The sequence below is a fragment of the Paroedura picta genome, chromosome 4 (genome assembly GCF_049243985.1).
Source record: "Paroedura picta isolate Pp20150507F chromosome 4, Ppicta_v3.0, whole genome shotgun sequence".
Taxonomy (NCBI): Eukaryota; Metazoa; Chordata; class Lepidosauria; order Squamata; family Gekkonidae; genus Paroedura; species Paroedura picta.
Window position 1 is genome coordinate 140,637,193 of NC_135372.1, and position 143,195 is coordinate 140,780,387.

Genomic DNA, 143,195 nt, shown 5'->3' on the forward strand with positions numbered 1-143,195 from the left:
CCAAATCCCATGTGCCTTTTTAGTCCCCAATGGGGGACTATCAGCAGCTCTCCAAGATCCCGGGCAGAGGTCTTTCCCACCACCTCCTGCCTGGTGATGCCGGGGATTGAACCTGGGACCTTCTGTGTGCCAAGCGAGGGCTCTTCCACTGAGCCACGGGCCCCTCACTGTTCATCAAACTCTACCACCACAGCTACTGTGCAGCTGCAGAAAGTCAGAAAGCAGAGAGGGGATGGAATCGGGTGAGTCACCACAGCTGTTCAAAACGCAACGTTTCCCATGAAGCACATGCCTTGGCTGGCCCTGAGAGCTGGCCTGTGATTTTCTTTTCTTTTTTTTGTAATTGATTTGTTTGTTTGCTTGTTGAAGCATTTTGAGACTGCTGGTCTCCCAAGCGGGACCCAAAGTAGCTAAAGGAAAAGGAAGAGGTTCAAAGCGACAAAGAAGTAATATGCAAACGGATAAACAAATCTGGGTCTAATGGGTACAAAAGGACATTGCAGATTTGGGAAAAGGACAGAGGAAGATGAGGGAGCGCCTTCCCTGCGAGGATGGGCAGGGGAGTCGGGGACTTTTTCATTTAGAACAGGAGACAGCTGGGGGGGGGTGTCCTCTACAGCAGTGGTAGTCAACCTGTGGTCCTCCAGATGTCCATGGACTACAATTCCCACGAGCCCCTGCCAGCATTCGCAGGCAGGGGCTCATGGGAATTGTAGTCCATGAACATCTGGAGGACCACAGGTTGACTAACCCTGGACTAGATGACCCAGGAGGACCCTTCCAACTCTATAATTCTATGATTCTATGAAAACGGCCAACCAGTTTCCCTGAAGAGCCAACAACAGGGAATGGAGCCTGAGGCCATCCCCTGGTGCTGGTTTCTTCCTCTGGGATTCAGAGAGTACCTCTATAAATCGATCTCCAGGTTCCTCCCTAAAGCTATCCGATCCCCTTTTAAAACTGTTTATTCCTGTGGCCCTCACGACACCCTCTGGCAGCAAATTTAACATTTGATTGCCTTTCCGTTTTGTGCATTCTGAACCTCCTGCTCATCAACTACATAGGATAACCTTGAGTATTTTAAGAGATGGAGAACATTTCCCCGCATGGCCTTTAGTTTATGTGAAGTTTTTCGCAGGCCCTTTTCCTGACCTCTGGCAGAACACTAACAGAGAAACAAAGCCTCCTTAAATTCCTGCTCGTAATTCTGTGACACTAAAGGAGGAAACCATCTCCGTTGCCCTAGAGTAACAACCAGGATTTCATGAAACTCTGGGGTTTCTTGACAGCCCTGGAAGCCAGTTTGGTGTAGTGGTTAGGAGTGCAAACTTCTAAACTGGCGAGCTGGGTTTGATTCCCTGCTCCCCCACATACAGCCAGCTGAGTGACCTTGTGGGGAGAGGAAAGAGAAGGAGATTTGAAGACACTTTGAGTCTCCTTCAGGTAGAGAAAAGCAGCATATAAGAACCAACTCTTCTTCTTCTTCTACAGTAATATTAGGGTTCTCTCAGCCTCCCCTCCCTCACAGGGTGTCTGTTGTGGGGAGAGGAAAGGGAAGGCAAATGTAAGCTGCTCTGAGACTCCCTCGGGTAGAGAAAAGCGGCATCTAAGAACCAACTCTTCTTCTTCTTCTTCAGTAATCTCAGGGCTCTCCCAGCCTCACCCACCTCACAGGGTGTCTGTTGTGGGGAGAAGAAAGGGAAGGCGATTGGAAGCTGCTTTGAGACTCCTTCGGGTAGAGAAAAGCGGCATGTAAGAACCAACTCTTCTTCTTCTTCCTCTTCCCCAAATGGGGGGGGAGTGAATTAATTTTTAAAATAACTTTAACATTTTCTGAAGATTTATCAAGTGATAGGACCACATATGGTCATGTTGACCCACCAACTCCTCCCAAAATGGCCAGTGATGGGCCTGGAGGGGGTGGGAAGGGGAGGAGCCTTGGGTGGGCGTGGCCACAGCTCTGCTTCCCAACCCTATTCTGCATGATCCTGCCACTTCTGGGGTTTCTTGAAGCCTGAAGAATGTTTTAAGGGTTTCTCAAGGGTAAACGGCTGTTCCAGAGAGTGGCACATAGCTTATATCCATGGATCTCCAAGACACACTACAGTGAAGAAATCTCTATGTCTGGAGACTCCAACTCTTTCTACATGGCTAGACAAATTAGCGGACGTAGCAAAAATGGCAAGACTTACTAGTATGGTTAATAAGAAACCACCAGAAGAATATGACGAACAACGGTGTTATTACTTGGACTTCCTTAAGAAAGATAGTAGTAATTTTTAGGTTAGGACCAAGTATAATCAATAACGCGATGGGGATTGACCATATATTTCTTTAAGACAGTATCATACTATTTTCTCCTATGTAGTAATAATTGTTTTGCTAGCTGGTCTTTCTTTCTTTCTTTCTTTCTTTCTTTCTTTCTTTCTTTCTTTCTTTCTTTCTTTCTTTCTTTCTTTCTTTCTTTCTTTCTTTCACATTTTGACTCCCTCTTTCTTTCTTTCTTTCTTTCTTTCTTTCTTTCTTTCTTTCTTTCTTTCTTTCTTTCTTTCTTTCTTTCTTTCTTTCTTTCCTTTTCTGTAAAACGCTTTATATATAACAAAAATAAAAAATATTTTAAAAAGAAAAAAAGAAATCTCAATGTCTTTCTTCCCTTTACTTGAGGGGGGGGGATACTCCAGACCAATTTTAAGGTATTGGTTTTAACCTTTAACGCTTTACGTGGCTTGTTCCAGCTTACCTACAGGATTGCCTACCTCCTTATGCCCCCCACAGGGCTCTTGTTCTGCAGGTATGAATCTGCTGATGGTTCTGGGCCATGGGAGGTCTGCCTGGCCTTGACCAGGGCCAGGGCCTTTTTGGTCCTGGCCCCTACCTGGTGGAACAAGCTCCCAGATGATCTGCGGGCCCCATTGGGACACTCTGAGTTCTGCAGGGCCTGCAAAACAGAGCTCTTCGGTCAGGTGTTTGGTTGAGACCGGACGGAGGTTCCCGGGTTATAACATTGGGTCCCCCACTCCATCCCTTGGCTCCCAGGCTCTGTACTAGACAGAGCCATTGGAGGATGCACCCCTGATTTTATTTAACATAATTTTATTTTAATATCTATTTTGTCCTTTTGACCATTTCCAACGGTTCCTTTGCCGAGAGTGTTGTTTTTAGGTACTGCCATTTTATTGGTTGTTGGGGGGGGGGGAGTTGCTAACTTTTATTAACCAGGTTGTATAATTTTATATTGTATATTGTTTTTATGGCATGGTTGTAAACCGCCGCGAGCCGGCTCTCTGGGAGTGTCAGCCCAAATATCCCACAAATAAAAAATAAAATAAAAATACTCCTTCTCATCTCAGCAAAGATGTTTGGACCCAAGCCGGCAATCTGGGTTTCGTGACTACAGAGCAGGGGTAGTCAAACTGCGGCCCTCCAGATGTCCCTGGACTACAATTCCCATGCATTTGCTGGCCGGGGCTCATGGGAATTGCAGTCCATAGGCATCTGGAGGGCTGCAGTTTGACTACCCCTGCTATAGAGCGTCCGTAACACGAAGAGGAAAATATGCCCCTAGACTTTGTGCTGTATTGGAGCTGCCAGCTACCTTGTGGGGTCGGGGGAGTGATTTGCAGACAATCTTTTCAGCCAAAAGAAAGCTGCTGTCTTTCAATTCCCCACCATGAGTCAGAGTTTAACGTCGGAAATCAAATTAACCCATCCATTCCTTCCGGCAGTCTCTTTATTGCCTCATGAAGAATAGGCTGAAACAACTGACAGATTTTTTGTGTTTCGTATTCTGCTGTCATTGCTATGTATAGAAGCGCATCTTGGCATGGGTGTCAGGAGGGGAGGGAGAAATGAGAAGCTACTCATGCTTGTAACAAACAACAGGAACTTTCTGAGCATGGTAGAGAGTAACATGCTTCTTGTGGTGGAAGCTTCTGGGCTGCAGACAATTTAGTCGGAAGCAGGAAAAGAAGGGATGCGCACAAAATGCTTTTTTACAGTTCGGTTCATGGTTCGTAGCTGAAGCACGAGCCAAAAGCACCGGGGAGTAGAAAGCAGGGGATGAAATGGCTCAGAAACTATTAAATCGTCTCAGGACAGCACCACTGAGGGTGCAGGATATCAATAAACGAATGATGGATGGATGGACGGATGGATGGATAAAACAGCTGAACAGAAGGGAACAGAAGGGAGCAGAAAGGAGGGGATGAAATAGCTCAGAGACTTTTAAATCACCTCAAGACAGCACCACTGAGGGGGCAGCATATCAATGAACGACAGACAGACAGACAGATTAAACAGCTGAACAGAAGGGAGCAGAAAGGAGGGGATGAAATAGCTCAAAGACTTTTAAATCACCTCAAGACAGTACCACTGAGGGGGCAGCATGTATATTCTTAAATAAATAAAGAATCGAACAAACGAATGAAAGATAGACCGACAGATAAAACAGCTCAATAAAATCAGAGTCCAGTTTGGTTTCTCCCTGTGTTTTTGTAAAGTACACTGAATTCTAGGGGATCGATTGCCTGTTTTGACAAAGGATTATCATTGGCTGTATTTGGTTGTGACACAGTCTACTGATGTAACATAATTGATTTTTGCTATATATTCCCTGTCATGTAAGAAGATCATAGTCTGACGAAGAGTGCTTGCACTCAAAAGCTCACGCCCTCAATAAATCTTTGTTGGTCTTAAAAGTGCTACTGGACTCTGATTTTATTCTACTACTTCAGACCAACACAGCTACCCATTTGAATCTATCCAGATAAAACAGCTGAACAGCAGGGAACAGTAAGCAGGGGGGATTAAACAGTTCCAAGACATTTAAAACCCTCCTTTCTGCTCTTCATGAACCATAACAAACTGCACGAAAGTTCGTCAATATTTGTAGCTGTGTTATATTTGCCCCCTGGCTCATGCCCAGTTTGGCTTGGCCAGAATCCCATGATGCCTTTCCAATTCATGGTCCTCCTCGCTCTTGGAACCTGAACCCTCCCACGAGGGAGGGATAGGGATGCCAGCCTCCAGGTGAGACCTGGGGATTCCCCTGGAATTATAGCTCGTCTTCAGACTAAAGATATCAGTTTTCCCGGAGAAAATGGCTGATTTGGAGGGGGGAATCCATAGCATTAAACTTCTTTGAGGTCCCTCTCCACTTCAAATGCTGCCCACTCCTAGCTCTGTCCCCCCCCCCCCGAAAAGTCTCCAGGTATTTCCCAACCCAAATCTGGCAACCCTAAGACAGGCAGGAAACGATCCTAAAAATGAGCCTCTACAAGAACTCATAAAAAGCTACATTGCGCTGAAGGGGATAATCCGATTCTGTGCTTATTAAGTAATTAAGAACTCCTTTAAGCATCTGAAATGGGCCACAATGAGCCGTATCATTTGCAGGCCCCACAACCTGCTGAGCGGCCTTGGCACAGATTTCATGCAAGGCTCGTCCCTCCGAAATCCCCCCCGGGAGATAATTCTTAATTGATTTCCTTGCAACGAGCGCTTTCCCCCCACCCTCTGGACAAACTCCAAGAATTTGTTTTAATTTTAGAGATGTTGGAATTAAGTCAATTGGCATCCAGTTATGTCTGGGCTATTCTTAGACAGAAAAGGACCCTGCTGCATCAGACCAGTGATGGTCCACCTAGTCCAGCATCCTGTCTCACACAGTAGTCAACCAGTTCCTCTGGAGGGCCAACAACAGGACAGATTCAGAGTACCTTTATTGGCATAAAAACAACAGGACATTGAGGCCAAGGGCTTCATAAGAACATCAGAAGAGTCCTTCTGGATCAGACCAGGGAGGGTCCATCTAGTCCAGCATCCTGTCTTACACAGTGGCCAACCAGTTCCTCTGCAGGGCCAACAACAGGGCATTGAGGCCAAGGCCTTCATAAGAATATCAGAAGAGCCCTGCTGGATCAGACCAGTAGTCTATCCAGTCCAGCCTCCTGTCTCACCCATTAGCCAACCAATTCCACAGGAAGTCCAACAACAGGGCATGGAGGCTTAGGCCCTCACGAGAAGAGCCCTGACGGATCAGACCAGCATCTTGTCTCACCCGGTAGCCAACCAGTTCCATACATTCCGTCTATTCACCCCCCTGCTCAATGCAGGATGAGCCAAAAGATAAGTATCTGTCCAGCCGCTGCTCAAAGACCGCCACAGCAGAGGAACCCACCACCTCCTTAGGCAGCCGATTCCACCGTAGCAGCCAGGGCTCGGATCCTTTGCATATTTCTGCCAGCATTTCGAACAGCAGGGACTAGGCAGCAAATAAACAGACTATCGGGGGTTATAATCTCCCCCTTCAAGTCTATGCAGAGGCTTCCCCACCTTCACCCCAAAATTCACAGGGGCTCTTTTGTCAAGTCGCATCCAAAATGGCTCAGTTCTGCAGATACAGGGAAGTTGTTTGTATGTCCGGACACCAGTTTCCCGTCTAGACCCAGCCCACTATTTCTGTTATAACACACTGTGTAAATTCTCAGTGACATCTTTCCCATTAACCAAAATGGCTGTGTTGGCAGATCTGGAAAACAGGAAAAACATCCTTTACGTCCAAACCAGTCTCCAGTGACAAAGTTTCTCATCGCTCTGAAAAACGGGCCTCCGGGGAGAGAGATGTCACGAAATAACAACTCGGCCTCACTTTCCCATCCGAGAATGAAGAAGAAGGGCTATTTTCGGCACACTTTGGACAGTTGGTTTATTTTAGCCTTCGACGGCGCCCCGCCCCTTGGTCTCAGACGGCAGTGATTTCAAAAGGCCGCATTGAGCTTTTCGGGAGGACAAAGGTAGAAAGGACATTAAAATCTCAGTACCTTTCATCCAGTAACGGGATTCTTGCCCTTAGAGGCGCTGCCAAAGGACCAAATGGTTTGGATCCATTAAGCGTCATCAGTAGGAAATATCTTCACCATTGTGCAGTATTAGACATTGCAGGTATTTCCTTTTTGGGTGGCTTCAGCTCAGAATAACCTGTGTGCTAAGGGGAAATGTCCTTTTCAGTAGAAGGCTGCATTAGACAGCAGGGCATGGGGGTAAGGACTGGGGCTCAGGGACAAAGCATCTGCTTAGCACGCAGAAGGTCCCAGGTTCAATCCCCAGCATGGCCAGTTCTAAAAGGACCAGGTGGAAGGTGATGTGAAAGACGAAGTAATTTAAATGTTTCTCCCCACACTTCCTAGAGCCAGTGGCCGTTTTTATATTATTATTGGTTTAAAATAAGCTATTGGGTAGAGATCCATTGGATGTAGAGCAGTGGTCCCCAACCTTTATTAGGCTGGGGACCGGCAGGGCATCGGGCCGCGCCCGCGGATCAAGCCGCGCCCGTGAGCCGCACCCGCGGATCGGGCCGCACCCGCGGGCCGTGCGGGCGCGGCCTGCACGGGCGCGGCCCGGCCCTGATTCCCTCTCCCCGCCCTCCCCGCAGTAAGAAGCTTCCCGGGCTGCAAGCTTGCGGCCTGGGAAGTTTTTTACTGCGGTGGGGGGGGGCAGGGAGAGGGAGCCGCGGCCCGGCGCCATGGCCTTTGCGGCCCGGCGCCGGTCCGTGGTCCGTAGGTTGGGGACCACTGATGTAGAGATCCAGTGAGAAGAAGTTCTTTTCCATTGAAAACAGACATGACCAGGATGCTGTTCCATAGAAGTCCTGACAAATAAAGGAGTAAGAAAAGAAAGAACGTATAAAGGTATCCCCTGTGCAAGCACCGGGTCATGTCTGCCCCTTGGGGTGACGCCCTCTAGCGTTTTCATGGCAGACTCAATACGGGGTGGTTTGCCAGTGCCTTCCCCAGTCATTACCGTTTGCTCTCCAGCAAGCTGGGTACTCATTTTACCGACCTCGGAAGGATGGAAAGCTGAATCAACCTTGAGCTGACTGAACTCCCAGCCTCATGGGCAAAGTTTTCAGACTGCATGTCTGCTGCCTTACCACTCTGCGCCACAAGAGGCTCTTAAAGAACATATAAGGAGAGGCTATTTCTGTTTTTGATAGTATTGTTTATTGTATTGCCTTTGGATAGGTTTGTTTTTCTGAGAGGTAATCCCCAGCATGGCCAGTTAAAAGGACGAAGTGGAAGGGAGTGTGAAAGACCCCAAGATATGACAGATATTGAATGGTTGGATCTGTTGGAAGCCAGTTTGGTGTAATGGTTAGGAGTGCAGACTTCTAATCTAGCAAGCCAGGTTTGATTCTGCCCTCCTCCCCCACATGCAGCCAGATAGGTGACCTTGAGCTCCCCACAGCACTGATAAAACGGTTCTGACTGAGCAGTGATATCAGGGCTTTCTCAGCCTCACCCACCCCACAGGGTGTCTGTTGTGGGGAGAGGAAAAGGAAGGCGACTGTAAGCCACTTGGAGACAACTTCAGGTAGAGAAAAGCAGCATATAAGCTTCTTCTTCCTCCTCTTTATCCTCCTCCTCTTCCTCATGGGTCTATAGTACCAATACAATTACTGCTGCTATTATTCATACTGATCATCATCATCTACATCAGGGGTAGTCAAACTGCGGCCCTCCAGATGTCCATGGACTACAATTCCCAGGAACCCCCTGCCAGCATTCGCTGGCAGGGGGCTCCTGGGAATTGTAGTCCATGGACATCTGGAGGGCTGCAGTTTGACTACCCCTGATCTATATAATAACAACCTGCGGATACCTAAATCTGTGTATTAGGGCCACGTGGACACTTAACCCCTTTCTGACGGGGACCCAAAGCAGATCATAGGTACAATGCGAAGATTTTCAGTCAATCAGCAAGCAGACTACCCAATACGATCCCGTAAGGCTCAGCATTTCCCCCTTCCTTCTCCCATCTGCATGACTCACGCCTGGGCGGGAACCACGAGGCCTCTTCCTCTCCCTTTATTTATTTATTTTCCCAGCAGGAAAGCCATCTGGCTCCAAACCCATTTGGCGCCTGTGCTGATTTCAGTGGGATTTGCCTCCGAGCCTGCTCCGTCTCGCCGCCTCCGGTACCTAGGCGCGAGTTCCAAACGCTGCCGAATATTGGCGTTCAGAGATTCGCTGTGCCAACGTGGAGGAATGGAACCCGCCGCAGATGGAATGAGAGCTCTGAACAAATCGCTCCCCGAAGTCTGCCGTGCAGCAAGCTGGGCTGTTACAGTTGCTCGGTCTTTTCTGCTTCCCACCTGCTGCATGAATACAATATCCTATTTATTGGGGGTGCTAGCTGAAAGCTCCTATTAGAGCTGCTGGCCTCCGGGGGACGCCTAGGGATCCTCCCAGAATTACAGCTCCTCTCAAGACTACAGAGATCATAGAAGCACAGAATCATAGAGTTGGAAGGGGCCATAGAGGCCATCTAGTCCAACCCCCTGCTCAACGCAGGATTAGCCCTAAGCATCCTAAAGCACCCAAGAAAAGTGTGTATCCAACCTTTGCTTGAAGATTGCCAGTGAGGGGGAGCTCACCACCTCCTTAGGCAGCCTATTCCACTGCTGAACTACTCTGACTTTGAAATTTTTTCCTGATATCTAGCCTATATCGTTGTACTTGAAGTTTAAACCCATTGCTGCGTGTCCTCTCCTCTGCAGCCAACAGACACAGCATCCTGCCCTCCTCAAAGTGACAACCTTTCAAATACTTAAAGAGGGCTATCATGATCCGTATCATGATCCGTTCCTCTGGAGAAAAGAGATGCTTTGGGGGGGGGGGAGATTCTATGGGACTGTACCCCACTGAAGTCTCTGTCCTCCCCAGGGTCTACCCAGCAAATCTCCAGGAGTTCCCCAAACCCCATCTGGTAATCTTGCTCCTGCCAGTGGCTGGGAGGGAACTGGGAAACTTAGTTTATTCCAAAGTATAGGTGAAAATCGAAGTGAAAATAGCAACAGTCGTAATCAGACCGTTCTGAGCCTGACACAAAATTCTGCTTCTTTCCCCACCCCTGTTCCAGAACAGAAGGAGGAGAAAGAAGAAGAGCTGGTTTTTCATAGCTTGCTTTTTAACTACCCAAAGGAGTCTCAAAATGGCTTACAAGTGCTTTCCCTTCCTCTCCCCACACCCTGCGAGTTGTGTGGGGCTGAGGGAGTTTGGAGAGAACTGTAAGCCCAGAGCCACCCAGTTGTCTTCACGTGTCTCAAAGCTGCTTACAATCCCCTTCCTTTCCTCTCCCCACAACAGATACCCAGTAAGGGAGGTGAGGCTGAGAGAGTTCTGACATTACTGCTTGGTCAGAACAGCACCATCAGGATTGTGACTGGCCCAAGGAAGTAGGTGAGGCGAGAGAGCTCTGAGAGAACTGTGATGGGGCCAAGGTCACCCAGCTGGCTGCATGTGGAGGAAGAGGAGGGGGGAAATCAAGCCCAGGTTGGAATCCAACAGTCTTAACCATGGAGGAAAGTTTAAGGACACAATGCCTGCCTCTGAATTCTAACCAGGTGAAATTCTGATATTCAAACTGCCTGCTGAGCACTCTTATTGCTCCATCTATGTGCATTTTTATTTTGTTAGAAATCATTTTGAAGAGCTGCATCTCATTGCGTCTCTGGAGCTCTCAGTTGCATAAGCTGAATTGCCCGAAACACCTTTTCCTTCTTGCTCAGGCGTTGCAGAAGAAAGGAGAGGAGGGAGAGGAGAGTTGGTTCTTACACCTCACTTCTGACTACCCAAAGGACCACCCTGCCCTCCCAAAGACAGACACTAGGAAGTAGGTGAGGCTGATAGAGCTCTGGGAGAACTGAGACTGGCCCAAGGTTACCCTTCTGGGCTGCAAGTGGAGGAGGGGGAGAATCAGACCCGGTTCTTCAAGTTAGAGGCTGCCTTTCTTAACCTCTACACCAGTGGTCCCCAACCTTTTTATCACCGGGGACCACTCAACGCTTGACAGTTTTACTGAGGCCCGGTGGGGGGGTGGGGTAGTTTACTCCTCTACTCTCAACCACTGCCCTAACGCTCTCTGATCGCTATGGTCATGTTTAAACACCCCTTCAAAATAAGATACAGACACGCCACAACAATGAACATAAGGAACATTTTATTTTCATGGAAATTTTAACTCATGACAATGACAAATCAATGGGAGCCCTGAGCTTGTTTCTCTGCAACGAGATAGTCCCATCTGGGAGTGATGGGAGACAAGGACACCCGAAGTGTGTTGTAAAGGGCCGGGGGGGGGGAGAAGGTGTCCTTCGCGGCCCACCTCCAATTAGTCCAAGGACCATATGTGGTCCACGGCCCACAGGTTGGGGATCGCTACTCTACACCATGCCAGAAAGAGCTGGCAGAGTAAAGATGAAAGACGCAGGCAGCCGGGAGTGGTGGCAGAGAGAGGCCAAACATCAAGGAAGTCCAGAGACCTCTTAGATCAGGGGTCCCCAACCATATTGAGCCTCAGGGGCCTTTGGGACATGCCGGGCAGTTTGCACAACCATAAAATGGCAGCCAAAGGAGGTGGAGCCAACCACACATAAGCAGTCTAAGTACAGGGGCACAAGGGCTAATTCTTAAAAACGGAAGGAAGAAGGGGGAGAACAAAATGAACACTGTGTTGGCAGATTCCACCCAAACATTATTTTCGTCTGCCCCTCCGATTGGATCTCCAGTGGCCAATCAGAAGCCGTGCTGGGCTATGGCATGAGGGACATCAGGAAAAGAGCTGGGGTGCCCTATGAGATCATGGGCACCACAGTGGGGGCCGTTGACTAGGGGTGGCCAAATTATGACATTCCATATGTCTGTGAGGTACCCTCCAAAGCAGGCATCTTCTCTGTCACCTGGAGATGAGCTATAACTCCAGGAAGGAAGGAAGGAAGGAAGGAAGGAAGGAAGGAAGGAAGGAAGGAAGGAAGGAAGAAGAGTTGTTTCTTATATGGGTCTTAGAAGACCCAGCACAACATTTTTATGGTCTCTTCCCCCCCCCCTCCCCTCCCTTCTGAGCCGACGATCCACCTCCCCGAATATGTTCCTTCAAGTGAAGCTGCTTTGAATTGCCATACCCGTGCCTTATTTTTATCCATTATTCTTTATCACTCTCATCGGTTACCTTTTCCTACTTCTTTTGTAATCCGCTGGCTTTACCTGCTGCTTTATTGCGAATGACGTTCGCTTGAAAAAAATGGAAATTTCGTTTTATCGTCTTAGTCATGTCTTGGTTTTATTGCCAACGGTGTCGGAGGCGAGAGGCGGAAAGGAAGCCAACCAATCGCGTCCTTGCGGCCCCCCTCTTCTCTGACTTGCACTCCCCACTAGATGAGTGCCGTTTGGTTTCTGCGGAGCCCCCAAGATGTTATGCTTGGGAAGGTCTTCCAATGAAGACCCCGATTCTTCATTTTACGGGTTTCCCCGAGCAGAGAAATGAACAGCCCGCCAGCGTATTTGTGGCATGTTACAGAGTCCTTGCGACAACAACAACAAAAATGTACAAAGCATAGTTGCGTCAAAAGGAAAATGAATAGCAAATGGGTTACTTGAGCATTGGATTTGAAAATTCCTCTTGCATCCACCCGCTTCTCTCTTCACACTTAGCTGAAGAGTTCAGGGATTGAACCTGGGACCTTTGACACCACAGGCCTCAGGTGCTGGATCTCTGAGACAGCATCAGTTAAACTTGTATACACCAACATGTCATAGTGAAAATCCCTGAACTCTTCAGCTAAGTGTGAACAGAGGACCGGGAGGATGCAAGAGGAATTTTCAAATCCAATACTCAAGTAACTCATTTGCTATTCATTTTCCTTTTGATGCAACTATGCTTTGTACATTTTTTGTTGTTGTCGCAAGGACTCTGTAACATGCCACAAATACGCTGGCATTCGGGGAGGAAGCAGAAACTGGGAGAGCGGACCTGTTGGCAGAGTTTGCACACGCAGAGAGAGTGGTGCACCATATCTCACAAAGGAGAGGCCAGGGAGGGACGTTCCTGCATTATGCAGGGGGTTGGACTAGATGACCCTGGAGGACCCTTCCAACACTATGATTCTATGGAAGGTTACCCTTGGACTGCCTGAACAAATCCTTGGTTCCCTCGACTGAGTTAAGACATTCATTGCATTCTGTCTGTCCCTTAGCATTCAGTTTTTGAAATACTGATTCTCTCTGCCTTCCTGTGCCAGCCCATCTGTACTTTTTTCTAGCAGAGAACTGAAACCGGAGACCAACAAAGGAGGCAAAGCAAGCAGCTGGCTTCCCTCCCTTGCCTGAGGAAGATGGAGAGTGGGAAGAGTCTGAGGATGGGGCAACTTACCAGGAGCAGGGCCTTTCAGAGCGGCTGTCATATCTTCCACCCAGCAAACAGCAGGAAAAGGGAGAGAGAGAGACATATAAGCCAATTGGCCCTCGTGGGAAGAGTGCTCTTTCCCTATTGGCAGCACACCCCGAGGGAGGGCCAATAAGGCAGGGAATGTCAATAAGGTAGGGAGTGAATTGTCTGCATGCAATTTGAACTGATTGGCCCTCATTAGTGCAGTGCTCTCTCTCCCTATCTGCTTGCAATTTGAGCTGATTGGCCTGAACTGATTGGCCCTCATTAGTGCAGTGCTCTCTCTCCCTATCTGCTTGCAATTTGAGGTCATTGGCCATCATTAGTAAAGTGCTCTCTCCCTATCTGCATGCAGTTTGAACTGATTGGCCCTCATTGGGACAGCTTTCTCTCTCTCTCCCCCTCCCTATCTGCTTGCAATTTGAACTGATTGGCCCTCATTAGTACAGTGTTCTCTCTCTCCCTATCTGCTTGCAATTTGAGCTGATTGGCCTGAACTGATTGGCCCTCATTAGTGCAGTGCTCTCTCTCTCCCTATCTGCTTGCAATTTGAGCTGATTGGCCTGAACTGATTGGCCCTCATTAGTGCAGTGCTCTCTCTCCCTATCTGCTTGCAATTTGAGCTCATTGGCCATCATTAGTACAGTGCTCTCTCCCTATCTGCATGCAATTAGAACTGATTGGCCCTCATTGGGACAGCTCTCTCTCTCTCTCTCTCCCCCCCCCTCCCTATCTGCTTGCAATTTGAACTGATTGGCCCTCATTAGTACAGTGCTCTCTCTCTGCCTATCTGATTGCAATTTGAACTGATTGGTATTCATTAGTACAGTGCTCTCTCCCTATTGGCAACACACACTCAGGGAGGGCCAATCTGTAGGGAGTGGGTTGTATGCACACAACTTCAGCTTTTTTATGTTCAGTGATAGACATTAGTGATGATTCTTTCCCTACAAACAGAAGTAGTCCTGGTTTTTATACTCCACTTTTCATTAGTCTCAAAGCAGCTTGCAATCTCCTTCCTTTCCCCATAACAGACACCCTGTGAGGTTGGTGGGCTCAAAGAGCTCTAAAAGAACTGCTCTATGACAACAGCTCTAACAGGACTGTGTGTTGGCCAAGGTAAGCCAGCTGACTGCACATGGAGGAGGCGTGGGGAATCAAACCTGGCTCTCCAGATTAGAAACCGCCGCCGCTCTTTAACACTATAAGAAGCACCAATCCCCCACTCGCGTTTTCATTGTTGGACTTACTACGGCTGTTTTCTTCTTCAATTGGCTTGGAGGGGAAGGACACAGGCAATGGAAACCCAGAGATCTTGGCATGGAGGCCAGTTACTAGAGAGCAACAATAATAAATAAATACCTTTCATGTAGAGGCACAGCAAAAATGGGCCCTGTCCAAAGGCCGCTCAGGATATTAACACCTGGATTGCTCACTCCATTTTGGAAAATCCCTGGGGATTTAGTGGCAGACCCTGGGGAGGGGGGGTTGGCAAAGAAGGACGGGATGGCAAAAGACATTTGAGCCCATCCTTCAAAGCAGGCCCCCCTTTTTCCAGGGGAGTCAAGATCTGTAACCGGATACCAGAAGATCTCCAGTCCCCACCTGGAGCTTGGCAACCTTACGGGGCAGCCACGCCACATGCCGTGATCGGCGGTGGGCTCCAGATGGCCGCCTGGCCGGGGAAATTGTCCCTTTATTGCGCCCTCCGGGAACGAAGTGGAACACATCCTTCGCCGCTCCCTCCAGATAGTCAATTACGACGCTGATCCACTGCGATTACAACTAATTGGGGGAATTCAGCGATGTGTCAGAGCAGAGCGGAGCGGGGGAGTCTATCGATCAGCCTCCTGACCGCCCTCAAATTAACTCCACTCCTTGATATCGCCGGCAGCCAGTTCGGCTGTGGTCTCTTCATCACCCTGCAGGACGTTGGGTTCTAATCAGCGGGAAAAGACAAGCTCAGATCTCTCTTTCCCCACCGTGGCTTGGAACGTTTCGCTCTGGCGGAAGTTTGCCGTCTGGCGGAAGTTTCCATCTGCGCAGCGAACGGAACCTTCAAGGGCGTTGGGGGTGCAGGAGGAAACTGCGGTGCAGTTCCCCAATGGAAACCGAGCTTGAAATGTGCAGTTAGCAACCTGGCCCATGCTCGGGAGAAGGTGGAGGCACGGCCCGCAGCTCCGAATCATCAAACACAAGCTGCTAACAGACTCTGCAAGTCAGGTCTCCTGGGGAGACAGGAAAAGCTTTATCTTCCTTGCGGGGGGGGGGTGCCATCGGTGAGCACGAATCCCAGCCATGTGCTGCCGGAGGAGTGTGTGTGTGCAAAATGCAGAGCAGGATTATCCAAAAAAATACCCCCCTTGGTGCCAGTCTGATCACTACAGTGGCCAAAAGGGTTGAAATAGTTTAAATGTGCGGAGAGGCTGCTTGAAAGAATAAAATAGTTTTAGTTAAAAAGAGAAAAGGGGTGGGGGGGGAGTTCACCTAGTTCTAAACTCGTTGGATATATCTTTATTTCGTTCTTGGATCTGTCACCCGCCGCTCCCAGGCACGCTAGCTGGTGGCAGGTTACAGAAGGAAACCCAATAAAACCCTGACTTAAAACAATTAAATTACAGTCCTATAAACAAAACCCCCACGGCAGTGAAGAAACTACCAACCCCTTCCCCCACTCAACAGACCTCAACCATCCAGTATAATGGGGTATTGGTGTAAATGGGGTGGACGGTTGTTCTGGCTGTTTCTAGAAGGGGCCACGGTTTCCCTTGCCTGGTGGAAGAGCTCCGTCTTGCAGGCCCTGCAGAACTCTGACAGTTTCATTGGGGCCCTCAGCTCTTCTGGGAGCTCATTCCATCAGGTTGAAAAGGCCCTGGCCTTGCTTGTGGCCAGGCGTACCTCCTGTGGGACGGGGGCGGGAGGTACGCTTGGCCTTGATCATTTCATGTCGTTTCATTCTGCTTTAGAAGTCGATCTTTGCACAGGTAAATCCAGCTGCAAAAGCACTTTGAAAGTGCATTATCCAGTGGGAGTAGAAGGAGCCTTAAACTTTGGGTCAAAAGAGGAGAGGGGAGAGAGTCCTTACAAACTGTCTAACTGTAGTTCTGCATTCATTCATTCTGTTCTGGAGGCAAGCAGGGAGGAAGTGTGCTCCATGGAGCAGGATGTCTCCCACTGAGCCAATCAGAACGCAGGAGGAGAATATCTGAAAACTGGCTTTATTTAATATAAATTAAATAAAATGATGATGATAATACCATAAACGCCCCCCCCCCCCAAATACCAGAATATTACCCTGACATCCCGGAAGTGATTGCGTCACTTCCAGGTCACGAGAGCAGTAAACACAGACACATCACTGCACGTCAGTTGGCCCTCCCTCTTTGTCCGGATGTATCCCTCCCACTGGCCAGCGGATTGACCTATCAGTGGGGACCGCCGCCTCCAGCGGGTCTCTGGACTTCTTGCCGAAGAGTCCGAATGGGCCTTGGAGACTGAGAGAGCCAACTTCATCGAAATCATTTGCTAACTAACATCCCAATCATCCTCGGCATGGAAGCTACTGGAAGCATCTCACACCCCCCCCCCCCGTCCCCAATTAAGGGGCACTTCAAGCCCCGGCAGAAACGTCCCCTTCTAAAAGCTCTAATGAGGAGGAAGCTTTCAGCCGTCTGGCTCTTCTTGGGCACGCTCTCTCTCGGAGAAAAGGAATGGAGTGAAAACGGAGATGAGGAGATGCTGGCTTGCAGGGGGGCTTGCAGGAGCTAAGGAGCATGAGACATCCCTAATGAGGAGGAAAGGAGCAGGGGGTACTTTAATGAGCCACTGGGGTGTCTGACGTAGACCCTGGGCCTTCCCCCCCCCCTCGCAGCCCAGGGGCAGAGGAAACGACAGCAACAACTAAGTCTTGTCGGTTCTTGTTTTTGCAAGGGCTCCATGCCCATCCGCCATTCAAGGATCACAGGAGGTGGAAGGAGTGGGGTAATTTGGGAAGCGTCCTGTATTAGCGGGTGCTGGCAAAGTGTTTCCGAAGTCTGTGGGAATCCCACCAGGGGGTCCACCATATTGGCAGAGTTTAGATGTGCAAAGATGGCCTGAGCACCTGCTGCTGAAAGAATACACACCTTTAGTTGGAAGAGAAGCCACCCTGTAAAGAAGAGAGGAGGGTGAAAGGCCTAACGGTCTAACTGACTGTGTTCTCCTGGAGGCAAGCAGAGAGGAAGTGTGCTCAAAAGAGCGGGACACGGATTATGTGAAAAATTCCAGGAAGTTCCTATTTTAACTATGCTAAATACACATCTCCTCCAGCCTGGTGCCATCTTTAGGATATTCTTCACATGCTATTGAATCAGGTACACTACAGATCTAGCATAGAATCCTAGAGTGGGAGGGGGCCACACAGGCCATCTAGCTCCACCCACTGCTCAATGCAGGATCAGCCTCATAGACAAGAACCATAGAGTGGGAAGGGGCCGTCCAGGCCATCTAGTCCACCCACTGCTCAAGGCAGGATCAGCCTAAAGCATCCATAGACTAGAATCCTAGAGTTGGAAGGGGCCAACAAGGCCATCTAGTCCATCCCCCTGTTCAAGGCAGGATAAACCTAAAACATCCAGGATAAGGATCTGCCCAGCTGCTGCTTAAAGACTGCAAGGGGGAGCTCCCCACCTCCTTAGGCAGCCAATTAGACTGTTGAACTACTTGGACTGTGAAAATGTTTCTCCTGACATCTAGCCAGTACCGTTCTGCATGTAGTTAAAAGCCACTCCTGCGGGTCCTCTCTTCTGCTGCCAACTGGAACTGCCCCCCCCCTCAATAGTCCAGGTATGCTGAGTTGTTCACTCTAATTCCTAGGGTTGTGATGTCAGAAGAGATCAGATAGGACACACAAACAGGGTTCCCATGGGAGAGGTCTTTCCTCCTTCTGGAAGTCAAACCAAGACACGCCCTTCCTCATTGTTAACATAATCCATGTTCCTTTTGGCGAGCACCGATTTCTTTAGAAGCCATCTCCCCAACCCCAGACATTTGTTCCGGCAAGGGGCCAAGCCCTATGAAGATAGGTTGAGGGACTTGGGAATCTTCAGCCTGGAGAAAAGGAGGTTGAGAGGGGACATGATAGCCCTCTTTAAGTATTTGAAAGGTTGTCACTTGGAGGAGGGCAGGATGCTGTTTCTGCTGGCTGCAGAGGAAAGGACACGCAGTAATGGGTTTAAACTTTAAGTACAACGATATAGGCTAGATATCAGGAAAAAGTTTTTCACAGTCAGAGTAGTTCAGCAGTGGAATAGGCTGCCTAAGGAGGTGGTGAGCTCCCCCTCACTGGCAGTCTTCAAGCAAAGGTTGGATACACACTTTTCTTGGATGCTTTAGGATGCTTAGGGCTGATCCTGCGTTGAGCAGGGGGTTGGACTAGATGGCCTTTATGGCCCCTTCCAACTCTATGATTCTATTTGACATTGCAGGTATTTCCTTTTGGGTGGCCTCAGCTCAGAATAACCTGTGTTCTAAGGGGAAATGTCCTTTTCAGTAGAAGTCTGCATTAGACAGTGGGGCATGGGGGTAGGGACTGTGGCTCAGGGGCAAAGCAGAAGGTCCCGGGTTCAATCCCCAACATGGCCAGTTCTAAAAGTACCAGGTGGAAGGTGCTGTGAAAGATGAAGTAATTTAAATGTTAGGCTGCCTAAGGAGGTGGTGAGCTCCCCTTCACTGGCCGTCTTCAAGCAAAGGTTGGATGCACACTTTTCTTGGATGCTTTAGGATGCTTTGGGCTGATCCTGTGTTGAGCAGGGGGTTGGACTAGATGGCCTGCATGGCCCCTTCCAACTCTATGATTCTATGACTCACCAACGGTCGGACCAATGCACCATGTGTTCAGTGCGCACAGAGGCTTTGGCAGTTGACAGCCTCTTAAGCGGCTCTCCTTGTCGGGGAGAGATGCACAGGTAATTAAAAACGTTCGCTGGAATGTCCGACGGGCCCGTCTAACAGATGGGCTGGGAAAGGCAGCTTCCTCGGTTAGAAACACTGAAGCACAATGGCTGGTCTTAAGTTTTAAGTCTGTTGCAAATCAAATGTTTTCCTTTAAAAAAAATAGGTAGTGAAGAGGAATATAAAAACCAACTCTTCTTGTTGTTCGTTCAGTTTGCATTCTCTCTCTAATACGAAATAAAATATTGCTTGATAAAGTTGCAGGGGCTTTACTCCCTGATCTTTCTGAGGAAGACATGGGTCAGGCTATGACAACTCAGGGGGAACCTGGTGGAGCGTATGACATGGGAGCGGACGGTCACCGGTTCAGACCCCAGGCATTTCCTGCTGCAAGGCGAAGAGGGATTTGAAGAAGATGGTGGGGATTTGTCACAAGCTAAAAGCCTTGGAACATGGCCCTTTAGGTAAGGGCATTGAAATCACCCTGGGGGAAGACCAGTCAATTTGCAGCAGCCAAACACCATAAACCAGCTGGGTGTAGAGGTTAAGAGCATTACCTTCTAATCTGGTGCGCCAGGTTTGATTCCACACTCATCCATTGATGAGTGACCTTGGGATAGTCACAGTCCTGTTAAAGCTGTTCTGACAAATCAGCCCTCTCAGAACTCTCTCAGCCTCACCTTCCTTACAGGGTGTCTGTTGTGGGGAAAGGAAGGGAAGGAGATTGTAAGCCGCTTCAGGTAGAGAAAAGCGACATATAAGAACCAATTCTCCTCCTCCTCCTCCTCTTCCTTCTGGTGCCTTAGTTGGGGGGCTTTCCCAGAACCAGCTTGGTGTAGCGGTTAAGAGTGATGGCCTCTAATCTGTCGAGCTGGGCTTGATTCCCTGCTCCTCCACATGCAGCCAGCTGGGTGACCTTGGACTAGTCACAGTCCTGTTAGTACTGTTCTCCCAGAGATGTCCTGTCAGAGCTCTCTCAGCCCCAGACAGGGTGTCTGTCGTGAGCAGAGAAAGAAGAAGAGTTGGTTGTCATATGATTGGCCCTCATTAGTGAGGCTGAGAGAGCTTTGAGAGTGCTGCTCTGGGGAAACAGCACTATCAGGTCTGTGACTAGCCTCAGGTCACCCAGGTCATCCTATGTGCAGGAGCGGGGAATCAAATTCGGTTCGCCAGGTTAAAATCCACCGTCCTTAACCACTGCACCGCTCTGGGACGGCGACTGTAAGCTGTTTTGAGCCTTCTTCGGGTTGTGGAAAGCGGGGTATAAAAACCAACTCATCTTCTTCTGCTCCCGAAGCGCCCCTTCCTCACATTTGTACAAATTAACAGACTATTTTTACTTTGCACCGTTGGGGTGAGAAAATGCAATAACGTGTCCCATCTGTTGTTTCATAGAACCGCCGGGGTTCTTCGACTAAAGCAGAGATAAATAATTGTCCCCCAGTATGACACGGGCTAATTTATTGGCTCCGGTGATCCTAATTTCCCTCCAACACACACAAACGCACACGCACACACACACAAGTAGCAGTGCTACACAGCGTCAGGCAGGCTGGGAGAAAGATCCTCCTCCAACGCCTCTTTCCACGGCACAGATCAGCCCGGCAGGAAATACTGGAAGGGAAAGCAGGCAGTCCTGACTCTACCAGGGGAGAGGAAGAACGGAGCCAGGCTGCTCCAAGGGGCATGCCCTCTCTGTTGCAGTCTGCATGGAGGCAAATGGCAAGGACCTGACAGCTGGAAGCTAGTGGGGGATTTGTGTGTGTGTGTGCATGTGTGCGTGTGTGTTACCTCTCCTCCTCTCTGCAAAGTGTGGATCTCTCTAAGGGAAACTTGGGGTTTTTACAGGGCTCTTCTTCACCCCATATTGAAGAATCTGACTTGGAACAGAAAACTCAGCCAAGGTAAGAATGACAACCCCCCCCCCTGTTGTGCACAGGTATTTGTTTTATTCCTGGGTGGGAGGAGTGCTTTAAATGTTCAGAGGGGAAAGGCGGACCGAGGACGTCAGGGATTCTGAGCGAGCACGGTTAGAAAAGGGCCATGTGCTGACAGAGTTTAGCATTCCACGTGGGTTCATCTGTTCTCCCTGCCCTTTTCTGCGGGGATTTGGCAAGCTGCAGTTTCCCCCCGGGTGGGAAATCTCAGCTCGGAGAAACCGACCCGATACCATTTTATGCTTGCTCCAAACGAGTCGGCAGGGAACGGAATCCTGCAAACTAGAGGGATGCGACCCAATGTCCACGCTACTCTTTACTCCCCCTCCCGAGGAAAGAAAAGGGCCGTGGAGGGAATAAGTAATGCTTATTCGAGGAGAACGTCGGCTAGAAGGTTCCAGTTGGAATAAGACCCCCTCGGTTTGGGACCCAGTGGGGTGGCTGTGTTTGAACACAGACTAACCGCTGTTCTGAAGAGATGCTGTAGCCATTAACGATGAACATCCCTTTTCGTTCCCTGCTCTAAATCTTTGCGTTTCTCCAGCAGTTTGTCGTTTGAGAGTTAAGAAGTTTCAGAACCTGAGTTAAGAAGCCGGAGGAGGCCTCTTCTGCTGTCCAAGTCTTCTTCTGGATGCCCCCAACTCTGCTGGGATGCCCCCTCCTCATGGGTGAACTCCTAGCTTTGTTCGACTACGATGCAAGCTGAAGAACCGTTTGCAACTCAGAGTGACCGGGGATGGCCAACTCCACCGAGATGAGAGAAGTGCCTGCCGCTGGCGGTGGAACTAGCAATAGTTGTGTCCCGGACAACACCACCCAGTTCAACTTGACCTCCCACGAGCAGTCCCCGGACTTCTACATTGTCCTCCCCGTGATCTATTCCGTGATCTGTGCCGTGGGCCTGACCGGCAACACGGCGGTCATCTACGTGATCCTCAAGGCGCCCAAGATGAAGACGGTCACCAACATGTTCATCCTGAACTTGGCCATCGCCGATGATCTCTTCACCTTGGTCCTGCCCATCAACATCGCCGAACATCTCCTCCACTACTGGCCCTTCGGGGAGGTCCTCTGCAAGATCATCCTCTCCATCGACCACTACAACATCTTCTCCAGCATCTACTTCCTCACGGTGATGAGCATCGACCGGTTCCTGGTGGTCCTGTCGACGGTCCGGTCGAAGCGGATGCCTCACCGCACCTACCGGGCGGCGCGCCTCATCAGCTGTTGCATCTGGATCCTGGTCACGCTCATCGTCTCCCCCTTCTTCGTCTTCGCCGACGTCTACCGAGACGACCTGGGCATCCAGAGCTGCGGCCTCAGCTTCCCCAAGCCGGAACGGTTCTGGTTCAAAGCCAGCCGGATCTACACCCTCATCCTGGGCTTCGTCATCCCTGTCTCCACCATTTGCATCCTCTACACCATGATGCTGTACAAACTGAGACACATGCACCTGAACTCCAACGCCAAGGCCCTCGACAAAGCCAAGAAGAAGGTCACCGTGATGGTCTTCATTGTCCTGGCGGTGTGTCTTTTCTGCTGGACTCCGTTCCACCTGGCCACCATCGTGGCCTTGACCACTGACTTGCCCCAGAGCCCCCTCGTCATCGGCATCTCCTACTTCATCACCAGCCTGAGCTACGCCAACTCCTGCTTAAATCCCTTCTTGTACGCCTTCCTCGACGACAGCTTCCAGAAGAGCTTCAGGAAAATGCTGGAGTGCCAAACTGCTTGACGTCTCCTCTCCAGCCTCACGGGTAGCTGCTAGGCACAGCGAGTCCCAGAACCGTCCTGCAGCTGGCGAGCTGTTGGGAGGAAATGAAACCGGGAGCCTCAAAACCGCTCACCAGCTTCAGGACGGTTCTGGGGACTCGCTGGGCCAAAGATGAAGGAGATCGGAACGTCCTGGCCGAGGTTATCTTGAGAAAGCCCTTGTGATGGACCGTCAAGGGTCACGGCCTACCTGAGACCGTTGGAGTGACTGGCGGTTCCAGTGGAATTCGGTTGGGAGCGTCCATTAAGAAATGACCGTTGGGAACTGAGAGTTGAAGTGGGGACGTTTTAGTTCATTAGGGTTGACTTAATTTGGGTTGCCAACTCTGATTTTGGACGTGTCTGGGGATCTCAGTAGGTGGGGGCTGAGGTGGGTAAGGTATCATGCTCCCAAGTATGTTGGGATGCCAGCTCTGGGTTGGGAAATACCTGGAGACTTTGGGGGTGGAGCCAAATTGAGTCAATTGTATTTCCGGGAGATCTCCAGGCTCCACCTGGAATTTGGCAACCCTAGCACACATATTTGCTTCTGTGACAGCTCTGGCAAGTTTTTTTCTCTCTCTCGGTCTCCCTCTCTGTCTCTGTCTCCCTCTCTCCATCTCTCTCTGTCTCTGTGTCTCTCTGTCTGTGTGTGTGTGTGTTTGTCTCTGTCTCTCTCTGTCTCTGTCTCTCTATCTCTCTGTCACTGTCTCTCTCCATCTCTCTGTCTCTATCTCTCTCTGTCTCTGTCTCTCTGTCTCTCTCTCCCTGAGTGAGTGGGTGGATTTGGGTGCTTGGCTGGCATGCCGAAGGTTGGCTTGAATGCTTGCCAGTTTCAGCTGAAAAGAAAAAGGGAGAAAATGCCAGCTACTGGGACTGCTGAAATGGCCTGAATTTATGGGCTAGTCCACTTCTACCCTCTGGTGGATGATTATGGAATACTCGATGAGATAAACGGCATGGAAATCGTAGAAGGAGGCCCGTGGACATAATTTTTTTTTGCTTTAGCTACTGTTGAGTCAAACTCAGACAAACTTCTCAACTGTTGAATGCAACAGAAACCCATGGGAAGGTCATGGACCGTAGTACTGAAACTGCACTGGTGGTAGAAAATGCCACCAAGATCCAGCCGAAATAAAGCAAAGAGGTGGCTGGCCCTTGCCTGCCTCTGTGTGACCACCCTGGGTGATTTTCCATCCAAGGACCAACCAGCACCGACCCTGATTAGCAGCTGAGATCTGATGCGATTCGGTTAGTTTGGGCCATCCAGGTCAGGGCAGATGAGCAGAGGTTGTTTGCCATTGCTTGCCTCTGCGTAGGGGTTTCCTATCCAAGCGCTAACCAAGGCTGACCCTGCTTAGCTTCTGAGATCTGATTGGATTGGGCTAGCCTGGGCCATGAAGAACGGGCAAACAAACAGAGATAGGTTGACACTGCCTGCCTCTGCGTAGCAACCCTGAATTTCCTTGGTGGTCTCCCATCCAAACACTAACCATGGCTGACCCTGCTTAGCTTCTGAGATCCAACAAGTTCAGGCTAGCCTGGGCCATGCCGGAAACTGTCCTCAGGAATTCTAGAAACCCTTCCGGGTTAGACTTGGTGGCAGATGCCGAAAAGTAAGAAAGAATCACTGTATTCAGAGGTGGCCAAGCTTGTGGCTCTCCAGACATTCATGGACTACAATTCCCATGAGCCCCTGCTAGCATGGCCAATTGGCAGGGGCTCGTGGGAATTGTAATCCATGAACACTTGGAGAGCCCCAGTTTGGCCACCTGTCATCCTGGCCAACCTAGCTGCATCACAGAGATGCTCCACTTGAGAAGATTGGAGTTGACCCCCTTCCTGAGAGACCAAGGGTATAATTATATCTGCCACATTGGCTTGCCAGCTCTGGGTTGAGAAATGCTTGGAGATTTCAAGGGGTGGATCCTGGAAAGGGCGGGCTTTGTAGAGGGGAGGGGCTTCAGTAGGGCACCACGCCCTAGAGTTCACCTTGCCAAGCAGTCATGTTCTTCTTGGAAACTGACCTCCATCGCCTGAAGATGGGTTATAATCCCGAGAGAGCTGTAGCCACTCCCTGGAGGTTGGCAACCTTCCTGCAAGAGAAAAAACATCCCAATGCTTTCAGGAGGTGAAGTCAGGGGATACAAAGCACCATCCCTAATGTCCTGTAGCTGACATCTCATCAGCCTTAGGTCCCTTTCTTCTGAAAGTCGTGATCTCACCGGTCCGGTGTGGCCCACAGTCATTGTCCACGGACAAACCGTTTACGTGTACGGCCTCCTCTTCCGAAGCCATCATCAGCTACTGGAAGCTATCGCTCCATCTTGTGGCTGTCTGGTGTCGTGCTGTGCTCTTTGCTTTAACGGCTGTCCAGGTTTCTTCCAATAAAGAACCTTTGCCCTCACCTCTCACCCCTTTCGAAGAAAAAGTTCTTGTTTGTCTTGTTTGTCTCAGCGAGAAAACGGGGCAACAACTAATGCCAATGAATGAATGAGTGTGGCTGCTTACAAGGGCCGAGAACTATTTGATCATAGGTGGGCCATGGAGGAGAGAAGATCTGGGATAATATTAAGGGTCATCCCTGCCTTGATGGAGAAAGGGGCATGGAACTAGACCAGGGTTGCTGGGTACAGATGGGTGAGAGTCATGTGGGGTGCTGGTATCCTATGGCATAATATCACACCTTTCTAGGAATTTCTGGAAACTCTGGTCTCATCCAGCAGGGCTCTTCTTATCTTCTTACGAAGGTCCCAGTCTCTATGCCCTGTTGCTGGCTGTCCATTGGAACTGGATAACCGCTCTGTGATACAGGAGGCTGGACTAGATGGACCCCTGGTCTGACCCAGCAGGGCTCTTCTGATGTTCTTATGAAGGCCTCAGCCTCTCTGCCCCATTGTTGGCTGTCCTGAGGAACAGGAGGCTGGACTAGATGGACCACAGTTCTAATAAGGGTCTTCTAATGTCCTGATGTTCGTAAATTGAATGAATGGCCTGTTGAGGTCTCTCCTGATGGAGGGGCCATAGCTCAGGGAAAGAGCCTCTGCTTGGCTTGCAGAAAGTCCCAGAGTAAATCCCCAGCATCTCCAGTGGAAAGGATCAGGCAGGAGGTTTTGCTCAAGACCTCCACCGGAGGGACGGGCCAGATCCAATGGGATGAAATTAATTCAAAAGAAATTCCATCTAAACCTCCGGAAGAAATTTCTCACAGTTAGAGTGGTTCCTCAGTGGAACAGGCTTCCTCGGGAGGTGGTGGGTTCTCCATCTTTGGAGATTTTTAAACAGAGGCTGGAGAGACATCTGACAGAGAGGCTGATTCTCTGAAGGTTCAAGGGAGTGCCAGGTGACAGTGGATGAGTGATAGGGTTGGGAGTGTCCTGCATAGTGCAGGGGGTTAGACTAGATGACCCAGGAATTCCCTTCCAACTCTATGATTCTATGATTCCAGCTGGCTGCATGTGGAGGAGGAGTGGGGAATCAAACCTGGTTCTCCAGACTAGAGGCTGCTGCCATTAACCATGACACTACATTGAAACTGCTCATTTTGTTTTCATTTTTGTCTTATGAAAACCGAGTCTGTCCTTTAAAAAAAAAAATTAGGGTTCATTTCTGGGTCTTCCCACTAATTCTCTCCTTCCTTTTCAGAAGTCATGCATGGTTTTTTTGTGTTGGTGAAGAAGCTTTACAAATTACCATGTATTAGAATGTACATGACACATGTAAAAACCATACGGGTTCCATATAAAAACTGGCCACGGGCCAACAGTATCACTGCCACAACAAGAATAAGGCGGCATCTACTCATGGAAATCCCATGATTGATGGGGTTTCAAGGGAAGAGACGTTCAGAGCTGGTTTTGTTGGAATGAGCAGTTTTACCTGCCTAGACATTGGAGGGTAGGATGCTACACTAGGGGTGTCACAGGTAAGATCCCCTTGAATTAGATTCCATCTCTTTGTTTTAACCTGGGACCTTTCTTCTGTCATTCTTTGTCCTCTCCTCCCTCCCTCCTTTGTCCTCTCCCCACTTCACATGGCCTTCCACAAAGACACATGTGTCTGCAGGTCTCTCCTGAAGAGACAATGCCCCCATATTCCCCCACATGTAATCCTGGACATCCTGGCCCTTTGTGAAAGGGAAAGGACTCTTTTGATTAGGCACCTCTTTCTCGTCTTTTGACTGCAACCTGAATGTGAACTGGTATCGACTTGAATAAATGTGAGTTTACCATTTTTGCACTATATTTCTTGGGGGATTTATGCACTGCATGTAAGATAACACTTCAACGACTGGGCAGAATTGGCTATATTCACCAAACCTGAATGTGAATTGGATCGACTTGAGAAAATGTCAATATATTATTGTTGTTGTTGTTGTTGTTGTTAATACTAATAATAATATTTACTGGCATAATAATAATCACACACTTTTCTTGGATACTTTAGGATGCTTAGGGCTGATCCTGCATTGAGCAGGGGGTTGGACTAGATGGCCTCTATGGCCCCTTCCAACTCTATGATTAACAACAAGAACAACTACAACTTGATTTCTAAACCACCATTCTGAAAATAGGGTGGTGTACATTCATGTCCCCTCTCAACATCTTCTTTTCCAGGGTAAACATTCCCAAGTCACTCAGCCTTTCCTCCTAAGGAAGATGGACCCCTGGTCTGATCCAGCAGGGCTCTTCTGATATTCTTATGAAGGCCTCAGCCTCTCTGCCCTGTTGTTGGCCCTCCAGAGGAAATGGTTGGCCCTTGTGTGAGACTGGAGGCTGGAGTAGATGGACCCTGGTCTGACCCAGCAGGGCTCTTCTGAGGTTCTTAGGAAGGCCTCGGCCTCTCTGCCCTGTTGTTGGCTCTCCAAAGGAACTGGCTGGCCCTTGTGTGAGACAGGAGGCTAGGCTAGAGGGACCAGGTAAGTTCCTATATACAAGGTGACTCCTCAGAAGTTAGAACATTCCGGAGTCCCTTTTTGGCTTATGGCCTGGTCCTTTCTTTCCTTTTTGGTAATGACAACATATTCAAATCCGAACTAAAAATACAGATGATGTCTTTCCAACAGCCAGAACAAGATGTCCTGTATTTCCAGATGTCTGACTTTGCAAGCAGTCCAAGGATATTTCTTTCCCAAATAAGTGCTGTTATTAAAAAATAAAAATAAACTCCTTGTGTGTCAGAATAAATCTTGAGTAAAAATCTTTGACATTCCTCACCAAAGAGACTTTTGTGGGAAACTTGCCTTCCCTTTCCTCTCCCCACAACAGACACCCTGTGAGGGAGGGGCTGAGAGAGCCCTGATATGACTGAAGAAGAAGAAGAGTTGGTTCTTAGATGCTGCTTTTCTCTCCCAGAAAGAGTCTCGAAGCAGCTGACAATCGCCTTCGCTTCCTCTCCCCACAACAGACCCCCTGTGAGGGAGGGGAGGCTGAGAGAGCCCTGATATTCCTGCTCAGTCAGAACAGCTTTATCAGAGCTGGCAAGCCCAAGGTCACCCAGCTGGCTGCATGGGGAGGAGGAGCGGGGAATCAACCCTGGCTCGCCCGATTAGAGAAGTCCGCTCTTAACCATACACCACACTGTCTCTTGGGAGAGGGTTCGCAGCAGAGTCCAATGCTGTAAAATACAGCATCTCCAGGGGAACGGATCTCTGTTATTTGCAGATCATTCAGAATTCCAGGATATCTTCAGGCCCTGCCTGGATGTTGGCAACTAAATTTCACCCAGAAATACATCCTTGGCCTACAGGGAGGCTTACTCACTTGAAAGTGGGTGTAGGGCAGGGGGAGTCAACCTGTGGTCCTCCAGATGTCCATGGACTACAATTCCCATGAGCCCCTGCCAGAAAACGCTGGCAGGGGCTCATGGTAATTGTAGTACATGGACATCTGGAGGACCACAGGTTGACTACCCCTGGTGTAGGGGATGGGCTTTTGGGCTCCTCATTTTAAATTATTTAGCAATAGCACCCCCAGTGGAGAAATTGTGTTGTTTTCCTAATATCCTCTAGTGCAGGGGTAGTCAAACTGCAGCCCTCCAGATGTCCATGGACTACAATTCCCAGGAGCCCTTGCCAGCATTCGCCAGGGAATGCTGGCAAGGGCTCTTGGGAATTGTAGTCCATGGACATCTGGAGGGCCAAAGTTTGACTACCCATGCTCTAGTGTTTACGGCAAATCGTAGCTCTCCATATGACCATGGACTACAATTCCCATGAGCTCCTGCCAGCATAAAACTGGCCCTGCAGATAGCGTTGCTGGCAAGGGATTATGGGCATTGTAGTATATGGACATCTAGAGAGCCACAGTTCGGCAACCCATGTCTAATAGCATAGAACAGTCTTTTCCAACCAAGGCTTCACATAACCGTAGGGTTACATGAGAACCCCAGAGGGGTTATGCTAGTTGCTGGACTGCTTGGGGGCGGAGAGTATTGCATGGGGGTTTGTTTTACTTTGGGTGTTTCGGTGATGTCACTTCCAGTAATATGTCACTTCTGGGGGTGTGGCAGGGAGGAGTGGCCAGCTGACATCACTTCAGGGTTATCTAGAAACCTGTAAAATTGTTCAGGGGATACTACACAGTCAAAGGTTGAAAGGGAGGACAAAAGGAAATAAAAGAGCATCAGAAGAGCCCTGCTGGATCAGACCAAGGGTCCATCTAGTCCAGCCTCCTGTCTCACACAGGGGCCAGCCAGTTCCTCTGGAGGGCCAGCAACAGGGCAGAGAGGCCAAGGCCTTCCTAAGAACCTCAGAAGAGGCCTGCTGGGTCAGACCAAGGGTCCATCTAGTCCAGCCTCCTGTCTCACACAGGGACCAACCAGTTCCTCAGGAGGGCCAACAGCAGGGCAGAGAGGCCGAGGCCTTCCTAAGAACATCGGAAGAGCCCTGCTGGGTCAGACCACTGGTCTATCTAGTCCACAACAGAGCACAGTGGCCGACGCCTTCATAAGGACATCAGAAGAGCCCTGCAGAATCAGAAGTGGTCCACCTAGTCCAGCCTCCTGTCTCACACAGCAGCCAACAGGTTTCCATGCCTGGGACCCTGGAGAGGTGCTGCCAGGCTGGGTATACAATATTGACCTCGATAGACCAAGGGAAGGCATCTTCACATGTCCTCTGCCATTTCCCAGAGCCCATTAAAGTTTGCATTCAGTAACGTGCAACCCCTTAAAAACCTGAAGAGGCCCTTCACTTCACTTTTCAGCCACCAGAGGGCGATCTCTTCCCAGGTTTCAAATTTTGCCTCCTGCACCAGCCTGTTTGCATTCTTAGTAACCAGCTGGGAGGGAAGAAGAACAGTTGCTATTATTAGTAATATCACACAAATATTATCATAATTTTAGGATGGCAAGCCTTAATTAAGTTAATTAGGGACAAGCTCAACAAAAGCATCGGTCGACGGATCCAGTCTGGTCCCTCCGTGATCGCAGAGGCGACTTAATTGGTGGAGCGTCGGAATTAATTGCAGATTAATTTGTTTGTAAGGGAACTTTGTAAAAAAAAACCCAGTTCTTCCCTATTAAGTTTCTGGCCAGGCCCCTAGTTGACTGTCGAAAAGAGCCATTAGTCCGGGAGTACCTTACAAGACAAAGTTTGGGGTGGAGGATGGAGTTTTCATGAGTCGCTTCTCACTTCTCACATAATAAATTAATTATTTATTAGTTAATTAATATATTATATTTCTATGCGGCCCTCCCTGGTGGCTCAGGGTGGTTTACACAGAATGTAGGGATAGTACAGTGCAATGTGTTCTTTCCATAACTGAAGATAATGGTACTATAAAATTTCCTGTAACATTTCCTATGACAATATTACCTTGCTGACTATGATCCCCTAGGTTGGTCAGTTCAGGATTCAGTTCATAAGGAGGGGTTTCTGGGGGTCCAGTAGATGCTATTGGTTTGGTTGGCCTCAGCCAAATGCCTGGCAGAAGAGCTTCCTTTTGCAGGCCCCGCGGAACTGTGAAAGTTCCGTCAGGGCCCTGATCTCTTCGTCTTTTTAGTGCAGGGGGTTGGACTAGATGACCCAGGAGGTCCCTTCCAACGCTATGATTCATGAAATCTCCAGAATCCATCCTGGCCTGGAGGAAATTCACTTAACCTCCCACATTGGCAATCAGCAATTTCTTGGTTAGGCAAGGAAGGGCCACAAGGAGCAAATACTTACACTGAGTATTATTTATTATTATTATTTATTATTTATTTATTCATTCGATTTTTAGCCAACCGCTCCCGGGACCGGCTTGCAGCGGGTTACATAAAAATTCAAAATTCAGCAAACAATATAAACAAATAACCCCCCCCCCCATTAAAACTCCCAACATTACAAAATGCAATTTCAAGATCACGGAAAATCATGTCTATTACATAGCTTCAGAGGCAACAACGGGGTGGGGTGGGGGCAAATATTTGAAGCAGATGTAAATTGCTCCTAAGGGGACCCTTAATAGTGGCTTCCAGCACTGGCCCCAACAATAAACCTGGTGGTAAAGCTCCACTTGGCAGGCTCTCCGAAAAGCTCTCCGAGGACCCGCAGCTCCTCCGGGAGCTCATTCCGCTAGGTAGGGGCCAGGACCGAAAAGGTCGTGGTCAGGTGAGCCTCCCTAGAGCCAGAAGTGCTCAGTAGATTCGAATCTGCTGAGTGTAAAGCTCTGTTTATCCAATGCAATATGGAGGGAAAAAAGCATTTCCACAGCATCTCTACATTTCCCCAGCCATGGTCGTCAGGTTGACCGTTTATGCACTGGAGGTTTCATGCCGGGCTGCAGGCTGGAGTTTTCATCATGGCAGGTGGCCCCACATCTTCCTGCACTCACACGGGGGAGCCCCTGATTTGTGCTCCTGCACAAGAGCTGGGGCAGTGAAGTTCCCAGTGCATAAATGGTCGTTAAGAAGCACCCTGCTCCGTTTTTTGCTCGCCACTCCAAAACCTTTGGTGCCTCTGCGTCACCTGATTTCTCCGAGCACCCTGCCTGTTTCCTCTTTGGGTCATCCATTGGGGGGCTCCTGCTCTCTGCCATAAATGCCCGCCTGCTCTGCTCTAGTATGCATAATGCGTTGATTTCTGCGGAAGAACCTGCTTCCCTGAGCAGGGCTCTTAATGGAAGGCAGCCACGGAGGTGGACGGGGAGGAGAGACAATCTTGAAACGGGGCCCCGCACAGAACAGCATCGCGGTGAATTTTTGTCGTTCCAAAAAGCTTCCGACTCTGAGCAAATCGTTCGCTTCCTCAAATGGCAAACAGCGTGGGATGGTGGGAGGGAGCCGCAAACGGGAGGGAGGCGTGGGGATGACAACCTCCAGGCGGGACCAGGAGATCCCCTGGGATGAAGTATTAATTCCCCTGGAGAAAAGGGATGCTTTGGGGGGGGGGGACGACTCTGTCCCATTCCTCCCCAAGTTCCATCCCCAAATCTCCAGGGGTTTCATCACCTGAATTTGGCGACCCTACCCCTCCATCCCCCTGTCTAGGGGAGTTCAGGCATCCCTGGGGAGAAGAGAGAAGGCAAAAATGCCCTGTAAAGGGGGGGGGGGGGTTATGCAGTCCCAGATCTCAGAATGTCTCCTTTGGCACAGGTACATAAAATGGTGCCCATTGTCCAAAGAGACTCATGTTCATTAGGTGTGTATGCACAATTACTAGGGGCATGGAGAAGACCAAGGCTAGAGCACCTTTATGCTTGCATTAAACATGGTTGAACGCTGGTCCCCAGCCTGAGAAAAGTTCAACAGGGGAGCCATCTTGGTCTGCAGTAGAGCAGGGGGATTTGAGTCCAGGAGAGAGATGCAAGATTTTCATACCTTGAAAATCTTGCATTTCTCTAAGGGTCTGCTGGATTCGAATCTAGCAGGAGCAGGAAAAGGCATGCTTGTTATTATGCCTGGCCTTCGTAGTTCTGTGACTGCCTGTTTCTGGATCATGAGTGGGTGGAGTGAGAATGTGGATGGAGAGAATAATGCTGGGCTGAGCATCAGTATGGAAGGGCCATAAGAACATCAGGAGAACCCTGCTGGGTCAGACCAGAGGTCCATCTAGTCCAGCTTTCTGTTTCACACAATGGCCAACCAGTTCCTCTGGAGGTCCAGCAAGAAGGTAGAGAGGCTGAGGTCTTCATCAGAACATCAGATGAGCCCTACTGGATCAGACCTATGGACCGTCTAGTACAGCATCCTGTCTCAGTGGCCAATTATGTCTTCTGGAGTCCAACAACACAGCAGAGAGACCAAGGCCTTCATAAAAACATCAGAAGACCCCTGCTGGACCTGCCCAGTGGTCAATCTAGTCCAGCCTCTTGTCTCACTCAGTGGCCAACTACACCTTCTGCAGGGCCAGCAACAAGGCAGAGAGGCCGCGGCCTTCATTAGAACATCAGAAGAGCCCTGCTGGATCAGACCAGGGGTCCATCTAGCCCAGCATCCTGTGTCACACAGTGGCCAACCAGCTCTCTGGAGGGCCAACAACAGGGCAGAGAGGCCGAGGCCTTCCTAAGGATATCAGGAGAGCCCTGCTGGATCAGACCAGGGGTCCATCTAGTCCAGCCTCCTGTCTCACACAGTGGCCAACCGGTTCCTCCAGAGGGCCAACAACAGAGGCCGAGGCTTTCCTAAGAACATCAGAAGAGCCCTCTCTCCTCTCTCCTCTCTCTTCCTCTAAGTTGTTTCTCTTCTCCATAAAACTATTTGCTCTTTAAAGGAGCCAGTTTCCCTTTGCCTATTTAAACTCTGCCAACAAAGAGAGGGAAAGAGCCGTGCAGCTGGCTCCAACTTACGGTGTCACATTAGCTTCAAATACCTTGGAGAAGACGAGGGACATTTCATTGTGTGCACGCCCCGTTTTATTACTAGTTATCAGCATAGGAGATTAGCAGCTACTGATTAATAAGGTCAGGTTTCAAATGTAATGAGAGAGGTTACCAAAGGGGTCTGTTTTTCTCTCCCTCTTTCGGGCTTATACAGATAATATGGTGAGCTAATTATATTTCTCTTCTTATCGGCAGAATTCAGTGAACATTTCTTTTGTGTGGCTTGCTCTCCCGGGAGCACAAACGGGATCGGCGCCCAATCCGTTCCCTTTCTCCTTGGAAACAAAACCGTGACTACTCCAATGGGCTTCGACCGAACTGAGAGGGCTTCTTCATTTTTAATTTGGTTCTGTAGCCCAGCCAATAGTTACGAGCCATTTAGGGTTGCCAACTGTGGGTTGGATGCTTCCTGGAGATTTGGGGGCTGGGGAAGGTAGAGTTTGGGGATGTGATTCCTTCCAGTCTGCCCTTCCAAAGCTGCCATTTTACTGCAGGGGGCCATTCCGCATCCGGAAAATATAGTGAAAGGCTGATGCCATTTGCTGACGCCATTTTTTTTTTTTTTTGCATTTTACACGATGTCATCAGCACCCAGCATCCCAGAAGCAAACTGGCAGCTACATCTTCCATTATAAAATGCTCATTGGGGAATCAACAAAAGGGGATTCGCCGAGCCATGTAGCACAAGCGAGAGGAGAGCAACCAGCAAACACATAGTAAAGAAAGATGGAGAAAAAGTAGCGCTATCTCCACCTCCAGTGCCCTCCCTCCCTTTCCCCCCCCCTTTTTTTTTTTGAAGAAAAGTGTCTACAGCAACGAATACATGTTAAATTGTCCAGGCAGAGCAAAAAAAAAATGCTTTTTTTTTAAAGCTTCAAGGCTCATAATTCCAAAGGGGGTAGAAATAAAGCAAGTACTATGCATCTATGATTAGATGTATAGGGATAGCAATGGAGAAGTTTTATTTTTTGACAAAAATAGCTTGTATTACTAATTTAACACAGGGAGAAAGGTGATTGGTTGCCTGGTTTGATTGACAGGCAGAGGAGAGTCACATGTATAGTGTGTTTCTTTATCAGGGCTGTGGCGAGCCCAAGTTCACCCAGCTGGCTGCATGTAGGAGAGAAGCAGGGAATCAAACGCAGCTCGCCAGATTAGAAGTCCGCACTCCTAACCACTACACCCAGGAGAGAAGGGGAGGGGGAGAGCGTCACAGCCAACCTAGATTAGCATAATTTGGGTTGTTGTTGGTTTTTTACAGGGAGGTCAGCATATTTTGAATATTGTTTTTAAGCCTCAGCTGTAGGCCAGGTGGAACAATCCCATCTTGAAAGTCCTGTAGGAAAAATCTTTAATAAAAATGCTTGGGAAGAAAAAAAAGATCAAAGCTTAACTAAATTCAGGTGATCACGAACAGGTGACAGCAAGTGACACTGATTTTTTATATTTGTTGATAAGTAACCAGAAGATCTCTAGTGATTACCTGGATGGGTGACCACCAAGGTAGTTCAGGGTCGCTAAGCAGAGGTAGCCAAGGGAGAACCACCTCTGAACATTTCTCGCCTTCTTAAATGCATAATTTCCATCTCAATCCGTAGGTGTTTTATGCAGGCCTGCTTTGAAATGGGCTCTTCAAGGAACATTCCGTGTACTTTTAGCACTTTCGTACTTTTTGAATGCATATTTTATTCGGAAAATGAGATTCCCCCACCCCACTCCACCCTGGGAATGTTTTAGTGCGATCATCTGAATGTATTATCATCTGATCTTGAGCAGTTATTTTTTATGGGCGAATTCGTGCTGGGCTCATTCTAAAAATATGAACGGTTATATGCCTGGGCCGAGCGGTGCTCTTGTTTATTCGTTCTTTTATTGATTCTCCCGCTGAACAAAGCCGTCAAAAACGGGGATGGAGATTTTCCTGGTAAATAATTTTGTACCCTATTGCTTCTCCTTCCCATAATTCGGTCTCGCCTCGGCTAGAAGGAGGAATCATTCTGATTGCAAGAACAGGTTTCATAACATGTTTCAGCTGGGGAAGGTTTTATACCCCACTTTTCACTCCCTGAAGGTTTTATACCCCACTTTTCACTCCTTTATCCACAACAGACACTCTGGAAGGTAGGTAGGGCTGAGAGAGCTCTGACAGAACTGCTCTGTGAGAACAGCTCTATCAGGACTGGGATGAGATCAAGGTCACCCAGCCGGCCGCATGTGTCAGAGCAGGGAATCAAACTTGGCTTGCCAGACTAGCTGCCGCTGCTCTTAATCACGACACCTAGCTGAAGGCTTGATCTTCTTATGCTTTGAAAACTGGTTTTAACTATGAGCAAAACATCCAAACTGCAGAAAATGGCTTCACTTGGCAAGCAAAATGTCCATTAAAATTACAATGGAACATTTCACCTAATAGACAACTGTCATAAATATCAAAGAAAGGGATTTCTAGCCATTTGTAAATTGTAGTGAAATGTGTCCCCTGGCTATGGGGTCAGTTTTCAAGGCTTCTTCATAAAACCGTGCACGAAGAAATGCTTTTTTGCTGTGGTAGATTGAAATTGGGAAGAAGGTATCTTTTGTGATCCATCCCAGGAGGCAGATCTCTTAACTGAGGTCCGGGGTAGGCACCCATTGGCCATGCCGCTGGCTAGAGAGCTGAAGAAGACGTTAAGGCAGGAGTGACCAAACCATGGCTCTCCAGTTGTTCAAGAACTACATTTCCCATGAGCACTTGCCAGCATGTTACTGTCAACAACAATTTTAACCCACCTTGTAGAAGAAGAAGAAGAAGAATTGGTTCTTATATGCCGCTTTTCCCTACCCGAAGGAGGCTCAAAGCGGCTTACAGTCGCCTTCCCATTCCTCTCCCCACAACAGACACCCTGTGGGGTGGGTGAGGCTGAGAGAGCCCTGATATCACTGCCCGGTCAGAACAGTTTTATCAGTGCCGTGGCGAGCCCAAGGTCACCCAGCTGGTTGCATGTGGGGGAGCGCAGAATCGAACCTGGCATGCCAGGTTAGAAGTCTGCACTCCTAACCACTAGACCAAACTGGCTCTTCCCTGGCTCTTGTACACTTCCCTGAGCCATATTAGTCGGTTGGTATAAAATTAATAAATAATAAGAGCTATAATTTCCCCCTCCTCCTCCACATGCAGCCAGCTGGGTGACCTTGGGCCAGTCCCAGTTCTCTCAGAGCTCTCCCAGTCCCACCTGCCTCACAAGCCACCTGTTATGCGGTGAGGGAAGGTTATTGTCAGCTGCTTCAAGACTCCTTGGGGTAGTCAAAAGCAAGCTACACCTGGAGAAAATGGCTGCTTCGAAATTTGGATCCTGGGGCTTTATACCCTGCTGAGCTCTCTCCCCTCCTGAAACCCCACCCTCCTCACCCCAAAATGTCCAGGTACTTCCCAGCCGGCATCTTTACCAGCCGATTAGAAGCATTGCTGGGTGAAAGCCCCTCTCCCCAGCCTCCTCTCTTCTTAAAAACAAACAAAACTGGTGAGCACCCTGAAAGGTTTCATCGAGCGAAATGGCAGGATGCCTGCCCCCAGGGGTATTTCATCCCTGAATGCACTGCGGAAGCATCACCCAGAAGATATTCCGCTGCCATTTCCCCCCAGCCAAGCATCAAAGTACGCAGGTAAAGCATAACTCTCAAGGTCAAACTGCACACCTCAATCCCCCAGGGACAGCGATTACCTCTCGCAACCCATGTTGCACGACCGACGGGAAATAAGTTCGGAAGAGCGAGGTTTGAAGGCCATCCACCATGTCTGGCCAGTTGCATTAAAACCCCCAGGAAGTGCCGATCTTCGTATACAGCTCAGTGAGAAATTCATATTCAAGCAGCCAAGTCGATGAGTCATACTTGCAACACTGAATTCCCCCCCACACACAAACACTTTGCTGTTTTCACAGGTCAGGCAATAAAACACAGAAGGATTTTTGGCTGCCTTATGCTGCAGGCACAACGGAGGCATGTGCCGAACTGTTCATATGGAGGGGGGGAAACCAGAGGATGTACGAAGGGCCCCGATGAAGCAGATCCAATGTCTGTCGTCTTGTCCTGCATCTTGATTAGAACCGCCATGAGCCAGAAGCTCCGCAGAGCTCCCAAGCTGGGGATGAGAGCAGATGGCCTTCCAAATTCTGCCTGACATCTGGCACTCAGAGATATATGGCCTTTGAACACAGGACATGGACCTCTCAGACCAACAGGAGGTGAATCCTGGGAGCTTGCACAGAGATCCACCAGCCCTAGGGTTGCCAATCTCCAGGCTGGCCTGAAGGCCTCCTAATTATTGCAACAAATCTCCAGACTAGAAAACAATAGCTGCCAGATCTACCCCCTCCCTCCTACCCCCTCCTTCCCTCCCTCCCTTCTCTCCCTCCCTCCCTCTGTCCCTCCCTTCCTTCATTCTCTCCCTCCAACTCTTCTTCTTCTTCTTCAGTAATATCAGGGCTCTCAGCAAAGAGGACAGGCACCAAAAACAGAGAGCATATCCTCTAAACATCTGGTCATCCTATTGGGCCAATTGCAAACTTGACACAAAAGCCCCACGGTTCTACTCACTTCGAAATTCAGGGCCTTTATATTCCCAAATAGATACAGGGCATTTCCACACATCAGCAAAAATAGCATTACGCCAGGTGAATGGCAAAGCACTTGTTTTTCACGTGCTTCCCAGCCCCTCCTCACCTTTTCGCTGTCTCGCCTTTGTCTGCCACTTTTTCATGCATCTCACCTTCCACGTATGCTACTGGAAAAGTAACAGAGCATTTTGAAAGTATGCAGTTATTAGTTTGTGGATGAGGCACAGATCCAGACTAAGATCACTTTGAGGTTTAAAAGAGAGAAAACTTTACTGGGAAAGATTATTTACAAATATATATCATATTCATCTGCTTCAGTCTCCTTACTGAAGCAGATACAAAGGTTTACAGAGCCGTTACAGAAACAACACATTGCAAGCCTTTGTGGTTGGGCTACAAGCAGACTACATGACCACACATCAGCAGATGGGGATAGCAGAGAGCCTAATGGTTGCTCCTTGCTTCAGCAAAAGCACATGGAGTACGCAGGTCCCCACCTTAAACAAAGGAACCCCTAGAGCCTGTGCTTAGGGTTTTTCCACTGCCACCTCACCAGTGATCCCTTGATGCCACTAGTGAGGACACAGGTACAGCTCAGCTGTTTAAACATCTTAACAACAGGCTGATTTCATCAAATTATTTGCTGATTGCAGTTCCAACACCCGGCAACAGAGATTGCCTCACATGGAAAAATGGCCACTTTGAAGGTGAACGCTGTGCTTTATACTCCACTGAAGTCTCTCCCCTCTTCAAAGCAAGCCAGAAAGGAAGGGAAGTTTTAGATCTAGATAGGAGATGACCACCAGAAACAATCAAACTTGTTTGTTCGATATATTTTTGGTACAGAAGGCTGATTAGTGGAATACTCTGGTTACTTAGCTCACTGCAATCAAGAAGAGCTTCGCCCCCAGTGAGAGGTTAACATCGGTGCATTTTGTTTGAGAATGAACCCACGAAGGAGCTTAAATGAGCAGTTCATGCAGTCTCTCAGCAACCAACAAGACTTTGATGGGAAGAACTGGAGCTTGATGCGTGTGCATTGGGGGGGGGGGGGGGGGAGAGAGAGAGAGAGAGAGAGAGAGAGAGAGAGAGAGAGAGAAATGTAATTCGTGTGGCCAAGCCGGCAGGCTTAGTGATTCCTTCTCCCCGTCTTTGGCTAAAGGATCTCAAATAGCACAACTGGGAAAGATCTGCTCAGATAACAGGCAAACTGTGTTGGGTTGTCCCATCCGATTCTCATCAAAAGCCTTTGTGCTAGAAGAAGCTGAAAAAGAACAGCGTAGGCTCATCCAAAATCCATATACCCATCCTTTACTCCCACCCCTCCCCCTTCCCTTCCTTCCTTCCTTCCTTCCTTCCTTCCTTCCTTCCTTCCTTCCTTCCTTCCTTCCTTCTTTCTCTCCTCCCTCCTTCCTTCCTTTCTTCTCTTCCTTCCTCTTTCCCTCCCTCCCTCTCTCTTACACATACTCCCTTTCTTCCTCTCACCTTCCCTTCCTACCTCCTTCCCTCTCTCCCTCCCTCCATTCTTTCCTTCTTTCTCTCCTCCCTTCCTCCCTCCTCCGTTTATCTCTCTTGTCCTCCCTTCCTATCATTTTCCCTCCCTCCTTCCCTCCCTCCCTTTCTTCAAGATTAAAGGACAGATGCATCCTCAACTGTGGAATCTGAGAGTAATTAAAAGAGAACCTGCCACTGTGCTCCATTCAATGGAGATGAATGGGGCATAGTATGGGGTTTCTTTTAATTAATCTTGGTATCAACAACTGGAAATTCACCTGTCCTTTAATTGCTATTTGGCATTTTTGTTTCCTTTACTATGTTTTCCCCCCACAAGTTTAACCTGATGAACTGAACTTGTTATTTCTCTAAGCTCTCCCAGAATGAGAGCTCATTTCCAGGTAACAGAAAGTGATTCCCCCTAGAGCAGGGGTAGTCAACCTGTGGTCCTCCAGATGTTCATGGACTACAATTCCCATGAGCCCCTGCCAGCATCTCCAGCAGTGTGCAGAATATACAGAATGTCCTGCAGGGGGCATCCAAGGAAAAGTGTATTTAGCATAGGAACGACCTGATATTTTTGAAATCATCTCCTCCTGTGTCCCGCTTGGCTCATTGGTCATTTCCTGTGCTTTGAGCTCACTTCCTCCCCGCTTGCCTCCACAACAGAGGAATGGCTAAATGAACGACGGAACAGTTAGTTAGGTCTCTCTCCTCTGCTCTTTCTATCCGTAGTTGTTTCGCTCCTGCATAAAACTATTCTAATCTTTGCCTGGTGCTCTGCTTCTTTGCATATCTAAAGCTCTGCCAACACCACCTAATTAAAAAACACCAGGTGGGCACTTGCTCTATACCATTATACCCTGCATAGATCTTTTCCATGCCCAAACCCAGCCCTTCCCAAGCCAGCCGTGACAGCTCTAACAACACTGCAAAGCAAACAGCATTTCTCCTGCATACTCCAGTGCAATGCTAGTCAGCTAGAATGGGGTGGAGGGAGAAATTGTGGTGAGGATCAGGAGAAATGATGGCAAAGGAAGGTCATCGAAATACCTGCTGAATCCTTTCATTAATACTGACTGGGTGCAGAGTTTGCCTGTGCTATTTTCTTAGTAGTGAGTGACTTCTATAGCTTGTTGGCCTTCTGAAAGGCTTAGAAGAGGATCCTCTTATGGCATAAGAACCTTGAAATAATAGCTTTGTACCTTGAAAGACAAAAAGGCCCCTTTTAAGTCTTTTCACATCAAAGGAGCGGGATGTGGCTCTGGCTGCCTTATGGATGAATGGGCTTCATTTAGATAATCACAGGACAATTATTTTTGTGTACGGAAGTGTCATTCTGCATAATGCCCTAGATCCTTACACACTGTCGATGCTGCATGAGTTGTGTTATTTTATCTCCACTTTTGCAGCTGGTACTCGGGGGAAGAGAGGTTGGGGCTCAAGCAGCACGGGGATGATTCTGGTGCTTTGTGAGGGGGGCAAAAAACCCCAACATTATAGTGCCTTTTCAGAGTTACCATTAGCAATCGCTTAAGTACCTGGGCTCAACTTGGAATTGGGCTCAATTAAATGAGGATTTTCAGGGGAAACGAGAATGTAACTCTTTCCCCTTCAGCTCTAAGCAGGATTGCCAGCTCTCGGTTGGGAGATATGAGGGGCAAAGCATGGGGAGGGCAAGATTTGGGGAGGGGAGGGACTACAGTATGGTACAATGATACAGAACCCATTTTCTTCATGGGAATTGATATCTATTGTCTGGAGATAGGTTCTAACAGTGGGAGATATTTGAGTTCCCCTTGGAAGTAGGAAGTCCTGGTTCTGAGAGAAAGGAACAGTGTGAGGTTTTCTTCAATATCCTTTTGGACAGAGTTTCTCTCTGCACCTTTGCAATTGTAGCAGCAGAAAAAGAGTTGGGTTTTCATAACAAGCTTTTCACTGCCTGAAGGAGTCTCTGTGAGTGCTCTGTGAGAACAGCACTATCAGGGCTGTGATGATCTCAAGGTCACCCAGCTGGCTGCATGTGGAGGAGCGGGAATCAGGCCCAGCTTGCCAGATTAGAAGCCGACACTCTTTACTACTACACCCCGCTAGCTACGACACTATCATGCAGCTGAGGGAACTGCTTCTTAAAGGAGAAGGACATAACTTAGGGATCCCCAGCCTTTTAAGACGGGAGTGACCCATGGAATTCTAACAGAATGCGGCAGGTGAGGGTTATCAGGTGACATCTGGCCACTGGCAGGGGATGTACGGAGGGACTGTCAAATCCAGTTTGGGGAATTCTTGGACATTTGCAGTTGGAGCCTGGGGAGGACGGGGACTTCAGTGGGTCACAGTGCCATAGAATCCCCCCTCCAAAGCATCCATTTTCTCCAGGGGAAACTGATCTCTGTAGTTTAGAGATGAGCTGCAATCCCCAGTTCCCATTTGGAGGATCATATCCATATTTGAGAAACTCCTGAAGATTTGAGGAGGGTAGAGAATGTAGGACACTCCCAACCCTATCACTCATCCTCTGTAATCTGTCACCCCCTTGAACCTTCACAGAATCAGCCTCTCTGTAATAGAATCATAGAACTATAGAGTTTTAGAAAGGACCTCCAGAGTCATTTAGTCCAACCCCCTGCAGAATGCAGGGAATTCACAACTACCTGCCCACCCACAGAGACGCCAATCACTTCCTCAGTTGATGCCCCCCCCCCAAAAAAAAACACCATAATCACTGGCCAGTCTGGCCTGAAAGAAATTTGCCTTCTGATCCCAAATGTCAGGTTGTTAGATTCCCTGCCATAAATTAGCCTGAGTTCTTCCATGACAGTTATATTGCTTGGCGCCTGGTTGCTCCAGGTCCTGTAATCATGCTAGCAGTAGAAAGTGAAATATATGTTGTTGTAACTCTTATCACTTGTTGAGGCCTCTCGGCTGGGCCTGCTTTTGCTATCAATTGTGCGGAACAGTCAAGGCCATGAGAATGTATCACTGTTTTTAATTGCTTGTGTCTCTTCTCTCCTTCTCCCCTCCCTTGGGAACTTTCAAGTTTTGGGCGGGAGAATCGTATTGATAAGTAGAAGCAAATCTGTACTCAAAGTCAGATTTGACTTCACCAGTCTTGATGCTTGTAGTACTTCTCAATAAAGCTTTCTTATTTTAAGAAGCTAGTTGTGAGTTCTTTCAACGCTTGACACCAAAGTAGCAAGCGGTGGGCATGAAGAAAGGGCCACAAGAGATAGCAATCCACAATCACCCCACAGCTTTCCAAGTACAAGATTTTATTTCTCTTAAAGCACAAGAATCTGCTCAGGAAAACGGCCATATATGCACAGGAACAGTCACAAAGCTCGATCGTATCGATGTCACAAACATTTCGGTAAATAAGAAGATTGCATTTCTACCAGCCCACCCATCGTGGCCTTTTTAAATTTCATAGGCACAGAGCAATAAAGCTATAGAATTGCTTCCCCTGAACACTCAGAGCTCAGCCGCCTGAATTTCCCACATGCCCACTGTAAATTCTACCAAATGCCATGAAAGCTGGCGGATCTGAAATTCAAATGGAGTATTTAAACGTTCGAGCATATAGATAAACACACACACGCACACACATATATAAAACCAAATACTTTCCTCTTCGTTGCGTGTTGCTAAATGAGGAAATCATTTGCTTCCCTTTATCCCATTGAGCTCAAGCTAGGGCACATGAGGTTGTCTTTGTTTGCTCCCCCAACGACCCTGTGAGGTAGATACGGACTCGAACCCAGATCTCTCCAATCAGTCCATTGGGGTGTTCATTATCACATACCGGCTTTCTAAAGGAATAAAGCAAAACTATACTGATATGTTCAAGGGCTGAAGGGTTTTTAGAATAAAATTGGGTAAAAAACACATCGTTAAATTCCCATAAAATCAAATCCATACTGGTTCAAATCCTGCCAAAGTTTAGCAGTTTTAGATATTAATTCCCGTAAAAGAAATTTAAGCATGTGCCTAAGATTTGTCAAGTAAAATCACCGGGATCTGAAAACAGGTAACTTCGGCAGAAAAGCTAGGCTCAGATGAGGAGACCATTTTCAGAGAGGGGCAGTTTAGAAACCCCATGAATGAATGAATGAATGAATGAATGAATGAATGAATGAATGAATGAATGAATGAATGAATGAATGAATGAATGAATGAATGAATGAATGAATGAATGAATGAGCGAGTCACTAGACTAGACTAGATTAGACTAGACTGCTTAGACTAGACTAGACTAGACTAGACTAGACTAGACTAGACTAGACTAGACTAGACTAGACTAGACTAGACTAGACTAGACTAGCAGTATCCTGCGGAATCCAGTTGGGCTGGCTGAAACAAAGCAGGACTTGAAGAGATATATCCTTTCCTTGCTTCCTGCAAGGCCCGAATCCCAGTTGTCTGCATAAGGTTGGTAGGCAGATGTCTGATTGTGAGGCTGCCAGAAGATGTAGCGACAGCCACAAGACTAAACAGGTGTAGGAGGGGATGAGATAGATTTATGGAGAATTAGTCCATTAATGGCTACTGGTCATGATAACTGATGGGAATATTCAGAGGACCTAATCCAAGAGTTCTCAACCAGGGTTTCATGAACCAGGGTTTTCCTGGCAGCCCTGGAAGGATTTTCTGAATGGGTGGGAGTGAATTTATATATATATATATATATATATATATATATATGTGGGGGGGGTGGGCGTGTGTGGGCGTGTGTGGGCGTGTGTGGGCGTGTGTGGGCGTGTGTGTGTGGGTGTGTGTGCGGGTGTGTGGGTGTGTATGTTTTAAATTTGTAAAACATTTATCGGGTGATATGACCATATATGGTCATGTCAACCTGCCCCCCCCCTCCCAAATGGCCAATGACAGGCCTGGAGGGGGTGGGAAGGGGAGTGGCCCCAGGTGGGCGTGTCCACAGCTCTGCTTCCCACCCATATTCTGCATGATTGCGCCACTTCTGAGGTTTCTCGAAGTCTGAAAATTGTTCCAGGAGTTTCTCGATGGTAGAAAAGATAAGAAAGGCTGTGATAAGACTTTGAATCCCAGAACCAGGAGACAACATCACGGGAAGGCCTCAGCTTCAATACCCTGTTATCCATCGCCCAGAGGAAGTGGTTGGCCACTGCATTAGGCAAGTTGCTGGACTAGAAAAGTCACTGGTCTGATCCAGCAGGGCTCTTTCTGATTTCTTATGAAGGCCTCGGCCTCTCTGCCCTGGTGTTGGCCCTCCAGAGGAACTGGCTGGCCCCTGTGTGAGACAGGAGGCTGGACTAGATGGACCCCTGGTCTGACCCAGCAGGGCTCTCCTGATGTTCTTAGGAAGGCCTCGGCCTCTCTGCCCTGTTGTTGGCCCTCCAGAGGAACTGGTTGGCCACTGTGTGAGACAGGAGGCTGGACTGGATGGACCCCTGGTCTGACCCAGCAGGGCTCTCCTGATGTTCTTAGGAAGGCCTCGGCCTCTCTGCCCTGTTGTTGGCCCTCCAGAAGAACTGGTTGGCCACTGTGTGAGACAGGAGGCTGGACTAGATGGACCCCTGGTCTGACCCAGCAGGGCTCTCCTGATGTTCTTAGGAAGGCCTTAGCCTCTCTGCCCTGTTGCTGGCCCTCCAGAGGAACTGGTTGGCCACTGTGTGAGACAGGAGGCTGGACTAGATGGACCCCTGGTCTGACCCAGCAGGGCTCTTCTGAGGTTCTTATGAAGGCCATGACATCTGTTCCCTGTTAGCCATCCAGAGGAATAGAGATAGGATGTTGGACTGGATGGACGACTGGTCTGATCCAGCAGGACCCTTCTGATGTCCTCATGAACCTTGCTGGGTTACTGTGAGCCTGGTCTTATCGTTCCTACTTCGCAGGTTTGTTGTGCAGGGGGATGAGGTAGCTCTACCAACTGTACTTAGACTGCAAGTACCTTGGCAGGGCTAAACCTACATAGCCCCAAGCAGTTTCAGGTGTACTATTATTATCATCATTGTTGTTACACGGCAGACCGATTCTGTCAGGAGGGGTCCCTTTCAGCTGTCCCCAGAGCGCCTGCCTATTCAGGTCCCTTGAGTCAGACGAAAACGGATCCTGACTGGACCCAACAAAAACTACTACTACTAATAATACTACTACTGCAACTAAGAATAACGTTACCCCGCATTCCCAGGAGAAAGAGCAAGGAATAAAACCAACAAATGTTATCATTAACCGTGGGTCTACTCTCTGGTGAGGAAATTGCTCGGTCGCGGCTTGTCCCCACATGCTGCTTTCAGCTTTGCCATTTGCTTCAGAAATTAGCAAGGGACCTTAACAGCTTACTGGCAGGGCGCCCATACCCTTTCCCCCAGCTGTTCTTGAAACAGGCTGTTCCTTTCTCTCAGCCTCTCCAGCGAACTTCAAGTACTTCACATCTCTGCTCAAACCGTGGCTCACCAAATGTCCATGGACAACAATTCCCATAATCCCTTGTTGGCATATGCCCTGGCAGGGGCTCATGGGAACTGCAGCCCATGGACATCTGAAGAGCCACAGTTTGGCCACACCTGATTCTATAGGATGGCCACTTCTCCCAGAGCCCCACCACAAAACATGAGGCCTGTGAAGCAAGGCAGAAGAGGTGCTCTGGTTCGGCCTCACTTGGAGTACGGTGTTCAGTTTGGGGCACCCCAGTTGAAGAGGGATGTTGACAAACTGGAGCGTGGCCAGAGGAGGGCAACAAAGATGGTGAGGGGTTTGGAGACCAAGACATATGAAGAAAGGCTGAGGGAGCTTGGTCTGTTTAGCCTGGAGAGGAGACGACTGAGAGGGGATCTGATAACCATCTTCAAGTATTTAAAAGGCTGCCATGTAGAGGATGGAGCAGAGTTGTTCTCTCTTGCCCCGGAGGGACGGACCAGAACAAATGGGATGAAATTAATGCAAAAGAAATTCCGTCTAAACCTCCGGAAGAAGTTCCTGACAGTTCGAGCGGTTCCTCAGTGGAACGGGATCGATCCCAGAGATCAGTTTCTCAAAGAGTCTCTTGCCTTATTGTTTGTGCCAGAGAGGAAGACCAACCTTGTCAGAACGCATCTGAAGGATCAGAATCACGCAGGGCTGGTACCACCAAGGGTCATCCAGTCCAGCCCCCCCAACTTCTCGGGGACTCAAAAATCACCCATGCCCATCAGGCGCTCATCCAATCCCCTCCTAAAAACTACCAAAAAAGGAGAGTCCACCAACCTCTGAGGCAGCTTATTCCATCTATGAACAGCCCTCGCCATCAGAAAATGCTTGATAATATATCAGTGGAACCTCCTTTCTCGTAATTTGAATCCATCGCTCCTAGTCGGGGGCCTAGTCTGCACACAAAGGATAATGCACTTTCAATGCACTTTAGAAGTAGATATTCCTGTTCTGCACTGGAAAATCCAGCTACCAAAGCACATTGAAAGTGCATTATCCTATGTGTGCAGACTAAGCTCTGGTCTCTAAAGCTGCTCTAAGCAGGTTGGCTGCCCCCCTCTTGACCAAGTCTCGCTTTTACAGAGTTCAACACAGCTATCCTTCCACCCCTGGCCCTCCTCTTCTCCAAGCTACACTGGCCCAACTTCCCATGCACCGTAAGGTGACCAGACTGTCCCACTTTTGGAGGGACATCTTGGGGGCACCTGGCAAATTGTCCTTATGTTGAAATTAAATATATATATTACAATACTATTTTTTGCATTCTATGCATCCTGTGAAACTTTTTGTTGCTCCATATAGACCAACTTTTTAATCAAGAACCCCCCCTCCCCCCCCCGGTCAATGGTGTCCCGCTTTACTAATGTTAAAATCTGGCCACCTTAACCAAGTGGCAACCCGGAAGGTCATGTGACATCACCGAGGGGCTCTATTGGCTGGAGCAAATGGGTGGCTGATGAATTGACAACGATTCTGCATAAGGCACAAGATTAAGGTTGACAACTCTGGGTTTAAAAATGCCTGGATTTTTGGGAGAGGAGCCTGAAGGGGGTGGGCTTTCAGGAGGGAAGGGTGGGATTCTAGAGGGTGACAGTGGCATTGATGCTGCCCTCCAAGCCACCCTCTCTTCCTTGATAAGTAATCTCTGCCATGAGCAGGTCAGTGGTAATTCTATGCCTCGCCCTGGCATTGAAAGTGGTAATTAAGGCTTCTTTCTGCCCCTGCCAGGGTGGTGTCATGGTTAAAAGCAGCGTTTTTTTCATCTGACGAGCCAGGTTTGGTGCCCTGCTTCTCCATATGCAGCCAGCTGGGTGACCTTAGTCCAGTCACAGTCCTGATAGTGTTGTTCTGGCCGAGCAGGAATCTCAAGGCTCTCTCAGCCTCAGCTGCCTCACAGGGTGTCTGTTGTGGGGAGAGGAAAGGGAAGGCGACTGTAAGCCACTTTGAGACTCCTTCGAGTAGAGAAAAGTGGAATATAAGAACCAACTCTTCTTCTTCTTCTTCAGTAATCTCAGGGCTCTCTCAGCCTCACCGCCCTCACAGGGTGTCTGTTGTGGGGAGAGGAAAGGGAAGGCGACTGTAAGCAGCTTTGAGACTTCTTTGGGTAGAGAAAAGCGGCATATAAGAACCAACTCTTCTTCTTCTTCAGTAATCTCAGGGCTCTCTCAGCCTCACCCAACTCACAGGGTGTCTGTTGTGGGGAGAGGAAGGGAAGGTGACTGTAAGCCGCTTTGAGACTCCTTCGAGTAGAGAAAAGCGGCAGATAAGAACCAACTCTTCTTCTTCTTCAGTAATCTCAGGGCTCTCTCAGCCTCACCCACCTCACAGGGTGTCTGTTGTGGGGAGAGGAAAGGGAAGGTGAATGGAAGCCGCTTTGAGCCTCCTTTGGGTAGAGAAAAGCGGCATCTAAGAACCAACACTTCTTCTTCTGCTCTCCTGAAAGTATTCACCCTTCCCCCAAATGATAAGCAAAAAAAAAAAAAAAGTTGGTTTTCCTTTAAGTTTTTCTGAACCTGTACAAATCCACTGATCTGTGACTAAAACATGCAAATGTTTTTGATCAGAGTTTTCCCCCTTGAACACTTGGTGCAAAAAAACATCACCTCCTTTACCACTCCTTCTGTCAAGTCTTTAAAGCACGCACGCACCCCCACGCACACTTACACACACGCACAAACAATATTTTCGTTACAGAAAGCTGGCGGGATAACAACTATTTCTCCGGATATTGGAAGCTGGGGATAAACAAGAGGAGAAAGCCGCTAGATTCACATTCCTCGACGAATAGATCAGTCTCTGTCAAAAGATTGGCCGGACCAAATGGAATCACGTTGTGATCCACTGCAACCATGCTCCTGTTGGCCTGCATGCTCCCAAGACCCTTGGAACGACCTGCCCAGGATAAAACTGAAACATTTGTTCTTTGCATTATTAAGACGTACGGAATTCATTTCATTGACTAAACGCGGCATCTCGGGTTTCCATCGGGAAACCTGCTTGGTAGCTGCACAGCAATATGAAACAGCAATTAGGCTTAAAGAGCAATCTGTGTCCCTCTCCTTGGAGACATGATGCGCATAGGTGCATCCGCCACAGTCTGTCATTGGAGAGTGGGGGGGGGGAGTAACGACCAGCTCTTCACTTCTCATTCCTTCTGAGGCTGTTGCGTGAAATTATGCTTTGTCTCCCCGATTTTATCCCTCGATTTTATTCCGGTCAGGTTCCCCCGTGACCGTCACTGCTGCACTGCGTAAAAACCTTCCGACAAGCATTAATCAACGTGGCTAACATTTGAAACTGTGGTCCCTGCCAATGCTCCGTGTCAACCTCTGCGTCATCAAAGGAAGGACGTTGGCGCATATGCACAGGTTCTGGGTTTTTTTTTTAAAGTGCAACGGATCATGTACCCCAACCTCCCTTGTCTGTTCTGGCGCACCTATGCACTTCAAAGAGCCGAAAGCATGAAAGAAAGTCTCTGGGCCTCATTGTTGGCAGGCAAAGATGCGTGGTTCATTTCTTCTCCTCCTCCACAATGATTTGGGGAATTGTTCTCTCTTGCTGCCGTTCCGTGCTTCAGATCCAACAACGCTCGGTTTCGGAGTGTGCCAGAAATTCCCAAGCACCTCCTCTCCAACCAACAGTGTCTAGCGATCCGTTGAAGCATCTCCGGCTGTACGAGCAATCAATGTTCTCTTCACTCTGCCGCTTCCCGGCTTGTCACGACGGTCGCCACAAAGCCCATCGAGAGCCAAGCTCGGCTGTGACTCATTCCGAGCACATGGCAAAGACTTGGAAAGCGTCCAGCGTCCAGTGGCCCACGTGACACGGTGTCCAAAGAGAAGGGAACGTGTCAATCCGAGGTCCACTGGCTCAATTTTGTTTGTCCCGGAAGGGTGAAGTTTTAACAGGCTCCTCCTCCCCATGCGCCAGCGAGTCTCCAATTCTCAGTCACAAATGCATCTCTATCAGAGAGCCGTTATCTGGGTTAGCTCCGACGTGGGCGTCGTCGGGCTCTGCTGGCTGACCGGCACCATGGGGATTTCCACGCCTAGTCATGCCGGATTGTTAGTCCCGTCTGAGTTCTTGCAGGCGTAGGCCACGTCCTTGGCGATGCTGCACATCCGGTTGGACATCTGGAGCTCTTTCCGGAAGGCGGACGGGAAGCAGAACTTCTTGAAGCACGTCTTGAAGTTCTCGTCCAGGAAAGCGTAGAGGACGGGGTTCAAGCTGCTGTTGGCATACCCCAGCGCGGTACAAAAGCACAGGATGGTGAGGTTGACCTCGTTGTCGGTCTTGACGCCGAGGCACCGGACCAAGACGAAGATCTGGACGGGGGTCCAGCAGACGACGAAGACGGCCACCACCACGAGGACCATGCGAGTGATGCGCCGGAGGTTCCGGTCCTTCTCCTTCGATCCGGAAAGGACGCGGACGTTCTTCAGGCGCCGGATCATGAGGCTGTAGCAAATGGTGATGATCATGACGGGGATCATGAAGGAGAAGAGGAAGATGCAGATGCCGAACACTGGGTCCCAGTAGTCTGCCGGGTCGGGGAGCCGGATGAGGCAGTCGATATCTGCGGAGACAAGACGGGCAGGATGTGTTTTCAATAAGGTAACATCCCTTCCTTTCAAGCCAGACCAAAGACTCAAGACTTTGGTCGCAAACCACCCTGAGCCTGCTTGCAGGGATGGCGGAATGGAAATAAATTAATCGTCATCCTCAATTATTTTTAGCCCGCCCTAACCCTAAGGCTCCAGGTGGCTACTGACATAAATGTAAACATTATTGTTATTGTTATTGTTATTGTTATTGTTATTGTTATTGTTATTGTTATTGTTATTGTTATTGTTATTGTTATTGTTATTGTTATTGTTATTGTTATTGTTATTGTTATTGTTATTGTTATTGTTATTGTTATTGTTATTGTTATTGTTATATTCGTTTCCTGCCACTTCCACAAGGCTCGTGGCAGGTTACAGAAAGTCCTACTAAAAACCCCATTCAAACCCATTAAAATGGACAATTAACAATACAGTAAGAACATAGCAGTAACACATGGCGGAACCCCTAACCCATCCCCCACCCTACTTCAAGAAGGAGGAGGGAGGAGAGACAGGAATCACAGATGGAGTTTGACATCAGGGGGACCGTACTGATCTTCCTACACTGCCCCAGCTTCAATCGTAGACCTGGCGGAAGAGCTCTGTTTTAAAGGCCCTGCGGAACGTTGAAAGGTCCCGCAGGGTCCGTAGCTCTTCCGGGAGCTCATTCCACCAGGTCTGTGCCAGGACCGAGAAGACCCTGGCCCTGGTTGAGGCTAGGCATGTTTCTTTGGGGGCAGGAATTCATTCATTCATTCATTCATTCATTCATTCATTCATTCATTCATTCATTCATTCATTCATTCATTCATATTTCAATTTACATAATGGCCCCTCTCGAATGCTGGCTCCGGGCCGTTTACAACATGATAAATACATTAAAACATGCATCATAAAAGAGTAAAATTATTCAATTAAAACCGTAGGATAACTACAATTCCCAATTCCGCACAGCCCACTTGCTGATATTAGATCCTTCCAATCTTATTTGTTCCAAGGGGAGCTCTTCTGGGGGTTTTATGAGAGGAGGCCAAGAAGTTGTTAAACTGCAGATCTTTCATTGGCCCCAACCAACAGCGGGAGCTCCTGAAGGGCCCGCAGGTCTTCCGGGAGCTCATTCCACCAGGCTGGGGCCAGGACTGAAAAGAACCTTGTTGAGGCCAAGTATACATCTTGGGGGTCTACAGTCAAATTGAGACACATGTGGCAGTTTTTTTTTACTGTTGCAGAGTTTATCTGCCCCTTAAAGTGCAAGTCAACAGCTCATATAGTTATGGAAGCAAGCATGAGATGAGGGAATCTCCCCTCCCCCACCCCAATAGTAATAGTGAAAACAAGCTGTGGTTTTATACCCTGCTTTTTTACTACCTGAGGGCATCTCAAAGTGGCTTACAACCACCTTCCTCCCCCTGCAAAAGACACTCTGTGAGGTAGGTGGGACTGAGCGAGCTCTGAAAGAACTGCTCTGCAAGAACAGTTCTAGCAGGACTATATCTTGCCCACGGTCACCCAGCTGGCTGCATGTGGAGGAGTGGGGAATCAAACCCAGTTCTCCAGATTAGCGGCCATTGCTGTTATCCACTACGCCAGCTTTCAAGAGTTTAACAGCAGAAGTATTTTGTGCTCTGTATCATCCTGCCCCCTGTAATGCTACTTTTTTTACATGTTCTCAGTGATATAGCAAGACAGTGTGATATAGTGCCAGGGTACTTGTTTATCTCTCATACAGCATGTGTGTCATGCGGCCAGGAGATTTGAGGATTGTCAGGTAGCCAGGTAAAAGATGTTCAAAGGTGGTTTGCACTGCCTGCCTCCATTTCATGGCCCTTCTGCTCCTTGGAGGTCTCCCATCCAAAAACTTGTCAGGGTCGACCCTGCTTAGCTTCCCAGTTCTGAAGAGATTGGGCTCACCTGGGCTATCCAGGGCAGGGCAGCCTCAGGGTAGAACCCAGGCGACCCAGTTTCAGACTTTCCAGTTGAGAAGTCTATCCTAAAAAATGTGTCCTAAGAATCCCTGCCCCGCAAGTGTCCCGTAGTTTGTCTGGAAATCGCTTTTTTTTCTGATGCAGATGTAATGCACTCTCTATGCAGAATAAGACAAGACCTGAGAGTGGTGGTCCTAGACATTACATATCTTAGAAGGTGGGCTCCAAAAAGAAACACTATACTAGTATTGGTTGGGGCTACACCTAACAGATTTCCTTTGACCACCCAACTATCCTTCATAATTGGTTTTAGAGAAGAGTGCATTATTTAATATCATTGACCACCGAGGAAGACCCAGTAGGGTCAAAACACATTTGGTCTCTTCATGTGCTGCTAGATCTATATAGATTTTAAAAATTGTTTTTAACCTAATATTGGTGCTCTTGAATGAAGATTCGTTATCATTTTTATATTGTTTTATAGCTCAACTTTTGACTGCCTGACTTTGTTCAGGTTGGGTTTCTGTTCCCTTTTTGATTTTGCATGGAAATAGTTATCCAACATGTTTGGACCAATATATTAGATTCTCAATGTGGCCCAGTCTGTGGATACTTAAATCCACACACTGGGGATATGAAGAAATAAGACAGCAAAGTCTATAAATCTGAACGAAGCCCCGGGTTTGCAGGAGAATCTGGAATCTACAAAAAAAAAATCAGTTGAGAGGGTTAAGTCCACTAGAAAGGATAAAAAGAGAGCGAACTTAGATGGAAGACCACCAGCTGTGACGACCCCTCCCACCCCAAAATGCTCACTCAGCCCTAAACTCACTGGGCAATCATGGACAATGGCTTTCTTTCTTTCTCTGCCTAACCTATCGCACAGCGGGAAGCAAATGCTGGCAGGGGCTCATGGGAATTGTAGTCCATGAACATCTGGAGGACCACAGGTTGACTTCTCCTGATCTAGTCTATGCAGGACACTCACTATGCAGGATACTCACATCCCAATTGCTCATCTACTGTAACCTGCCACCCCCTTGAGCCTTCACAGGATCAGCCTCTCCATCGGAGGGGGTGACAGAGAGACAGACAGATACATATTCCTGCTTCTGAATGGATTCAGCCATCGTGTTGCTTTAACTGTGTTCAGCCTCATCTGCCAACAGGCTGCAGTGGCATGAATCACTGGTCTTACACGGCACCGCTGAGAATCTTCCCTTTCTCCTTAATTCCCCAAACTGTTTGGGGACCTTGAGTCATATGTCACCGTCGGTATTAAATCCCCACCAAACCCATGTAAACCCAAGATTAGCTGGAATTATTTCACACTTGGCAAGCGGGCGGAAAAGAAAACATGGGCCCCGGGAGCCTTGTAGGGGAAGCGCTGAGAACATGTCGCAGAGAAGTCTGGTTTTGTCATTTGTGGTAAGACAAGGGCTGGGGGAAGGCAAGCGGGAAGAGTTTTACATCCTTAGCTGTGGGATTGTTTTACGGATCAGCAAAAGCTCTGGGACCCCATGGAGTGAATCATAGAATCATAGAATCATAGAATCATAGAGTTGGAAGGGGCCATAGAGGCCATCTAGTCCAACCCCCTGCTCAATGCAGGATCAGCCCTAAGCATCCTAAAGCACCCAAGAAAAGTGTGCATCCAGCCTTTGCTTGAAGACTGCCAGTGAGGGGGAACTCACCACCTCCTTAGGCAGCCTATTCCACTGCTGAACTGAGTGGTTTAGGTCTCCATTGTGAGAGACAGTCCAAGAAAGATTTTTCAGATTAGAACAGTTTTTCTCAACCTGGGGGTCGAGACCCCTTTGGAGGTCGAACAACCCTTTCACAGGGGCTGCGGCAGGGCAATCAGCTTGGCCGGGGGGGGGGGGTGCCATCCACACAACAGTCTTGGAGGGTAGATCGAGATAGAGCGTTCATCTGTCTGGAGCAACGGAAAAGAGCGAGATCGGCATGCTGGGACAAGAGGTAGAACTGAACTGAGAAACCCCGGGAAAAAATAATTTATATACAGTCCTGAACCACGGATCTTCACGCCATTGGTCAGTTTTGGTTTAATTTCTGTTAAAGAACCCTTGCGTAATTTTATGGTTGGGGGTCCCCACAACATGAAGGACTGTATTAAAGGGTCGTGGCATTAAGAAGGTTGAGAACCACTGGATTAGAAGGTTTCCGAAAGCCATGTCTGTGGTTCACAAATACTATGCCCATTCCAAATTACAACCTATGCTCCTCCTGCGAGGAATCGAATTGCCTCAGTGTTTGCTCTCTCCAGCTTCCTGTCCCACCATTTCCCCTTCCTTCCCAAAGTCAGAAAGAGGGAGACCAGGAGAAACAATTAGTGTATAAGACAGTAGGCCAGGCTTCAACATTTCTGGAGCAGGTTGCCGGATCTGGGTCGGGAAATGCCTGAAGGTTTGGGAGGGTGGGGCCTGAGGAGGGCAGGTTTTGAGGAAGGGAGAGACCTCAGTGGGGTGTGACACTCTAGAGTTCACCATCCAAACCAGTCATATGTTCCAGGGGAACTGGTACTGGTTGCCTGGAGAACAGTTGTGACCTTGAAAGATCTCCAGGGGTCACTTAGGGACCCTGTTTATAGAGCAGGAGTGGCCATACCGTGGCTCTTCAGATGTCCATGGATTACAATGCCCATGAGCCCATGCCAGCACTGGCAGGACCCTTGGGAATTATAGGACATCTAGAGAACCACAATTTGACCAGTCTTGTTATAGAGGCTTGGGTGGGAGACCTCTTCCTCTCTGCTGACCCTCCCTGCTGCCTGTCTGCTAGGTGATAGGTCAAAACGTTTGGGAGAAATGTGGGGGGAGCAATCAGCATTTACAATGATGCCACAATGTCATTTTTTTATTATTACTTTTTAACTTTATCAGTAACTTTAGTAATAATACACAATGTCATTTCCGATGGGAGACAGTGATGGCGAGCAACATTCTAGCATTCACTTAGAACTCTATGGTCAAACCAAAGAGATTTGGGTGGATGCCAGAGCAACTCCACAAAGTTGTCACTGCCAAGTCACACCAGAAGTAATGGTGTGATATCACTGTCTAGGAAGGATGCCAACCTCCAGGCGTCAGCGATAGGTTCACCCAGAGAAAGCAGACTCTATGGCATTTTACCCTGCCGAGGTCCCTCCCCAACCATCCAATCTCCAGGTATTACTTATATTTTCACATTAAAAGGCATCCTATTAACCAACCCTTCTGCCTGTAATATTGAAAAGTTGCTACTGTCAGAAGTATCTAAGAAATATCCATTAATTTAAAGGAAGGATGGGCAGTTGTAAGCCACTTTGAGACTCCTTTGGGTAATAAAAAGCAGGATACAGAAAACCTCCTCTTCTTTGATTAAATTAATACTATTTTCACCTTAAAAGACATCCTATGAACCAACGCTTCTGCCTGTCGTATTGAAAAGTCGCTACTACGGTGATGTATGACCACAAACCCTGACCTTTCGTGGCTTGCTCCACCACTTACGGCAGCCATTTTATGGCTGGTTCCAACTTTTGTACGGCGGCCATTTTGCGTCCGTGCCCACCGTCCAGTTTCAGAGTTTAAAAATGACCGCAGGCTCAAAAAGGTTGGGGACCCCCGATGGAGACCAAGTTAAGAACTCAGCTTCCACGATTCACCACGAATTCTCGTGACCGGCACATTACTGACCGCCATTTTCGTTTTCGGTAGATCCCATCACCATCACGGGGATGCCGAAGACGGACGCCAAGGCCCAGATGCAGACGTTGACGACTTTGGCCTTGTGAGGGGTGCGGATGTCCAGGGCCTTGATGGGGTGGCAGATGGCGATGTATCGGTCCACGCTCATCATCGTCAGGGTGAAGGTGCTGGTGAACATGTTGTAGTAGTCGATGGCGATGGCGATCTTGCAGAGCGCGTTCCCGAACGGCCAGGACCCCAGGAAGGTGTCAGTGCCTTGGAAGGGCAAGGTCATCAGGCACAGAGTATCCGCCAGGGCCAAGTTGAAGATGTAAATGTTGGTCGCCGTCTTCATCTTGGTGAATCTAGAACAAAGGGAGGAGGCAAGGAAGGGGAGATGGATGAAAGCCAAGCAGAGGTCCTATATTCAAAGAGGACTTTCCAGGTTTGTTTGCTTATTATTAGATTTATTCCACGCCACTCCTGAAGCTGGCTCATGGCGGGTTACAGTGGTGCTTCATAAAAACCCAATGAAACCCCATTAAAACAGGACACCCCAAAATACAACTCAACAAACACTTGCATAATGTTATGGTGGGGAGTCACCACAACATGAGGAGCTGTGTTAAAGGGGGACAACAAAATCAGAGTCCAGTTGCACCTTTAAGACCAACAAAGATTTATTCAAGGCGCGAGCTTTCGAGTGCAAGCACCCTTCGTCAGTTAAAGGGTGTTAAAGGGTCGCAGCATTAGGAAGGTTGAGAACCACTGGCCTGGAGGATTTGTAAGGGTATGATTCTATGGGGATTTCATTGTATGGTAAAGGTAAAGGTAAAGGTAAAGGTAAAGGTAAAGGTAAAGGTATCCCCTGTGCAAGCACCGGGTTATATCTGACCCTTGGGGTGACGCCCTCTAGTGTTTTCTTGGCAGACTCAATACGGGGTGGTTTGCCAGTGCCTTCCCCAGTCATTACCGTTTACCCCCCAGCAAGCAAGCTGGGTCCTCATTTTACCGACCTCGGAAGGATGGAAGGCTGAGTCGACCTTGAGCCGGCTGCTGGGATCGAACTCCCAGGCTCATGGGCAGAGCTTTCAGACTGCATGTCTGCTGCCTTACCTCTCTGCACCACCGGAGGCTCTTTAGTATGTTAGGAATGTTGAAATGTTTGGACGTTTGATGGGATGTTTGTATCTGATGTGAACCGCCACGAGCCAGCTTGCTGGGAGCGGCGGTCTATAAACGTAATTCATAAATGAATAATAAATTAATCAAAACTGTCCTCAAAATTAAAACAGCATAAAATAACTCTATAGCGGCACCATGACGGCGCTCGTAGCGATGGCTAACAAGCCCGGCTCCTTGGTGCTGAGTCCAAGCCAGCAGAGGGGTGGCTTTGCTCAAAGGAGGGGCCCTGGATGGTCTTTAAATCCTTCTCCTGGCCTCAACCAAACGCCTGGTGGAAGAGCCCCGTCTATCAGGCCGAGCAAAACTGAGCCAGTTCTGTCAGATGCATTCCCAACTGCGGAACCTGAAAGGTTTTTATACAAGCTCCCCTTCCCCTCTCACTCAACACAGATATTTGAAAGCATTCCGTTACCGCTTGTTATGGCTAGGAGCAGGGAAGGGGAAGGGGTGGGACGTTAGTCATTGAATTCCAACCAGGACATATTGAAGAAGGAGGAGGAGGAGGAGGCTGAGAAGAAGAAGAAGAAGAAGAAGAAGAAGAAGAAGAAGAAGAAGAACAAGAACAAGAACAAGAAGAACAAGAAGAACAAGAAGAAGAAGAAGAACAAGAACAAGAACAAGAACAAGAACAAGGAGGAGGAGGAGGAGGAGGAGGAGGAGGAGAAGAATTATATCCCAGTACTAACTAGGGTTGACCATGCTTCGCTCCATGAAATTGGAAAAGATTCGGTGAGCCTGGGTCATTCAGGTGAGGACCCGTTTGCCTGCCCTACAATTTTAATTTTGGGCTGCGTGTTAAGGCAGCAAAGGCCTGCAAAGAGTAACAGGCTTCACAGAATCATAGAATCATAGAATCATAGAGTTGGAAGGGACCTCATGGGTCATCTAGTCCAACCCCCTGCACTATGCAGGACAATGAGGAACTCCCTTCAGTGAGGAACTGCCAATGATGATTGGGTTTTTCTTTTCTTTTCTTTTTTTTTTTTTGAATCTCTATATTGAAGTCTGCAAAGTCCCAGAAAAATTCAGTTCCAGTTTGCAAAACCCCAAATGAATAAAGAACTGGAATTTGCATCGCAATCCTGCTGGAAGAAGAAAGGATCGTCCCGTTTAAAAAAGAAAAAAGAAAATTTCATGTCTTAGGACAGTGTTCCAGGTTGGAAATGGGAGCCAGCCAAATCCAAAAGGAGAACCAGCCTCTTCCCTGTAACATCAGAACGCAGGAAGCATGGATGAGTCACAAAGCCCATTTGCAAACTCAACAGAGCTGCTGCATTTGGCTGGGGGGAGAGGCGCACTTCCGCGGCAGCAAACATGAGCCGCATGGACAAGAGCTCGGCTTCAGACGCCGCCACCTGCGGCTAAAAGGATTTCGGGTCGCAGGGCTGCCAAGATGTTTTGGTGCGGCGTACAGTGACCGGGCAAATTCATTTGCAAGAAACAGAGGGCCCCCGGCTCAGTGGGAGGGCTTCTGCCTGGCACAAGCACGCAAAAGGTCCCAGGTTCAATCCCCAGCATCTCCGGTTAAAAGGACCAGGCAGGAGGGGATGGGAAAGACCACAGCCTGAGACCCTGGAGACCTTTGGAGAGGTGCTGAGCTCAGGGACAGAGCCTGTGCTTGGCATGCACAAGGTCCCAGATTCAATCCCTTGCATGTCCAGTTAAAAGGACCAGGCAGGAGGGGTTAGGAAAGACCTTGACCTGAGACCCTGGACAGTGGCTGACAGTCCAAGTTGACAATATTGACTCGGATAGTTCTGAGAAAACAGGGGTTCCCAAAGTGGGCAGTAACACCCCCCCCTCGCAGGCAGTGGAAGGATCGAGGGGGGCAGTGAGGAATTGGGGGGCAGCACGGGGGCAGCTCTCTGACTCTTCCAGCTGCCCTATGAAGATAGGTTGAGGGACTTGGGAATGTTCAGCCTGGAGAAAAGGAGGTTGAGAGGGGACATGATAGCCCTCTTTAAGTATTTGAAAGGTTGTCACTTGGAGGAGGGCAGGATGCTGTTTCTGTTGGCTGCAGAGGAAAGGACATGCAGTAATGGGTGTAAACTACAAGTACAACGATATAGGCTAGATATCAGGAAAAAAATTTCACAGTCAGAATAGTCCAGCAGTGGAATAGGCTGCCTAAGGAGGTGGTGAGCTCCCCCTCACTGGCAGTCTTCCAGCAAAGGTTGGATACACACTTTAGGATGCTTAGGGCTGATCCTGCATAGTGAAGGGGGTTGGACTAGATGGCCTCCATGGACCGTTCCAATTCTATGATTCTGTGTTCCAAGGTGGCTTGCCATGGCCCGCCTCTGTCTCTCTGTCTCTGTCTCTCTGTCTCTCTCTGTCTCTTTCCAGGTCTGTCTTGCTCCCCAATGAGGACCCAAGATGGCCCTTACAAATGACTCTGACAAAGACGTGATATATGTTTTCCCAGACTAAAATATGGCCATTGCACAACAACCAGAAAAGAAGCGTGGACAATAGAGTGTGTTTAGAATTTGCAGTAGACCTCACACCAGGAACGAGGGGTGTGTTCATATGTGTGGGGGGGGGCACTAGCGATGTGGCCTGGGAAGGGGCGGGGCCCCAGGTGGGCGTGTCCACAGCTCTGCTTCCCAACCGTGTTCTGCACCCTCTCTGTCCCTACTTCTGGGGTTTCTCAAAACCTGAAACCCTTCTGCGCTAAACCAGGGGTAGTCAAACTGCAGCCCTCCAGATGTCCATGGACTACAATTCCCAGGAGCCCCTGCCAGCGTTTGCTGGCAGGGGCTCCTGGGAATTGTAGTCCATGGACATCTGGAGGGCCGCAGTTTGACTACCCCTGCGCTAAACCGTTTGACCATCTCTCATTATGGCGCTCAGGGTGATTAGATCCGGCCTCCGTGGCGCACCAGGTAGAACAGACACATCCGTCAAACTGACAGAGAAAAAGGAACCAGAGCGATAGGTCAGCCGTTCAATGTTTCCCCTGCATGAGACTGGACCGGGAAGGGGGTCGTTCCTCAAGGCAAAAATAAGGATTTCAATATGTGTTGTCGTTGCCCCCCCCCTCCCACACCCTTATTTTAAATGCCAATTTTTCTTCCTTTTGCAAATTTAGCCGACAGCTTTGCTTCACTGCAGAGGACAACAGAAGGGGGAGAGAAGGGAACGTTGACTGTTGCTCCTCCAATTCGGGTTGAGGGGAAACACGACACTGTTAAGCTGTTCTTACCTGAAGAAGAGAATAAGAGCTGGTTTTTAATACCTTGTTTATAATGCACCGCCCCACTGGAACCACCCTGAGCCCCCAGGGAGGGCAGAATACAGATAGATAGATAGATAGATAGATAGATAGATAGATAGATAGATAGATAGATAGATAGATGGATGGATGGATGGATGGATGGATGGATGGATGGATGGATGGATGGATGGATGGATGGATGGATGGATGGATGGATGGATGGATGGATGGAGGGAGGGAGGGAGGGAGGGAGGGAGGGATAGACAGATGTATACACAGACAGACACACTCTGCTAGGGGTGTATGATGTGACAGCCACCACATCCAGGGTCACCATTAGTGAAACTCCAAACAAATGTAAGCCTTCTTCTGGGAGTTCTGCACAGCCCTCCTGAACCCTGAAGGAAAGTCGGGGTTCAGAAAGAAGGTGAAAGGACCTTTGAGGGAAGCCGAGAGAACATCTCAGGAACATCTGAGAAGATCTATCTTAATCCTCCATTGAAAGAGGAGGAAGGAGAAGGAGAAGGAGAAGGAGAAGGAGAAGGAGAAGGAGAAGAAGGAGAAGGAGAAGGAGAAGGAGAAGGAGAAGGAGAAGGAGAAGGAGAAGGAGAAGGAGAAGGAGAAGGAGAAGGAGAAGGAGAAGGAGAAGGAGAAGGAGAAGGAGAAGGAGAAGGAGAAGGAGAAGGAGAAGGAGAAGACAGTTGGTGTTTATACCCTGCTCGTTACCAGAAGGAGTCTCAAAGTGGCTTACAATTGCCTTCCCTTCCTCTCCCCACAACAGACACCTTGTGAGGCAGATGAAGCTTAGAGAGCCCAGATATTACTGAAGAAGAAGAAGAGTTGGTTCTTATATACCACTTTTCTCTACCTGAAGAAGTCTCAAAGTGGCTTACATTCGTCTTCCCTTTCCTCTCCCCACAACAGACACCCTGTGAGGGAGGTGAGGCTGAGAGAGCCCTGATATTACTGAAGAAGAAGAAGAGTTGGTTCTTATATGCCGCTTTTCTCTACCCGAAGGAGGCTCAAAGCGGCTTACAGTCGCCTTCCCTTTCCTCTCCCCACAACAGACACCCTGTGAGGTGGGTGGGGCTGAGAGAGCCCTGATATTCCTGCTCAGTCAGAACAGCCCTATCAGGGCTGTGACTGGCCCAGGGTCACCCAGCTGGCTGCATGTGAAGAACCGGAAAATCAAACCCAGCTCTCCAGATTTGAAGCAGCGGTGCTCCACCAAGTCTTAGTCCAGGCAGCTGTGGGGCCCTGGTCCTTTCCCTTTCCCTTTCCCACTGGCCTTCCTCATAACAAAATGACTTCAGGTCACTTTGCACAGAGATGACAGATCGATGTTAATTGCGTTTGGATCAGATTTGCTCCAGCTGCGAAGGCAGAAGAAATTTTTTAAAAACACGGAGGCGTGTTCAGGCTTGTCCCAGTCTACTGCTCTGCCTTGGATTACACTCAAGATTAATTTGATTTAATCCCTGAAATGCACATCTCGTTAAGGCCATTTTTTACCATTAGAGAGCCTCTTATTGAGCATCGAATTATTGCGAGAATATTAACTTCATCCGTCTGTGTCGTTTCGGCTGCCCGCGTCCCCTTGCCTCCTATCCTCAAAGGGTCAATGAATAATAATAATGGGAAAAGGCCACAATCCAATTTTTCTCCCTTGCACAGGAGCCAGGGATCAAATTAACTATTCTGCCAGGTGCTTTATGGAGCAGAGACAGAACCCAAACTAGAATGCTGGCAGAGATCTAATTATAATTATCTGGAATCCCCCCACCCCCCACTCCTTGCCTTTCCTTCCAGGTCTGGCCACCTTAAAAACTCCCTGCAGTTTACAAAACTAAGAAGTGGCTTTTCTCAGCAGAAGAAAAATAATAGTCAGTTCAAGTGGAGAAAAAGAACACTGTAAAGGAATTACAGTGTAGGGACGTGTTTGAATTTCTCACGGCTGGAGATGTGACCTGGAAAATCTCTAGCTTGGATTCCGTGAAAGAAGAACACAGGCCCGGAGGCATAAACCTATACCACTGTTCCCTCAAAGAGGGAGAGTTTGGTGTAGTGGTTAGGAGTGTGGGCTTCTAATCTGGCGAGCCTGGTTTGATTCCCTGCTCCTCCACATGCAGCCAGCTGGTTGGCCTTGGGCTCGCCACAGCACTAATAAAACTGTTCTGATCAAACAGGAATCTCAAGGCTCTCTCAGCCTCACCCACCTCACAAGGTGTCTGTTGTGGGGAGAGGAAAGGGAAGGCGACTGTAAGCCACTTTGAGACTCCTTCAGGTAGAGAAAAGCGGCATAGAAGAACCAACTCTTCTCCTTCAGTAATATCAGGGCTCTCTCAGCCTCCCCTCCCTCACAGGGTGTCTGTGGTGGGGAGAGGAAAGGGAAGGTGAATGTAAGCCACTTGGAGACTCCTTCAGGTAGAGAAAAGCAGCAGATGGAGAAAGGTGTTTCCAATAACCTTCTTCCTGGTCTTTTAAACTGGAGTTACACAAAACTGAACCTTCTGGGACCTTCTGCATGCTAAACAGATGGTCTGTCCTGAGCCCCGGTCCCTCCCCAAACATGTAGGTCTGAATCCCAATGATAATATTGCTTTAGGATGCTTTGGGCTGATCCTGAGTTGAGCAGGGGGTTGGACTAGATGGCCTGTATGGCCCCTTCCAACTCCATGATTCTGTGATTCTGTGATAATATCCAGAAGACCCCCTAAGAAAGTGGTGGGCAATTTCTTTCCACTTCCTCTGCCTCTCACTGATCCCGCCGGGGGGGGGGGGGGGGGGAGAGAGAGACATGTGAAGTCACAACCAATTTACATCAGCCCTGTCATGGGATTATCAAGGCAAGAGAGAAGCAGGGGCTTTGATTCCCCGCTCCTCCTTCACAGGTAGCCAGCTGGGTGGCCTTGGGCTAGTCACAGCCCTGTTAGAGCTGTTCTCCCGGAGCTCTCTTAGAGCTCTCTCAACCCCACCTCTCTCACCTACAGAGCCACTCACAGGCACACACACACATGTCAAAATCATACAATGAAAAACGTACTCTACGGATACACAAGACCAGTAACGGCTGTGAAATCAATCCTGAAGGGCAAGAGAGCAAAACCGGGCAGCACAAAATCTCTGTGGCAGAGATGTCGTCGAGGCGAGCAGCAGAAGCGAGGACGGCCGTCGTATCACTGGGATGGGAGGATCATTCCCAGCACCTCCCCAGGCAGACTCAGACAGGGGCGCAAAGCAAACCGCAGGCTACGCGATCCGCTGGTGGATCTTAAGTGAACATGACACGAGATGATGTTTTCTGCTTTGCGGTACGGAATGAGAAGACGCCGTCTGCATGCTTGCAGGTGAGCAATGACGAAAACGGAGGCGGACGGCTGCTCGTACGTCTGCATGAGCCCTGGGGGTCCGGGTCGGAAAGGGATGAGTTTAAAAGCTAGATCTGAGCCGGGATGGCCACCTGGGCTGCACCGCTTCTCTTGAAGGCATTTTTGCTGCTGCTGCTTTTTGTACCTTTTACCCGCAGCGCTGGGGATTTGTTTTGTCTTAGTTTTACTGAGAGCCCCTTTGGAGGCTCACAAAGCAGAAAGGCGATTGATAAGTTAGGACGGAAGAGAAGCCATGTTGGATCCAGGAAATGGCCCCTTCAGTCCAACTTTCTGTGTCACACAGGGGTCAAAATCCAGGTGCCATCAGGAGGTCCAGTAATGGGGCCAGGATTCCATGATCCCTTCCACTACTGGCCTCCAAGCACCAAGAAGACAGAGCATCCCTGCCCCAGGCATAAGAACATAAGAGAAGCCATCTTGGATCAGGCCAATGGCCCCTCCAGCACGACACTCTGTGTCACACTGCGGCCCAAACCCAGGCACCATCAAGAGGTCCACCAGCAGGGCCAGAACTCCAGAAGCCCTCTCACTCTTGGCCATCAGAGCACCAGGGATACACTGCCCCAGACAGACGAACATAAGAGAAGCCATCTTGGATCAGGCCAATGGCCCATCCAGCCCAACACTCTGTGTCACAACATGGCCCAAAACCCAGGTGCCATCAGGAGGTCCACCAGTTGAGCCAGAACTTCAGAAGCCCTCCCATTCTTGCCCCTCCATCACCAAGAAGCCATGTTGGATCAGGCCCATCCAGCCCAACACTCTGTGTCACATACTGGGGGTCAAATTCACCACTATCCACAATGTAAACTGATTAACCCAACAGTCGGGTTTCCAGCTCCAGGCTGGGAAGTACATGGAGATTTGGGGAGGGGGGGGTACAGTTGTGTGCAATGCCATAGACTCCACCTTCCAAAGCAGCCATTCCCCCCAGGGGTAAAGATCTCTGTTGCCCCTAGATCAGTCACAATGGCAGGAGATCTCCAGGTTGGCCGTCCTACTCAACGGTTAAAGCACAGTCTCCATGCAAGGAATAGGTAAACCCTGTGTCAGAAACCAGCCGATCTACACAACAGATATCACTCTCGGGATTCAGGCTGAAGCTTGGGGGAATCAGGACATAGATCAGCACTTTGCAAACAGTCACAGACAGGATTCTTGACAGAGACGTCAGAGAAGCGGGTTGCATAGCTTATATACCTTGGAAGGGAAAAGGGGGTCACAGGAATTAATGGCGAGAACACCGATTCACACCGAAAGGGCAATCTAGTTTCCTTTGATCTACAAGGTGCCAAAACAGCCCATCCGGCCATCTGGTGTTTAGTCTGAGCTCCCAGCAAGGCCATCCTTGCGAGAGGCGATAAGGGAGGGAACGCGGGAGGTTGCTTCGAAATGCAAGAGGGGGTGGGAGGGGCACTTCAAGTGGGCCCAGGAAGGTGTCCCAGCTTCACTGGAGATCTGGGAGCACAAAGGAAAAAGCGAAGCATCAAAAGGGACGAAAACGATAGGTCGGGAACAGGGGCTCGTGATACTCTGCCCAATTACACTCAATACTCAAACTATGACATACCCAGGACTCAACAAGGACATAGGTTTTTTTATCTCACTATTCATGCTAACCTTGTTCAACTCATGTATCCATATTCCTCACAATTTATTTTATTTGTGATAATTTGACTGTAAGGTAATGGCAATGGAATGGAATTTTATGGCCTTGGAATAAGATAGTTACCAGCAATTCCCTTTCAGGAATATTTCGCAGTTGTATGGAGACAGATGGGGCAAGCAGCATATAATGAGGGGAGAGCCTTTGATCACAGTTTTATTTCTCCTATGTTTTTGTAAACGACAACTGAATTCCAGGGGATTGATTGGCCGTTTTGACAAAGAATTATCACTGGCTGTGTTGGGTTGTGTGACACAGTCTCCAAATGTAACAGAAATAATTTTTGCCATATATTCCCTGTCACATAAGGGGTTCGTAGTCTGACGAAGAGTGCTTGCACTCAAAAGCTCACGCCCTGAATAAATCTTTGTTGATCTTAAAGGTGCCCCTGGACTCTGATTTTATTGTACTCTGCCCAATTGTCTTCCTATCTGAGGGAAACCAGGAAGGAACCGGGCTAGCTCCTGTGGTCGAGAGGGAGAGGCAGGGGAACATTTTAATAGAGGCTTCCGTGCCCGAGTCGCTCAGTTAACGAGCCAGCTGAGATATGAGAATGGCAGCCGGTGCGGAAAACATCGCGTCAAGCAGCCCCTCATTGCGGCAACGTTTCCGGAGTAGGAAGCGTTCATCGGCTAGATGGCTGCTTTTATTGCCTGTCTCGTATGAGGATATTGCAGGGGATTCACCAGGGAGGGGAGGAAGCTGGGAGCTTCGGTGATGCAGATGAAGGGAGAACGGTTCTTCGGAGAGGAAACAAACACCCACGCAAATCCCACTTTAATATGCAATTTACCCTCCTGGTTCAAGAGCGCGCTTCTGGTTAGGGAACGCCAGCCTCCAGGTGGCTAGAAGGGGCCCTATAGGCCAACCCCCTGCTGAACTAGACTCCTAGAATCCTAGAGTGGGAAGGGGCCATGCCGGCCATCTAGTCCCACCCCCTGCTCAGAGCAGGATCAGCCTCCAGCATCCAGGAGAAGGATCTGTCCAGCCGCTGCTTGAAGACAGCCAGTGAGGGGGAGCTCCCCACCTCCTTAGGCAGCCCATTCCCCTGCTGAAATAGACTCCTAGAATCCTAGAGTGGGAAGGGGCCATGGAGGCCATCCAGTCCCACCCCCTGCTCAGTGCAGGATCAGCCTCCAGCATCCAGGAGAAGGATCTGTCCAGCCGCTGCTTGAAGACGGCCAGTGAGGGGGAACTCCCCACCTCCTTAGGCAGCCCCTTCCCCTGCTGAACTAGACTCCTAGAATCCTAGAGTGGGAAGGGGCCATGCAGGCCATCTAGTCCCACCCCCTGCTCAGTGCAGGATCAGCCTCAAGCATCCAGGAGAAGGATCTGTCCAGCCGCTGCTTGAAGACGGCCAGTGAGGGGGAGCTCCCCACCTCCCTAGGCAGCCCCTTCCACGGCTGAACTAGACTCCTAGAATCCCAGAGTGGGAAGGGGCCATACAGACCATCTAGTCCCACCCCCTGCTCAGTGCAGGATCAGCCTCAAGCATCCAGGAGAAGGATCTGTCCAGCCGCTGCTTGAAGACGGCCAGTGAGGGGGAGCTCCCCACCTCCTTAGGCAGCCCCTTCCACGGCTGAACTAGACTCCTAGAATCCCAGAGTGGGAAGGGGCCATACAGACCATCTAGTCCCACCCCCTGCTCAGTGCAGGATCAGCCTCAAGCATCCAGGAGAAGGATCTGTCCAGCCGCTGCTTGAAGACGGCCAGTGAGGGGGAGCTCCCCACCTCCTTAGGCAGCCCATTCCACTGCTGAACTGGACTCCTAGAATCCCAGAGTGGGAAGGGGCCATACAGACCATCTAGTCCCACCCCCTGCTCAGTGCAGGATCAGCCTCCAGCATCCAGAAGAAGGATCTGTCCAGCCGCTGCTTGAAGACGGCCAGTGAGGGGGAGCTCCCCACCTCCTTGGACAGCCCATCCCCCTGCTGATCTACTTGGACTGAGAATTTTCCCCACTGATTGTCTGAGTCCTCCCACCCTTCCCATGTGCATGTGCCACAGCACAAGATTATTTCTTCCGGCGTGGTTACACAAACCAAGGATATAAAAATCATTCAAACCGCCTGCTGGACATTCTTATTGCTCCATGATTATTTTGTTACAATTCATGTTGAGGAGTCACGTCTAGCTGAGTCTCCTATATCATTGCTTGCATAAGCTGAATGGCCCTAAGAACCTTCTCTTTCTTGCTCAGGAAGGAAGAGAAGGAGAAGGAGAGTTGGTTTTTATACCCTGCTTTTCACTGCCCTAAGGAGTCTCCAAGTGGCTTATAATTGTCTTCCCTTCCTCTCCCCACAACAGACATCCTGTGAGGGAGGTGAGGCTGAGAGAGCCCTGAGATTACTGAAGGAGAAGAAGAAGAAGAAGAAGAAGAAGAAGAAGAAGAAGAAGAAGAAGAAGAAGAAGAAGGTTGGTTCTTACATGCCGCTTTTCTCTACCCAAATGAGACTCAAAGTGGCTTCCATTCGCCTTCCCTTCCTCTCCCCACAACAGACACCCTGTGAGGTGGGTGAGGCCAAGAGGGCTCCAACAGGACTGCTCTGTGAGAACAGCTCTATCAGGACAGTGACAAGCCCAGAGTCACCTGGCTGGCTGCATGGGAAGGAGCAGGGAATCAAACCTGGATTAGAAACTGTCACTCTTAACAATCACACCATGATGGTCAATTGACTGGAGGGAAAAGAGAAATTTGGGGAGTGGGAACTGCTAAATGCTTGATGGGGAGCAAAAATGAAAGTCTATATTTGCATGAAAACATATAAATCCATTCGCTTCATACAGAAATTGGTTCCATCCTGCTCTTAACCAGCACCAAGCTGGCTCTCAGGAGTATTATAGTATCATAGAGCTGGAAGGGGCCATACAGGCCATCTAGTCCACACAAAAGCCCATGCCTTGAATAAAACTTGGTTGGTCTTAAAGGTGCCCCTGGACTCCAGATATACTCACACTAGAACTGATTCTACACGGAGCTTTTATCCCAATCCCAGGTCGATTCAGTCCCTGCCCGTCTACACTGAATGCGATTTGCCCCCCTCCTCGTTCAAGAAAAGAGACTCCTGCTGTGCTTGGCTCCCCTCCCCGCTCTGAGCTTTCCCAATCGAGTACAGAACACATTTCTGTTTCAATGGGGGGGGGGGGAGATAGAGGAAGACCCGAGTTCAAATCGATTCTGAATTCAGCAGGAGCCACAACGGAATAAACAAAGTAAGTGCAGAATCGGCCTAGGTGTCGTGGCTGGATGGAACTAAACAGCACTGCTCTTCTCTCGAAATCGGCTTCGGCACAGCCATTTGCCCGGTTCCGGCAGACACGGTGAGAGGTTTCATGATGATGGAAACGCGGATGTGTCAGTCAATCATGAATTAACCCAACGGTGATGTCAGCTCCTCGTTCGGCTGCAGGGATTGCTCCCAGTTCTGGAGCTTTTTACATCTCATTAATTTCAGTAATGCACTTCTGACGAGAAATTTTGTTGAAACTGATCCATCATGTGTATCCTCATTAAAGTCCCCAACCATCGCTCTCTCTCTCTCTCTTCAGCGCAGGAAGGAATCCTAAGCAAGTTTACTCAGAGCTAAGGAGGGATGCCAACCTCCAGCTGGGACCTGGAGATCCCCTGAAATTGCAGCTATCCCCAGGCTACGGAGATCAGTTCCCCTGGGGGGGGGGATGCTTTGGAGGGTGGACTCCACTGAGATCCCTGTCCTCCACAGGTTCTATCCCCAAATCTCCAGGATTTTCCCAACCTGGATCTGGCAACCCTTCCCTCTAATCCCTGCGGGTGACCAGGGGAGACCAGCTCAGGAATCTAATAAATAATAATCATAACCCTAAAGTTAAGTCCCACATTATTCTCTGGGCCTTACTCCCAGGAAAGTGTGCTTAGGATTGCTGCCACAACCTTGGCCATGATGGATCTTTCAAGTGTATGTCAGGAACCAAGTGGTTGAGACCCAGTAGATTCGCACAATAGACAGCCCAAGAGTCATGTCTATTGTGTGAATCTACTGGGTCTCAGCTGCTTGGTTTCTGACAGCTTACTGCATGGAAAACAACGCCTTGTTCCAACAATCTGTTGTACGGGCAACCTACTTTCAGACCTTTGCAATAGTGTGGTTCAGATAGCACTGTAGAGGATTATGATTCCAGACAACTCACTTCTAGCATGGAAGTTCAGAAGAGGAAGAGGAAGAAGAGGAGGAAGAAGAAGAGGAGGAAGAGGATGCTTAGGGCTGATCCTGTGTTGAGCAGGGGGTTGGACTAGATGGCCTGTATGGCCCCTTCCAACTCTATGATTCTAGGATTCTAGGAAGAAGAGGATGAGGAAAAAGAGGAAGAGGAGGAAGAGGAAGAAGAAGAAGAAAAAGAGGAAGAGGAAGAAGAGGAAGAGGAGGAGGAGGAAGAAGAGGAAGAAGAAGAGTTGATGTTTATACCCTGCTCTTCACTACCAAAAGGAGTCTCAAAGCAGCTTCCATTCGCCTTCCCTTTCCTCTCCCCACAACAGACACCCTGTGAGGTGGGTGAGGCTGAGAGAGCCTTGAGATTACGGAAGAAGAAGAAGAGCTGGTTCTTATATGCTTCTTTTCTCTACCTGAAGGAGCTTACAATAGCCTTCCCTTCCTCTCCCCACAACAGACACCCTGTGGGGTAGGTGGGGCTGAAAGAGCACTGACAGGACTGCTCTGTGAGAACACCTCTAACAGGCCCAGGACTGGCCCAAGGTCACCCAGTTGGCTGCATGTGGAGAATCAAGGAATCAAACCCAGCTTTCCAGATTAGAAGCTGATATAAGCTGATATAAGCTACTATAAGCTATCTCCCGTCGTGATCTCTCACCCTGGCCTACCTCACAGGATGCTTTATAAGAAAACGGAGGGGGGGGAGAATGTCCTATGTGACTTTGAGGCCCAACTGGGGAGAAAAGGAGATGTAAATAAATTCACACAGGCATGGGGTGGACAGTAAGGGACAGTAAGAACAAAACAACGAAGATAAAAATATCTGAGATCGAAAGACAAAGGAAGACAGAGATGCGAGCCCTGTAGTACTCCAAGATTTTTGTCGTATAATCTTGTGAGAATCCAAGTTGCTGATGAAGGGCATATCTGACAAAAGGAATTTTGAAAGCTCATACATCCCAATGCTTGTTGGACTCCAAGGTGAACATAGGAATCTCTGTTCCACTGAATATATTTCTGATAAGGGCTTGCAGAAGCATGTCTTATGGCTTAAGTGCCACTCAGTGCTTAACACCCACTCAAGGCAGCTGTCCCGCCAAAGAGTGCCTCTTCCTTCAACTGGCTTGCCTGTCTGTCCAGCGGCCAGCCAATCGTCTTCCATCCCCCACCCCTGACCACTCCCTCCTCCTTCCACTCCCCTCCGAGGCTCGGAGGCTGCAGATCCCTGTCTCTGCCGGTGAGTTCCCTAACAGCTGCCTGCAGCCTTTCCAGGTCCTGGGGGGAGCGGGAGGCCATCCACAGAGTCCTTCCACTCCACCCCCCTAATCTAGCACCCGTTGTATTCTTGAATGCAACAGGCTTGGCCCCTAGAAGAGTCCTTGTGGATCAAAGCTGCACTCCATCTAGTCCAGCCTCTTGTCTCACACAGGGGCCAGCCAGTTTCTCTGGAGGGCCAACAACAAGGCATGGAGATCGAGGCCTTCACAAGAACATCAGGAGAGCCCTGCTGGATCAGGCCAATGGTCCATCTTCTTCTACATTCAGCTCCAGCGAAATCTCCATGTGGAATGGCCAGCTTCCTTTCCCTGGCAAGGTTTCTAAAATCCTGTGAGGCCGTTCTCTTCTAACAAGCCTTGTGGTGTTTAATTATGCTATAGGTGAATTCCACTGCAGCTCTTTCTCCCCAGCTCCAAAACCAGCGGCTGGTCACTCAGTGGCTCATTCAGGCTTATTGATATTAGGATGCTGGAGTCACTGGGGAGGGGGATGGGAGCCCTGATTTTTCTGGGCTCCATTGTCTTCTTTTCTTTCGTTTTAATTACGGCCGTTGATTGCTTGTTTTTCCCGTGCTCCCTGGCTATTGTGCACTTAGTGGTTTCGCCCACGGTAAAAACAGGTTTCTTAATTGGGTTCTTTATTCCAGAAAAAGCATATTTGCCATCTGCCAACTGCAACGCTGACAAATCTGTCGGTGATTTGAAGAAAGCTGGACTGGACCTTAACATCGTTTTTTACAAGACATTCCCCCCACACACACACACACACACACAAACACACGACCACACACAATTCGTACTCAACAATTACAGGGCTGAAAGAATTCCTGGCAATGTGTGTTCTCCATGGGAGCAGGAAATGGAGCCAAGGCAAGCTCACGGCTGAAAACCTGGACGGCATTTGGACATCATTCATTCATTCATTCATTCATTCATTCATTCGATTTCTAGTCTGTCTCTCCCCGCTACACGTTGTTGTTGTTGTTAGGTGCGAAGTCGTGTCCGACCCATCACGACCCCATGGACAATGATCCTCCAGGCCTTCCTGTCCTCTACCATTCCCCGGAGTCCATTTAAGTTTGCACAGACTGCTTCAGTGACTCCATCCAGCCACCTCATTCTCTGTCGTCCCCTTCTTCTTTGGCCCTTGATCGCTCCCAGCATTAGGCTCTTCTCCAGGGAGTCCTTCCTTCTCATGAGGTGGCCAAAGTATTTGAGTTTCATCTTCAGGATCTGGCCTTCTAAGGAGCAGTCAGGGCTGATCTCCTCTAGGACTGACCGGTTTGTTCGCCTTGCAGTCCAAGGGACTCGCAAGAGTCTTCTCCAGCACCAGAGTTCAAAAGCCTCAATTCTTTGACGCTCGGCCTTCCTTATGGTCCAACTTTCGCAGCCATACATTGCAATTGGGAAGACCATAGCCTTGACTAGACGCACTTTTGTTGGCAGGGTGATGTCTCTGCTTTTTAGGATGCTGTCTAGATTTGCCATAGCTTTCCTCCCCAGGAGCAAGCGTCTTTTAATTTCTTTGCTGCAGTCCCCATCTGCAGTGATCTTGGAGCCCAGGAAAATAAAATCTGTCACTATCTCCATTTCTTCCCCATCTATTTGCCAGGAATTCAGAGGGCTGGATGCCATGATCTTTGTTTTCTTGATCATCTTACTAATAGAATTGATGGTATTGGCCAAAGGCCTTCACGATGAAATATTATATATAGTAGCATCAAAGCCCATTTTTAAAAATGCACTTTGAAATGGGCAGAAGGGGAAGGGAAGGGGAATGGGGAAGGGCCCCCTTCTCAGCTTACCTGTTCAGCACTGCATTCGAGGGCAAAGGGGGAACGGGCCACGGAAAGCTCCCTCCACCCACTGCTGCCCACGCCACCGAAGAACTACCCCTTGCCTGGCAAAGGCCTCTTATATTGATCTTCCTTGCAAAAAGGTGTTTTTGTTGTTGTTATTGTTGTTGCAGAACTGTTGGAGACAGACTGTTTTCGCAGGGCAATGGGGGGGGGTGATCGGTCTGTGGTGGCAAGCAATGTGATCGTGTGGTTTGGGCACTTGTTTTCTGCCCCATCCAAGACGCGCCCTTTGCTTAGCCCACCCACCCACCCCCCGCACTGTTCCAAGGCTTCAGTGGAGTCTACGCAGATTCCGCCCGACCTTCAGGGAGGCCACTCCAGAGTAAGTGCTTGGGGTGGGGCGGGCTTTGCAGATCAGTCCTCCTGCCGAGCGTGCTCCCCCCACCCTCCCAAAGCGGAGATAATCGAAATCTTACAAAGGAAGGGAAAGTGTTCCAAAAGGAAATGTGCATCTTTGGTAAAGGATAGTGTGTTAACGGAAGAAAGTCGGGATTTGCTTAAACCGTGGTATTCTCTGTGCACCCAGTCGAGTTAGATGAAGGGACGGTAGGAACACACACACACCCCTCCGCTCCCTCAAAGCGGGAACGTACCTACGGGCCGCCAAGCCCTGTTGCTGCCTCTCTCCTCCTGGGCGCAAATGGAGGTCTTAGCCACAAGGCTTCTAGCAGGCAAGGAGGGAGGGCGGGAGCTGGAGGGGGAGGGCCAATCAGGGTGGACCTGGTCGGACAGGGCCACGGACAGTCTCCTCCCAGGAGGCTGTTTCCCAAATATATAAGGGAGCAAAATAGTGTTAATGATTCATACATATATGAATTTAGGCAGATTGTGAGCGGGTGAGCAGGAAGGGATGTGCCAGCGTTTGTCTCTTGTGGCCCTTCCTTGTCTATCAAGGGAATTGCTGGTCGCCACTGTGGGATGGGAGGTGAATTTCCTCCAGGCCAGGCTGGATTCTGGAGATTTTTTCAGGGGGGGGGGGCTCATCTGGGCATTGTGGGTGAACAGGTAGTTGTGAGTTCCTGCATTCTGCAAGGGGTTGGACTAGATGATCCTGGAGGTACCTTCCAAGTTTGTGATTCTGTATAAAATTCAGCTAAAAAGATTTTTAAAAATTCTGGTGGCTAAAGATGTCGTCCTGAGAGGGTGGCAGGGCATCTGCTCTGCTATCTCTGAAGCCTGACAGGGGTCAATTGTGCAAGCAATTGGCAGAAAAGAGGAGGGGTACGCAAACCTCACCTCACCTTTCTACCCAGGAAGTTCTTGGGGCCGTCTCCAATCCTTTAGGGAGTATATCTCCCTGGATTATAGGCTGTCAGCGTTCCAGGTCCAGAGGACGACTGCCATTTTCTACCTCGGACTTTCTTTTCTTTCTTTAATCTTAAAGTATCTGCTTCAACCCTACATGATGATTTACCACAAATGAACGCTTTGAACTGAGGGGAGGACTTCGGCTGAGTTCCAAAACATCATTTACTGCAAGTATCTCTCGCTTTTTTTTTCTCCGTCTCTCTTCCTGCATCAAAGCCCTTTGTTTCCCCCCTCCTCTTACTCTGCTCTGCCTGAAGACACCTCGTTAAGAGGCAGGCTAATTCTCCTAACTAAGCAGAAGAAGGATTCAAATCAACTCGAATTAATTGGCAAAAGCTCTTATTGTAATTGTTTTGGTTTTCGGAGATAGAGATAAGAGCAGTGAATGTGAAAATCTCACGAGAACTTTGTGCCAGTACGAGAATCCCTGCCTTAACCGGCTTCAATACGTCACATGCCTGTGCCGGAACATTAGAGGATAAAACAGAGGACCTCTACTGGCCACTTGTAAAATTGTTTGGGGCCGGGTTTTTTTAAAGTCAAAATCATGTCTATGTTAAAAAGATTGGCTCATCTAATAGAGATACAAACCCAAGATTACAAAGTATTCTTAGATGGATTGATCAAAAATATCTCCAAGGAGATCCAAGATGGCAAGGAAGAAGTCTTCAATAGGAATGATGGATCAATAACAGTGACTGATGACAGCTTTAAACAAGGTGGAAAACCAACAGCAGAAGAGAAATCTGAAATTCATATCTTCAAGGAGATCCAAGATGCCAAGGAAGACGTCTTTAACAGGAATAATGGATCAATAACAGTGGCTGATGACAGCTCTAAACAAGGTGGAAAACCAACAGTAGAAGAGAAATCTGAAATTCTGGAGACGGAAAATGGGATGCCGGAGTTCTGCAGCCCAGATAAGGACACCCTTTTTAAAAAGACATACAGCCATCTCAAAGCAAGAGTGTACAAAAATCAATCAAAAGAAATATGGATCTGCAGTGAAAGTAACCGATTTAAAGGATCTCTCTGGGGAAAAAATTGTATTGATACTGGAGTCCAGGAGGTGCAACGGCCTCAAGATTTATCGATGCATATTTTGCGGGAAAGAGTACAACTGCACTTTCTACGCCAAAGGCCAATGGGACAGAATATAATTTTACGGGAACGACAAGATGTAGCAAGCCTCGAGATGAGACCCCCTTAAGAAGACCGAAAGCTCATATTGTTTTATGTTTAATGTTATACCGTATTCTATATTTCCATTTTTATGAAAAAGGGGAAGCAGTGTCTCTTTCGCTCTTGTTTTTTTTTTGTCTCTTTTCTTTTATAGGCATATAGGTAATATAATCATTAGTGCTGAAAATGTAAAATGGGGTTCTCCCCCCTTATTTTTTCTTTCTTCTATTAGTGAATTGTCCTAGGACTAAAGCCTACACTGAGGATGGTTCTTAGAATGGGTCAAGCAAAAATTGTTTTGTAGATGTATTAGAACCAAGGATAAGGAGAAGCTATAGAAGACTGAAAGCTTATATTGTTCTATGTTTAATGTTAAGCATTTAATCTAAACCTGGAAATCTTATTATTCTCTGTATTAACAACATATACTGTATCCTATATTGCTATTTTTATGAAAAAGGGGAAGCAGTGCCTTTTTTCTCTCTTGTTTCTTTTTCTTAGTAGGCATATAGGTAATATAATCGTTAGCGTTGGAAATATAAAATGGGGCTTTCCCCTCTTATTATTTTTTTTATTGGTGTATTGTTATAGGGCCAAAGCTCATATTGATCTGTAGAAAATGCAAAGCTCTCAACTTATACCTGTCAGGATGGCTCTTAGAATGGGCCAAGTATAAATGGTTTGTAGATGTATCTGTATTAAGGATAAGGAGAAATTATGAAATCCTTTTGTAATTTTTTTTCTTTGTACATCTTTAAGGCAAAGCCCTACTTTCCTCTCCCTTTATCAGGGTATTGATACAGGGCCAAAACTAATACTGTGCTATAAGAAATGTTTAATGTTAAGCATCTAACTCAAACCTAGAAATATCTGCTAGGATAGCTCTCAGATTGTATCAAGCAGTTAATGTGAGGTCTACGATCTCTCAAGTAAGTTGATTAATAATAACTTTTCTTTTGTATATCTAAACAGGCTTTTTTTTTTTTTTAATGTAGTGGAAATGTGGATGGCTCTTAGACTCATGGCTCTTAGAGTTTTGGGCAAAAGTTTATATCACTGTGGAGTCAATGTGGGGTCGTATATTCTCAAATGATGACTATATTTCTATCTTTATGAAAATAAAAAAAATCATTATTAAAAAAAAAAAAAAAAAAAAAGATTTTTAAAAATTCCATTAGCCATTTAGGTACAATATTTAGGGCTTAAAAGTCTGAGGATGACATTTTTTCCATGGCTGTATATGGCTCTAATATTCCTGGCTTCAAGGGCATAAAGAGCTAATCTGTCGGACAGTAAAAATATCAATTTAAAATGCACAGACATTGTGGGTGCATCTGGAGATAATCTTAAAATAAAGTTTTCTAAAACCTTCTGAAAAAAAAATAAAACAATTTAAATTTCATCTCCATGCCCATTTCTACTTCCCAAGGTCATCCAACAGACCTCGTGTGTCTCAGAAGAGCGTAGAATTGCTTTCCCTTCCTCTCCCCACAACAGACACCCTGTGAGGGAGGTGAGGCTGAGAGAGCTCTGAGAGAACTGGGACTGCTCCACTGTCACCCAGCCGGCCTCAGGTGTCTCAAAGCATCTTATAATCGCCTTCCCTTCCTCTCCCCACAACAGACACCCTGTGAGGTAGGTGAGGCTGAGAGAGCTCTGAGAGAACTGGGACTGCTCCACATTCACCCAGCCAGCCTCAGGTGTCTCAAAGCATCTTATAATCACCTTCCCTTCCTCTCCCCACAACAGACACCCTGTGATGTAGGTGACGCTGAGAGAGCTCTGAGAGAACTGGGACTGCTCCACAGTCACTCAGCCGGCCTCATGTGTCTCAAAGCATCTTATAATCGCCTTCCCTTCCTCTCCCCACAACAGACACCCTGTGAGGTAGGTGAGGCTGAGAGAGCTCTGAGAGAACTGGGACTGCTCCACAGTCACCCAGCTGGCCTCACATGTCTCAAAGCATCTTAAAATCGCCTTCCCTTCCTCTCCCCACAACAGACACCCTGTGAGGGAGGTGAGGCTGAGAGAGCTCGGAGAGAACTGGGACAGCTCCACTGTCACCCAGCCGGCCTCAGGTGTCTCAAAGCATCTTACAATCGCCTTCCCTTCCTCTCCCCACAACAGACACCCTGTGAGGGAGGTGAGGCTGAGAGAGCTCTGAGAGTATTGTGACTGGCCCGCAGACACCCAGCCGGTTGCGTGTGGAGGAGGGGGAAATCAAACTCAGTTCTCTGTTCCTGATCACTGCACCAAACTGGCTCTATTTGCTTCATCAGTTCAACCCCCCCCCCCCCCCCCCGTCTTCAGACTACAGCCTCATCCACCACCTTTTTCCAGCAGCTAAATTGCAAGAGGCCACCGGCTCTCCGACCGCTGAAGGGAAGCTGACGCAGAGCCTTGAAGACGCAAACAAAGATCACGGGAGAGAATTCTCTTGTGACGCTCGAAGACTCAAGAAGGTCTCGGTCAACTGACCTCACGGACCGCGCACGTACGTTTGAGTGGGTCCGGGTGTATTTTCACGACTCTGGACTTTCGTTCGCCTTAAGGACAAAACAAAACCCCCTGCGAAATTTCGCACATCACGGACATCGTATTGACAGGGTGATAGACCGGCGGAGGCTTGGGACGCAGGGCGTTTTCCGGACTGCTTGGAGAATGAAATGCTCTTTGCCAGGTCAAATGTCCTTGAAAAGCAGGTTTGGCAAAAGAAAAGGACACCGGATATATATCTAGGCCAACACGCATGGAGTTGTCTCGTCCTGCATCAGACCATCTCCCCAGCAGGGCCAGCACTGGCTACTCAGGAGGAGGAAGAGAAGTTGGTTATTATGCCCTGCTTTTCTCTGCCCGAAGGAGTCTCAAAGCGGCTTACAGTCGCCTTCCCTTCCTCTCCCCACAACAGACACCCTGTGAGGGAGGGGAGGCTGAAGGAGCCCTGATATTACTGAAGAAGAAGAAGAGTTGGTTCTTATATGCTGCTTTTCTCTGCCCGAAGGAGTCTCAAAGCGGCTTACAGTCGCCTTCCCTTTCCTCTCCCCACAACAGACACCCTGTGAGGGAGGTGAGGCTGAGAGAGCCCTGAGATTACTGAAGAAGAAGAAGAAGAGTTGGTTCTTATATGCTGCTTTTCTCTGCCCGAAGGAGTCTCAAAGCGGCTTACAGTCACCTTCCCTTTCCTCTCCCCACAACAGACACCCTGTGAGGGAGGGGAGGCTGAGAGAGCCCTGAGATTACTGAAGAAGAAGAAGAAGAGTTGGTTCTTATATGCCGCTTTTCTCTACCCAAAGGAGTCTCAAAGCGGCTTCCATTCGCCTTCCCTTTCCTCTCCCCACAACAGACACCCTGTGAGGGAGGGGAGGCTGAGAGAGCCCTGAGATTACTGAAGAAGAAGATTTGTTTTGTATATGCCTGTTTTTCCTACCCGAAGGAGTCACAAAGTGGCTGACAATTCCCTTCAATTTCCTCTCCCCACAACAGACACCCTGTGAGGGAGGTGAGGCTGAGAGAGATCAGAGAGAAACTGCTATGCAAGATCAGTTCTGTGACTGGACACAGGTCACCCAACTGGCTGCATGTGGAGGATTGGGGGAATCAAAGCAGCTTGGTGTAATGGTTAGGAGCGCAGATTTCTAATCTGACAAGATGGATTGGATTCCCCGCTCCCCCACATGCAGCCAGCTGGGTGACTTTGGGCTAGTCACAGTCCCAATAGAGCTGTTCTGATCGAGCAGCATCTGTTGTGGGGAGAGGAAAGGGAAGGTGATTGGAAGCCACTCTGAGACTCCTTCGGGTAAAGAAAAGCAGCATATAAGAACCAACTCTTCTTCTTCTCCAAACCTGGCTCTCTGGGTTAGAGTCCAGTGCTCTTAACCATTATACTACGCTGCCTCTCTTGCTGCTGGGGATATAAAAGGAATGTTTGTAAACAGTTCCATTTGAGATTAAGTCAATCCTGACCCCTCCCTATAACTCAACTGAGAACTGTGCCTAGACACAACTCTTAACCTCTACACCAGGGGTAGTCAACCTGTGGTCCTCCAGATGTTCATGGACTACAATTCCCATGAGCCCCTGCCAGCAAACGCTGGCAGGGGCTCGTGGGAATTGTAGTCCATGAACATCTGGAGGACCACAGGTTGACTACCCCTGCTCTACACCACAGTGGCTCTCCAAGGTCTCTGGCAAAGGTCTTTCATATCACGTGTGACCAGATTCAGTAACTGTAGGTGCTGGAGATTGCATATGGGTCTCCCTGCATGACAAGCACATCTTCTGGCATTGCTCCTTAGCTCCTGTCCTGTAGCCTCTTGAGAACTCACCACATTTGTTTCAACATGACTTTCGTGAGCGACAGGTCAGCTCCTCAGATATTACCCTGGGACGTCCCAACTGCAAAGCTCAGGTAGCACTTCAGCCATCTGGTGAAAATTTATCGGCAGTCCCTGGCACCAAAGACATCCACCTGGCCTCCACCACAGCCTGTAGGGCCCCTTCCACCACTATAATTCTCTGTTCTGTGAAGCAAGGACCTCCGAAAAGTCCCAGCTCAGGTCTTGCAGGCTTACTCTGAGTAGAAAATACTGATCTTCGGGGATCTGGTTTAAGGCCACTCCATGTAGGAGAAAGTTACATGTGGAGTGGCTCCAGAGAGCTCTGCTCTCTGTTTCCTCTCCCTTGAACAGGGTACCTGGGAAAGATTGTAAAGGTGTGCTGCTTGGTTAGTTTTAGGGAACATCTAAACCTGCCCCGGAGGGACAGACCAGAACCAATGGGATGAAATTAATTCAAAAGAAATTCCCTCTAAACCTCCGGAAGAAGTTCCTGACAGTCAGAGCGGTTCCTCAGTGGAACAGGCTTCCTCGGGAGGAGGTGGTTTCTCCATCTTTGGACATTTTTAAACAGAGGCTGGAGAGCCATCTGACCGAGCGGCTGATTCTGTGAAAGTTCAAGGGGGTGGCACGTGACAGTAGGTGAGCGAGAGGGTTGTGAGTGTCCTGTATAGTGCAGGGGGTTGGACTAGATGACCCAGGAGGTCCCTTCCAGCTCTATGATTCTATGATCTCCCGCACAAGGAAAAAGAAGCCCTGCAATGTTATTATGCTACACTGGGCAATCTCATTCCTTTAGACCAGGGGTAGTCAAACTGCGGCCCTCCAGATGTCCATGGACTACAATTCCCAGAAGCCCCTGCCAGCATTCGCTGGCAGGGGCTCCTGGGAATTGTAGTCCATGGACATCTGGAGGGCCTCAGTTTGACTACCCCTGCTTTAGACGTTGAGCAGAATGGCAAGTTCTACGCACCAGGCCTTTGTATGGGATGAGTTCTGAACATGTTGGCTCCCTTATTCATGAGCATGTTTCTAGACCTGGTGGTTGTGAGAAATGGTTTGGCACATGGACGTGGTGTTGGAAAATCTCAAAAACCTGGCATGGCTGATCAGGAGATTCATTAGTCAGAGGAGGCAGATTAAGGAGTTTTACACCTGATCGAGATTCAGAAAGGAACGTCATTGTCTCCGGAACAGTTTGTTCTGTCTCTTTTGCATGGTTACAGCGTTGTGTTGGACACTACCCTACCCTCACCTGTTCCCTAATTTCCCATCCACCCATTTCCCTTCCCTGGATTTTTGCCATTTCAACCCTAGAAATTATTCTTGTGACATCTGATAGACTAACAGATCAGCTGAAGTGTACACTTTTGTGGGCAAGAGACTTCTTCAGATGGACAAAGGGAAACCTTTGTCCATCTGAGTCAGAATCAGAGAGAGGGGGAGAAAAGAAGAAGAGTTGGGTTTTGTACCCCACTTTTCTCCACCCGAAGGGGCTTCCAAGCATCTGACAATCGCCTTCCCTTCCTCTCCACACCACAGGCACCCTGGGAGGTAGGTGGGGCTGAGAGAGTTCGGACATTACTGCACAGTCAGAACAGCACTATCAGGACTGTGACTAACCCAAGGTCACCCAGCTGGCTGCACGTGGAGGAGCGGGGAATCCAGCCCGTCACACCCAATTAGAAGCCGCCCCTCTTAACCACTACACCACGCTGCCTCTTGCACCCAAGAGACGCAGCCTACAACAACGTATGAGAGATGCAGCCTGACCCATCACAAAACCTGTTGATCACACCTGGCTCCGTGAAGCTGTTCGGCACCTGCAGAGGCTGGGAGAGGTGTCAGCCCTGTTGCACCCTTCCTTAACACAATCATACTTATCGATCGAGCGTCTTCCAGCTATTGCTCACTTTGGATCAATTTTGTTTCCTTTAAGAGGCCCCAGAGGGCTGCTTGCCAGCCCCCCATGTCCTGAATCATCTCTGACAACTGCAAGAAGGGGGAGAAATAAAACCTCCCTTACCCCACAGACCATTGAGCAAGGCAAGAATTATTTCCAAAATCAGGGATCATTGCTGGTCGCTTAAAATTGTTTTTAAAGCAAGTCACAAACAAGGAAATAAAGCCTGATCTATCACCGGAAGGCAAAATCGTGAAACTCCTGCTCACTTACTTTGGACATATTCAGGGGTAGTCAAACTGCGGCCCTCCAGATGTCCATGGACTACAATTCCCAGGAGCCCCTGCCAGCGAATGCACATCATGGACATCTGGAGGGCCGCAGTTTGACGACCCCTGTATCGTGTGATCCAACTCAATGGAGAAAGCAATTCTGCTAGGACTGGTCAGCGAAGAAAGGACGCCAGGGCAACAAAAGAACACAGTGGTCGGACGCGATCAGGATGGACACGGGCCTGAACATTGCGCAGCTGAGGTAGGTCATGTGGCAGCTGAGCCATGGGATTGCCAAGAGTCAGTCTCGACTGAATGGCTGCCAACAACCACAAAACTGTAGTCTCAGTTCTTCCAAACCCAAGAGATGACCCACAATTGCACGTACAAGGAAAAGTCTGATTAAAAGAGAGACGGGGATTGAACCTGGAACCTTCTGCATGCTAAGCAGATGCTCTACCACCAAGCCACAGCCTCTTCATAGCTAAATCAGGGAGGTTCCACAAGTCAAAAACAGCTATCTTAGGGCCCAAAGGCATTCATTTCCTACAAGCTCCCAGGCTGGGCCTTCAGCATCCGGAAGAACCTGCTTGGGATCCCTGCTCATGTCAAGGAAGCTCACTTGCTAACCCCTAAGCTAATCAGAGTCTCTCAGCCTAGCCTATTTCATAGAATCATAGAGTTGGAAGGGGCCATACAGGCCATAGAATCATAGAATCATAGAGTTGGAAGGGGCCATAGAGGCCATCTAGTCCAACCCCCTGCTCAACGCAGGATAAGCCCTAAGTATCCTAAAGCATCCAAGAAAAGTGTGTATCCAATCTCTGCTTGAAGACTGCCAGTGAGGGGGAGCTCACCACCTCCTTAGGCAGCCTATTCCACTGCTGAACTACTCTGACTGTGAACATTTTTTTTCCTGATATCTAGCCTATATCACACGGTAGTTGTGGGTATAAAACAGATGAGTGGAAAATGACACAAGCTGTTTTTGGCCTCCGATGGGGAGAAGGGCAGGGTAGAAATAAATTAAACAAATTTTAAAAAGAGTGCCTCTTCCATGGGAGGAAGATCCACTTCAAGTTGGAGGAACACTCGCAGGGGTAGTCAAACAGCATTCGCTGGCAGGGGCTCATGGGAATTGTAGTCCATGGACCTCTGGAGGGCCGCAGTTTGACTAGCCCTGAGAGTAGTGGAATTTATTCTCTTATAAACACATGAAGCTGCCTTATAGTGAATATGATTCTCGCCTCATTGAAGTCAACCTTACTTGTGTACTCAGAAGGGAAATAGCTCTCCATGGTCTAAGGCAGAGATCTTCCCCATCAACTCCTACCTGATTCTTTTAGCTGGAGGTCTTCCCCATCAACTCCTACCTGATTCTTTTAGCAGGAGGTCTTCCCCATCTACTCCTACCTGTTTCTTTTAGCTGAAGGTCTTCCCCATCAACTCCTACCTGGAGGTCTTCCCCATCAACTCCTACCTGATTCTTTTAGCTGGAGGTCTTCCCCATCTACTCGTACCTGATTTTTTTAGCTGGAGGTCTTCCCCATCTACCCCTACCTGATTCTTTTAGCTGGAGGTCTTCCCCATCTACTCGTACCTGATTCTTTTAGCTGGAGGTCTTCCCCATCTACCCCTACCTGATTCTTTTAGCTGGAGGTCTTCCTCATCTACTCCTACCTGATTCTTTTAGCTGGAGGTCTTCCTCATCTACTCCTACCTGATTCTTTTAGCTGGAGGTCTTCCCCATCGACTCCTACCTGATTCTTTTAGCTGGAGGTCTTCCCCATCTACCCCTACCTGATTCTTTTAGCTGGAGGTCTTCCTCATCTACTCCTACCTGATTCTTTTACCTGGAGGTCTTCCCCATCTACTCGTACCTGATTCTTTTAGCTGGAGGTCTTCCCCATCTACCCCTACCTGATTCTTTTAGCTGGAGGTCTTCCTCATCTACTCCTACCTGATTCTTTTACCTGGAGGTCTTCCCCATCTACTCGTACCTGATTCTTTTAGCTGGAGGTCTTCCCCATCTACCCCTACCTGATTCTTTTAGCTGGAGGTCTTCCTCATCTACTCCTACCTGATTCTTTTAGCTGGAGGTCTTCCTCATCTACTCCTACCTGATTCTTTTAGCTGGAGGTCTTCCCCATCTACTCGTACCTGATTCTTTTAGCTGGAGGTCTTCCCCATCTACCCCTACCTGATTCTTTTAGCTGGAGGTCTTCCTCATCTACTCCTACCTGATTCTTTTAGCTGGAGGTCTTCCTCATCTACTCCTACCTGATTCTTTTAGCTGGAGGTCTTCCCCATCTACCCCTACCTGATTCTTTTAGCTGGAGGTCTTCCTCATCTACTCCTACCTGATTCTTTTAGCTGGAGGTCTTCCCCATCTACTCGTACCTGATTCTTTTAGCTGGAGGTCTTCCCCATCTACCCCTACCTGATTCTTTTAGCTGGAGGTCTTCCCCATCTACCCCTATCTGATTCTTTCAGCTGGAGGTCTTCCCCATCTACTCCTACCTGATTCTTTTAGCTGGAGGTCTTCCCCATCGACTCCTACCTGATTCTTTCAGCTGGAGATCTTCCCCATCTACTCCTACCTGATTCTTTTAGCTGGAGGTCTTCCTCATCGACTTCTACTTGATTCTTTTAGCTCGAGATCTTCTCCATCTACTCCTACCTGATTCTTTTAGCTGGGGGTCTTCCCCATCTACTCCTACCTGATTCTTTTACCTGGAGGTGCCAGGGACTGAACCTGGGACCTTCTGCCTAAGAGATGGAGGCTCTGCCATAGAGCCATGGGCCCTCTCTTCCTCCCTTCCTTCTTCATCACCCTCTTCAATGATACAATCCTTTTAACGTTAAGGAGCTAGGACTCTCCCCTCCTTCTCCTCCTTTTTTATTCTCATTCCTGTGAATTTGTTCTTCTCTGCATTCCTTTCCACCTGCCCCCCAGCTGAACTCAGTAAGATTTCTGAAATCTTTTGGAATTAGGATATTCTGCGTCTCGCTCTAGTGTTCAGGTTCACCCCCACACAGAACAGGGCCCCTGGCTACGGCTTAGAAGGCGCAGGATGGCTCCCGTTTGCGGAAGCTGCCTCAGGTTTCCATGACGGACGAAATGTCTGAGCTAGCAGGAATACATAACTGTGTGCCATAATTAAATCCGGGCAGAGAAAGAAGCATTCTTCATTTCGCTGGGCAATTAGATTAAGGGGCCATTTTTTTTTATGTACCTGGGATTTAATTAAGGCCCACATTGCTCATGTTGATTAGCATCGTGGAAGAGATGTCAGGAACCGTTGTCAAACCTCAAACAAGTGGCCGTGGGAACTGAGCACCTAAGCCGAAGCCAGCGTGGTGTGGCTCAGGCTATTTGTATTATCTATCTATTTATTTATTATCAGATTCTTAGGATCTGGGTGGCGTTGGGAGCGTTATTTTCATACAATTTGCTAGGTGAGTTTGGCCTTGCCATTCTCTTATACGCTAACCTACCCAACAGAACTGCTGTTTGTTTGTTTGTTCATTTATTGTATTTATGTAATACCCTTCCCGAAGGTTCAGGGAGGTTTCCGTGAAACAAGAAACGATACAGAAAACTCCATTAATAGTTACAACACGGTTATAACAACAATAACATTAAAGAACGGTGGAGACTGCAAAGAGCATCGGCTCAACTCATGCTGAGGCCCAGTGGGTTGGGCGGATTTCTAGTAGAATCAGAATCATAGAATCATAGAGTTGGAAGGTACCTCGTGGGTCATCTAGTCCAACCCCCTGCACTAAGGTCAGGCCAGTGTAGAGCGAGTTACAGAAGTCCAGTCTAGAGGTGACGGTCGCGTTTTGAGAATATAACAGGTTACTAACAAGTTATAGACTTTTTGCATGAAAGGTTTATGGGGGGGAGTGAACTGATGGTTTGTGAGTTTGATGATTAATGGGGAGAAAAAGATTGAGAGAAGGGGGGGGAGACAGCATTTCTTTTTGATAATTGTAGAAGTTTGTCACACTTCCACTATAAGCGTGGTGTAGTGGTTAAGAGCAGCGACTTCTAATCTGGCGAGCCGGGTTTGATTCCCCATCCCCCCACATGCAGCCAGCTGGGTGACCTCGGGCCACTCACAGCTCTGATAGTGCTGTTCTCACAGAGCATTTCTATCCGAGCTCTCTCAGCCACACCTCCCTCACAGGGTGTCTGTGGTGGGGAGAGGAAGGGAAGGCGATTGCAAGCCACTTTGAGACTCCTTCAGGCAGGGAAAAGCAGGATATGAAAAATGACTCTTCTTTTTGTCGCAGAGAAAATCAGAAGTGTGCTCTTTATATATTTATATTTATTTTTCTCTCATTTTGCTCTTCTTTTTCGTTTCTTTCAATTATTTATTATTCGACTTACATGCCGGCTCGTGGCAGTTTACATTAAAAACATAAAAGCATTAAAAATTTAACTTCACACAATAATACAGATTAATAACATTTGATACCATTTGCTGGTGGCAACCATTTATCCCCTACTCCGCCCCACCCCAAGCGCCTCAACTCCTCCGTTCCGAGTTGAAATACCCAGTAGCTGACCCCAGGCGATGTTGGCCTAGGGGGGTACAGATTACAAGGAAAAAAGGGGGGGCACAATCTTATTACCCCAGTCCCAGCCCACCCTCAACCAAATGCCTGGCGGAAGAGCTCCGTCTTGCAGGCCCTGTGGAACCTGAAGAGAACCCATTATAGTTTTTATCTTTTTCTTTCTAAAAAACTGTAAATGAGAACTGTTTTTAAGGGAGGGGATCACATATGTCACCCTGAATACCCCCATAGAGGGAAAAACCTACAAGTTAGATGCTCAGGAGTAGCAGGTTGCTATTCCAGTGGCCCAGATGTGGGGTAGTGATTAAAAATGCCAGGCCTGGCTTCCAATCCCCATTTGTGCCATGGAAGCTGTGCCAGTCACAGCCTAGCCTACCTCACAGGGCTGTTGTGAAGATAAAACAGAGGAGAGGAGAACGAGGTCAGCCGCTTTTGGGTTTCCCCATGAGGAGAACGGTGGGGCGCAAATGAATTAAATAAATCAGTACAATCCAGCCTGAAGAGAAATTTGGATGGGCAGGTTCCGCTTATAACCGTCTCCATCTGGAATTTTCTTAGCCAAACACGGAAGGGAAGCGGAACATGCCGGAACTGCGACGTTAAAGTCCCCTTTGAAATCCGATCGCTTTTGACATTTGAGGAGAATCGGAAAGTTTACCACCAAAGCAGATCAATTTAGCACGAGGAGCCATTTAAAATGCATGTCGCCGAACAGTAAAGTCGGTGTTTTGTGGCAGCTGAGCGAGAATAAACCGAAGTGAAAAAGGAACTGGAAAGTGAAACGTAACATTTTTGACCTTTAACTTGCTTTTTCAATGTAAGGTATCTAACGGATTTCCTTATTTTAATGGGTCTTGACATATTCGAGTTAACATCTGATGAGGCGCGTAATGTGGAATACGTCCTAATGATGAAAATAATAATAGAGCGGCAAAATAGGCGGGTTATAATAATTAAAGCGAGATAATGAGGAAGAGGGGGTATTCGGGGAAAGCATTTGGGGCATGATGCAAGTGGGTGGCCGTGTTGGTCTGAAGCAGCACAACAAAACAAATTCAGAGTCCGGTGGCACCTTTAAGACCAACAAAGATTTATTCAAGGCGTAAGCTTTCGAGTGCAAAAGGCTACATCACTCGAAAGCTCATGCCTGGAATAAATCTTTGTTGGTCTTAAAGGTGCCACTGGACTCTGAATTTTTTGGGCATCCGCTTGTTTGCATCATACGGGTAACCCCCTTTTCTGCATCCCCCTCACCCCTATATATTTCTATTATAGCCTTCTTCCTCTTTTCAAAATAATTTTTAAAATACATATTTAATTCCATAACAGGAAGCCTCTTGGGGTGAGAAGGACCTTTCGTTTGGGTTTACAAAGAATTGACTGTGCTCTGTAAAGAAACCCTTGTACGGCCGCTGCTGTACATAGCTCGTGGCATGGGGAAAAAACAAGTAATAAACTGTGGCCATCTTTGAAAACACAGCGGCGTCACTGTCAAAAAAAAGGACATGACGTATGAAGATGAGCACGAACACAGCCCAGTTCTGATTTTGCATTCCTCGCGCCCGGAACTGCAGCCAGCGTGGTGTTGATCTGGCAAGCTGGGTTTGATTCCCCGCTCCTTCTCCCCATGCAGCCAGCCTTGGGCTAGTCACAGTTCTCTTGGGGCGGTTCTTGCAGAGCAGTTCTCCCTGAGCTCTCTCTGCGTCCCCTACCTCACAGGGTGTCTGTTGTGGGGAGAGGAAGGGAAAGTTGTTTGCAAGCCGCTTCGGGATTCCTTCAGGATGTGAAATGATGGGAGGTAAATAAACCAGCTCTTCTTCTTCTTCTTCAGACTAGAGATGAGTTATCCTGGGGGATGTTTTAGAGGGTGGACATGCTAGCATTGTACCCCACCGAGATCCCTTTACTCCCCAAGGTTCATCCTCAAATTGCTAAACCTGGAGATATCTGGAAACCCTAGCTAGTTGTGGGGGGGGGGGGGGTAGGAATTGAAGAAAAGCTATTTTTTGTACCTCAAAGAGTCTCAAAGCGGCTTCCAATCACCCTCCCTTCCTTTCCCCACAACAGACACCCTGTGAGGGAGGGGAGGCTGAGAGAGCCCTGAGATTACTGAAGAAGAAGAAGAGTTGGTTCTTATATGTCTCTTTTCTCTACCCAAAGGAGTCTCAAAGCGGCTCACAGTCGCCTTCCCTTTCCTCTCCCTACAACAGACACCCTGTGAGGTGGGTGAGGCTGAGAGAGCCCTGAGATTACTGAGGAAGAAGAAGAGTTGGTTCTTATATGCCACTTTTCTCTACCCAAAGGAGTCTCAAAGCGGCTTCCAATCACCCTCCCTTCCTCTCCCCACAACAGACACCCTGTGAGGGAGGTGTCGCTGAGAAAGCTCAGAGAATCAAGCCACACTGCCACTCTGGGGCAGTCCTATAACTCTTCAGATTGCAACTCAGGGAGGTTTGCCTCCTTCCCCCCCCCAGCCCCCCCACTTTCCATCTCAAGGAGGTAGCTGAAGACGGACTGTGCCAGATACCAGCAGCCTAGATGAGGATTTTAATTTCTGGGTTTGTTTACTAAGGACTGGCTTTGATTCGAGCGGCCCTAAGCAAGGATTTCAAATTTTGGCTCTATGTATGTTTGTGTTTTGTCTTTGATTAAGGGCCCTGCTGGAAGCGGCATGGTTCCACGGGGCCTGTATGGTGGAGCTCTTCCGCTGGCCGGATTGAGAGGAAGATCTGAAGCCCCTCTTCTAAAATGCTCTCAGTTACATAAGTAACCTGGAATTAATGGGGGGTGGGGAGAGAACTGGATGGTTAGTTTCTACTGTTATGTTTTAAATATTGTATTCTTTATTGTGTTAGAATCATAGAATCATAGAGTTGGAAGGGGCAATACAGGCCATCTAGTCCAACCCCCTGCTCAACGCAGGATCAGCCCTAAGCATCCTAAAGCATCCAAGAAAAGTGTGTATCCAACCTTTGCTTGAAGACTTCCAGTGAGGGGGAGCTCACCACCTCCTTAGGCAGCCTATTCCACTGCTGAACTACTCTGTGAAGATTTTTTTCCTGATATCTAGCCTATATCGTTTAAACCGATTACTGCTTGTCCTCTCCTCTGCAGCCAACAGAAACAGCATCCTGCCCTCCTCCATATGACAACCTTTCAAATACTTAAAGAGGGCTATCATGTCCCCTCTCAACCTCCTTTTCTCCAGGCTGAACATTCAACCTATCTTCATAGGGCTTGGTTCCTTGGCCCCAGATCATCCTCATCACTCTCCTCTGTACCCTTTCAATTTTATCTACGTCCTTCTTGAAGTGAGGCCTCCAGAACCGTTATTTTAATGTCGTAGCCACCGCGACCTGGCTGGGCCAAGAACAGCGGCCTAGAAATCCAGCTAATAAATAAATAAATACTTACATCGTCAGCCACCTTGAGCACCACAAGGAAGAAAGGCTGTTGGCAGATGTTTGAAATGAAGAAGGGTTGGTTTTTATACTCTGCTTTTCACCACCCAAAGGAGTCTCAAAGGAGCTTACAGTCGCCTTCCCTTCCTCTCCCCACAACCGACACCCTGTGAGGCAGGTAGGGCTGAGAGAGCTCTGAGAGAACTGACGTGGAAGAACAGCTCTAACAGGATTGTGACTAGCCCACGGTCACTCAGCTGGCTGCATGTGGAGGAGTAGCGGGGAATCAAACCCGGCTTGCCAGATCAGAAGCTGCCACTTTTAACTCCTACTGCTCTGTTTTATGCATTTTATTCCCACGGTGCACCACCTTAAGCTCTGTAAGGAAGAAAGTCAGCTAACAAACGTTTTAAACAAAGAAAAATAAATCAAACTCAAAAATCGCACCCGTGCTTCATAAGCCTGTTCATCTTCACAACAGCCCTATGAGGGAGGTGCAGGCAGCCCACGAGGTTCGTGGCCAATCATCAGTCAGCACCTGAGTTTCCCACCTACAGACCTGGCATTCGACCCACCTGTCCGTCCGTCCATCCATCCATCCATCCATCCATCCATCCATCCATCCATCCATCCATCCATCCATCCATCTGATTTGTATCCCTTCCTTCCTTCCAAAGAGGTCCAGGCCTCGTCACGTGGCTCCCCCTACACTTTTCCATCTTCCAACCAACCCTGTGAGGTAGGTTGGGTAGAGACAGAGTACCTGGTTCACAGGTCTCCCGGTAAGCTTCGTGGCTGAGAGAGCATTTCTTTTTTTCCTTTTACTGATGATCTTTATAATCCACCTTTCTTACTGAAACTCCAGACAGCTTGTGCAGATTGAGTCCGTACAATCAACAGGAGGGGACAGGAAATCAACAAGCCATATCTAAGAGACCACCTGCCTGAATGTGTCCCCCGGAGAACACACGGGTCGGCTGTAGTGGAATAGGCTTCCTCGGGAGGTGGCGGGTGGGACTCTGTTTATGCTTGGCTCTTGGGGTCCTTTCTTGCATGCCCAGGGAAATCCCAATTGCCACTTTGGGATCAGAAGGTGATTTTCCTCCAGGCCAGAGATTCTGGGGCTTTTTCAGGGGGGGGGGCATCATCTGGGCCTGGAATTGGGGTCACTGTGGGTGGGCAGGGCATTGTGAATTTCCTGCATTCTGCAGGGGGGTGGGACTAGATGACCCTCGAGATCCCTTCCCACTCCATGATTCTATGGTCCCAAAGGCACTGGCAGCTTCTGCTGATTTAATGTATTATTAATATACTGAATGTATAGTTTGAATCCATATTGTATGTTGTGGTGAGCTGCCCAGAGAGGACTGGATCGATAGGGGCGGCCTATAAATATAAACATAAATAAATCAACAGTGCTTCAGGGATGATTAACCAGAAGACTTTGCTTTTTTGAAATGAGACAAAATTGAAGCATCAAGGTGCATTACATGTTTGGACGGGTAAGAGGACAGTGCTGTAGCCAGGCGCAGAGTTCCTCTCCTTCTTGGCCACTGCTTCCAGAAGGCCAAGACTGAACCGTAACATGGAGAGGAGGGTTCCAGAGAGAGAGAGAGAGAGAGAGAGAGAGAGAGAGAGAGAGAGAGAGAGAGAGAGAGAGAGAGAGAGAGAGACCTAACTAACTGTCTAACTGTTGCTTTGTCTTCATTCTGACCGTTCTGGAGGCAAGCAGGGAGAACGCATGCTCCAAGGAAGTGTGCTCCAGTTTTCTTCCTAAAACTGTGCCCATCATTTTATTTAGAAGAGAAACAGCTTGGTATAGAAAGAAAGGAGACAGAGAGCGACAGAGACAGAAAGACAGAGAGAGAGAGAGAGAGAAGGGGAGAGAAGGGTGCTAGGGTGCTCCTTAGGGGCGGCCTTCTGGCTTCCCACCTCACCTGAGCATGGCTGCTGTCCCTGGTGTGGGGGGGACCCCCCCAGGGGCGCTTACCTGATGATCACGTACATGACCGAGCAGTTGCCCACCAGCCCGACGATGCAGACGATGGAGTAGACCACCACGATGGTGACCTTGATGCCCAGGGGCAGGAAGCCGTCCCCCGTCCCGTTGTGGAACCAGTTACCCAAGCTGAGATTCCAGAGGGACGAGTCGTTGACCAGCATCTTCCAGTCCAGGACCCCCTCGGCCTGGCTGAGGAACAGCGGATCCATCCCGGCTGCCAGGAGACGGCCCCCAGGAGTCCCCAGAGCTGGGCGGGGAAGCAGAAGGAGAAGGCAGAGAGTTCAGAAGCACCACCCCGCAGGTCTCCCGGCATGGTGAGGCGCAAGGGAGAAGGGGGAGAGTCTTTCCCCACGGGTCGGAGGAGGCAGCTTTTGCACCCAGGTCCCCACCCGGTGCCACATTCCCATAGACCTCTCAGGCGCCCACCCCTGGGTGCCCAGCAGTCGACGCACACGCCCCTCTGCACAAAGGGACGAGACGGCAGATGCTCCCCATGCCCAGCCCTCCTGATCCGCCAGACCCCCGCCTTCCCCCCGGTCCCTTGTCAAAAGGGTTTTCACCCAAGGGAGGCTGCGTTGGAGGGAGCCAGGAGGCTGCCTGCCGGGCCGGTCTCCCTCTCCTCTCCTCTCCTCTCCCTGCCTGGGGAAGGAAGCCCCTCGGCCAGGCTCAGCCTACCTGGATCAGCGGCGCTTCGGTGCAGGCGCCGGTCTGCCCAGCAAAGGGGGCGAGCGGGCGGTCGAAGCGCTCGACACCGCCGGAGCCGATCGGAGGGACCCGCAGCGCGCTTCTCTCCGGCTCGCGGGGAAGGCTTGGCGGCGCTGCGGCGAGAAAAAACCCGACTGGCGGGGAGGGGAGGAGGGGAGCGCGGAAGAAGCCCCGGCCAGGGACACACGAGCACGCACGCACTCACACACACGCACACACAAACACACACACACACAAGCCGTTCCCAAGCGAGGTGGGAGGGGAGACGGCGGAGCCAAGCCCAGACTTAAGCCCCTCCAAGCGGGCGGCCGCGCTGCCGCATCCCAATGCAGCCAGCCCGCGCTCTGCAGTTGCCAGCCGGCGCCGCTGGGATGCGATTCGGAAGCGAAGCGGACCACACCTGGGGTGGGGAGGGAGGGAGAGAGGGAGGGGGACGCGGCTCCGCCTTGGGTTTCCCCTCCCCCCCGGCTCTTTGGAGGGGCTCGAGGGGCTGGCAATCCCCTCTGGGCCGTCCGGAAAGCCAAATTGGGCGCGTGGCGGGGGCGCAGCTTGGGGAACGTGGGTGTGAGTTGGGATGTCACCTCCCTTGCACCCGCAGCGACCACGCACCGCAACCCCCAAGCCTGCTGGGGGGGAAGAGCCTAGCTAGAAAATCCCCTCAGGGACACCACCTGCGGCTCAGATCTGATGCTGCGGACCCGCTGTGTATGTGTGGGTGGGTGGGTGTGTGGGTGGGTGGGTGTGTGTGTGAGAGAGAGAGAGAAATCCCCTGGGTCAAATCGGGGCCGCTCCGAGCGGCAGCAATCGGCCGGAGGTCGGGGGCAGGCCAGTGTCTGCAACCGATGGGGCTGGCGCAGAGGAAGCCCTGCTGGGCATGAGTCTAGAGCAGGGGTAATCAACCTGTGGTCCTCCAGATGTCCATGGACTACAATTCCCATGAGCCCCTGCCAGCTGGGGAATTATAGTCCATGGACATCTGGAGGACCACAGGTTGACTACCCCTGGTCTAGAGGACCATTCTGGGAAAACGGCCTTGGGCAGTGGGGGGAGAGACTCCTTTCCGGATCTCAGGCCGGAGAGAAATGTGGTGGTGTTGTAGAAGTCCAGTTCTTTGGAGGCCGCTGCTTCTCTGTGCCTTTCCTCCGACTCGATCCGGGAACATTAGGCACAAGCAGGGTTTGCGTCTTGCCACCAAGTCACAGCTGAGCGCCAACCTGGCTTCAAATCTGGCCAGCCAGGTTGGATTCCCCACTCCTCCTCCACAGGCAGCCAGCTGGGGGACCTTGGGCCAGTCACAGTCCTGAGCGAGCTGTTCACACAAAGCAGCTTTCTCAGAGCTCTCTCAGCGCCACCTAGCACACAGGGGTGTCTCTTGTGAGGAGAGGAAGGGGAGGTGATTACAAGCTGCTTTGAGACTTGGTCTGTTTAGCCTGGAAAGAAGACGACTGAGAGGGGATCTGATCTTCAAGTATTTAAATGGCTGCCATGAAGAGCAGCCATTTTCCTTGGATGCCTCCCATCCAAATACAAGCCAGGGCTGACCTTGCTTAGGAGAGGAGAGAAATAGCTCTAACAGTCTAACTGACTACCTCTTGCACTGGAGGGAATCAGGGGGCAGGTGTGCTCCAAGGAGCAGGAAGACTCCCATTGAGCCCCTCTGCAGGAGATTATTCAGAAAAATAGCTACAAAAGTGCATCTAGTTAAGGCTATGGTCTTCCCAGTTGCAATGTATGGCTGTGAATGTTGGACCATAAGGAAGGCCGAGCGTCAAAGAATTGGGGCTTTTGAACTCTGGTGCTGGAGAAGACTCTTGCGAGTCCCTTGGACTGCAAGGCGAACAAACCGGTCAGTCCTAGAGGAGATCAGCCCGGACTGCTCCTTAGAAGGCCAGATCCTGAAGATGAAACTCAAATACTTTGGCCACCTCATGAGAAGGAAGGACTCCCTGGAGAAGAGCCTAATGCTGGGAGCGATTGAGGGCAAAAGAAGAAGGGGACGACAGAGAATAAGATGGCTGGATGGAGTCCCTGAAGCAGTCGGTGCAAACTTAAATGGACTCTGGGGAATGGTAGAGGACAGGAAGGCCTGGAGGATCATTGTCCATGGGGTTGCGATGGGTCGGACATGACTTTGCACCTAACAACAACAACAACAAAATACTTATGTCTTCCGATGCCCCCTGCGGGATGTTCCCCATATGCACTTGAATCATGCACACTCTAGATCTTGCAGATCCCTACACAATGCAAAGCATCCACTTTCTCCAAGGGAACAAATACTTGTTACTTAGAGATCAGCTGTCCTTCCAGGAGATCTCCTGGCCCCACCTGGGGTCTGGCAACCAGGCTTCTGACATTGTTTTCAGGGGAAGGCCCTCTGTGTATGGACAAGCAACCAATTTTGGAGTCGTAGAGTCAAAAGGGGTCTTCTCAACCACCTGCTCTATTGCCTAGTTCAATGCAGGAAATCGAAAATGATGGCATTCCCAGCAGATGGCTGCATAGAATCATAGAGTTGGAAGGGACCACCAGGGTCATCTAGTTTAACAACAACCTAATCCCTGCTACCTAGGCATGCAAGAAAGGGCCACAAGAGCCACATGCCTGGGCATCCTGCAGTGAGGGAGACCTCTCTCACACACACACGGAGTTGTGTCAAGCCATGTACATGGCTTTATTGCAGTAGTGATGGTCACAGGCACAGACAGTTTTAAAAGGGGACTGGATAGATTCACGGAGGATCAGTCTATCAATGGGTACTAGCCTTGGTGACTGTGGGGAACCTCCACAGTCAGAGGCACTAAACCTCTGAATCCCAGAGCCAGGAGGCAACAGCAGGGGAAGGCCTCAGACTCTATGCCCTGTTGTTGACTGTCCAGAGGAGCTGGTTGACCACTGTGGGAGACAGGAGGCTGGACTAGATGGACCACTGGTCTGATCCAACAGGGCTCTCCTGATGTTCTTATGAAGGCCTTGACTTCTATGCCCTGTTATTGGACCTCCTGATGAACTGGTTGGCCATTGTGGGAGACAGGAGGCTGAACTAGATGGACCCCTGGTCTGATCCAGCAGGGCTCTTCTGATGTCCTTATGAAGGCCTCAGCCTCTCTGCCCTGCTGTTGGCCCTCCAGAGGAACTGGTTGACCACTGTCTGAGGAACGATGCTGGACTAGATGGACCCCTGGTCTGATCCACCTCCGGTGAAGATTATCCAGCCCAGATGTTTCTGGCAGAGGCTCGTGGTAGTTATAATCCATGGACATCTGGAGAGCCACAGTTTGGCCGCCTCTGGTCAAGGTTATTCAGTTCAGTCCAGATGTTTCCTGGCACACTGGAAGCTTCCTTCTCCTCCATGCCATGAGCAATCTCCGCTGTGACCTGGACCGTCTCGTGTTCCCTTCTGTGACAGCAAAGTCCCTGATTCAGAGTGGCAGCCAGCCTCGGGTCAGCATCCGGCGCTTGGATGTCAAAGGGGGCCTTGTGCGCCTCGGGGCCAAGCATCTGATCCAGAGCTTCGGAACAGCTGCAGCAGAGACCAAAGGCAGCAATAAAAACACACCAGCCAGTTGCGAACCTGATCGGCCCGTTTGTTACCTGCCAACCCCTAAATGTACGTTCCCGAGCAGGAAAAAAAAAAGAGAGAGAGAGAGAGAGGATAATTGATTTCTTTCTCAGCCTGACACAATACCCCAAAAGGCCGGATCTGAAATATGTCCCTGCCGTTTTGCAGTTCCTAAAATCCGCCAGGATGTGGTTTCTGGCCTTTTAACAGAAAGGAACATTCTGCAGCAGTGGCCGTACCGCAGGGAGACCGTGTTCTAATGTAGGTCGAAGCAGGAAGCGGAGACTGGCAGGCATGCTGGGTTGCCAACCTCTGGAGCGGACCTGGAAATCTCCCAGAATTACAACGGATGTCCAGGCCACAGAGATCAGTCCCCCAGGAGGGCATAGCAGCTTTAGAGGGTGGCCTGTATGACATTTTACCCCACTGAAGCCCCTCTGCTCCCCAAACTTGAACAACAATGGATTCAAAGTTGAACAGTTCCGCAGGGCCTGCAGAAGGGAGCTCCTTGGCACCCACTGCACTTCAGCCCAACTCACTGGGCTATCAGTATGCATTAATTTAATGTTCTCTATATTTCTGCTTATTGATATCGCTGTATTATTGTACATCTAAGTTATCTGTATTGTTTCTAATGAGCAGCCGTGTCGGTCTGAAGTAGCACAATAAAATCAGAGTCCAATCGGGCACCTTTAAGACCAACAAAGATTTATTCAAGGCGTGAGCTTTCGAGTGCAAGCACTCTTCGTCAGACTAAGAACTGACCATCATAACAGTAGGAATATAGAAGCAAAAGTTAATCTTGTTGCATTAGTAAACTGTGTCACAGCAATTGTTTCTTGCATTGTTTCTGTTTCTTGTATTGTTTCTGTTTTATGTTGTATTCTGTTTTATGGGAACCACCCTGAGCCTTCAGGGAGGGCGGCATATGAATGAATGAATGAATGAATGAATGAATGAATCAATCAATCAATCAATCAATCAATCAATCATAAACTTGGCCTCAGCCATTCTGGATCTGGGAACTCCACTCAAACAGCCTAGAGGCTTTTTCTTGACTTGCTGAGTAAAAGGTAGGGTGGTGTGATGGACAGAGGGTTTGATGAGGATCTGGAAGACCTAGGCTCCAATCCCTCCCACCACAAAATGTAAGGTTTGCCTTGTTGGATATGCAAGATCTTTGGGGTGCATGATTCAAGAGCGTATGAAGAATGTCCTGCAGGGGGCATCAGAGGATTTGTGCATTTAGCATAGTTAGACTAGGGACTTCCTGGTATTTTTCAAATAATCTCTTCCTGTCTTGATTGGCTCCATTGGAGACTTCCTGCTCCTTGGAGCACACTGCCTCTCTAGAATCCTAGAATCATAGAGTTGGAAGGGGCCTCCAGGGTCATCTAGTCCAACTTCCTGAAGAATGCAGGAAATTCACAACTGCCTCCCCACCCACAGTGACCCCAATTCCATGTCCAGGTGATTCCTCCCCCCCCCCAAAAAAAACACCAGAATCCCTGGACTTTCTCCCCCCTTTTCTTGACAAAGTTGTTTCTCTTCTCAATGAAGCAAATTATTTGTTAAGCAGCCGGTGCTTGGCCTCTCCTTGGCCTATCTAACCTCGGCCAACATGCCCTTGGGCCGGCTTCTCCAGCCCAGCCCAGCCCAGCCCCCCTCGCAGGGCTATTGTGTGGAAGAAAGGAAGAGAACCACAGATGCTGCTAGGAGCTCCTTTTGAAACGGCTGAGGTTTAAAAAAAAAAAAAGGCCTTGATAAATTAGGGCTGCTTACAAAACTCTTGTTTAAATTTCTCCCCAGATTTTGGGTGCGTTCTCTTGTTTCTCTTGGAAGGAAAGTGATAGACTAGAGCAAGGGTAGTCCACCTGTGGTCCTCCAGATGTCCATGGTCTACAATTCCCATGAGCCCCTGCCAGCAAATGCTGGCAGGGGCTCATGGGAATTGTAATCCATGGACATCTGGAGGACCACAGGTGGACTACCCCTGATCTAGAGTATGCATGCTTCAACTGCATATGGGAAACATCCTGCAGGGGGCACTGGAGGAGATATGTATTTAGCATAGTTAAAACAGGAACTTCCTGTTATTTTTCCCAATAATCTCCTCCAGAGGGGCTCAATTGGAGCCTTCCTGCTCCTTGGAGCACACCTGCCCCCTCATTCCCTCCAGTGCAACAGTTAGTCAGTTAGACTGTTAGAGCTCTCTCTCTCCCCTCTTCTTTATGTGGTTGTTTCTCTTCCCAATAAAACAATTTGCTCTTTGCTCAGCCTCACCCTCCTTTGCATATCTGAACATCTGAACACCGCCCGTGGCGCCACGGGCGCCATCTGAACACCGCCCGTGGCGCCACGGGCGCCACGGACTAAATAAAAGAGTAAGGCGTTCTGGGGCGGGATGTGTCCGGGATGAGGAAGGGTCCGGATTGGACCCTTCCTCATGACAGACAATCGGAGGGAACAATCGGCAGGCGCGAAGCGCCTGCCGATTGCTCCCTCTGATTCCCAGCCCCAGCAACTGCGAGCCGCGCGCAGCGCGGCTCGCAGTTGCTCCTGGCCTGACGCCCGAGGGAACCCACGCAGGCCGCAGCCCCCGCGCACCACCCCCTCGCCCCCAACTTACAATGGTCTCCGCCGTCCTCGCAGCCGCTCCCGGGTGCGGCTCGCGGGCGCGCCTCGCGGGTGCGGCTCGCGGGCGCGGCCCGGGCGCGGCCCGGGCGCGGCTCGCGGGCGCGGCCCGGGCGCGGCCCGTGCCGGTCCCCAGCCTCAGAAAGGTTGGGGACCACTACTTAGGCAGAGAGCCGCCGCCCGACAAGGTCAGTTTCTAGCGCCCGCTGTATTCGGCATACAGCGGGCTTAATTACTAGTTTAGATATAAGGTAGATAAGGCTGAGAGAACTCCGAGAGAACTAGGACTGGCCGAAGGTTACCCAGGTGGCTGCATGTGACGGAGGAGGGGTGAATCAAACCCGGTTCTCCAGATTAGAGGCTACCACCAAGCTGTCAGCTTCAGGAGACGGAGCTGTGCCCTTCGAGCTCTCGTGATGTACTTCCTTCTTTATTAACTTTATTTATCGTCAGTTTTTCTCACTGAGACACGATGTAGCCCACAGACTGAGGCAGCTCCTAAGAGATGCCACAGGGGTAGGATTACAAGCAGTTGAAACAAAGCAAAGCAAAAAAAAAAAAAGCATCCAACACAGTGCCTCGAACAACAGAGGAAATGGTATTACACAAGTCCAAAATGATGCAGCAAGAGCAGGATAATACTCAAAAACTGGAAGTGTGCCTACTGGGTGGGAGACGCACTGCTGGGTAGCAGGGGGTGTGGATGGGATCTTGGGGTGCTAAATAGGAGCAGACTGCGAGATGCGGTGGGAAAGAAGGCCAAGGCCTGCTTGGGCTGTCTCAGCAGAGGAATCGCTTCAAAATTGCAAGAGATCATGGTCCTGCTGTATAGTGCATTTGGTCAGACACCACTCGAAGTCCCGTGTGCAGTTTTGGAGGCCTCACATCCCAAAGGATGGGGACAAAAGCACGGGAGGAGTAGCAAACAACCCAGAAGATAGAGAGAGAGTTCAACAAGAACTGAACACATGGGGAAAACAGGCAAAATGAGAACAAGATGCAATTCAGTGAGGAAAAGGGCAGAGTTCTACGTCTGGGTCACAAAAATCATAGAATCCTAGAGTTGGAAGGGGCCACACAGGCCATCTAGTCCAACCCGCTGCTCAACGCAGGATCAGCCCAGAGCACCCTAAAGCATCCAAGAAAAGTGTGCATCCAACCTTTGCTTGAAGACTGCCAGTGAGGGGGAGCTCACCACCTCCTAAAATGAGACACACACACACACCCCTTGTGATTAGAGTCCTCCACTCTTTACCTGCCACACAGTGCTGGATCTTGAGGTCAGGATGGGAACTAGGGGAAGGAGAATGTCATAACCAGGGGTAGTCAAACTGCGGCCCTCCAGATGTCCATGGACTACAATTCCCAGGAGCCCCCTGCCAGCATTCGCTGGCAGGGGGCTCCTGGGAATTGTAGTCCATGGACATCTGGAGGGACACAGTTTGACTACCCCTGGTCATAACCATGATATATGCTTCTGCCATGTAGCCGGCACCCAGGACGGCAACAGTGCAGGCGTGCCTCCTGGCCCGCATTGTTTCCCTGGGCGCAACGGGCTTTGCCCCTAGAAATATTGTCACAGTCAGATGTTTGACTGGCGGATGGTGTTCTGCAGTTCGAGAGCTGGCCAAGTTCTTGGGAATTACAGCAGTAGTTTCGCAGGATTCTTGACGTTCCAAGCAACGCCGTTTTCCGGAGCTGAGCTGGGGTTATTTGCTCAGTGCCCAGAATGTCCAAGTCTTTCTTGACACTCCTAGGTGCTGCTCCAAGGGCTCCAATGACAACTGGCACAATGGTGACCTTCTCGCAAAGTCACTTTAACTCCATTTGCAGGTCTTGGTGTTGGTGATCTTCTCCTGTTCTTTCTTTTCTATTCCGCTGCTCCCTGGGATTGCATTGTGAAAGATCCAACTCTCATTTCTCATTTTTTCCCTTCAGTTGTGATCTCAGGGGTGTTGTGCTCCAGGTGTTTCATCTGTTTGTAATTAGAAGCCCCATTTGGGGCTTCTTTCGTTCGGTGTTTCCTTCGGTTTCATTATTCTCCATGGTCTTGTTTGGTAAATGCTCCCGTGAATTTCTGACGGAGGGTAAGCCACACTTCTTGCAAAGATTCCAGGGCCACACCACTGCAGCTCTATTGTGACATTCTTGATAGTCAGTTTAAGTGATTTTACCACAAGCAGTGACCATGGGACCATCACAAGCAGTGATCACTGGCAGTCTTCAAGCACAGGTTGGATGCACACTTTTCTTGGATGCTTTAGGATGCTTAGGGCTGATCCTGCGTTGAGCAGGGGGTTGGACTAGATGGCCTGTGTGGGCCCTTCCAACTCTATGATTCTATGAGTCTATGTTGTCGACAATTTCATCCTTTGTCTTACAGAACTGACTTTTGCCGTGATCACTGGTCTTCTGACTCCTGGCTTTCATAGAATCATAGAATCATAGAGTTGGAAGGGGCCATAGAGGCCATCTAGTCCAACCCCCTGCTCAACGCAGGATCAGCCCTGAGCATCCTAAAGCATCCAAGAAAAGGGTGTATCCAACCTTTGCTTGAAGACTGCCAGTGAGGGGGAGCTCACCACCTCCTTAGGTAGCCTATTCCACTGCTGAACTACTCTGACTGTGAAATTTTTTTCCTGATATCTAGCCTATATCGTTGTACTTTCGTAATATTCCTTTTGAGTGTCTGATCTTGAGCAGCGAAAATGATTAGGGATGGGCATGACCCGGATCAAGAACTAAAATTTGTCATGAGTTTTGGCTGTTTTTTGGTTTGCGCAGCAATGGAGGAGATTCATTGAAAAACACCAGGAAGTTCCTAACCCAACTATGTTAAGTGCACATTTCCTCTGATGCCCCCTGCAGGACATTCTTCATGTGTTTTTGAATTACGCACACAACAGATCTTGCATATACCAACTGATAAAGCATAGATGTATTTATTCAGGCAGAAGAATCCAGTTGCAAATAATTGCTGTAGCACCCCAGTTGAAGAGGGATGTAGACAAACTGGAGTGTGTCCAGGGGAGGGCAACAAAGAGGGTGAGGGGTTTGGAGACCAAGAGGAAGGAGGAAAGGTTGGGGGAGCTTGGTCTGTTTAGCCTGGAGAGGAGGCGACTGAGAGGGGATCTGATAACCATCTTCAAGTATTTAAAAGGGTGCCATGTTGAGGATGGAGCAGAGTTGGTTCTCTCTTGCCCCAGAGGGACGGACAAGAGCCAAAGGGATGAAATTAATTCAGAAGAAATTCCGTCTAAACATCCGGAAGAAGTTCCTGACAGTGAGAGCGGTTCCTCAGTGGAACAGGCTTCCTGCACAAAAGTGACACTCTTGACACTCTAGAGAAGACTTATGAACTTTTAAAGACCTGCTTCATTCATCTGTCATCATCAGGACATCATCTGGGCATGGAATTGGGGCCACTGTGGGTGGGCAGGTAGTTGTGAGTGTCCCGCATTGTGCAGGGGGGTTGGACTAGATGACCCTGAGGGACCTTCCAACTCCACGATTCTACGATTTGTAAGGAAGGTCTTTGTTATGGCCCTCTGTATAGAACAAATGCGAATACATGAAAGAAGAAAACAACTCAACCCAAAATTTGGCAAATCTGCTAAGAGAGTCAAGCTACATGCAATAAAATAACAAGAAATTCAATCCTGATTATACGGTATACTCATAGGCAAAATTAAAAACATTAAGCACCTGAATGTCGGCCTATAAGCTTTATACAGGCTGTAAACATTTCCCACACAAAGTTGAAGACCATTCGTGTTTCAGCTTCTAAGGCAGGATTCCTAAGGAGGGAACCATGAGCTCCCCCAAGGGTTCCACGGCCTTTCCCAGATGGCCATCACTGGAGCCCACTTCCCCTGTGGCTCTATGTGCCTAGCCTCTTGGTGTAGTGGTTAGGAGTGTGGACTTCTAATCTGGCAAACCGGGTTTGATTCCCCATTCCCCCACATGCAGCCAGCTGGATGACCTTGGGCTCTCCACAGCACTGATAAAACTGTTCTGACCGAGCAGGAATCTCAGGGCTCTCTCAGCCTCACCCACCTCACAGGGTGTCTGTTGTGGGGAGAGGAAAGGGAAGGCGACTGTAAGCCGCTTTGAGACTCCTTTGGGTAGAGAAAAGTGGCATATAAGAACCGACTCTTCTTCTTCTTCAGTAATCTCAGGACTCTCTCAGCCTCCCCTCCCTCTCAGGGTGTCCGTTGTGGGGAGAGGAAAGGGAAGGTAAGCCGCTTTGAGCCTTCTTTGGGTAGAGAAAAGCAGCATATAAGAACCAACTCTTCTTCTTCTTCTTCTTCTTCTGCTTCTTCTTCTTCTGCTGCTGCTGCTGCTGCTGCTTCTGCTTCTTCTCTTTCTCCACAATGGAAACAGTAAATGATTTATTGATCGATCGATCAATCGATTGATTGGCTGGCTGCTGCATCTTACGTCCATGCCCACTTCTCCGAAGGGGCATCTTATTGCTTTGGCGGTTTCCTTGAAGCCTGACAGATATTTCGGGGGTTCCTCCGAATGTATAGGAGAGTGAAATAATATTTTTTGTTCTTAATTATTGTTCTGTAAAGAAAAGTTTCGTCTGCCAGATTGGTTTGTAAAAGAAGAAAACCTATTCCTGTTCGTGATTGTATTTTGGAATGTTACCAAGGCTGGTGTGTTCTATTCTCAAGGCCAGAGACAATAGTTTATATCATGCCATTGTTTACATTACCCGAGGATTGAGAAAGAAGGGGAAATTGCCTTGGGTAACCTTTTCCCGGTGACTTAGCATAATGGCAATGGGGTGGTCCTGTGGGATGTGCAAGGGGGTGGAGACCCCAGGTTACTGGTTTGACCCAAAATGGATCATCTTTCCCTGCCTTCAATGGAATGTTATAAAATCTCATGTAATCCTTTGTTCGACACACAGGCTTTTCTGGGACAACCCCCCTGTGTCATTTTGTTCTGCCGCAGTTGAATAAAATTATGAAAAGGTTTTCCAGTCTAGCGGTCACTCTGTTTGGGTGCTGCATACTAGGCAGATGATCCCAAAATGCCCAGACCAGGCCCTGGGCTATCACCTCCATGCTCAAAAGGTTGAAAACAGCCATTCTAAGGCCTTCCCCAGTGGTCAGAACCACAAGCTGTGTGCTAAGCCGGTCATTGTGGGTGGGCAGGTAGCTGTGGATTTCCTGCATTCTGCAGGGGGTTGGACTAGATGACCCTGGAGGACCCTTCCCGCTCGACAATTCTATGAATTCCTCTAACACCATTGTAGTTCATGAACATCTGGAATTCCTCTAACACCATTGTAGTTCATGAACATCTGGAATTCCTCTAACACCATTGTAGTTCATGAACACCTCTAACACCAGAATTTTTTCTATTAATACCTTCAGCAATTGCAACTCTAAGGGAAGTTATTTGGTGACAGGCACTGTGAACAGAAGAGCTGTAGCAGACTAAAGAAAACTCCATTCTCTGCTTGCCAATCCTTCTCTCATTTCTGGCCACGCTGAGAAAAAGCTGCAATTCTTGGTTGTGGAATATATTCAACCTACATCTCCCAGCCTGCATCAACTCTTACAGAAGTTCTTTGGACTTCAGACGTTCTCACTCATGGGACTGAATGAAGAAGTGGACGGGTCATGCTGTGTTTAACTCTGAGTGGCTTTTCAGAGCTTAAGTACCTTCTGTTCTCTGTTTAGTACTGCTGGTTTTTCACCATCCCCCCCCCTCTTCTCTCATCCCCCTTTCCTCCTCCTTTCTTCCCCTCCCTCCTTTTGTAGGACAGTTACACAATACATGGGAGGGGTTGCACCCTCCTGTTGTTCTAACATCTAGTTGGCCACATTTCCACAAATATGCCATTTGACTGTAATTGCTGGTAGACAAAGAGGGAACCTCAAAGCGGCTTCCAAACGCCTTCCCATCCTCTCCCCACAACAGACACCCTGTAAGGTAGATAGGGCTTAGAGAGCTGTGAGAGAGACTACCCTGGGAGAACAGCTTCTAACAGGACTGTGACTAGCCCAAGGTCCCCCAGCTGGCTGCATGTGGTGGAGGAGCGGGGAATCAAACCCGGCGTGCCAGATTAGAAGCCGCCACTGTTAACCACTACACCAAGCTGTGGACATGCCCACCCAGCTCCCCTCCCCTTCCCACCCCTTCCGGGCTATTCTCAGAGTGGGGGCCGGTCAACAGGAACACAGATGCTCATATCCTTACCATTTCTCCGATTAATATTTGTGAAAAGCCCCTGTGGGTGGAGTGATGCCCGGGACACATGTCCGGTGTCCGGCCTGCGCTTCCGCCCACACGGGGCAATCCATGTGCACCCAGCAAAGCTGGGAATGACCGGATTGGGCCAGTCCCTAGAGCGCCTGCCTCCGTGCGCCCATCCTTGCTGCCAGACACTGCCTCGCCACCAAGGATGCTGATCCTGTGCCCCCAAGCCTTCACCAATGTACCACAACGGCCCCCAGCAGCCACGCCAGCACCAGTCCCTCATCAGGGATCGCCCACCTGCGGCAGCCACCTTGTCACATGCTGTCTCACCGCCAATGGTGGCGCGGCTCCAGTGACCGCCCTTACATGCCACCCAGCCACGTGGCCAGGCTGCTGTGTCTGCCCGGCCACCTCCGAACGGGCCGCCTGCCACCAAGAGCCACCTGCCCACCATCGCGCCCAGCCACTGGCTCACACCTTGTCCCAGACGCCATGGACGCTCTAGGTTTGCCATTGGCCCTTGCCTTCTTGCATGCTAGTCACCTGATAAGTGTTTAGCAAAGGTAAAAATATGTCTAAAAATTGATTCACTCCCACCTATTCAAGAAACCCTTCCAGGGCCGTCAAGAAACCCCAGGGTTTCACATCTGGACCGACACCTGGACCGACTCCAATGGTTCCGCTGCGGGGAGAGGAGCTTTAGAATTCTTACCGCCATCTTGTAGAGTTATAGATTTTTAGCCTTGGGGAATGTTTTTTTTTTTAAGTTATTGTTGCTTTTTGTACGTGGATGGGAGCGGCGGTATATGAAACCAATGAAGAAATAAATATAAGTAAATAAATAAAACCCTGACTGAGACAGCCTGACCTAAGTCTATGCAGAAGCTGACACATGCAATAAGAAACAGATTGGACCGACTTTCATTTCCAGGGGTCTGGATTTCTAAGAGGAACGCGGACAGGGGCCGATGCAGCGGAGTCAGAATCGCTCTTGGTTAGGGTGAGGGGAAGCCGGGTGGAGGAGCCAACGAGAGACACACTGATTGTGTTATTTCTGTCCTTCTGGGCCACCTTGCAAGCCGACAGACGCCTCATCTCCTATTCATGGGATGCAAATTTATGCAGCGGAGCCTGCTTTGGGCGTCTGTTTTGATTTGTACCGATACCGGAGATTGCAAGGGGGTCGGGCGAGGAGGGGACTCGGGGGGGGCTGGGTTCGTGTGGCTCCATAAACCCCAGAGGGTGGAAGCAAGCCCTGCTGGGGTGGAAGGGGGTAAAGTGAGATGGGATGGGATTTGTAGACGAGACACACGCAGTCCCTTGCCAAGACAAACCATTCCTCGATAAGCAGCCTTTGCAAACGAAGGAATAAGATTCGTCAGGGTTTGCTAGAAAAGGGAAACAGAATTCAATTAAAACCAGTGTGGAGAAGCCATGGCTTGGTCGCGGAACACCTACCTGGTACGCAGAAGGTCCCAGGTTCAGTCCTCAGCGACTCCAATTCAATGGTCAGTTAGCAGGTGTTAGAATATGCAAAATCTGTAATGTGCATGACTCAATAGCATGTATGCTTCGGAGGAGAGGTGCCATGAGCATATTTATATTAGGAACTTCCTGGAATTTTTCATATACTTACCTCCAGTTGGAGACTTCCTGCTCCTTGGAGCACACTTGCTCCCTGCTGGCCTCCAGATGAAGAATAACAGTTAGACGGTCAGGATTCCTTCTCTCCTCTCTTACTTACCATGTTGTTTGCCTTCTTATGGAAGCTGGTGCTCTGCTCGTCTCTGCAGATTTAAACTCTAGCCTCTGCCCGAGACCCTGGAGAGCAGCTACTGGTCTGATAGACAACTGACTTTGATGGACCCAGAGTCTGATTCAGTACGAGGCAGTTCTTCATGTGTGGGTAGTGGCGAGAGTGTCAGACTAGGACCTAAGAGAGCCAGGTTCGAATTCCCACTCTCCCTGGAAGTTTGTTGGATATCCTGGTGCTGGTCGCACACTTCAGTTCATTTCTTCTTGAACCATCCTGGGGTCCTCATATAGAGCTCAAATCACTTCCAGTGTCCATGTCTACCTCTGATTTTAGAGAGGCATGCTTTGTGCTACAACTTTGGTAGGGAAATTATTTCTGGCATTGCCTGCACGCCTGTCCACCTATTCGTTGCTCCAGGATGTTAGCCATTTTTAAAAAAAAATTCCCATTCCCGAGAACAAGGGAGAGGTAGGCGGGTGTGAGGGCAGGACATTGGAGGCGGAGGTAGCGCTTCTTTGCCTCCATACATTTCTTTTGCTGCTGGCCTGCTGGTTATCCATTATCCATTAGGGGAAAGTGCTTGGGAAGGGTCCTCCAGGGTCATCTAGTCCATCTAGTCCATCTAGTCTATCTAGTTCACCAACTCACGCTTTAAAATGGAGTATATGGTGAGCAGTTTGCTGGCCGGACGCAGGAGGTCGGTGACATCATGCAGAGCACCTGGAATATAGCGTCCTCACCAGGTAAGCATGACGCTAAATTTATGGTGTGCGGAAAGCCCCCAGCATTTTACCCCACTGAGGTCCTTGTCCTCCACAGGCTCAAATTCCAATCCCCAAATCTCCAGGAGATTTCCAATCTAGATCTGGTAACTCTATGCCTATTCCTTGCCAGTGGCCAGGGGGGAACCTGTCACCCTTACCTGGAGATCATTTCTCCTGCTGCAAAATCTCCAGGCCCCACCTGGAGCCTGGCAACCAGGCGTACCCATGCTTTGAAAGAACACACATGCTAATGGTGAACAAACTCACTGTCGTCAATAAGGCCCTTTGCTACCATGAGATGATCTTCTGATAACCTTGGGGGTGCCTTGATTCAGAGGGAAGAATGACAAGTCAGATGAAAATCGCTTTTTGCAAGACTTTGAATGCGGCTTGTCATTATGTCAGCACCGATTTCTTAATGTCGCCTTTGACGCTTTTAGTATCTGATGAAATGTCCAAAGAGGATCTGGCCAGCAGAAATCCTGCAGCGCTTTGCAAGTCCTTCCTATAGTGTTATTCCTTGTGGCCTTTCAGTTTTCAGTACACAAAAGCTTAACAGGTGTTAAACCTGATGAGAAATATAAATGCTTATCAGGAAGAAGATTTGGTTTTCATACCCTGCTTTTCACCATCCAAAGGAGGCTCAAAGCGGCTTCCAATCGCCTTCCCTTTCCTCCCCCCACAACAGACACCCTGTGAGGGAGGTGGGGCTGAGAGAGCTCTAAGAGGACTGCTCTGTCAGAACAGCTCCACCAGGACTGTGACTAGCCCACAGTCACCCAGCTGGCTGCCTGTGGAGGAGGAGTAGGGAATCAAACCTGGCATGCCAGATTAGCTCTTAACCAGTACACCAAGCTGGTTAAATCCCAATGGGAAACATAAATGCTTATCTAGAAGAAGATTTGGTTTTTATACCCTGCTTTTCACTACCCGAAGGAGTCTCAAAGCGGCTTACAATTGCCTTCCCTTGTTCAGTTATATAAAAGGAGCGAGCTACTGGTGAGAGTTATGATTGTTGAAAATGAGAGTAAATCCAGACCTTGGTTTGGCTTGGCCTGGGGGGAAAGAAACTGATACTAGACAAACGGAAGAATCAAGAAAATATTTGTCAGTCCTTTTCTTCGGATGGAGCGTCCAGGGGAGACCTGGGGATCTTCCAGAATTACAGCCCCTCTCTAGACGACAGAGGTCAGTTTCCCTGGCAGAGTGTTTACTGATTTCCTCCTGACTTTTCATGCATGGTAAAGCTCTGCTCTTTCTGCTGCCTCTCTTCTCTGCACGGAGGTCTACATGAGATGCACTCTCTATGCAGATTCAAATGAGCAACCGTGTTGGTCTGAAATAGCACAATAAAATCAGAGTCCAGGGGCACCTTTAAGACCAACAAAGATTTATTCATGGCGTGAAACTGAAATCCTTTGGCCACCTCATGAGAAGGGAGGACTCCCTGGAGAAGAGCCTAATGCTGGGAGAGATCGAGGGCAAAAGAAGAAGGGGACGACAGAGAATGAGGTGGCTGGATGGAGTCACTGAAGCACTCGGTGCAAACTTAAATGGACTCCGGGGAATGGTAGAGGACAGGAAGGCCTGGAGGATCATTGTCCATGGGGTCGCGATGGGTCGGACACGACTTCGCACCTAACAACAACAACACCTAACAGATTTGACCACCCAGATATCCTTCATAATTGGTCTTAGATAAGAGTGTGTTATTTAATATTTGGTTTGAATGGTTTTAACTATGGGTTTTATTGTAATTTTTATCTTGTAAACTGCCGTGAGCCTAAGGGAACGGTGGTATAAAAGATTAATAATAATAATAATAATAATAATAATAATAATAATAATAATAATAATAATAATAATAATAATAATAATAATAATAATAATACTGACCGCTGAGGAAGACCCAATAGGGTTGAGATGCATTTATTCTGTTCATGGGCAGCTAGATCTGTGCTGTTTTTATATAGTTTTTACTTTATTTTTAACCTAATGTTGGTGCACTTTAATAAATAATTGAATTGAAGAAGCAGGAAGTAGGTGAGAGCCCACCTTAAACAAAGGAATCCCCAGGACATGTGCTGGTGGTTTTTCCACTGCAACCTCCCCTGTGACCACTTGTTGTTCTTAGATGCGAAGTCGTGTCCGCCCCATCGCAACCCCACGGACAATGATCCTCCAGGCCTTCCTGTCCTCTACCATTCCCCGGAGTCCATTTAAGTTTGCACCTACTGCTTCAGTGACTCCATCCATCCACCTCATTCTCTGTCGTCCCCTTCTTCTTTTGCCCTCGATCACTCCCAGCATTAGGCTCTTCTCCAGGGAGTCCTTCCTTCTCATGAGGTGGCCAAAGTATTTGAGTTTCATCTTCAGGATCTGGCCTTCTAAGGAGCAGTCAGGGCTGATCTCCTCTAGGACTGACCGGTTTGTTCGCCTTGCAGTCCAAGGGACTCGCAAGAGTCTTCTCCAGCACCAGAGTTCAAAAGCCTCAATTCTTTGACGCTCGGCCTTCCTTATGGTCCAACTTTCATAGCCATACAATGCAGCCATACATTGACCACTAGGCACCACTAGTGAGCACACAGGCACAATTTAGCTGCTTCGACAGCTTAACAGCACTTCTCTTGGCCAGGGCATCCAAACGGGCTGGTTTTGTTCAGTGAAATTCTGGTTCAGTTCGGTTCGGGGTTCGATTCTCCAAACCGGAATTTTTGGGCATCCTTCTTCAGACTCTTCAGGTCTCTACCCAGAATTAAACTTTGTTGGTCTTAAAGGTGCCCCTGGACCCAAACTTTGTTCTACGTTTATGAATAATCAGCTTTTATTTAGTCGGCATTTTTGTCCGCTCTGTTCATTACGGAATCTGATGGTTCTCTAAGGTCACCAGGGAGATGTCAAAGCTGCATCAGACGCCCGTTGTGGGCCGCAAATCCAATTATTTTTAACTACCAAGAGCTTGCATGGTTTTTAATGGCCAGCAATCCTCAGCTCGTTAACATATCCATGTATAATGCAAGCGCCCAATGGCTAAACCACAGAAAGCATTCGTCTTGATTTTATTAGGACATTTGTTAGTTTGTTTTCAAGAAAGCCTCTCTATTGGATCATTTTTCATCTTGAACAGAGCAGAGGGCAAAAAGGCTTCGGAAGGGCTGGAATTTCATGGCTTGCTGATGAAGAAGAAGAAGAAGAGTTGGTTCTTAGATGCCACTTTTCTCTACCCGAAGGAGGCTCAAAGCGGCTTACAGTCGCCTTCCCTTTCCTCTCCCCACAACAGACACCCTGTGAGGGAGGTGAGGCTGGGAGAGCCCTGAGATTATTGAAGAAGAAGAAGAGTTGGTTCTTATATGCCGCTTTTCTTTACCTGAAGGAGTCTCAAAGCGGCTTCCATTCGCCTTCCCTTTCCTCTCCCCACAACAGACACCCTGTGAGGGAGGGGAGGCTGAGAGAGCCCTGAGATTATTGAAGAAGAAGAAGAGTTGGTTCTTATATGCCGCTTTTCTCTACCTGAAGGAGTCTCAAAGCGGCTTCCATTCCCCTTCCCTTTCCTCTCCCCACAACAGACACCCTGTGAGGGAGGGGAGGCTGAGAGAGCCCTGAGATTATTGAAGAAGAAGAAGAGTTGGTTCTTATATGCCGCTTTTCTCTACCTGAAGGAGTCTCAAAGCGGCTTCCATTCCCCTTCCCTTTCCTCTCCCCACAACAGACACCCTGTGAGGGAGGGGAGGCTGAGAGAGCCCTGAGATTATTGAAGAAGAAGAAGAGTTGGTTCTTATATGCCACTTTTCTCTACCTGAAGGAGTCTCAAAGCGGCTTCCATTCCCCTTCCCTTTCCTCTCCCCACAACAGACACCCTGTGAGGGAGGGGAGGCTGAGAGAGCCCTGAGATTATTGAAGAAGAAGAAGAGTTGGTTCTTATATGCCGCTTTTCTCTACCTGAAGGAGTCTCAAAGCGGCTTCCATTCCCCTTCCCTTTCCTCTCCCCACAACAGACACCCTGTGAGGGAGGGGAGGCTGAGAGAGCCCTGAGATTATTGAAGAAGAAGAAGAGTTGGTTCTTATATGCCACTTTTCTCTACCTGAAGGAGTCTCAAAGCGGCTTCCATTCCCCTTCCCTTTCCTCTCCCCACAACAGACACCCTGTGAGGGAGGGGAGGCTGGGAGAGCCCTGAGATTATTGAAGAAGAAGAAGAGTTGGTTCTTATATGCCGCTTTTCTCTACCTGAAGGAGTCTCAAAGCGGCTTCCATTCCCCTTCCCTTTCCTCTCCCCACAACAGACACCCTGTGAGGGAGGGGAGGCTGGGAGAGCCCTGAGATTATTGAAGAAGAAGAAGAGTTGGTTCTTATATGCCGCTTTTCTCTACCCGAAGGAGGCTCAAAGCGGCTTACAGTTGCCTTCCCTTTCCTCTCCCCACAACAGACACCCTGTGAGGTGGGTGAGGCTGAGAGAGCCCTGATATCACTGCCCGGTCAGAACAGTTTTATCAGTGCCATGACAAGCCCAAGGTCACCCAGCTGGCTGCATGTGGAGGTGTGCAGAATCGAACCTGGCATGCCACATTAGAAGTCCGCACTCCTAACCACTACACCAAACTGGCTCGCCTCTGAAATCCATTCGTGCTCGCAGCTAGCGAGGTGTAGCGGTTAGAGGGTCAAGCTAAGATCTGGGAGAGCCGGGTTCGAATCCCCATTCTGCCATAGAAGCTTGCTGGATGTTCTTGGCTCAGTCACACTCTCACCTTAGCCTACCTCATAGGGTCGGTGTGAAGCTAACATCGAGGTGAGGAGAATGGTGCATGCCATCTTGGGTACTCCACTAGGGGAAAAGAGTCAGGCGTTAATGTGGGTAGAGTTTAAATATGCAAAGCAGCAGAACACCAAGCTGTTTAAAGAATTGATTGAGAAGAGAAATAACTTTGCAAAGAAAAGAGAGAGAGATAGTCCTAACAGTTTAAGTGACTGTGTTCTTCATCTGGAGGCAATCAGGGAGGAAATGTGCTCAAAGGGACAGGAAGTCTCCAATCGAGCCAATCAGAACGCAGGAGATGTTTATCTGAAAATATAAGATAGTTCCTGCCCCAAATATGCTCACAACGCATCTCCGATGCCCCCATGCTCTCGACTCATGCACACAATAGATCTTGCATATTCCAACAGTAAATTAAATCAAGAGATGGGCTATTGTTACCAAAATGGGCGCTTCCCTAATTAGTTGAGGAAATTAAAAAAGGAAACAGAATAAGACATGGGATGCTGAGATCTCCACCAAGGTCTTCCAGGGTTTTTCCCTTTAGAGAACTTTCAAATAAACCTCGCAAAGATGGCTAAATATACTTCTTGATTAGAGAAAATACAATATCCACATTTATTGCTAACTGGAAATTCCCCTTACAGACTTTTTGTACAAAACTGGGGGGAAAATGGACTCATGATTTATGGTTTTGAGGCTTAAGGGGGAAAATTAGATGATAGAAATAGAGAGAGCTTTTTTCTTATTATAAAAGAAGTGATGTTCATAATTTTACTTATATCTGACATACAGAAAATCAGAAACCTCGTCTTTATATTTCTTTGTCTTTTATCTTTTAGCTCTGTATGTATTTTCTGTTTCTGTTTTTGGGCAGCTTTCGTTCGCATGTGTCTTTTTTCAACAAATTCTTAATAAAAATGATCATATACAAGAAAGAACTCAGAATTCATCATCATTATAATTGTTATAACAAAACCCTGGTTGAGAAAGCCCATAGAAGGGTTTCCTAAATAGGGGGGAGTTAGTTAATTTTTAATATATTTTTAAATTTTCTCAAAGATTTATCAGGTAGTGTGGCCACATATGGTCATGTCAAACCTCCCCCCCCAAATGGCCAATGACTGGCCTGGAGGGGGTGGGAAGGGGAGGGGCCCTGGGTAAGCATGTCCACAGCTCTGCTTCCCAACCATATTCTGCATGATTGCGCCTCTTCTGGGGTTTCTCGAAACCTGAAGAATGTTTCAGGGGATTCTCAAGGGTAAGAAAGTTCAGAAAGGCTGATCTAAGCATTCAACTACCAAATAACCTAATCTAGAGTCAGAGGGAACAACAGAGACCCCCAATTCGATATCCAGAACTGGGACATTGATGTTCATAAAACAGGAATTGGCCCAAAATCTTGTGTAAATCCTTCCAGCAAGTACAGTGAAGAGAAACAGGATGGGTCAGAGCTGAGCATAGCGTGACCATGTGCCCCAGGTATGTGGCAAGGCACTGTAGAAGGAGGAGAAGGAAAAGGAGAGTTGCTTTTCATATCCCGCTTTTCTCTATCCAAAGGCGTCTCAAAGCGGCTTACAGTCGCCATCCCTCCCTCTCCCCATAACAGACACCCTGTGAGGGAGGTGGGGGTGAGAACAGCTCTACCAGGACTGTGACTAGCACAGGTTCACCCAGCTGGCTGCATGTGGAGGAGTGGGGAATCAAACCCATCTCCCAGATCAGAAGCTGCCAATCTTAATCACCACACCAAGCACAGATTTCCTTTGGGTATTCCCAATTCCATCCCCCTCCCAACAAAAGTGTGAAGATCATGGCATCCGACCCTCTCAATTCCTGGCAAATAGATGGGGAAGAAATGGAGGTAGTGACAGATTTTATTTTCCTGGGCTCCAAGATCACTGCAGATGGGGACTGCAGCAAAGAAATTAAAAGACGCTTGCTCCTGGGGAGGAAAGCTATGGAAAATCTAGACAGCATCCTAAAAAGCAGGGACATCACCCTGCCAACAAAAGTGCATTTAGTCAAGGCTATGGTATTCCCAGTTGCAATGTATGGCTGCGAAAGTTGGACCATAAGGAAGGCCGAGCGTCAAAGAATTGAGGCTTTTGAACTCTGGTGCTGGAGAAGACTCTTGCGAGTCCCTTGGACTGCAAGGCGAACAAACGGGTCAGTCCTAGAGGAGATCAGCCCTGACTGCTCCTTAGAAGGCCAGATCCTGAAGATGAAACTAAAATACTCTGGCCACCTCACGAGAAGGAAGGACTCCCTGGAGAAGAGCCTAATGCTGGGAGCGATCGAGGGCAAAAGAAGAAGGGGACGACAGAGAACGAGGTGGCTGGATGGAGTCCCTGAAGCAGTCGGTGTGAGCTTAAATGGACTCCGGGGAATGGTAGAGGACAGGAAGGCCTGGAGGATCATTGTCCGTGGGGTCGCGATGGGTCGGACATGACTTCACACCTAATAACAACATTCCCAATCCTGCTGATTATTTGCCTGGCTTAACTATTTGTTTTTTGTTTTTTTAACTTTCTACGCACATAAACCCGACCCTGGCTACACAGGCGCAGAATGAGCAATTACTTTTATAAGCAGGCGACATAAAAACGCGTGCAAAATAATCTATTGCCGTATCAAAACTGCAGCGGCTAGGAAAAATAAAGGTAAAAAATTTATGTCGCTATCAAATGCATTATTAAAATGTACCACTGAAATAAGCCATTTGTTACTCTCATTCACGCTATGCGGGCCAAATGGGATCAAGGCTGCTGGTTCAAATCATGATCGCAGTTTGGGGGGCTACTCAAGCATGGAGCTAGATCAAGATTGGTCACCATGTTAACCTGTAGCAGCAGAAGAGAGCCAGAGCCCAGGAGCCTTTGAATACCTAGCAAAATTTGTGGCAGGAGAGGAGCTTTTGTGAGTCACTGCTCGCCTTGTCAGATACAGCCAGAAAATGAGTCCTTCTGTCCTAGATCAAGGAGAGTGAAGTGATTTCAAATGCCGATTAACAACAACAGGTATGATTGTATTCGTTACGATATGCAGAGGGGCAGTAGGCATGGAGAAATCAGCAGTGGTAGTGAGAGAGGAAACCCAGGTCTCGATTCGGGCCAGGGGGGTGCACTGTCTTGAGCTTCATTATCAGTTGCAATTCAGTAGTCTCTCTTTCTACTTTCCGTTCAAAATTCCTGCATATCGCACCTAAGAAGTGAGCAGAGACTCACGGAAGCTCATACCATGCCCCCAATTTTGTGAGCAGCCATTTTCTCTTACTGATCTCTGTAGTCTGGAGATCAGTCTGGAGGTTGGCATTTGAAGTATTCCAGAAAAGCTTACAGCTTTCCAACCACAGTCTGCATGCCTCATGGACAACTCGCAGTTATAGACTTCGATTTACATGACTATCCTCAAGGTTCTATTGAACCAAAGACAGTATTGTGAATCGGAAAATATCCGTTTGGGATCGAAACACGTCTTCCTATGCATGCATTTCCTTTGTGAGCTCTAAAATTACTTTTGGATTCCTTTGAGCATTCTACCATTCCTCTATATGCAATAAATACAAGACATCTATTGTCTGCAAGCTACTTTTCATTGTATTTTAAGCATATTCACTAATTTTTGCCTATTGCTTCAGCACAATATGCTTCCATCTGCACAGTGAAGGTCAATGTAAAAAAAAAAAAACCCTAAGCAGTATTGTTTATGTATCTGTCAGGATTGACGTATAGAGGCAACAGAGCGTGTGCTTGTTGAATGGAAGCTCTATAATCAAAATAAGAAAGAGGTTAGGACATCTCTCCCACTAACCAGGCAGACCTCTGGTACTCTTAAGAAAATGTCAGATAAAAATAGCGAGCATTTTCGCACCCTTTAAATGTCGTGAAATGCTTACCTTATGTAGTCGTTATATTCCAGCCCCTCCATATGACATCACCCACATCAAGCGTCCGAGCAGCAACCAGCCGGCTACATCCTCCATTTTAAAGCGCTAGTTGGGGAATCGCATCAAGTGTATTCCCAACCTATTTAGCGCGAGCTACAGGAGAGTAACCAGCAGGCAACCAGCACAGTGAAGGTATGGAGGCTCAAATGTGCTAAATGTGCCTGCCTCATCCCGCCCTCACACCTGCTTCCCTCTCCCTTGTTCCTGGGGATGGGAACATCTTTTAAAAAATGGCTGACTGGAGCAACGAATAGGTGGACAAGCGTGCAGGCAATGCCAGAGATAAATTCACTCCCCCCAAAGTTGTAACACAAAGTATGCCTTTCTAAAGTTCTCCCCCCCCCCAAAAAAAAATCAGGAACAAGATTAATTTTTATAATGATCAAGACTTGTGATCCCATAAAGGGTGGCATTCAAAAAGCACTATGCATCTATGATTAGATGCATAGGCGTTTCAACAGAGGACAATGAATTTTTTTTAAAAAAAGCAGACATCTCAGGACCTTTAAAACATGGAGTAAGGGGATTGGCTGCCGGGCTTGATTGACAGGCGGAAGAGTGTCACGTGTAAAGCGTGTTGCTCTCTTCCGCCATTTCCAGCAGCTGATGTGGAGGGTGGGAAGCGTGAAAAGGCGGAAGACAAAAAGCGACACAGCAAAAAGTTGAAGAGGCGCGATAATGTTTAGCACTACGCCATTCAGCTGGCGTAACACTATTTTTGCCGATGTGCGGAAATGCCTGTGAATTAACTTCTGCAGTAGCCAAGTTTGTTTGGTTGGCTACTAAGATTTGGAAGATTTGGAAGGAATCTGGAGCAAATCTGCCAAAGGTTTGTATTAAATCCATGGCTTCAAGGAAGCCAGCACCAGTGGAAGTTCAATCAGCTCTTTATTTGGATCTCAGCAGGGGGGTACAAGAGGCAAAATGGAGAAACCCCAACATATAGGCACTCACAACCAATGGATCTTCCCTAAAGATAGATTCAAGGGGGTAGCCATGTTGCTCTGAAACAGCAAGACAAAAATCGAGTCCAATAGCACCTTGGAGACCTTGAATAAATCTTTGTTGGTCTTAAAGGTGCCATTGGACTCGATTTTTGTTATGGATCTTACTGCCGGTGCATGAATCATAGAATCATAGAATCATAGAATCATAGAGTTGGGAGGGGCCGTACAGGCCATCTAGTCCAACCCCCTGCTCAACGCAGGATTAGCCCTAAGCATCCTAAAGCATGCTATTGGTCAGTTTCGGTTTAAACAGATTGTCCAGGGAAATGCTGATCGACACCAGGAATTCTGTTTTTTGGGGGGGCAGGCATCATCTGGGCATAGAATTGGGGTCACTGTGGGTGAGCAGGTAGTTGTAAATTTCCTGCATTTTGCAGGAGGTTGGACTAGATGATTCTATGATCCCACGGATCCTGAAACCGGGATCTAGCCACGCATTGGTCAATTACATTGGCCGCTTCGATCCTGCCTCAGACCTCAAGCTCAGCCCTCGGTAGAATCATTAACAGAACGATGAACACAGCAGTTTGTGCTGCTGCCTCAATTTAAGGTGTATCTTAGATGATCTAATCTTAAATTTTAACATTCTTGTTATCTAATCAAATCAAATTTATTTAATACAGCGCTGTGGCCAGATAAAACAGATAGCGAGAAAAAAACATTTCACAGTAGATTTGATTTGTTGTTATCTATGATTCGTAGCATTTTCCTGTTTTGTTTTTAATTTTTTTTTGTCTATATTCTGCATCGTAGGCCCATTCCGCACACATTAGTTAACGCACTTTCAATGCACTTTAGAAGTTGGTTTTCCTGTTCTGCTGCAAAAGTACACAGGAAGTGCATTATCCTGCACATGCGGAAAACACCCTGGTCAAGCACCGTAATAAATCTAGTCAACATTTTGCCTATTGCATAATATATTCCTGCTTGTAGACCCCTCAGTGAACAGCAGGGGATCCGACCCAGAGCTCTGGGTCTGGGCAGCTGCCCCACTTTGGGGTCTGCTGATGCCAGCTCTGGATGCTCACCAGCAGTTGCTGGTTCTCCTCCCCTCCTGTCATAGCAAACTGTGCAGGTATTTCTAAAAGCATGAGTCACCGAAGACCCAGCATGGCTCCAAATGAATTAGTGAGCATTTCTTTTCTTTTCTTTTTTTTTGGAGGGGGGGAAATCTACCATATGGTCAGGCCTGAAAACAGGATGCTATTCTATCTCGTAACTAAGGAGTGGGTCACTCCCCGTTCAAGTGGCGTCCGGCAAGGCAGGTGACGTGATAAAATGTTACTCGAGCAACCTGTGACGGCTGGCAACTGCGGAAGAAACAGAGACAATTTGAGCCCTCTAGCTGAGAAGATCCCCCGGAACTAACACCTTTTCTCCAAACAGCTCCGCATCTCGGCTGACAAACTGTTTTAAAGCGGCCGCAGTGATCATAAAAAGAATGGCTTTGTAAGAAGGAGATTTGTTTTTCGCTGTAGAGTTAATATTGTGGGGTTCCCCCCTCCTTAAAAAATATAATTTGCTGCACAGTTCTATGAATGCCTGCTTTGAAGGAAACCTCCCTCTGTTAATTCATTATTTCTTTCGCTCCCGAGTAAATGGGAATAGAATGGGTAATCCGCTTTTGGCTGGAAATGTGCCACACAATATGATTGACATTCCCGCAGATAGGAAATTCCTGTCTTGAGTATTAGAAAAACAAGGTTCCGGCCCTCGTGGTGGGAGAGAGATCCCTGAGCACTCTGCTAGCAGTACCTGTACAAAATGGATTCAGGTCGGGAGCCGTGGTGGTCCGCAACAGAAGAACAAAGTTTGAGCCCAGCGGCTCCTTTAAGACCAACAAATTTTAATTCTCAGGATAAGCTTTTGTGTGGGCTTGTGAAGTTGCCTTATTAACAATCTCTGTTGTGTTACCCAAGAGACTTGGAGCTTTGCTTGAATTTTTTCGCCATGTGCCATTATTATTACACAACTGAGGAAGTCCAGTGACGAAACTAGCTGTTCTCTAGGAAACTAGCCCTGGTTGCTCAGACTGACAGCTGCTGCCCAGGGTCTTAGCTGCAAGGTTTTCACATTGCTTACTGCCTGGTCCTTTTCTACGGGAGTTGCTGGGAACTGAACTAGGGATCTTTTGAAACTGATGCTCTACCACTGAGCCACTTCAATGCTTGTTGAAGATAGTGGTGAGGGAAAGGAGCTGCAGAGAATTCTTTTATTTGGTCATTGTTGCATATGCACCAAGGTATATGTCTGGAAACCCAGTCCCACACTCACCTGAAGTGAAGCCAGAAGCAGGCTGCAGGATCACTTACTCCAGAGGAGCGCCTAGGGGGGAAATGGCTGTCAGGGCAGGCTTGCCCCAGGCTACAAGGAAAGATGAAGAGCTGGGTTTTTTATACCCTGCTTTTCACTACCCCGAATGTGTGCCAAAGTGGCATACAAACCCCCTTCCCTTCCTCTCCCACAACAGACAGTCTGTGAGGTAGGTGGGGCTGAGAGAGCTCAGAGAGAACTGTTCTGCAGGAACAGCTAAAAGAGAACTGTGACTGGCCCAATGTCACCCAAGCTGGCGGGGAGGAAACATTTCTCCGGATCAGAGTCACCTGCTCTTTAACCGTTACACGATGCTGTCTCAAACAAAGAAGATGAGGAAGGTGAAGGTAATGAGGAAGATGCAGAAAGAAGATGAGGAGCGATTGGGAGGGGGGGCAAGGGATGCAAAAGGTAAGTTATCTAGACATATGTAACCCATCACGAGCCATCAGGTAGTGGTGGGCAATAAATCAAATCAAATAAATAAACAAACAAACAAATAAAATAATTGTTGTTGTTGTCTACAGTCGATTCTGTTTGTTCTGGAGGCAAGCAGGGAGGAAGTGCGCTCAAAGGGGCAGGAAGTCTCCAATTTGGCCAATCCGGGCTCAGGAGGAGATGATTTGAAAAACACCAGGAAGTTCCTGACCTAACTATGCAAAAAACGGCACATCTCCTCTGTCGCCCCCTGCAGGATGTTCCACCCAGTCCCAAACACGGCCGATCTTACATGTCACAACACTTTCCCCCTGATTGTTTGACAGTCACTGCCAGGCCAAGGGAGGGGAAGATGGTTTGGCACATGTTCTTTTGCTGTTCTCCAAGATACGTCGAGTTCCTTCCAACTTCTTCCGATCGACTCCCCACCTTTGGTTTCTAGAAGCAGCCCGTCCACCGCCCATGCACAGAGCGTGCAGCAGATAGGTACAAGAGTGGATAATCTGAAAATTATCTTCCCTTTTTCAACAACGTTACGTCTGTTTTGATTTTTTTTTTTGTGTCCTTTTGTGCTTCAGCTCATAAACACCCTTGGAAACCACTTGAGATTATTCCCCACAAGTGTTTTCACCATTTGGAACGAGGCTGGATTGTATGTCTATACGAGGACAACGTTGAACACAGAAGCAGCCCCGAGGGCCCTTTCTGGGGAGTGTTTGTTTGTCTCATGGGAAGTGGCCTTCAGGTCTCTTCAGACTTAGGGCAACCCCAAGGTTTACAACCCCCAAAGCGTCCCATGGTGAACAATCTCACTCAGGTCTTGCAAAAGGAGGGTCGTGGCTTTCTTGGCTGAGTCAGTTCATCTCCTGGGCATATTTTCCTCTTTCTGAGCATTATTTCCTTAAGAACGGAAACAAAGCCGAGCAGGATCAGGCCAATGGCCTGTCCGGGCCAACACTCAGTGTCACATAGGGGGCCAAAACCCAGGGGTCATCAGGAGGTCCACCAGTGGGGCCAGAACTCCAGAAGCCCTCCCACTGTGCCCCCCCCCCACAAGTAGAGCATCAATGCTAACATCCATGTGAGATCCCAATTTTTTGATCTTGTTCAGACTTTTCCTAGGGAGAGAATGCCAAAACGAGAGAATGGACAAAGCTGCCTGTGAAGGGGGGGGGGGTGAATATTTAGAATCATAGAGTTGGAAGGGGCCATACAGGCCATCTAGTCACAGAAGCTGAAGTCAATAGCTGGGGAAAGTGTACCGAAAGCTACGTTGTAAGATTTGGCTGCTAATGACTCTTCCTGATTGATGAGAGACCTTTACGGCTGCATTTTTATCAATATTGTTCCTGTGGACATCTTAATCTATTTCTTTTGTTGTTTGCTTCCCCACCCCAACCCCTTTTCTTCTCATTAAACTGTTTCTGTGAGCAAGGTTTGGATGAAAGTCATTTAACAAACTAAACAAACCAAATATATAGATCATAGAATCATAGAATGAGGGGGTGGAGGGACTACTCATCAAGTTTGCAGATGACACCAAATTGGGAGGACTGGCAAATACTCCAGAAGATAGAGACAGAGTTCAACGAGATCTGAACACAATGGGAAAATGGGCAAATGAGAACAAGATGCAATTTAATAAAGATAAGTGTAAAGTTCTGCATCTGGGTCAGAAAAATGAAAAGCATGCCTACTGGATGGGGAATATGCTTCTAGGTAGCACTGTGTGTGAACGAGACCTTGGGGTACTTGTGGATTGTAAACTAAACATGAGCAGGCAGTGTGATGCAGCGGTAAAAAAGGCAAATGCCATTTTGGGCTGTATCAACAGGGGCATCACATCAAAATCACAAGATGTCATAGTCCCATTGTATACAGCACTGGTCAGACCACACCTGGAGTACTGTGTGCAGTTCTGGAGGCCTCACTTCAAGAAGGACGTCGATAAAATTGAAAGGATACAGAGGAGAGCGACGAAGATGATCTGGGGCCAAGGGACCAGGCCCTACGAAGATAGGTTGAGGGACTTGGGAATGTTCAGCCTGGAGAAAAGGAGGTTGAGAGGGGACATGATAGCCCTCTTTAATTATTTGAAAGGTTGTCACTTGGAGGAGGGCAGGATGCTGTTTCTGTTGGCTGCAGAGGAGAGGACACGCAGTAATGGAATTAAACTTCAAGTACAACGATATAGGCTAGATATCAGGAAAACAATTTTCACAGTCAGAGTAGTTCAGCAGTGGAATAGGCTGCCTAAGGAGCTGGTGAGCTCCCCCTCACTGGAAGTCTTCAAGCAAAGGTTGGATACACACTTTTCTTGGATGCTTTAGGATGCTCTGGGCTGATCCTGCGTAGAGCAGGGGGTTGGACTAGATGGCCTGTATGGCCCCTTCCAACTCTATGATTCTATGATTCTATAACAAACTAAATTAACCAAATATATAGATATTCCCATTGCCACCTGTTATCCCCTTTGTCATCTTCCAGTAGAGTTAATTGCTGCTTTGGATGGGCTACTTGGTAGAATTATAGAACAAAGAGTGGGAAGGGGCCACACGGGCCATCTAGTCCCACCCCCTGCTTAATGCAGGATCAGCCTCCAGCATCCAGGAGAAGGATCTGTCCAGCTGCTGCTTGAAGACTGTCAGTGAGGGGGAGCTCCCCACTTCTTTAGGCAGCCCATCTCACTGCTGAACTGGACTCCTAGAAGCCTACAGTGGGAAGTGCCCATGGAGGCCATCTAGTCCACCCTCAGGCTCAATGCAGAATGATATGTCATGCTAGGAGATCCCCAGTTCCCACCTGGGGCCTGGCATCCCTATGCAGGAAGTGGTATTTGACTACAAGCTGTGAGCCACACCTGAAGCCCCTGGGAGCCACCCCACCGGGGAAGGTTCTGCCTCCAGCCCTGACCGTTCCCTCCAACTTGAGTGTAAAGATCTCAGCCAGCAGGGCGTTTCTGGGCCAGCTCGGAGGATCACGTCACCGGGCCGAAGACGCTGGGCTCAGCGAAGCAAAGGGCCTGAGGCCGTAGAAAGGGAGGGACTTCATATCTTCATCTCGCCTTTGAAAGGAGAGGATGGGGACCAGCAGCAAGTAACCTAGCAACGACAGAGCCGGTTACCGAACTGGAGAGGAAGGAAGGCCCACCGGGGACGTCCTCAGCATTTTGGAGTCCTTTTTGCTCTGATAGTTCTGGATCTGGCTCCAGAGGAGCTGGTGGCAGCAACCGATAGGATCTCTCCTTGTCCCCTTTCCTGTCATCTGCGTCTCCCACACCTCTTCTGACTGCCGATGTGGGGAGGGACGGGGATGCGCATCTGTCTTTTGTGCGGTGTTGACGCAGAGACACTGCGCTGGGGGGGGGGATCCGGAGCAGGGGCCGAATGACGGCAGCCTGGCATGCATAGCTGAAAACATGCACTGTCGGCTTAGGAAGTGAATAAGAAGAAGAGAAGAGTTGGTTCTTAGATGCCGCTTTTCCCTACCCGAAGGAGGCTCAAAGTGGCTTACAGTCACCTTCCCATCTCCCCACAACAGACACTCTGTGGGGTGGGTGAGGCTGAGAGAGCCCTGATATCACTGCTTGGTCAGAACAGTTTTATCAGTGCCGTGGCGAGCCCAAGGTCATCCAGCTGGCTGCATGTGGGGGAGCGGAGAATCGAACCTGGCATGCCAGATTAGAAGTCCGCACTCCTAACCACTACACCAAACTGGCTCTAACCATGAACCATTAAAGGCAGTGCGGCCTTGGGGTTAGAGCAGGTTTTCTCAGCGGGGGTTGTTGTTAACTCAATTTCTAGCCCACCACTCCCAAAGGGCTCGTGGCGGGCTACAACAGATCTACAAACCCCAATAAAATTACCCCAACATACAGTACACATAAAATAACCAAAACAAACGGCGGAAATTACGACAACCAGGCCTAACCCACTAACAACCAAGGGGGCAAAGAGGGTTGACCATTCACCCGCCATAAGTATAGCCCAAAAGGAGAGAGAGGAGGTTTCATGAAATGCTGGGGTTTCATGACAGCCAGGAAGGGTTTCCCAAACGCGTGAGAGTTAATTCATTGTTAATGCAGTTTTGAAATTTGTTAAACACTTTTCGGATGATAGGACCATATGTGGTCATGCCGACCACCCACCCCCTTCCCAAAATGGCCAGTGAATGGCTAGAGGGGGTGGGAAGGGGATAGGCGTGTCCACAGCTATGCCTCTCATTGATATTAGGACTTTGGGGGCTTCTCTAAGCCTGAAGAATATTTCAGGGGTTTCTCAAAGGTATAAAAGCTGAGAAAGGCAGGGTTTTGGGTGTCAGTCTTTGCACCAGAGAGACCCAGGTTCGAATCCCCATTCTGCCACACTCAGGGTTGCCAGCTCTGGGTTTGGAAATACCTGGAGACTTTGGGGGTGGAGCCTAGAGGGGGAGGGATTTGCATCAGGGAGAGTCTTCAGACTAATGCTATGGCGTCCCCCCTCCAAAGCAGCCCTTTTCTCCAGGGGAACTGATGTCTGGAGATGAACTGTAATTCTAGGGGATCCTCAGGTCCTACTGGAAGGCTGACAAATCTAGTTACGGATGCTTGCTCCATGACCTTAGGACAGTCACCCACTTTCGGCCTAACCTACCTTACAAGGTTGTTGTGAGGATGGACTGGAGTTGAGGTGAATGCTGTCACCCACTTTGGGTCCCCATGGGAGAGAAAGGCGGGGAGGAGATAAAAGAAGTCAGATCTCACTAGAAGTGCTATTAATGGCAAATCTGGACAATTCTGCCATGGCACCTTTGAATTGCCAAGTTTCCTTGCTAAGCAACAGGCACCCTGAGCGTGCGAGAGCTCTGACAGGACTGCTTGGTCAGAACAGCACTATTAGGACTGTGACTGGCCCATGGTCACCCAGCTGGCTGCCTGTGGAGGAGGGCATGCCAGTCTGGAGGACATGCTCTCTGGGTTAAAAGGGGAGCTAACAGCAGGGGCTTGAGATACATACTGGAGCTATCATGGAGTGATGGTTAAGAGTAGTGACTTCTCATCTGGCAAGCTGGGTTTGACTCCCCGCTCCTCTACATGCAGCCAGCTGGGGGACCTTGGGCTAGTCACAGCCCTAATAAAGCCGTTCTGTCCAAGCAGTCATCTCAGGGCTCTCTCAGCCTCCTCTTCCTCACAGGGTGTCTGTTGTGGGGAGAGGAAAGGGAAGGCAAATGTAAGCCACTTGAGCCTCCTTCGGGTAGAGAAAAGCAGCATATAAGAACCAACTCTTCTTCTTCTTTAGTAATCTCAGGGCTCTCTCAGCCTCACCTCGCTCACAAGGTGTCTGTTATGGGGAGAAGAAGGGAAGGCGACTGTAAGCCACTTTGAAGCTCCTTTGGGCAGTGAAAAGTGGGGTATAAAAATCAACTCTCCTCCTCCTCTTCTTCCTCCTCCTTAATTCCCACATGCATCAGTGATTGCTCTGCTGACAAGTATTTATACCCCGCTGGGCCAATCCACCAGTCACAGCGTCTGATACTGCAGGCCTAGCGATTCGAAACTGTATGGCTCAATCATGCAGTTCTTGACAGGCAGAAATTGAAGGTCCCTCATTCCACCAGGTGACACTCCCTTTTTTGGGGGGTAATAAGATCACCCCCCCCCAACCAGGCAGCTGATCCACAACAGAGAAGTGGAGACTAGAAGTGGGGGACCCCCATTGGAGCCTGGTCTGGCAACCCTATCCGAGTCTGGTAATGGTCAGGGGGTCTACATCCCATCCTTGATAGACATTCCCATCCCCTATAATCAATCTGCTTGGCAACCATCCTTATGCCCACTGTCTGATTTCAGCTTCAACAATCAGCTCCCTCTTCTTTGGCAGACCTGGGCCTCTTCTGCATGATGGATAAGCTGATGATAACTCACTAAATACATTGTTGTTTTTCTGATCTCTGCACAGAAGAGTGAGTTTACTCCGCAAAGCTGATTTTGCTCTGCCTGGTGAACTGCCTCTTCGGTGCTTTAAGCGTCTTTTAAGCGTTGTTTCTGAAAGAGGCCTTTCACCAATTCATTTCTCTCCTGCCTGCCTGAGACGCTCTATTAGTCATGCAGAGAAGCTCCTTAGCTATGCAGATTAGTGACTGCATTAGAGAACAAAGCGGAGTTGGCAAAACTACAGGGGGCAGGGCTATGAATTGTTTCATGCAGAGAGCATTGCAACGTAGTTTTTAAACAGACTATATTCAATGCAGAACAACGATTGTCATATAATAAAGCGGTCTAAACTGGTTGTTTTTTAAACTGTTTTATTTGGCTCCGTGCAGAATACCTCCTGGTTCCCCACCGCCGCGATTAAGCCTTATTACGTTCCCTACAGGACGAGCAGTGTTGACGGAGCAGCGCGAACAGGTGGAGGGGGACACGGCATACCCCAGTTGGTCCTGTGACTCATCCCTGAGTAATTTCGTCTTTCCCCCAGAAGAACCATTATCGGTTCCGTTCAATTGGGTTTGATGGACGGCCTCCCATACGCTAACTCTCAGGGCTGTTCAAAGCCAAGTCTCCTGCTAGGCTGCGCCAGGCGTCTGAGGAGGAGTTATTTTTTCAGAAGCCAGAGGAAGACGCTGGCTCTGCTTTTTGTAATTGCTCCACTATCTCCGCTCAGGGGCAGCTTAGGGCTTTGGTGAGCCAGCGGGATCCTCCAGGGGTTCTGCACCGCCTTGGATACCTTCACACTCCCCAAAGATGGATCCTTCCCACTGCCAATTAATTACAGTGTTGGGCTTCATGGAATCTAATTGAACGGTATGTCAATGGCAAAAATGAGCCCATCCAACCCCAAGGGCCGGCAGAGATACCTCCAGAGGAGACTGCAAATATGCAGAAAGATCTGGGTGTGGGTTTTCCCCCTCCATTTCATTTAATTCCTCCCTCCCTTTCTCTTTCGACAGCTCTTAGCAGGGATTGAAGAGGGCTTTTAAAAGGCCTTCCGTCGCAGCATTTCTTCAGCTTGGCTTCCCAGGGGAGCGTCCGCCACTGGGTAGGAAAATACCTGGAGGTTTTGGAGAAGGAGCTAAGGAGGGTGTGGTTTGGGGAGAGGGGACTTCGTCAGGGTGCAATGTCTCACCGTCCACTCCCCAAGGCAGCCATCTTTTCCTGGGGATCTAGGGATGCCAGCCTCCAGGTATGTTCTGGGGATCCCCTGGGATTATAGCTCTCCAGTTTACTGGATAAACCTGGGAGAAAGTGGGTGCTCTGGAGCAGGGGGAGTCAACCTGTGTTCCTCCAGATGTTCACGGACTACAATTCCCATGAGCCCCTGCCAGCAAACGCTGGCAGGGGCTCATGGGAATTGAAGTCCATGAACATCTGGAGGACCACAGGTTGACTACCCCTGTTCTGGAGGATGGACGCCATTAGGGTGCCAGCCTTTCTCAGGTTCAAGATCTCTAGGAATTTCCGAACCTGGATCTGGTACTGCAATCCCCTCCTCCCCAGCCAGTGGCCAGGGAAACCCGGCATCCTGGAGAGGGATTGATCTCTGTTTTCCGAAGATCAGTCATACTAGGAGGAGAGCTCTGAGCCACACCTGTTGGGATTCTGAGAGCTGTCCCCTTCCCTCTCCCTCCTGAGTCTGGTAGCCCCGTGGTTGAGGAAAAAACTGAATTGCCCTCTGCAATAATTCTTCCCTGTCTGCTCATTTGCTGTGATGTTTGCCTGGTAAACTGTTCCTTGTTCAGTCTGCCTGGGCCTTCCGTGGCTTTAATTTCGCTCTATTTCAGGGCACAGCCTACCCTAATGTTGGCAGAGATTAAATAGGCAAAGGGGCAAAGCACTGGCTGCTTAATAGAATGAATAGCGTTACGGAGACATGAAACAACTTTGTCATGAGAGAGAGGAGAGGGAGAGGGCCCTAGCAGCCCAACTGACTGTTTGTTCTTCATCTGAAGGCAAACAGGAAGGAAGTGTGTTCAAGGAAGCAGGAAGTCTCCAATGGAGCCAATCAGGACACAGGAGGAGGAGGAAAGTTGGTTTTTATACCCTGCTTTTCATGCCCTAAAGGAGTTTCAAAGCAGCTTACACTCACCTTCCCTTCCTCTCCCCACAACAGACACCCTGTGAGGTGGGTGAGGCTGAGAGAGCTCTGATATCCCTGCTCGGTCGGAACAGCTTTGTCAGTGCTGTGACTAGCCCAAGGCCACCCAGCTGGCTGCATGTGGGGGAGCAGGAAATCAAACCAGGCTTGCCAGATTAGAAGTCCGTACTGCCAACCTCTACACCAACTTGGATTTTGAATGTAGGTTGCGTGGGGGCTGGAAGAGCGCTCCAGGCCCCCCCCCCCAGGAAAGCCCTAGAAAGGTCAGTTGAGATGCTTGAAAGGATCCAAACCCAAATTTTCTGCATTCCAGTCCAACACTCTTAATCACTGAGCCCCACCGACTCTCGAATTTCTGACGCTTTTTGTAAGGGGGAGAAGAAGAGAAGCAGATGGAGACTCAAGCAGTTCACGGAATAAGGCTTGGCAATCATCGAGCTTCACAGTTTTGCCCTGACGGGCTCTTCTTAGAGGGCTCCGTGAAAGAATTCTGAAGCCATGGCTCATCCTCCGAGCTCATTTTCCACTTGCAGTGCCTCGCTTAGCCAGTTCCAAATAAGCGGGCTTGATTGCTCACACGGGAGTCACACAATGGGATGCTATTTCGGGCGGCCGGGAGACGCCGGCCGTTTTCATGGGTCTCTTGCAACAGCTCCGGCCTGGTCCGGAGCAAGAACGGCCCTCGGCGGAAAGGGCCAAGGACTTGCTTTGCCACCCGGATGGCAGAGGTTAAAATGGAGCCGTCGGCCCAAGGCGGGTAAAGCGATGTTGTGTAATTACCCAATTAGGCTGTCATTGCGAGAAATCTGCTGGGAGAGGTGGGGAGCTTTAAGAGTGCAGTTATGGCCGCTGGAAACAACCTGGCAGCAAGGATCTTAACCCACCAGGGAAATTACAGCAGGGCTGGCCTTAATGCAACCGTGCCAGTCTGCTGTTACCTGCCTCTGAATTAGGAAGTGCGTCTGGATCGCCATAATGTCAGGGGTAGTCAAACTGCGGCCCTCCAGATGTCCATGGACTACAATTCCCATGAGCCCCTGCCAGCATTCGCTGGCAGGGACTCCTGGGAATTGTAGTCCATGGACATCTGGAGGACCGCAGTTTGACTACCCCTGGTCTTGATCATTGAAAGACAAGAGATGGCAGACACGACCCCGCCATCCTATGTTTCTACTGTGTAGGGGGCATCTTTATATGAGGTGGCATGAAACTGTGCCACCCTCCTCCTGAATTCTGGAGTTGGGATGGTTCAGAATCAGAATCACACAGCTGGAAGAGGCAGCGTGTGTGAACGGGATCTTGGGGTACTTGTAGACTGTAAGCTAAATATGAGCGGCCAGGGTGATGCAGCAGGAAAGAAGGTGAATGCAAACTTGGGCTGTATCAATAGAAAGCCCCACATCAAAATCCCAAGATGTCGTAGTCCTGCTTTATACCGCACTGGTCAGGCCCCACCTGGAGTCCTGTGTGCAGTTCAGGAGGCCTCACTTCAAAAAGGACGTGGGCAAAATTGAGAGGGGGCAGAGGAGAGCAATGAGGATGATCTGGGGCCAAGGGACCAAGCCCTATGAAGATAGGTTGAGGGACTTGGGAATGTTCAGCCTGGAGAAAAGGAGGTGGAGAGGGGACAGGAGGGGTCTCTTGAAAGATGTGAAAGGCTGTCACTTAGAGGAGGGCAGGGAAAGATCCGGATGGCAGCAGAGGACAGGACCCGCAGTGTTGGGTTTTAACTATGTGTAGAAAGGTATCGGTTAGACATCAGGGGGGGGGGGAATTCAAAGTCCAAGTGTTTCAGCAGCACAATGGGCTGCCTAAGGAGATGGGGAGCTCCCCTTCACTGGCCGTCTTCAAGCAACGGCTAGACAGATCCTTCTCCTGGATGCTTGAGGCTGATCCTGCACTGAGCAGGGGGTGGGACTAGATGGCCTGCATGGCCCCTTCCCACTCTAGGATTCTAGGAGTCCAGTTCAGTAGTGGAAGGGGCTGCCTAAGGAGATGGGGAGCTCCCCCTCACTGGCCGTCTTCAAGCAGCAGCTGGACAGATCCTTCTCCTTATGCACACTCCGGATACATCTTTGGTCTTCAAGGTGTCCCTGGACTCAAACTTTGTTCAACAGAAGGCCAGGTCAAACCCAGATGTTCCACAGAAGTGATGGAGGCCTGATTATCATTTGGCTGCTCCAGGACAAAAGCCCAAATTTCCTCTGTAAGGAGAATTATTCCCAAATGCCCACATTTTCTCAGCTCAGAGTTGGGTTTGAGTGCTATTGCCCCCAGCTGGTCACTCTGGGGAATGGCAGAGAAAACCAGTAAAAGGCCTCACCTTCAACCTCCAACTGGTCAGGAAAGATCACCTGGCCGCCCTCTGCTTTGCAAATCCCTTTCTAGTCGGCGACCATCTCTTTGGCCTCCTGGACGAGAAGATTTCCTTGAGGTCTTTGCTTGCTCTTGTTCCCCAGGAGCCAAAATGTCCGAGGTTCTTTTAGGAAGTGTTTTAGATGCAGAAGGACATAGGTTTATACCGAAACATTGCCTATAAAGTATCTCAATCAGACCTTTCGCTCTGCATAAAACATTAGAGCATTAGGATTTGGCTCCCTGACTGCAATTCAAACCTGGGTTTGTTGTGTTTTATGCAAACATAGAACCATAGAATCATAGAATAATAGGAAGGGATCTCGTGGGCCATCTAGTCCAACCCCCTGCACTATGCAGGACACTCACAACCCTCTTGCTCATCCACTGTCACCTGCCACCCCCTTGAACCTTCACAGAATCAGCCTCTCCGTTAGATGGCCGTCCAGCCTCTGCTTAAAAATTTCCAAGGATGGAGAACCCACCACCTCCCAAGGAAGCCTGTTCCACTGAGAAACCTCTCTAACTGTCAGGAACATCTTCCGGATGTTTAGACAGAATTTCTTTTGAATTAATTTCATCCCATTGGTTCTGGTCGGTCCCTCTGGGGCAAGAGAGAACAATTCTGCTCCATCCTCTACATGGCAGCCTTTTAAATACTTGGTGGTTATCAAATCCCCTCTCAGTCATCCTCTCCAGGCTAAACAGACCAAGCTCCCCCAAGCTCCCCCAACATATACAAAATGTGATTTTGGAAGAAAGATTTTCGAGATTCCAAAAAGAAAAACCAGAGGAAGAAGAGGGCCCCTGGATCAGACCCAAAATCCATCATCCTGGCTCACACCATGGGTTCTAGATCAAATCAAGCCTGAAGCTAAAATGGCTGAGTCTATCGTATTTGGTCACAGCATGAGAAGGAGCCAGTCATTGGAAAAGAGAATAATGCTAAGAAAAGCGGGAGGCCATAGAAAAAGAGGAAGACCCAACAGGAGTTGGACTAACTCAGTCAAGGACCTGAGCAAGCGTTTTAATGATAGGAGGACATTAATTGATATGATCTCCATAGATGGCACTTTACACACATGTGTGTTCCACGTGTCCCCTGCTTAATGGAGCTCAAGGCAGCGCCTTTCCTCTTTCCCCTACCATGTCATCTCCGGTTTCCTACACTGCTTTGCTACAAAGATAAGTGCCGTGGAGCAAACCAAGATGCAACCAGGATGTCTATGTTCAAGGTTAAGGTCTTGGTTCTAACCTTCAAAGCCATAGGTGGTTTGGGCCCTGCGTATCTAAGGGAGCGCCTTTCCAAGCGGCCTGAAGCTAAAATGACTGAGTCTGTCGTATTTGGTCACAGCATGAGAAGGTGCGAGTCATTGGAAAAGACAATAATGCTAGGAAAAGCGGGAGGCCTCAGCACCACTTAAGTTCCCAGGGTCCGTAAAATGGCAGCATTCCACCAGAATCACAGTTGACGCCAGAACAAGTAAATAAAACCCTCCTTCCCTCTCCAAAATATCCTACCACTAAACATATGGTTGATAACCAGGACAACGGAGCATTGTGGAGTATCTATATTTTTTCCAGTTTTTATTGTATTTTTAACTAGATTTTTAATGTTGTAAACCAGGCCTGTCTGCAGAGAGGGGCAGTCTATCAATTTAATAAATAAAAACACATGAAACCATCGTTCAGACAAACTGAGGTTAGTAAACTAACTTTGCGTCATGGTGTCTGTCAACGCCCGATTCGATGAACCCTAAGTAGCTATACTTGTACAATACTCCTTGTTTTGGACAATAGCACTCGCCGTAGTTCTGCGGATCTGTGAATTCACATGACCTTTGAGCCAAGCCACTGGAAGGGATCCAACCATCAACAGAAGGAACGTGGATTGTTAGAATCATAGAATCATAGAATCATAGAGTTGGAAGGGGCCACACAGGCCATCTAGTCCAACCCCCTGCTCAATGCAGGATCAGCCCTAAGCATCCTAAAGCAGCCCTAAGGATCAGCCATAAGCATCCGATTGTTGCCCTATTCTTCTCTGTTAATTCAATTCCTTCTGACCTCCAGGGTTACAAAAACCATAGAGATGAAAATCCACACTGGTTGGGGTAACATGGCACTCAAATAATGACCAATGAGAGATTTCTCTCTCTTGGCTTTCCCCACTGCAGTCCCTAGCCATCAGTGGTCACTAATCTACATGGATCCTGCAGTTCAGAGAACCTATTTTCCCAGGGCAGAAGGGGATGCTAGGGGAATGTGGCAGCGATCCAGGCTTCCCCTGGTAGCAGTTTGGCTTCGTGCTGCTCTGTCCAAAATGATACAAATGCTTTGCCCGCAGCGCTTGATCTACGATCATTCGTTCGCGTGCGCCAGTCGCGAAGTGGCAAAGCCGAGGGAGAGCCAGACGTGAAAGTCAGTGATTGGCAGATCAGTCGAGTTAAGGGGATGCAGCAAGGTGGATAATGGTGCAAACCAGACGGATAAGGATGCCGATGAGCAATGAGCATCAAAGGATTTACCGGTCCTGCAAGACGAGACAAGGGGTAAGGATAAAGAAGAGCCATGCCAACAGGGCAGGGACAATGGTGAAGCCTCCCAGTAAAGGAAGCTAGATTGGACTCTTGTAGCACCTTAGAGACCAATGAAATTCCCAGGGTGTTAGCTTCATGAGCAGAGATGAGGGGATGCCATGGATCTCTTGCTGGCAAGGACAATACAGGGCCCAAGCCCTAAGAGGAAAAGCTGGGTTGGGAATGCTCAGCCTGGAAAAGAGGAGGGTGAGAGGGGACAGATTAGCTCTCTTGAAATATTGGAATAGTTGCCACTTTGAGAAGGGCAGGGACAAGTTCCTGTTGGCAGCAGAGGATAGGATCCATAGAAATGGGTTTAAACTATGTGCGGAACAGTAATGGCTAGATATCAAGGGGGGATTTCACAGAGTAGTTCAGCAGTGGGAGGGGCTGCCTAAGGAGGTGGGGAGCTCCCCCTCACTGGCTGTCTTCAAGCAGCGGCTGGACAGATCCTTCTCCTGGATGCTGGAGGCTGATCCTGCACTGAGCAGGGAGTGGGACTAGATGGCCTGCATGGACCCTTCCCACTCTGGGATTCTGGGAGTCTAGTTCAGCAGTGGAAGGGGCTGCCTCAGGAGGTGGGGAGCTCCCCCTCACTGGTGGTCTTCAAGCAGCAGCTAGACAGATCCTTCTCCTGGATGCCTGAGGCTGATCCTGCACTGAGCAGGGGGTGGGACTAGATGGCCTCTATGGGCCCTTCCCACTCTAGGATTCTAGGAGTCTAGTTCAGCAGTGGAAGGGGCTGCCTAAGGAGGTGGGGAGCTCCCCCTCACTGGCCGTCTTCAGGCAGCGGCTGGACAGATCCTTCTCCTGGATGCTTGAGGCTGGTCCTGCACTGAACTATTGGACTATTTGGCCTGTATGGCCCATTCCAATTCCATCTGGCTGAGCTCTCTCATCCGCCCCTCCCTCACAGGGTATCTGCTGCGGGGAGAGGAAAGGAAGGCGATTGTCAGCCGCTTTGACACTGCTTCGAGTAGTGAAATGCCGGGTTTCAAAACCACCTCTTTTTTCCAGTTAACAGCGAAAGAATTCTGTGCATCCTGCTGACGTGTGGCCACAGCTTTCCCATCCTTCTGATGTGTGCAGAGGAAACAATTTGGAGCTTTCTGAGACGGATGGGAGAAGCAAACAGCAGTGGAAAGGGGGCAGGAGACCAAGGCGGAGAAAGCAGAAGGCGGACAGAATAAGCAAGGAGGCCAACAAACGTTGCGTCTCTGAACATTCGCCTGAGAATACGACGTCATGCTTCCAATTGCGTTGCTGCTTTTATGAATAGGTCAATCCATAAAGGGAAGCCAGTGCGGAAAAGCGAGGACGGAGTTGAAGAGAATGGGCGTTAATTAACTTGCCTTCCCAGAGGCAGAGCTATTTGCAGTCGGCTGGGGGAGGGACACCACTCCGGCCTTCTTTTGTTTGGGATTCCCGATAGCGACTGATTGCACCTTCGCCTGCCAAGGAAATATGGAAGTTTAGTCACAAAGGAAAGCATTTCGGCAGCCCTAGAGCGAGGCATTTTGCAGAGGAACCGTCCTGACTCATCAGCCTTTTCTAGAGGAATTAGGGTTGCCACCTTCAAGAAGAAGTAGTTGGTTTTTATGCCCCATTTTTCTCCTCCAGAAGGAGTCTCAAAGCGGCTTCCAATTGCCTTCCCTTCCTCTCCCTACAACAGGCACCCTGTGAGGGAGGTGAGGCTGAGAGAGCCCTGAGATTACTGAAGAAGAAGAGTTGGTTCTTATATGCCACTTTTCCCTACCCGAAGGAGGCTCAAAGCGGCTTCCAATCACCTCCCCTTTCCTCTCCCCACAACAGACACCCTGTGAGGAAGGCAAGGCTGAGAGAGCCCTGAGATTACTGAAGAAGAAGAGTTGGTTCTTATATGCCACTTTTCCCTACCCGAAGGAGGCTCAAAGCGGCTTCCAATCACCTTCCCTTTCCTCTCCCCACAACAGACACCCTGTGAGGGAGGGGAGGCTGAGAGAACCCTGATATTACTGAAGAAGGAGAAGAGTTGGTTCTTATATGCCGCTTTTCTCTACCCGAAGGAGTCTCAAAGCGGCTTACATTTTCCTTCCCTTCTCTCCCCACAACAGACACCCTATGAGGTGGGTGAGGCTGAGAGAGCCCTGTTTCATCAGAACAGTTTTATCAGTGCCGTGGCGAGCCCAAGGTCACCCAACTGGTTGCACGAGGGGGAGTGCAGATTCCGACCCGGCTCACCAGATTAGAAGTCCGCACTCCTAACCACTACACCAAGCTGGCTCTCTGGAGCCAGGAACCATCAGAAGAACTGACAGATGCAAATATTTGCAGATTTCCCCCATTCAAGTAACAACTACCAAATTTCTTATTTTGCGATCTGAACGTGTAATTTTGCCCTAACCTGTGCAGGCCAGGCTAGCCTAACTTTGGCAGATCTCAGAAGCTAAGCAGAGTTGACTCCGGTCAATATTTGGATAGGAAACCACCAAAGGACACTAAGGTCGTGACATGGAGGCAGGCAATGGCAAACCTCCTGCAGATGTTGCTTGCCTTGACAACCCCACAGGATCACCATAGGTCATCTGTCTCGACAGCACACCAAAAACTGAGCTCCAATGCAGAATGGCGTGGAGAATGGGTGATGATGATTGGTATGTGATCATTTGCCCAGCAAACAAGATGAATGAAAGATTGTGCTTGCCAGGATACAAGCGGTTTAGACCCAGTAGATTCATAGAATCATAGAGTCGGAAGGGACCTCCTGGGTCATCTAGTCCAACCCCCTGCACTATGCAGGACACTCACATCCCAACTGTCACCTGCTGCCTTCACAGAATCAGCCTCTCCATCAGATGGCTACCCAGCCTCTGTTTAAAAATCTCCAAAGGTGGAGAGCCCACCACCTCCCGAGGAAGCCTGTTCCACTGAGGAACCGCTCTCACTGTCAGGAACTTCTTCCGGATGTTTAGACAGAATTTCTTTTAAATTAATTCCATCCCATTGGTTCTGGTCCGTCCCTCCGGGGCAAGAGAGAGGCACTCTGCTCCATCCTCTATTTGGTACCCTTTTAAATACTTGAAGATTCGTCAAGCAGACATCACTCTCATGCTTCAGGTTGAAGCTTTAAGTAAAGTATTTATTTGAACAAACAGGACAGGAATCAGCCCATCACAGAAGCTCAAAGACAGAGACACCAGGATGGGGGGTTGCATATAATATATACCTGGGCTTGGGGAGGGGAGCAAAGAAATGGCTTTTGGCGGGAACCTGGATTCACACAGGAAAAGAGCAATAGTGTTCTCTGATCTCAAAGGTGCCAAAACAGCTCAGCCGGCCATCTGGCGTTTAGACTGCCTTGCCTTGAGGCGAGGTGATATGCCAGAAAACACAGGATGAGGCTTTGAAATGTAAAGAAGGGATGGGAGGGACACTTCTTGGAGGACCCGGGGAGGTGCTACAACTAGGGGGAGATCCGGGAGCATAAAGAAACAAAACAGCCTCAAAGGAGACTAAAGCCCCAGGTCAGGAACTAGGGGCTCGTGACAGTGCTATATTATCAATGCTTGCTTTGGGGCAGAAAATTAAAACAAAACGTTGCGAGGATCAGATCATTGCCTAAGATGCACGTGAGCTGTGGGCCCTTCAAGAGCTGGCTCAGTTTGGAAGTGCCTGCAAGGCGGAGCTCTTCCGCCAGGCATTTGGTTGGGGCCGACAACTAGTAACATCATCGAGTTGTCCCCCTCCTGAGATGAACTCTAGCTGGAATATCACAGGCAGCGGACTCAAATATTGGTTCCCGCCTCCAATTGATGTTCAACCTGAGCCATGTTTGCAGCTGCAGTTTGTGCCATAGAAACTAACCGCTTGTGTGCTCAGTTAGATGGAGCTCTGGCATTTTCGTATTGGCAGAAGGATTTCCACGCTGCTTGGTGTAAACAAGAAGCATGGATTGCAAAGACTGCTCTTTTGAGGACTCTGGGAATCATAGAATCAAAAAGTTGGAAGGGACCTCCAGGGTCATCTAGTCCAACCCCCTGCACTATGCAGGACACTCACAACTACCTGCCCACCCACTCGCCATCAGCCTAAGTTCATAAAATCGGCATTTCTGTCAGAGGGCTCCCCAGCCTCTGCTTAAAAACTTCCAAGGAAGGAGAACCCACCACCTCCCGAGGAAGCCTGTTCCACTGAGGAACCGCTCTAAGTGTCAACAGAATGGCGGGGACCTCGCAGATGCTCAGCTGTTTGGTTTAAAGGGCTGGGAGCCATTTAATCCTGCTTTCTGTTCCCCACAAAAAAGACATGGGGAGCAGAAAGCAGGGTTAAATGGCTCCGGGGCGGAGGGAGGAATACTGATAAGGATGAGTTAATTCACCATCTGTCTATTTATTGTTGTAAGGGGTGTTTTTATGGAGTTTTGTTATATTTTTACCATTTTATCTTGTGTAAACTGCTACGAGGCCACTGGAAGAGTGGCAGTATAAAAATCTCTCGATGGATGGATGGATGGATGGATGGATGGATGGATGGATGGATGGATAGATGGATAGATGGATAGATGGATAGATGGATAGATGGATAGATGGATAGATGGATAGATAGATAGGCAGGCAGGCAGGCAGGCAGGCAGGCAGGCAGGCAGGCAGGCAGGCAGGCAGGCAGATATGGCTGGGAGCCATTTAAAGCCTGCTATTTATTCCTCACAAAAAGCCATGGGGAGCAGAAAGCAGGGTTTTAATGGCTCCAGACATATCTGTCTGTCTGTCTGTCTGTCTGTGCCATCCCATCCCTGCTTTCTGCTTGTCGTCATCATTGAACAGAAGCTGCCTTCTATAGTCCGAAAGGAAAGAGGCCCTGGTCAAGGCAAACATTCATCATGTTCCAGTTTGCACTTTGGGCCTCCACGCCAGGGTTCTCCAATCAAGCGGGGTGTCAAATTCATGGAAATGGTGCTGAGGGTGAAAGGAAAGAGACTCGAAGAATGTAATTTGTCACACAAGACTAAAATAAATGTATTCGTGATGAGCTTTTAATGTTGCATCAGCATTGGGGAAGTGCTTGCAAGAGCCCTGTGCGCATGAATCTTATTTACTTCTTACTGTTGCTTGATTCTTGCAGAGGAAATGAAGTTTCATTTGCTAAATGGTTTGCAGGTTGAAATTGCTAACATAGTCTCTTGTTTGCTTCCTTTTTTGCGGGGCGGGGGGGGGGGTTGCAAGTGAATTTAAAAGGAGGGTCTGTGGCTCAGCATTAGAGCATCTACTTGGCAGGCAGAAGGTCCCAGGTTCAATCCCCACCATCTCCAGTTGAAAGAACGAAGTAGCAGGGAATGTGATAGACCTCTGCTTTAGACCCTGGAGAGGATCTAGTTGGCCACTGTGTGAGACAGGAGGCTGGACTAGATCTAGCATCACTGGTCTGATTCAGCAGGGCTCTTCTGATGTTCTTGTGAAGGCCTCGGTCTCTCTGCCTTGTGGTTGGCCTTACAGAGAAACTGGCTGGCCCCTGTGTGAGGCAGGAGGCTGGACTAGATGGACACCTGGATGATCCAGCAGGGCTCTTCTGATGTCTTTATGAAGGCCTCGGACTCTCTGCCCTGTTGTTGGCCCTCCAGAGGAACTGGCTGGCCCCTGTGTGAGACAGGAGGCTGGATTAGATGGACCCCTGGTCTGATCCAGCAGGGCTCTTCTGATGTCTTTATGAAGGCCTCGGTCTCTCTGCCCTGTGGTTGGCCTTCCAGAGAAACTGGCTGGCCCCTGTGTGAGACAGGAGGCTGGACTGGATGGACCCCTGGTCTGACCCAACAGGGCTCTCCTGATGTTCTTAGGAAGACCTCGGCCTCTCTGCCCTGTTGCTGGCCCTCCAGTGGAACTGGCTGGCCACCGTGTGAGACAAGATGCTGGACTAGATGGACCCTCCCTGGTCTCATCCAGTAAGGCTCTTCTGATGTTCTTATGTTCTAATGGTGAAATTCAATCTGAGGCAGTTTCATATGTTCAATATCATGTGTATGGGATGCACAATAAAGCTTCATAAATCATGTACAGCTTAGATAAATTGGGAAAGAAAACTCCCTCTCCCAACCAATTTGCTTTAGTGGTTAAGTGCAGCAGCTTCTGATCTGGCAAGCCATGTCTGCTTCCCCACTCCTCCACATGCAGCCAACTGGGTGACCTTGGGCTGGTTGCAGTCCTGATAGTGCTGTTCTCACAGCACGGTTCTATCACAGCTCTCTCCGCCTCACCTAACTCGCAAGGAGCCTGCTGTGAGGAGAGGAAGGGAGGGTGATTGTAAGCCGCTTTGAGACTCCATCTGGTAGTGAAAAACAAGGTATAAAAACCAACACATATTTTTCACCTGAAATACTAAATGCGTATCCTTGTTTTCTCAGTTTCTGTATTCCATGACAAATGGTCATTTTGACTTTTCTTAATTGCCTCTTTACTACCAGGGTGGATTGTTTGAATCTCTTTTAGAAAACTGGTGGATGAGTTCAATGCATACCAATCAGGGCAGGAGCTGCATTGTTAGAAGACTGTCACTGGCAGTCTTTAAGCAAAGGTTGGATACACACTTTTCTGGGATGCTTTAGGATGGTTAGGGCTGATCCTGCGTTGAGCAGGGGGTTGGACTAGATGGCCTGTGTGGCCCCTTCCAACTCTAGGATTCTATGATTCTATGGCCTGTATGGCCCCTTCCAACTCTATGATTCTATGATTCTATGGCCTGTATGGCCCTTTCCAACTCTATGATTCTATGATTCTATGATTCTATGGCCTGTATGGCCCTTTCCAACTCTATGATTCTATGATTCTATGGCCTGTATGGCCCCTTCCAACTCTATGATTCTATGATTCTATGATTCTATGGCCTGTATGGCCATTTCCAACTCTATGATTCTATGATTCTATGGCCTGTATGGCCCCTTCCAACTCTATGATTCTATGATTCTAAGAAGTTGCCTTACCCTTTCAGGGTTTACAACTTTGAGGGCTAGAATCTTGCCCCTTTCCTGGGAGTTGAGAACAAGAGGGATGCCACATAAGAAGCACAGTTGAGTTTTATACCCTGCTTTTCACTCCCTGAAAGAGTCTCAAAGCGATTTACAATTTCCTTCCCTTCCTCTCCGCCCAACAGGGCCCGTGTAAGGTACGTGGGGCTGAGAAAGCTCTAACAGAACTGCTCTGTAAGAACTGCTCTAACAGAACCATGACAGGCCCAAGGTCACCCAGCTGGCTGCACAGGGAGGAGTAGGCAATCAGTTGTCCAGATTATAGGCCGCTGCTCATAACTGCGACACCAAACGGATTATTCGTTTTCAGGATGATGGTCCTTGAGATTTCTGCCTTCCCTGGGCATAACTCCAAAGAGGTACTTCTGCCTAGACCTCACTTAACTCTGAACGACATCATTACATTTCCCCCCACTGTGCTACAGACTTCGGGTTTTAATCTGATGATGCCACGGCTGGAAATTAAAGAAGCTCTTCCCACATATTTATTGCCAATGCCACTCTGGGGAGAAAAGGAACGATAACTCCAGAGCCGTTTGCAATTTTTCCATTTCCAGGTAGCATGGCAATAAGATTTTTCTTTTTTTTCTTTTTGCAAGAGAAAAGGGGGAAAGATCAAGCAAAGATCTGAACAGAATTGCATCAGCTGCACAAGATTCCATGTTGACGGAGTCCTCTAAAGTGACGCTGGAAAGTCTGATCATTTTTGAGCCAAGGAGATGAACAGAGAGAGCAATCCTCTTTCATCTCCATGGCCTCTTTTTTTCTGCACGATGTTTTAAGGGGAGGGATGAAATTAAACTGGCAGCTGGCTGAAAATGGGCTGGCAGTGATGTTATTTCCCCGTCTCATAAATGCTGATGAGAGAACAAAGTACCGGACCGTAATCTCAGGCTCTCAGCTGCACCTCCCTCACAGGGTGTCTGCACCTCCCTCACAGGGAAGGGAATTGTAAGCCGCTTTGAGACTCCTTTGGGTAGAGAAAAGCGGCATATAAGAACCAACTCTTCTTCTTCTTCTTCTTTAGTAATATCAGGGCTCTCTCAGCCTCACCCATCTCACAGGGTGTCTGTTGTGGGGAGAGGAAAGGGAAGGCGACTGTACGTCGCTTTGAGACTCCTTCAGGTAAAGTGGCATATAAGAATCAACCTTCTTTTTCATCTGATGGTGGTGTAGTGGCTAGGTGTGCGGATGAGCCGGGTTTGATTCCCCACTCCTCCACAAGCAGCCAGCTGGGTGACCTCAGGCTTGTGTGATAGTGCTGTTTTGACCAAACAATCCTGACAGAAGCTCTTTCAGCCTGCCTACCACACAGGGTTGTGGGGAAAGGAAGGGATCCATGCAGGATCAGCCTTCCCCTGATGTCACCTCCTGGCTCTGGGATTCAGAGGTTTGTCCCTCTGAAGGTAGGGGATCCCCTCCATCACCAGGTAGCCACCGAGAGAATTATCCACCACCGCTAGTAGCCACCGAGAGAATTATCCACCACTGGATCTACGTAATCCACTTTTAAAGCTGTTAATGCCTGTGGACAACATCCACTGGCAGCAAATTCCACATTTTAATTGCTCTCTGTGCAAAATACTCCTTCTTTTGTCCATCTTGAGCTTACTAGCCATCGGATGCCCTTGAGTTCTACTATTTTGGGAGAGGGAGAGAAGGTTCTCTTTGTCTTCTCTCCCCCACCCCATGCATAATTGTATAAACCTCTGTCATGACCCTCTGTTAATGTCTCCTATCTCAATGGGAAAACCCAACATGATAGCCCTCTTTAAGTATTTGAAAGGTTGTCACTTGGAGGAGGGCACTATGCTTTTTCCATTGGCTGCAGAGGAAAGGACACGCAGTAATGGGTTTAAACTTCAAGTACAACAATATAGGCTAGATATCAGGGAAAAGTTTTTCACAGTCAGTTCAGCAGTGGAATAGGCTGCCTAAGGAGGTGGTGAGCTCAGCACATGCGCGTTTGTGCTGGGGCTGCCGTGCGTGCGCGGGCCCCCAGGCCGCCCTCTCACCCCACTACGCCGCAGCGGTTGGCAGCGAGCGTAAGCTTGCGGACGGCTGTGCATAACAACGAATTTCACTATTTAGAATGGCGTTTCTTTGTTCCGCAACCAATTTGCTACATAGATCTTGGTGCGGAATGGCCCAGAGTTTCCTCCGCATGCACACTTTGTCAGATACTGAGTAGCCATGTTGATCTGAAGCAACCAGACAAAGTTTGAGTCCAGGGGCACCTTAAGGACCCCCTGGATGCACAGTTAGGCTAGCTGCCTGCACAACAGGAAGAGCCCACAGGCCAAGCGGAAGCTCTGCTCCTAAGCTACAACCGCACCTCTTCCGCCAATAAGACAGCGGCTAGAAGGCACCTTTTGCAGACTGCCTTGTTAGGCATCCCTGAGGGCTACATGCTCCCTTTCTTGAACGGGGGCCAAGAGCTAGAAAGAAACTGGAGCTTTAAGTGCCTTCAGCAACACCAAATCAATTAACTGACTGCTCTGGATTTGTGTGCTTTTTCCTGTGTGGGTTTGAGCCTTTGCCATTTTCGTTACCTCTTCCTTGAAGAAGACACTTCCCTCCTGAGTTCTGGAATCAATTACGAGAGAGAGAGAGAGAGAGAGAGAGAGAGAGAGAGAGAGAGAGAGAGAGAGAGAGAGAGAGAGAGAGAACAGAATGTACTGACAATCTTTAATTAAAATTTGGGGGCTTGTAAATAAGAATTTACGCTGGCTCACTGAAGAAATAAGGGCATTGGATGGAGTTTAAGAGCAGCAAAAAAGAAATAGCACTCCGTTACATTCCAGGATGTGACAAGAGAGCTGCAATTCTTCTGAGCATTAAATAAGGGCCGGAGTCCAGCAGCGCATTAAAGACAAACCAGATTTGTGGCTGGGGATGAGCTTTTGGGTGTCACGGCTCCCTCCCTCCTTCAGAAACACA

At 48.8% G+C, this 143,195-nt stretch overlaps 2 protein-coding genes across 3 annotated transcripts; one reads left to right on the plus strand and one right to left on the minus strand.

Annotated features, from left to right (window-relative positions):
* The first annotated feature begins 20,746 nt into the window (after nt 1-20,746).
* On the plus strand, nt 20,747-26,435 carry NPBWR2 (neuropeptides B and W receptor 2). Of its 2 annotated transcripts, none has more exons than XM_077335868.1 (2): nt 20,747-21,056; nt 21,634-26,435. In XM_077335868.1, exon 2 carries the CDS (start codon nt 21,826-21,828, stop codon nt 22,822-22,824), a length of 999 nt encoding a protein of 332 aa, XP_077191983.1. In that variant the 5' UTR covers nt 20,747-21,056; nt 21,634-21,825; the 3' UTR covers nt 22,825-26,435. The 2 variants fall into 2 exon arrangements, with proteins under 2 accessions (XP_077191983.1, XP_077191984.1); XM_077335869.1 differs by having other exon boundaries at nt 21,637-26,435.
* A 16,592-nt stretch (nt 26,436-43,027) lies between these two features.
* Nucleotides 43,028-93,381, minus strand: OPRL1 (opioid related nociceptin receptor 1). The gene is made up of 4 exons (XM_077335870.1): nt 92,836-93,381; nt 92,149-92,407; nt 56,404-56,759; nt 43,028-50,752 (listed from the first exon to the last, which is right to left on the minus strand). Exons 2-4 carry the CDS (start codon nt 92,367-92,369, stop codon nt 50,229-50,231), a joined length of 1,101 nt encoding a protein of 366 aa, XP_077191985.1. The 5' UTR covers nt 92,370-92,407; nt 92,836-93,381; the 3' UTR covers nt 43,028-50,228.
* Between the last annotated feature and the right edge of the window lie 49,814 nt (nt 93,382-143,195).

What these genes read in the sequence shown, in the direction of transcription:
- NPBWR2 (XM_077335868.1), top strand. Translation starts at nt 21,826, where the DNA reads ATGGCCAACTCCACCGAGATGAGAGAAGTGCCTGCCGCTGGCGGTGGA.
- OPRL1 (XM_077335870.1), bottom strand. Translation starts at nt 92,369, where the DNA reads ATGGATCCGCTGTTCCTCAGCCAGGCCGAGGGGGTCCTGGACTGGAAG. An exon ending in GTCATGTACGTGATCATCAG is followed by an intron (nt 56,760 to 92,148) that starts GTAAGCGCCCCT and finishes CCTTTGTTCTAG; the next exon opens with ATTCACCAAGATGAAGACGG. An exon ending in TACCGAAAACGAAAATGGCG is followed by an intron (nt 50,753 to 56,403) that starts GTCAGTAATGTG and finishes TTGTCTCCGCAG; the next exon opens with ATATCGACTGCCTCATCCGG.